At 41.0% G+C, this 144179-nt stretch overlaps 1 protein-coding gene, 1 non-coding gene and 2 pseudogenes across 5 annotated transcripts; 1 reads left to right on the top strand and 3 right to left on the bottom strand.

Moving 5' to 3' along the window:
- Positions 1–12014: 12014 nt before the first annotated feature.
- LOC711041 (large ribosomal subunit protein eL31 pseudogene) lies at positions 12015–12425 on the bottom strand (annotated as a pseudogene).
- A 20756-nt stretch (positions 12426–33181) lies between these two features.
- Positions 33182–112950, bottom strand: YIPF6 (Yip1 domain family member 6). 4 transcript variants are annotated; one of them, XM_077989692.1, is made up of 7 exons: positions 112855–112950; positions 99622–99750; positions 98186–98264; positions 92706–92748; positions 90021–90146; positions 88577–88734; positions 33182–34637 (listed from the first exon to the last, which is right to left on the bottom strand). In XM_077989692.1, the coding sequence occupies exons 1-7, from the start codon at positions 112909–112911 to the stop codon at positions 34543–34545; spliced, it is 687 nt and encodes a 228-aa protein (XP_077845818.1). In that variant the 5' UTR covers positions 112912–112950; the 3' UTR covers positions 33182–34542. The 4 variants fall into 4 exon arrangements, with proteins under 4 accessions (XP_077845818.1, XP_014983090.1, XP_001102832.3 ...); XM_015127604.3 differs by lacking the exon at positions 33182–34637 and adding an exon at positions 70470–75762 and having other exon boundaries at positions 112821–112950; XM_001102832.5 differs by lacking the exon at positions 33182–34637 and adding an exon at positions 70470–75762.
- LOC114675179 (U6 spliceosomal RNA) lies at positions 68142–68248 on the top strand. The gene has a single exon (XR_003726274.1). It is a non-coding gene; the product is annotated as a U6 spliceosomal RNA (small nuclear RNA).
- An 18580-nt stretch (positions 112951–131530) lies between the features above and the next one.
- On the bottom strand, positions 131531–132733 carry LOC100427348 (nuclear distribution protein nudE-like 1 pseudogene; annotated as a pseudogene).
- Positions 132734–144179: the final 11446 nt, after the last annotated feature.

Raw genomic sequence — 144179 nt, 5'->3', positions numbered from 1 at the left:
TTTGGGTTGATTCCAAGTCTTTGCTATTGTGAATAGTGCTGCAATAAACATACGTGTGCATGTGTCTTTATAGCAGCATAATTTATAATCCTTTGGGTATATACCCAGTAATGGGATGGCTGGGTCATATGGTACATCTAGTTCTAGATCCTTGAGGAATCGCCATACTGTTTTCCATAATGGTTGAACTAGTTTACAATCCCACCAACAGTGTAAAAGTGTTCCTATTTCTCCACATCCTCTCCAGCACCTGCTGTTTCCTGACTTTTTAATGATTGCCATTCTAACTGGTGTGAGATCGTATCTCATTGTGGTTTTGATTTGCATTTCTCTGATGGCCAGTGATGATGAGCATTTTTTCATGTGTCTGTTGGCTGTATGAATGTCTTCTTTTGAGAAATGTCTGTTCATATCCTTTGCCCACTTTTTGATGGGGTTGTTTGTTTTTTTCTTGTAAATTTGTTTTAGTTCTTTGTAGGTTCTGGATATTAGCCCTTTGTCAGATGAGTAGATTGCAAAAATTTTCTCCCATTCTGTAGGTTGCCTGTTCACTCTGATGGTAGTTTCTTTTGCTGTGCAGAAGCTCTTTAGTTTAATGAGATCCCATTTGTCAATTTTGGCTTTTGCTGCCGTTGCTTTTGGTGTTTTAGACATGAAATCTTTGCCCATGCCTATGTCCTGAATGGTACTACCTAGGTTTTCCTCTAGGATTTTTATGGTATTAGGTCTAACATTTAAGTCTCTAATCCATCTTGAATTAATTTTCGTATAAGGAGTAAGGAAAGGATCCAGTTTCAGCTTTCTACTTATGGCTAGCCAATTTTCCCAGCTCCATTTATTAAATAGGGAATCCTTTCCCCATTTCTTGTTTTTGTCAGGTTTGTCAAAGATCAGATGGCTGTAGATGTGTGGTATTATTTCTGAGGACTCTGTTCTGTTCCATTGGTCTATATCTCTGTTTTGGTACCAGTACCATGCTGTTTTGGTTACTGTAGCCTTGTAGTATAGTCTGAAGTCAGGTAGCGTGATGCCTCCAGCTTTGTTCTTTTGACTTAGGATTGTCTTGGAGATGCGGGCTCTTTTTTGGTTCCATATGAACTTTAAAGCAGTTTTTTCCAATTCTGTGAAGAAACTCATTGGTAGCTTGATGGGGATGGCATTGAATCTATAAATTACCTTGGGCAGTATGGCCATTTTCACGATATTGATTCTTCCTATCCATGAGCATGGTATGTTCTTCCATTTGTTTGTGTCCTCTTTTATTTCACTGAGCAGTGGTTTGTAGTTCTCCTTGAAGAGGTCCTTTACATCCCTTGTAAGTTGGATTCCTAGGTATTTTATTCTCTTTGAAGCAATTGTGAATGGAAGTTCATTCCTGATTTGGCTCTCTGTTTGTCTGTTACTGGTGTATAAGAATGCTTATGATTTTTGCACATTAATTTTGTATCCTGAGACTTTGCTGAAGTTGCTTATCAGCTTAAGGAGATTTTGGGCTGAGACAATGGGGTTTTCTAAATATACAATCATGTCATCTGCAAACAGGGACAGTTTGACTTCTTCTTTTCCTAACTGAATACCCTTGATTTCTTTCTCTTGCCTGATTGCCCTAGCCAGAACTTCCAACACTATGTTGAATAGGAGTGGTGAGAGAGGGCATCCCTGTCTTGTGCCAGTTTTCAAAGGGAATTTTTCCACTTTTTGCCCATTCAGTATGATATTGGCTGTGGGTCTGTCATAAATAGCTGTTATTATTTTGAGGTACGTTCCATCAATACCGAATTTATTGAGCGTTTTTAGCATGAAGGGCTGTTGAATTTTGTCAAAAGCCTTTTCTGCATCTATTGAGATAATCATGTGGTTCTTGTCTTTGGTTCTGTTTATATGCTGGATTATGTTTATTGATTTGCGAATGTTGAACCAGCCTTGCATCCCAGGGATGAAGCCCACTTGATCATGGTGGATAAGCTTTTTGATGTGTTGCTGAATCCGGTTTGCCAGTATTTTATTGAGGATTTTTGCATCGATGTTCATCAGGGATATTGGTCTAAAATTCTCCTTTTTTGTGGTGTCTCTGCCAGGCTTTGGTATCAGGATGATGTTGGCCTCATAAAATGAGTTAGGGAGGATTCCCTCTTTTTCTATTGATTGGAATAGTTTCAGAAGGAATGGTACCAACTCCTCCTTGTACCTCTGGTAGAATTCAGCTGTGAATCCGTCTGGTCCTGGACTTTTTTTGGTTGGTAGGCTATTAATTGTTGCCTCAATTTCAGAGCCTGCTATTGGTCTATTCAGGGATTCAACTTCTTCCTGGTTTAGTCTTGGAAGAGTGTAAGTGTCCAGGAAATTATCCATTTCTTCTAGATTTTCCAGTTTATTTGCGTAGAGGTGTTTATAGTATTCTCTGATGGTAGTTTGTATTTCTGTGGGGTCGGTGGTGATATCCCCTTTATCATTTTTAATTGCGTCGATTTGATTCTTCTCTCTTTTCTTCTTTATTAGTCTGGCTAGTGGTCTGTCAATTTTGTTGATCTTTTCAAAAAACCAACTCCTGGATTCATTGATTTTTTGGAGGGTTTTTTGTGTCTCTGTCTCCTTCAGTTCTGCTCTGATCTTAGTTATTTCTTGCCTTCTGCTAGCTTTCGAATGTGTTTGCTCTTGCTTCTCTAGTTCTTTTAATTGCGATGTTAGAGTGTCAATTTTAGATCTTTCCTGCTTTCTCTTGTGGACATTTAGTGCTATAAATTTCCCTCTACACACTGCTTTAAATGTGTCCCAGAGATTCTGGTATGTTGTGTCTTTGTTCTCATTGGTTTCAAAGAACATCTTTATTTCTGCCTTCATTTCGTTATGTACCCAGTAGTCATTCAGGAGCAGGTTGTTCAGTTTCCACGTAGTTGAGCGGTTTTGATTGAGTTTCTTAGTCCTGAGTTCTAGTTTGATTGCACTGTGGTCTGAGAGACAGTTTGTTATAATTTCTGTTCTTGTACATTTGCTGAGGAGTGCTTTACTTCCAATTACGTGGTCAATTTTGGAGTAAGTATGATGTGGTGCTGAGAAGAATGTATATTCTGTTGATTTGGGGTGGAGAGTTCTATAGATGTCTATTAGGTCTGCTTGCTGCAGAGATGAGTTCAATTCCTGGATATCCTTGTTAACTTTCTGTCTCGTTGATCTGTCTAATGTTGACAGTGGAGTGTTGAAGTTTCCCATTATTATTGTATGGGAGTCTAAGTCTCTTTGTAAGTCTCTAAGGACTTGCTTTATGAATCTGGGTGCTCCTGTATTGGGTGCATATATATTTAGGATAGTTAGCTCTTCCTGTTGAATTGATCCCTTTACCATTATATAATGGCCTTCTTTGTCTCTTTTGATCTTTGATGGTTTAAAGTCTGTTTTATCAGAGACTAGGATTGCAACCCCTGCTTTTTTTTTGTTCTCCATTTGCTTGGTAAATCTTCCTCCATCCCTTTATTTTGAGCCTATGTATGTCTCTGCGTGTGAGATGGGTCTCCTGAATACAGCAGACTGATGGGTCTTGACTCTTTATCCAGTTTGCCAGTCTGTGTCTTTTAATTGGAGCATTTAGTCCATTTACATTTAAGGTTAAGATTGTTATGTGTGAACTCGATCCTGCCATTATGATATTAACTGGTTATTTTGCTCGTTAGTTGATGCAGTTTCTTCCTAGCCTCAATGGTCTTTACATTTTGGCATGTTTTTGCAATGGCTGGTACCGGTTGTTCCTTTCCATGTTTAGTGCTTCCTTCAGGGTCTCTTGTAAGGCAGGCCTAGTGGTGACAAAATCTCTAAGCATTTGCTTATCTGTAAAGGATTTTATTTCTCCTTCACTTCTGAAACTTAGTTTGGCTGGATATGAAATTCTGGGTTGAAAATTCTTTTCTTTAAGAATGTTGAATATTGGCCCCCACTCTCTTCTGGCTTGTAGAGTTTCTGCTGAGAGATCTGCTGTTAGTCTGATGGGCTTCCCTTTGTGGGTAACCCGACCTTTCTCTCTGGCTGCCCTTAAGATTTTTTCCTTCATTTCAACTTTGGTGAATCTGGCAATTATGTGTCTTGGAGTTGCTCTTCTCGAGGAGTATCTTTGTGGCGTTCTCTGTATTTCCTGGATTTGAATGTTGGCCTGCCCTACTAGGTTGGGGAAGTTCTCCTGGATGATATCCTGAAGAGTGTTTTCCAACTTGGTTCCATTTTCCCCTCACTTTCAGGCACCCCAATCAGACGTAGATTTGGTCTTTTTACATAATCCCATACTTCTTGCAGGCTTTGTTCATTTCTTTTTCTTCTTTTTTCTTTTGGTTTCTCTTCTCGCTTCATTTCATTCATTTGATCCTCAATCGCTGATACTCTTTCTTCCAGTTGATCGAGTCGGTTACTGAAGCTTGTGCATTTGTCACGTATTTCTCGTGTCATGGTTTTCATCTCTTTCATTTCGTTTAGGACCTTCTCTGCATTAATTACTCTAGCCATCAATTCTTCCACTTTTTTTTCAAGATTTTTAGTTTCTTTGCGCTGGGTACGTAATTCCTCCTTTAGCTCTGAGAAATTTGATGGACTGAAGCCTTCTTCTCTCATCTCGTCAAAGTCATTCTCCGTCCAGCTTTGATCCGTTGCTGGCAATGAGCTGCGCTCCTTTGCCAGGGGAGATGCGCTCTTATTTTTTGAATTTCCAGCTTTTCAGCCCTGCTTTTTCCCCATCTTTGTGGTTTTATCTGCCTCTGGTCTTTGATGATGGTGATGTACTGATGGGGTTTTGGTGTAGGTGTCCTTCCTGTTTGATAGTTTTCCTTCTAACAGTCAGGACCCTCAGCTGTAGGTCTGTTGGAGATTGCTTGAGGTCCACTCCAGACCCTGTTTGCCTGGGTATCAGCAGCAGAGGCTGCAGAAGATAGAATATTTCTGAACAGCGAGCGTACCTGTCTGATTCTTGCTTTGGAAGCTTCCTCTCAGGGGTGTACTCCTCCCTGTGAGGTGTGGGGTGTCTGACTGCCCCTAGTGGGGGATGTCTCCCAGTTAGGCTACTCAGGGGTCAGGGACCCACTTGAGCAGGGAGTCTGTCCCTTCTCAGATCTCAACCTCCGTGTTGGGAGATCCACTGCTCTCTTCAAAGCTGTCAGACAGAGTGGTTTGCGTCTGCAGAGGTGTCTGCTGCGTTTGTTTAGTTTACTGTGCCCTGTCCCCAGAGGTGGAGTCTACAGAGACAGGCAGGTTTCCTTGAGCTGCTGTGAGCTCCACCCAGTTCTATCTTCCCAGCAGCTTTGTTTACCTACTTAAGCCTCAGCAATGGCGGGCGCCCCTCCCCCAGCCTCACTGCTGCCTTGCCGGTAGATCACAGACTGCTGCGCTAGCAATGAGGGAGGCTCCGTGGGTGTGGGACCCTCCCGGCCAGGTGTGGGATATGATCTCCTGGTGTGCCTGTTTGCTTAAAGCGCAGTATTGGTGTGGGAGTTACCCGATTTTCCAGGTGTTGTGTGTCTCAGTTCCCCTGGCTAGGAAAAGGGACTCCCTTCCCCCTTGCGCTTCCCAGGTGAGGCAATGCCTTGCCCTGCTTCAGCTCTCGCTGGTCGGGCTGCAGCAGCTGACCAGCACAGATCGTCCGGCACTCCCCAGTGAGATGAACCCAGTACCTCAGTTGAAAATGCAGAAATCACCGGTCTTCTGTGTCGCTCGCGCTGGGAGTTGGAGACTGGAGCTGCTCCTATTCGGCCATCTTGCTCCGCCCCCAGCAACTAGTTTCAATTCCTACTTCCCCATCCCCTGGAAACCACTAATCTACTCTCTATCTCTATGGATTTCCCTATTCTGGACATTTTATATGAATGGAATCATACAATATGAGGCCTTTTGTGTCTGGCTTCTTTCACTGAGTATATTATAAAGGTTCATCCATCTTGCAGCATGTAACACTATCTACTTTCTTTTTATGGCTGAATAATATTCCATTGTATCTATGTACTATAATTTGGGGATTATTGCCATATTAATAATATTAAGTCTTTCAATCCATGATAATGGCATTTGTTTTCGTTTACCTAGGTCATCCTTTAACTTATTTCAATGGTGTTTTATAATTCTCAATGTACATGTCTTCTGCATCTTTCAAAATTTTACTCATAAATATTTTATTCTTTGGATGCTATTATAAATGAAATTATTCTGTTTTCTTTTTATTGTGGTAAAATCTCTTGAGATCCATACTCCTAACAAATTATTAAGTGCGCAGTACAGTATTATTAACTATATACACATTGCTGTACAACACATCTCTAGAAATTTTTCATCCTGCAGAAGAAAACTCAACACCCATTGAACAGCAACTTCACATTTTCCCTTTTCCCAAGCCTCCAGCCACCATTATTCTACTCCCTGATTCTATATGTTTGACTGCTTTAAATACCACACACAAGAGGAATTGTGCAGTATTTGTCCTATGACTAGCTTATTTCACTTGGTATAATGTCCTCAAGATTCATCCGTACTGTAGCATATAACAAAATTTCCTTATTTTAAAAGGCTAAATAATATTCCATTGTGTGTGTATACCACATGTTTTTAATCCAGTCATCCATCAATAGTTATTTAGGTTGTTTTGACCCCTTGGCTATTGTGAATAATGCTGCAATGAACATATGAGCGCAAATATCTCTTTGAGATCCTGCTTCTGATTTTTTAGATAGATACGCAGAAGTAGGATTGCTGGATTATGTAGTAGTTCTGTTTTTAATTTTTTTTAGGAGTTTCCATACTCTTATTTATAGCAGTGGCACCATTTTACATTCCCACCAACAATGCAGAGTTCCAGTTTCTCCACATCCTCACCAACAATTGGTATTTCCTGTCATTTTGTTTGTTTTAATAATGGCCATCTTAACAGGCACTAGGTGATATCTTATTGTGGATCTAATTTGCATTTCTCTGATGATTAATGATATTGAACATCTTTTCATATATCTGTTTGCTATTTGTGTGTTGTCTTTGGAAAAATTCAAGTCCCTGGATGATTTTTAAAATTGAGTTATTTGATATTTTTGCTGAGTTGTAGGAGTTCCTTATATATTTTGGATATATTTGGATAATGTTCTCTTATCATATATTGGTTTGCAAACATGTTCTCCCATTCTGTAGGTTGCCTTTTCACTCTGCTGCTTGTTTCTTTTGCTGTACAGAAAATGTTTAGTTTAATGCAGTCCCACTTGTCTAGTTTTGGTTTTGGTGCCGGTGCTTTAGTGCCATATCTAAGAAATCATTGCCAAGACCAATATTACAAAGCTTTCCCCATTTTTCTTCTAGGAGTTTTAGTTTCAGGTTTACAATTGTGTTTTTCATCTATTTTGAGTTTTTTTATATACTATAAGATTAGGGTGCAATTTCCCTATTTTGTATGTGGATATTCAGTTTTGCCAACACCATTTGTTAAAGAGACTATTCTTTCTCTTTTGTGTAGTCTTGGCACCCTCGTGAAAGATCAGTTGACTGTATATGCCTGTGTTTATTTCTGGGTTCTCTATTCTGTTTATATGGTTTATATGTTTGTCTTTATGCAGATACCATACTGTTTTGATTACTGTAGATTTGTAATATATTTTGAAGTCAGGAAGTATGAAGCCTTGTGCTTTTTTTCTTTCTTAAGATTGTTTTGGCTATTTGGGGTCTTTTGTGGTTCTGTATGAATTTTAGGCTTGTTTTTCTATTTTCATTTAAAATCCCATTGGTAGTTTGGTAGGGATTGCATTGAGCCTGTAGATTATTTTGGATATCTTAATATTAATTTTTCCAATACAGGAACAAGTAATGTTTCTCCATTTATTTGTGTCTTCTTTAACTTCTTTCAGCAATATTTTCTTGTTTAAGTGTACTAGTCTTTCACTTCATTAACTATGTTTTTCCCATTTTATTTTTTGATGCTATTATAGCATCAAATAGGAATTTGGAAATATTGCCTCCTATTGATTTTTTCTGAAGCATTTGAGAAGGATTGGTAACAATTCTTCTACAAATGTTTGTTAGAATTATTCAGTAAAGCCATCACTTCCTGTGCTTTTCTTTGTTAAAAAGTTTTTAGTTACTGATTCAATTTCCTTACTAGTTATAGGTCTGTTCAGATTCTATTTCTTCATGATTCTTTCTCAATAGGTTGCATGTTTCTGGAACTTTATCTGTTTCTTTCAGATTACCCAATTTGTTGGCATATAATGTCTCATAGTAGTCTTTTATGATTCTTTTTATTTCTATGACATCAGTTGTAATGTCTCCTCTTTCATTTCTAATTTTATTTTTTTAGGTCTTTTCCTTTTTTTTTTTTTTTTTTTTTTTTTGAGATGGAGTCTCACGCTGTCACCCAGTCTGGAGAGCAGTGGTGTGATCTTGGCTCAATGCAACCTCCACCTCCCAGGCTCTTGCAGTTCTCCTACCTCAGCCTCCAGAGTAGCTGGAATTACAGGGGTGCGAGCCACCACGTCAGGCTAATTTTTTTGTATTTTAGTAGGCACGGGGTTTCACCATGTTGCCCTGGCTGGTCTCGAACTCCTGAGTTCAGGCAATCCGCCCGCCTTGGCCTCCCAAAGTGCTGGGATTACAGGCATGAGCCACCGCACCTGGCCTCTTTTTTTCTTAATCTAGCTAAGGGTTTGTCAATTTCATTTCTTTTCAAAAAACAATTCTTAGTTCCATTGGTCTTTTCTATTGTTCTTCTAGCCTCTGTTTCATTTATTTCTACTCTAATCTTTATTATTTCCTTTCTTCTACAATTTTGGGTTTAGTTTGTTCCTTTCTCTCTAATTCCTTGAGATGTAAATATAGGTTTTTAATCAAAGATCTTTCATCTTTGTTAACAAAGACATTTACCCTTTTCATCCTGCTTTTGCTGCATCCCATACGTTTTGGCTTGCTGTGTTTTCATTTTCATTTGTCTCAAGATATTTTCTAATTTCCCTTTTAATTTCTTCTTTGACCCATTGGTTTTTCAACTGTGTTGTTTAATTTCCGTATAGGTGTAAATTTTCCAGTTTTCCTTCTGCTAGTTGTTGTTGTTGTTGTTGTTGTTGTTATTATTATTATTATTATGAGACAATATCTCACTGTGTTGCCCTGGCTGGAGTGGCATGATCATAGCTCACTGCAGTCTCAACCTACTGGACCCAGGTGATCCTCCTGCTTTAGCCTCCTGAGTAGCTGGGACTACAGGCATGCACCATTGTCCTGGCTAACGTTCTAATTTTTTTTGTAGAGACAGGGGATCTTTATGTCGCCCAGACTGGGCTCAAATTCCTGGGCTCAAGCAATCCTTCTGCCTCTGCCTCCCAAAGTGTTGTGATTACAGCCATGAGCCCCCATGCCTGGCCTTGCTATTGATTTCTAGTTTTATTCCATTATGGTAAGAGAAGATGCTTGATATAACTTCAATCTTCTTAAGTTTGTTAAGGCATATTTTGTGACCAAGCATGTGGTCTGTCCTAGAGAATGTCTCATGTGCACTTGAAAGAATGTGTATTCTGTTGTTGCTGAGTAAATGTTATGTATATCTCTGTTAGAGCCATTTGGTTTACAGTGTTATTCAAATCCTCTGTTTATTTATCATTTGTCTGGGTGTTCTATCCTTTATTAAAAGTGGGTTATTAAAATCTCCTACTATTGTTACGTTGGCGTCTATTTCTTCCTTTAGTTCTGTCAATGTTTGCTCCATATATTTAGGTGCTCTGATGTTCAGTGCATACATAGTTATAATTATTATCTTCCTGGAAAACTGACCTTTTATCATTATATTTTCCTTTTTGTCTCTTGTGATAGTTTTTTACTTAAAATCTGTTTTGTCTGACATAAATATGACCTCCATTGCTCTCTTTTGTTTATTATTTTCGTGGAATATATTCTCCACTGTTTGCTTTCAACATATTTGTGTACTTCAATCTAAAATGAGTCCCTAGTAGACAGCATAGCTGGATCTTGTTTTTAAAAATCCATTCAGCCACTCTATGTCTTTTGATTGGAGAGTTTAATTTATTTACATTTAATGTAATTACTAATAGGAAAGGACTTACTATTGCCATTTCATTCTTTTTTTCTGTCTTAAGGGTTTTTTATTTGTTCGTTTGTTTTGTTTGTTTTATGTGATAGGGTATTTTTCTGTCATGCAGGCTGGGGTTCTGTGGCACAATTATAGCTCACTGCAGCCTTGAACTTCTGAGCTCAAGCAATCCTCTTGCCTCAGTCTCCTGCACAGCTGGGAATATAGGTGCACACCACCATCCCAGCTATTTTTTTTTTTTTAACTTTTTAAAAGATGGAGTCTTGCTGTGTTGTTCGGGTGATCTGAAACTCCTGTCCTCAAGTGATCCTCCTGCCTCAGCCTCCCAAAAAGTGCTGGGATTACAGGCATGACTGCTGTGCCTGGTCTGTCTGATGGAGTGTTTTGACTCTGTTTTCTTCTCTTTCTGTCTTCCTTTGTGTTTTGTTGACTTTTTGTAGTTACATGCTTTGATTCCTTTCTCATTTTCTTTGCTGTATCTTCTATAGTTACTTTCTTTGTGATTACCATGGGATACCTAAGATATCTTATAGTTGTAACAATATATTTTAAACTGATAACATCTTAAGTTCAGTCACATATAAAAGCTGTACCTTTTTACTTATCCCCCCACACTTTCTGATGTTAATGTCACAAATTACAACTTTTTATATTTTGTATAAATATATACAAAATATATCACAGTAATCTGTATTTGTCTAAATATTTACCTTTACTAGAGATCTTTATACTTTCATATGGTTTCACCTTGCTATTTACTATCCTTTCATTTCACCTTGAAGGATTCCCTTTAGCATTTCTTCTAAGGCAAATCTAGAGGTAATGAGCTCCCTCCGTTTTTTGTTTATCTGGGAAAGTCTTTCCTTCTCCTTCATGTTTGAAAGACAGCTATGCCAAATGTATTTTGTTGGCAGTATTTTTCTTTCAGCACTTTGAAAATACATCCCACTTTCTTCTGGCCTACTAGGTTTATGCTGAAAATTTTACTGATGGTTTCACTAGGACTCCCTTGTACATCATGAGTCACTTTGCACTTGCTGCTTGGAAAACTCTCTTATCTTTGACTTTTCACAATTCAATCGTAATTTGTCTTGTGGACTCCGTTGGTTTCATCCTAGTTGGAGTCCTTTGGGATCCTTGACTATGGATGTCCATTTTCTTTCCCAAATTTTGGAAGTTTTTGTCTGATATCTTCAAACAGGCTTTCTCCACCTTTCTCTCTCTTCTCCTTCTACAATTCCTATTATGTGTATATTGGTCTGCTTGATGGTGTCTCATGAGTCTCTTCAGCTTTGTTCTTCACTATTTTTCTTTTCTTTTTCTTTTTTTCTTGAGACAGGGTCTCACGTTGTCACCCAAGCTGGAGTGCAGTGGCATGAACATGGCTCACTGCAGCTTCAACTTCCTGGGCTCAAGCTATCCTCCTACTTCAGCCCCCCAAGTAGCTGGGACTACAGGCATGTGCCACCAAACTCAGCTAATTTTCTTTTTGTACAAAAAGTACACAATTTTTGTACAGGGTTTTACCATGTTGTCCAGGCTGGTCTCAAACTCCTGAGCTCAAGTGATCCTCCTGCCTCAGCCTCCAAAAGTACTGGGATTACAGGTGTGAGCCACCATTCTTGGCCTCTTTTTTTTTTTTTTTTCTTTCTTCCTCTGACTGGATAATGTTAAAGGACTTGTCTGTGAGTCCATTGATTCTTCTGCTTGGTCAAGTCTCCTGTTGAAAAATTCTCTAGTGAATTTTTCAATTCAGTTATTATATTATTCAGCAGCAAAAAAAAATGTTTTGTTCTTTTTTTATATGTTCTATTTTTTGTTGATATTTTCATTTTGTTTATGCACAGTTTTCATGAGTTCACTGAGCATCTTTGTAACAGCTGTTTTGAATTCTTTGTCAGGTTGTTCATTTATCTTAATTTCTTTTTTTTCAATTTTATAACTTTATTTGATGTTTTTGACGATCAGTGATTTAGTTTTCATCCGCATTGACTGTCTGTAGATTTTCGAAAGTGGTAACAGGTACATAGGTAACCAAAGTGTAGAGCTTATTTGGTGAATCTTCATCCTTATTATGTTTTCTGGACAATCGCACATGGATAGGGTATGGGACATTCCTTATTCCTCTGGCCGGGACAGCTTTGTTGAGCCTGGTATCAATACACACATCTGGAATTCCCATCTCCTTCATGGCAAATTTCCGAATCTCTTTGAGTGCCCGAGGGTCACGCTTCTTGAAGCCCACTGCATGGATGCGCTTGTGAATGTTGATAGTGTACTCTTGGGTCACCCCCTTGTTGATGGCAGAATGGCTCTTTTTCTTGTCATCATCCTTCTTTGTGGGAGCCATTCTGCTGGGTCTAAGTTGGAAAAGAAGCTATCTTAATTTCTTAAGAGTTGGTTTCTGGAGATTTATTTTGTTCCTTTAATTGGGTTATATTACCCTGTTTTGTTGTGTGGCTTATAAATTGGTGCTGTTTTCTGTGCATTTGAAAAAAATACCTATCTCTACTGGTCTTTACACTCTGTCTTTGTATGGAAAAAGACCTTCATCAATCAATCTGGCCAGAGATTCTGGAGGTCTCTCAAATATTTTCTGCGGAAATATCTTCTCTGAATTTGTGTATGTAAATTACCAACCTGAGGAATATTCTGGTTTATTTTTTAGGGGCTCATAATCTTTTGCTTCCCCTAGTGTCTGTGTGTGGTACTGCAGATTCTCTGGAGCTGCCACAAAGCATCCAATTCTTTTTTATTCTCAGTGGTCCCCATGTTTCTAGAAACATGTATGCTGGATTATGTCAGTGCTCTGAGTTGGTGAGACAGTAACCAGTCCCTCAGCCAGCCTCCTGAAAATCTTGAACATTAAACACATGCACCACTCCACTCACTCTTCCATTTACCCATGAAGGAAAGGCCACTGAGTTGAATCGACCTCTGTCTGCTGTACCATGGATCCTTTAGAGTAGCAGCCAAACACCCTCCTCTCTTTTGTTCTCAGATGCCCCCAGGTGTCTAGAATTCAGTCAGCATTCAGTCAGCATTCTGAGACAGACAAGATAGAAACCAGTTCCTCATACAGCCCCTGAAAAAGCTGGAATGTTTGACACACCCACCAACTCTTTACCTTTCCATGGAGAAGCCAGGAATTGGAAGTTTTCTCCCACTGGTTCCACTCTGCACCAGGGGGAGAGAACATGGTGAGGGGGTGCATGCTAATGTTAACCATCAACTTTGTCTGAACATTGGATGTATGATTCAGCCTTCTGTTTCCCCCTCCATAGGGAAGCCAGAAGCTGGGAGTTCTCTCCTGATTATTCCATGCTGAGCCAGGCGAAAGAACAGGGTGAGCGAGTGCCCCAGATATTCTAACTGACTTTGATGCAGCTGATGTCATGCTCATGTGGGGTGCAGGAGCTTCTTAAATGGTTTCTGTATTTCTCATAAAGAATTGTTGTTGAACTGATGTCTCTGTGCAAGAAAGGACAGTCTAGGGCTTCCTTTTCCACTCTCTTCCTAATGTCACTTCCTCTGGAATTGTTTGCTAAATTTCATTTTGATTGTTCATTGCTAGTGTATAGAAATACAACTAATTTTTATATTGATTTAGTATTTGCAACTTTGCTGAACTTAGTTGTTAGCTATTATAGGGGGGTGTGTGTGTGTGTGTGTATCCTTTATGAATTTTCTGTGTAAGATTATGCCATCTGCAAATAGACATAGATTTACCTCTTTCTTTCCAATCTGGATGCTATTTACTTCTTTTTCTTGTCTAGGAAATCTCCATTACAGTGTTGAATAGAAGTTGAACAGGAGTGATGAAAGTGGACATCCTCATCTAGTTCCTGAACATGCGGGTAAGTAAGTACTCAGGCTTTTACTATTAGGTATCATATTAGCTATGCTTTTTTGTTTTGTTTTGTTGTTTTTTTGCAGATACTTGTAGCTGGGTGGCAAACTTATCTTCTATTCCTAGAAGATAAGGAATATCTTGTTGAGAGTTTGTATCATGAATGGCTGTTGGATTTAATCAAATGCTTTCTCAGTGTCTATTGAGATGGTCATGTGGGTTTTCTCCCTTATTCTATTAATATGGTGTATTGCATTGATTCATGCTTATATGTTGAATCAGCCTTGCATTTCTGATATAAGTTTCACTTGGTCTTGCTGTTTATTTCTTTTTATATGCTTCTTAATTCATTTTGGCATATAGTGCTTTTAACATGCTGTTGTATTCAGTTGGCTAAAAATTTTATGGAGTATTTTTGCATCAATATTCAAAGAATATTGGTCTGTAGCACTCTTCTGGTGATTGCTCTTGTCTGACTTTGTTATAGAGATAATACTGGCCTCCTACAATGAGTTAGGAATTTGATTTTTTAAAAAATTACTAACACAGTCTCTATGCTTGTTATAAGTCTGTTCAAATTTTCTACTTCTTTTTGACTAATTTTTGGTAGTTTATGTGTTTCTAGAAATTTATCTAATTTCTTGGCATATGTATTAGTCCGAGTTCTTCAAAGAAACACAAGCACTGGGATATATAATGAGATTTATTATAAGGAATTGGCTCACACAGTTATGGAAGTTGAAAAATTCTAAAATCAGCTGTCTATAAGCTAGAGATCCAGGAAAGCTGGGTTTGTGTAAATTTGGTGTTATTCTTTTTTTTTTCTTTTTACAATTTTTTTATTTTTTAATTTTTGTGGGTGGATAGTGGGTGTATATATTTATGGTGTATTTGAGATATTTCGGTGCAGACATGCAATGTGTAATAATCACATCATAAAAATGGTGTATCCGTCACCTCAAGCATTTATCCTTTGTGTTATACACAATCGAATTATAGTCTTATAGTTATTTTAAAATGTACAATTAAATTATTATTGACTGTAGTCACCTGCTGTGCTATCAAATACTAGGTCTTATTCATTCTTTTTAACTACTTTATTTTTTTACCCATTAACCATTCCCACCTCCCCCAAAACCTCCCCAGCCTCTGGTAACCATCCCTCTACTCTCTATGTCCATGAGTTCAATTGTTTTGATTTTTAGATCTCACAAATAAGTGAGAATATGCAATGTTTCTCTTTCTGTGCTTGGCTTATTTCACTTAGCATAGTAACCTTCAGTTCCATCAATGTTGTTGCAAATGACTAGATGTCATTCATTTTAGGACTGAATGGTACTCCGTTGTGTATAAGTAGCACATTTTCTTTCTTCATTCATCTGTTAATGAACACTTAGGTTGCTTCCAAATGTTGGCTATGGTGAACACTGCTGCAACAAATAGTTTTGATTTGCATTTCCTTGATGATCAATGATGTAGAGCACCTTTATATATGTCTGTTTGCCATTTGTAGGTCTTCTTTTGAAAAATGTCTACCCAAATCTTTTGCCCAGTTTTTAATCATATTATTAGGTTTTTTCCTATAGAATTGCTTGAACACGTCTATATTCTGTTTGTTAATCCCTTATCAGATACATAGTTTGTAAATATTTTCTCCCGTTCTGTGGGTTGTCTCTTCACTGTATTGATTGTTTCCTTGGCTGTGCAGAAGTTTTTTAACTTGGTGTGACCCCATTTTTCCATTTTTGCTTTAGTTGCCTGTGCTTATGGGGTATTACTCAACAAATTCTTGTCCAGACCAATGTTGTGAAGAGTTTCCCCAATGTTTTCCTCTAGTAGTTTTATGTTTTGAGGTTTTTAATCCATTTTGATTTGATTTTTGTATATAGTGAGAGGTAGGAGTCTAATTTCATTCTTCTGCAAATGGATATCCAGTTTTCCCAGCACCATTTATTGAAGAGATTTTTTTCCCCAATGTATGTTCTTGGGACCTTTGTCAAAAATGAGCTCACTGTAGGTGTGTGGATTTGTTTCTGGGTTCTTTATTCTGTTCCATTGGTCTGTGTGTCTTTTTTAACGCCAGTACTATGCTGTTTGGGTTACTTACAGCTCTGTAGTATAATTTGAAGTCAGGTTCCTCCAATTCTGTTCTTCTTGCTCAGGATAGCTTTGGCTATATGGGTCTTTTGTGGTTCCATATAAATTTTTGCGATTGTTTTTTGCATGTCTGTGAAGAATATCATTGGCATTTTAATAGGGATTGCATTGAATCTGTAGATTGCTTTGAGTAGTAGGGAGATTTTAACAATATTGATTCTTCCAATCCACAAACATAGAATATCTTTCCATTTTTTGGTGACTTATTCAATTTCTTTCATTTGTGTTTTACAGTTTTCATTGTAGATATTTTACTTCTTTGGTTAAGTTATTCCTACATATTTTATTTTATTATGGCTATTGTAAATGGGATTAATTTTTTAAATTTCTTTTCAGATTGTTCACTGCTGTCATATAGAAATGCTGTTGAATTTTAGGCCAAGCACGGTGGCTCATGCCTGTAATCCCAGCAGTTTGGAAGGCCGAGACAGGCGGGTCATTTGAGGCCAGGAGTTCAAGACCAGCCTGGCCAACACAGTGAAACCTGGTCTCTACTAAAAATACAAAAATTAGCTGGGTATGGTGGTCCATGCCTGTAGTCCCAGCTACTTGGGAGGTTGAGGCATGAGAATCTCTTGAACCTGGGAGGCAGAGGTTGCAGTGAGTCATGATCATGAGAGAGAGAGAGAGATAGAGAGAGAGAGAGAGAGAGAGAGAGAGAGAGAGAAAGAAAGAGAGAGAGAGAAAGAAAGAAAGAAAGAAAGAAAGAAAGAAAGAAGAAAGAAGAAAGAAGAAAAGAAATGCTACTGATTTCTGCATGTTGATTTTGTATCTTGCAACTTTGCGAAGTTTGTTTATCAGTTTTAATAGTTTTCTTGTTGAGTCTTTCAGTTTTTTCAACTATAAGATCATATCATCTGCAAACAAATCATTTGACTTATTCAGATGATTTTCTTTCCAATTCAGATGCCCTTTCATTCCTTCTCTTGATTGATTGCTCTAGCTAAGACTTCCAGTACCATGTTGAGTAACAGTGGTGAAACTGGGCATCCTTGTCATGTTCCAGATCTTACAGGAAAGGCTTTCCATTTCTCCCCATTCAGTATCATATTATGTGTCATATGTTAGTCTGTCATACATGGCTTTTATTATGTTGAGGTATGTTCTTTCCATTCCCAGTTTTCTGAGTATTTTTATCATGAAGGAGTGTTAAATTTTATCAAATGCTTTTCAGCATCAATTGAAATGATCATATGGTTTTTCCTCTTCATTTTGTTGATATGATGTATCATATTGATTGATCTGCATATGTTGAATCATCCTTGAATTCCAGGGATAAATCCCACTTGGTCATGATGAATGATCTTTTTTCATGTATTGTTGAATTCAACTTGCTACTATTTTCTTGAGGATTTTTGCATCAATATTCATGGGAGATATTGGCTTGTAGTGTTCCTTTTTTGATGTGTATTTGGTTTTGGTATCAGGGTAATACTGGCCTCGTAGGATGAGTTTGGAAGTATTCTCTCCTCCTCTATTTCTTATAATACTTTAAGTAGGATTGGTATTAGTTCTTTGAATATTTGGTAGAATTCAGCAGTGAAGCTGACAGGTCCTGGGCTTTTCTTTACTGGGAGACGTTTTATTTCTGCTTTGATCTTGTTACTTGTTACTAGTTTGTTCAGGTTTGGGATTTCTTCCTGGTTCAATCTTGGTAGGTTGTATGTGTGTAGGAATTTGTCCATTTCTTTTAGATTTTCCAATTTATTGGCATGTAGTTACCCATAGCAGCCACTAATAATCCCTTGAATTTCTGCAGTATCAGCTTCAATGTCTCCTTTTCCATCTCTGATTTCATTTATTTTTGTCTTCCCTCTTTTTTTCTAAGTCTGGCTAAAATTTGCCAATTTTGTTTATCTTTCCAAAAAAACAACTTTTGTTTCATTGAGCTTTTGTATTGTTTTATTCCTTTCAAATTCATTTATTTCTGCTCTGATCTTTATTATTTCTTTTTTTTTTTTTTTTTTTTTTTTTAATGTTAGCCAGGATGGTCTCGATCTCCTGACCTTGTGATCCGTCCGCCTCGGCCTCCCAAAGTGCTGGGATTACAGGCATGAGCCACCGCGCTCGGCTATTATTTTTTTCTTCTACTAATTTTGGGTTTGGCTTGCTCTTGCTTTTCTAGTTCTTTAAGATGCATTATTAGGTTATTTATTTGAATTTTTTCTTTTATGATGTAGGTGCTTGCAGCTATACATTTCCCTCTTAGTATGGCTTTTGCTGTATCCCATAGGTTTTAGTATGTTGTCTTTCTGTTGTCATTTGTTTCAAGAAATTTTTCAATATTCTTCTTAATTTCTTTATTGACCCACTGGTCACTCAGGAGCATATTGTTTAATTTCCACGTATTTGTATAGTTTCCAAAATTCCTCTTGTTATTGATTTCTAGTTTTATTCCATTGTGGTCAGAGAAGATGCTTGATGTTATTTCAATTTTTTGAATATGTTAAGACTTGTTGTGACCTAACATATGATCTATCCTTGAAAATGTTCCATGTGTTGAGGAAAAGAATGTGTATTCTGCAGCCATGGATGAAATGCTCTGTAAATATCTATTAGGCCCATTTGTTGCATAGTGCAGATTTTCTGGTGTTTCTTTGTTGATTATCTGTCTGGAAGAGCTGTCCAATGCTGAAAGTATGGTGTTAAGTCTCCAGCTATTTTTGTATTCAGGCCTGTCTCCTTAGCTCTAATAATAATTGCTTTACATAGCTGTGTGTTCCAGCTTTGGAGATATATATATATATATATATGTGTGTGTGTGTGTGTGTGTGTGTGTGTGTGTATATAAAATAAAATAAAGGGATGGAAAAATACATTCCATGCCAAAGAAAACCAAAAAGGTGCAGAAGTAGCTACCCTTATATCAGACAAAATAGATTTCAAGACAAGAATTGTAAGAAGAAACAAAGAAGATCATTGTGTAATATATACACCATCATTATATCATCTTGTTGAATCAACCCCTTTATCATTACATAATGATCTTCTTTGTTTCTTCTTACAATTCTTGTCTTGAAATCTATTTTCTGATATAAGTATAGCTACTTCTGCACCTTTTTGGTTTCCTTCGGCATGGGCTATCTTTTTCCATCCTTTTATTTTCAGTCTATGTGTGTCTTTATAGGTGAAGTGTGTTTCTTGTAGGCAGCAGGCCATTGGATCTTGTTTTTTTCATCCATTTGGCCACTCTATGTCTTTTGATTGAAGAGTTTAGTTCATTTCCATTCACTCGATGTTGTTATTGATAAATAAGCACTTACTCCTGCCATTTTCTTGTTTGTTTTGTGGTTGTTTTGTTGTTTTCTCTTCCTTCTTTCTTTCCTTACTGTTTTCCTTTTAGTGAAGGTGATTTTCTCTGTTGGTGTGCTTTAATTTCTTTTGCTTTTTATTTTTTGTGTATCCATTGTATATTTTTCAATTTGACATTACCGTGAGGCTTGCAAACACTACTTAAAACCCATTGTTTTAAACTGATGACAAATTAACACTGATTGCCTAAAAAACATGCAAAAGGAAAACTAATAAAAACTCTAATTTTGTTCCCCCACTTTTAAACTTTTTGTTGTTTCTATGTATTATTGTACTTTTTTTTTTTTTTTTTTTTGAGACAGAGTCTTGCTCTATCAACCAGGCTCGAGTGCAGTGGCACGATCTTTGTTCACTGCAAGCTTTGCCTCTTGGGTTCAAGTGATTCTTTTGCCTCAGCCTCCCCAGTAACTGGGATTACAGGCATGTGCCACCATGCCCGGCTAATTTTTGTATTTTTAGGAGAGACAGGGTTTCACCATGTTGGCCAGGCTGGTCTTGAACTTCTAACCTCATGATCTGCCTGCCTTGGCCTTCCAAAGTGCTGGGGTTACAGGCGTGAGCCACCACACCTAGACTTATACTGTCTATTTCTTTAAAAAATGTTGTAGTTATTATTTCTGATTGGTTCATTGTTTAGTCTTCCCACTTAAGTTGTGTAGTTTACACACCACAATTATAGTGTTATACTCTTCTGTGTTATTTTGTGTGCTTAGTATTACCAGTAAATTATGTACCTTCAGATGATTTCTTCCTGCTCATGAGCATCCTTTTCTTTCAGATTGAAGTACTCCCTTTAGGATTTATTGTAGGACAGGTCTGGTGTTGATGAAATTTCTCAGATTTTTTTCGTATGGGAAAGTCTTTATTCCTTCTTCATGCTTAAGGCATATGTTTGCCAGATATACTATTCTAGGGTAAAAGTTTTTCTTTCCTTCAGCACTTTAAATATGTCATGCCACTCTCTCCTGGTCTGTAAGGTGTCCACTGAAAAGTCTGCTGCCAGATGTATTGGAGCTTCATTGCACATTATTTATTTCCTTTCTCTTGCTGCTTTTATGATCCTTTCTTTATCCTTGATGTTTGGGAATTTGATAATTAAATGCCTTGAGGTAGTCTTCTTTGGGTTAAATCTGCTTGGTGTTCTATAACCTTTTTGTACTTAAATATTAATATCTCTTTCTAGGTTTGGGAAGTTCTCTGTTATTGTCCTGTTGAGTAAACTTTTGATTCCTATTTCTTTCTCTACCTCCTTCTTAAGGCCTATAAGTCTTAGATTTGCCCCTTTGATGCTACCTTCTAGATCTTGCAGGCATGCTTCACTGTCTTTTATTCTTTTTTCTTTTGTCTCCTCTGACTGTGTATTTTCAAATAGCCTGTCTTCAAGCTCACTAATTCTTTATTATTATTTACTTTTTAGATACATTTGTAAGCAGAAATCTTGCTAATTCTTCTGCTTGATCAATTCTGCTATTAAGAGATTCTGATGCATTCTTCAGCATATCAATTGCATTTTTCAACTCTAGAATTTTTCCTTGTTTCTTATAATTATTTCAACCTCTTGGTTAAATTTATCTGATAGAATTCTGAATTCCTTCTCTGTGTTATCATGAATTTCTTTGAGTTTCCTCAAAACAGCTAATTTGAGTTTTCTGTCTGAAAGGTCATGTATCTCTGTTTCTCCAGGATTGGTTCCTTGTTTCTTAGTTTATTTGGTGAGGTCATGTTTTCCTGGATGGTGTTGATGCTTATAGATATTCACTGGTGTCTGGGTATTGAAGAGCTAGGTATTTATTGTACTCTTCACAGTCTGGCATTGTTTGTGCCTGGCCTTCTTGGAAAGGCTTTCCAGGTATTCAAAGGGACTTGGGCCCCAAGCCCAATAGCACTGTAGCTTTTGCAGACTCATAGAGGTACCGCCTTGGTGGTCTTGAATTTGATCTGGAAGAATTCTCTGGATTACTGGCCAGAGACTCTTGGTTTTTCCCTTACTTTCTCTCAAACAAAGGGAGTATCTCTCTCTCTCTCTCTCTTTCTCTCTCTCTCTCTCTCTCTCTCTCTGTGCTGAGCCACCTGGAACTGGGGGAGTGGTGATGCAAGCACTCCTGTGGCCACCATCACTGAGACTGCACTGGGTCAGACCTGAAACCAGCACAGCACTGGGCCTTGCCCAAGGCCCTTCCCTTTCAGGTGATGAGATCCCCCCACACCCCAGATATGTCCAGAGATACTGTCTGGCAGCCAGGGATCAGAGTCAAAAACCTTAGCAATTTACCTGATGTTCTATTCTACTGCAACTAAGGTGGCACTCAAGTCACAATACAAAGTCCCTCCTGCTCTTTCTTTCCCTTTCCACCAGCAGAGGAGTCTCTTCCCATGGACACCACCACCGCTGCTCCATGGGTGGTTCTGCCAGGCCACCACCGATATTTGCTTGGAGCTCAAGGGCTCTTCTATAAGCTTGTGGTGAATGCTGCCAAGTCTGGGATTCACCCTTTATGGCAGTGGGCTCCCCTCTTGTCCAGGGCAAGTTCAGAAATGCTGTCTAAGGCCTAGGCCTGGACTCAGGGTCCCCAAGAGCCTGCTTGTTCCTCAACCCCACTGTTAGTACCTAGGGTGCAAGGTAAATTTATTTTTCCCTCTGCTTTTCTCAAACAGAAGTAGTCTTTTATTTTTATTTTTATTTATTTTTCCCTCTGCTTTTCTCAAACAGAAGTAGTCTTTTATTTTTATTTTTATTTATTTTTCCCTCTGCTTTTCTCAATCAGAAGTAGTCTTTCGTGTTAGCCACCACAGCTGGGAATGTGCTGATTCACCCCAGAAGCCAGCACATCTCAGAGCTCAAGGCCCATGGAGTACTGCCTGGTTATCACTTCTGGTTATTCAGGGCCCGAAGGTTCTTTAGTCAGCAGGTGATTAATCATGCCAGGACTGGATCCTTCTGTTTAAGGCAGTGGGATCTTTTGGTCTACAGTGTGACTAGAATTTTCGTCTGGGAGCTAGGACCTGGCCCCATTATTTCAAATGATGTTCGTTGCCATGAAAGAAGGAAAGAGAGTCTTATAGGTTCTCAGTTCTCTGGCTTAAAAGTAATAGATGCCACTTCCATTCATAAATCTTTGGCCAGAAATAGTCATATGGTACCATCAACCCTACCAGGGCTGCTCATTCAAGTACCAGAGTCATATAGAAATTAGTAAATTCATCCCACTTTCCTCACTCCATAATTACGTCTGAGTGTGTGTTAGTCCATTCTCACGCTGCTATAAGGACATACCTGAGATTGGGTAATTTATTAAGAAACGAAATTTAACTGACTCACAGTTCTGCCTGGCTGGGAGGCCTCAAGAAACTTACAGTAGTGGCAGAAGGAGAAGCCAACATGTCCTTCTTCACAGGGTGGCAGGAGAGAGAAGAAAGAGGGTGAAGGCGGGAGGAAGCCCCGTATAAAACCATCAAATCTTGTGAGAACTCACTCACTACCATGAGAACAGCATGAGGGTAACCACCCTCATGATTCAATTACCTCCCACGACACATGGGGATTATGGAAGCTACAATTCAAGATGAGATTTGGGTGGGAACACAGCAAAACCATATCAGGATGCTAACCAAGGCAACTCATGATGCTAGTGAGAGCTCTCACTTCCCAAAGTAAACTGCCCTAACTCTTTGAATTTTGTATTATGGAAAGTTTTAAACATAAACAAAATAATAATTGTGTAATGAATCTCCATGTAACGATTACCCAGCTTTAACAATGATCAACTCATGCCCAATTTTCTTGACCATGTTCTATGCCCCCATCCTCTACTCTGGATTACTTTAAAGCAAATTCCAAACATCATAGAATTCCATTCATACTTTATGATATGGTTTGGATCTGTGTCCCCACCCAAATCTCATGTCAAATTGTAATCCTCAGTGTTGGAGGTGGGGCCTGGTGGAAGGTGATTGGATCATGAGGGCAGACTTCCCTCTTGATACTCTCCTCACAATAGTGAGTGAGTTCTCATGAGATCTGGTTGTTTAAACGTGTGTAGCACTTCCACCCCCCTCTTCCTCCTGCTCCCTATGTGAATTGCCTGCTCCCACTTTGCTTTCTACCGTGATTGTAGGTTCCCTGAGGCCTCTCCAGAAGATGATGCCACCATGCCTACTGTATGGCCTGTAGAACCGTGAGCCAATTAAACCTCTTTTCTTTAGAAATTACTCAGTCTCAGGTATGTCTTTATAGCAGTGTGAGAACAGACTAACATACTTTAAGATTTTAAAATCATAATACCATTATCATATCTCAAAAATGGACAATTTGGCCAGGTGCAGTGTCTCACATCTGTAATCGCAGCAGCACTTTGGGACCCCGGGTCGGAGGACTTCTTGCGGTCAGGAATCAAGACCAGCCTGGGCAACACAGTGGCTAATCAAAAAATTAGCTGGGCATGGTGGTGCACACCTGTGGTTCCAGCTACTCAGGAGGCTGAGGTGGGAAGATCACTTGAGCCTGGGAGGTCGAGGATACAGTGAGCCATGATCATGCCACTGCACTCCAGCCTGGGTGACAGAGTGAGACCCTGTCTCAAAAATAATGACCAATTTTAATATCATCAACTATCTTGCCAGTGTTCAAATTTTCGAAATGTCTCTCTCTCTATATATATATATAGTTAGTTTGAAACTGGATCAAGATGAAGTCCACACACTGCAATTCAATAACATCTAGTCTCTTTTAATCCATAGATTTCCCCTTCCATCTCTCTTTTCCCATTCTTTAAAGTCTATTTGTTGAAGAAATTGAGTCAGTTTTCCAGTAGAGTTTCCCACATCCAGAATTTTGCTCAAGGCCTCCCTGTGGTGTCATTTAAAATATTTCTCTTACTCTATATTTCTCATAAATTGATAGCTGATATAAAAGCTTGATTCGATTCTAGCTCGTATTTTGTCAAGAATACTTTGTTGGTAGTGTTAGGTTCTTCAACAGGAGGCATATATAATGTCTAGTGTCTTGTGATGTTATAAACTAGTAATACTTAATAATAAATTCACTAATAATTAGGGATTACATTAGAATGGTTATATTCTAATTCTATCATTACTTATTCATTTCTTAGCCAGAATAAGAAGAAATTTCCCCACATTTGTTATTTGATCAGCCTTTCTATATTAGGAAAAACAGGACAAATGCTTATATCTTTACATTTAGTTTCCAGTTTTCAAAATGATAAGTTTGTTACATTGGAATTCTTTAATGGTGACTATTGTCATTATATGATATCATGCTTTTAAACATATTTAATTACTTTATTCTTGTGTCCCTTTGTTCATGCTGCTTCTGTCACACCTGTGTATGCTCTCCTACTCTCTTTCCAGTGAGATGCCAGCTGATTCTTGCATTATGATTGATCTGGCCTAATCCCCATGAGGTTGGCTGGCCTAGCCAGTAGGTGATCTCTTCTTATTTTCTCTCTCTCTTTCTCACTTTGTCACTCATTCTTGCCTTATATCTCTGCTTTGAGCATGGCTCACAAGCCATCAGCCCTTTAAAAGCACGACAGTGCAGGATTAAGGACCGAAGTTTCCACTTTTCTTCAAATTGGAAGGGACCAAATCTATGAATCACTGTCGCCAACCTCTGTCCCTGTTGTTTATTGTCAAGGGACATAGTAATGTCAGAGTTTCCTTTGAGTTTGAGAATTGTGTGTAAGCCCCAAGAACCCATAGTAAAAGGCTGAAACAGAGGTTGACTGCAGGTCAACTAGAAGAGATGAGAGATACTTTAATGAGCTACTATTTCCTCGGCAATGTTCTCAGTACTTTACATGTATTCTCATTTACTCCTCACAACTCGCAGAAATAGAGATTATAATTTATATTTTACAAACAAGGAAACTGAAGTTCACAGTTCCCCATAGCTATTTAAGAGCAAATACTATAATTGGAGAGCAAGCATCATCAAAACAGAAAAACCAAGAGAAGAAAAAGGAATCATCAGGTTTCATCCCATTCTCCCAATAAGTGTAGTCTTGGGGCCACTGTAATGCCAGTACACATTGTAAAGTAGGAGAACTCTGGCTGGGATCTTCACAGCCTGAGATCTCAAACTCCTGATCTAGGAGTTGAAACTAACCGTCATCCCATTTCCTTCTAACTCTATTCAGGCAGTTACCAGTGAACATCAAGGTGTCTGTGAACTGTTTTACTCCTCTCCTGCAGCCAATAAGACTTTCTTTCCCACATATTCATGGATTTGGAAATGGTGGAGATTTCTTTCAAGTCTGAGAGAAAAGGGGTCCCCAAATTTCCCCAAGGCTATGGGTTGACCACATATTCCTCATTTGGAGTCAGAGTGAGTCCAGCGGAGGCATTTTCCAAAGTGTCCTGAGAAGGGCCAGGTGCAGTGGCTCACACCCATAATCTCAGCCCTTTGGAAGGCCCAGGCGGGAGTATCACTTGAGGCAAGGAATTCAAGATCAGCCTAGGCAACATGGTGAGACCCCGTCTCTACAAAAAACAAAAAACCCAAAGTGGCCAGAGGTGGTGCAGCTAAAGTGGATAATCACAAACATATAAGAGTCAGTGTCATTGCCAGGAAAAAAAAAATAAGTCTGAAATGTAGACAAGGACTAGACAAGGACAAAAATGAAAGCATTGGAAAGCCAGAAAGGTGAGGAATGGGATGATATAAACTCTGAGCAAATTGAGGAGTATGGTGCAGAGCTAACACTGTCAGTGGTGAGTATGTGCTAATGTGCCCCTTTTATGTGTTGCATAGGATGTGTTGTTAGAATAGATATGAGAGGGGTTTGTTTGTTTGTTTGTTTTTTGACAGAGTCTCGCTCTGTTCCTCCAGGCTGGAGTGCAGTGATGTGATCATAGCTTACTGCAGTCTCGACATCCTGGGCTCAAGTGATCCTCCTGCTTCAGCCTCCCAAGTAGCTGGGACTACTACAGGCATGGGCACCATGCCGGCTGATTTTCTAATTTTTATTTTTATTGTAAAGACAGGGTCTCACTATGTTGCTCAGGCTGATTTTGAACTCTTGGGCTCAAGCAATCCTTCTGCCTCGGCCTCCCAAAGTGCTGAAATTACAGACGAACCCAGTGTTTAAGTAAGCCACCCAGCTCAAATCCCTTCTGGAATGAGATGTAGTACAGAAAATAAGCAAAGTTCACTTAAATACACTCATTCCTCTAGCCTCTCAGGCTTTTGCTAGGCAAGCTGAGGCTGCAGCTGGATTGGCTCCATGGGAGCTTGCAAGGCTTCTGAGAGATACTTAAGGGGAGACTTGGGCTCTTATGAGTATCCCTCTGGCCCATAAACCTCCTGCTGGAGTCCATTGGATGGGCCTGGAGTCTCCTGTAACCATATACTTAGGCTTTCAATTCCTGAGGGTGTGGTGTGTGCAGGGGTCTAGGTGGACTGGGCCTAGTGAGGAATGGTGAAAGACTAGGTGGATGTGTGCAGACTGAGGGATGAAGGCAGAAAACAGTGGAATTTATTCAGCCATTCAACAAATGAGTACCTTCTGTGTGTCAGCACTGCTCCAGGTGTTAGCAACATAGTTGTTAACAAGCCAGATGGTATCTCTGCCCTCAGGAGCTTAAATTCCATTGGAGAAGAGGGACAAAACAAGTAGGCAAATTAACAAATACATGAAGTTATATATGGTGAGTTCTGTGAAGAAAAATAAAACGGGACAAGGGGATTGAGATTGATGGCGGGGCAGCTACTTCAGATTTAGTGATTAGAGAAGACTCCTCTGAAAAAGTGGTGTTTGTTCAGAGACCCAAATTAAGTGAAGTCATGGGAACATCTTAGGGAAGATTGTTTCATGCAGAAGAAACACCAAGTACAAAAGCCCTGAGGCAGGAATGAGCTTGGTCCCTTCAAAGAAAACCAGACAAAGCTTACTGACCAAGGTAAAGAGACAGGAGAAAGAGTTGGAGAAGTAGGCCGAGGCCAGATTACATAGGGCTTTGTGGGCCATGGGAAAATTTGGATTTTATTTTAAATACAATGTTAAGAAGCCATCACATGAAGGGTTCTAACTAGAAGAGTGACATAGTAAAGTTCAAAAATTTTAGAAGACCATTCTGGCTGATGTGTGAAAAATCCTTATGGGGCTAGGAGTGAAATCAGAGATCCCAGTTAAGAAACTACTGCAGTCTTCCTGGTGAAAGGTGACAGTGGCTTGTACTAGGGAAATAGCAGTGGAGATGGTGAGAGGTAGAGCTGATAGGTGCTGCTGATGCATTGGATCTGGGGTTTGAGGGAAAGAGAAAATTCAAAGATACCTCTCATCTGAGAAACTGGATAAATAGTGGTATCACTGGCCATTGGGATAGGCTGGGGAAGGAGCAGTTTTAAGGTAGGAGAAATAGGGGCTATTTTTTGAAACAGTTTGAGACATCTACTAGATATCCAAATGGAGATGTCATATGTATAGTCAGATATACAAATCTGGAGCTTAGTGGAGGGGGTCAGGGCTAGAGATATAACTTTGGAGTATATAGATGTTATTTAAAGCCATGAGATTGGATGAGCTCATCCAGGAAGTAAATGTAAACAGAAGAGTTCTGAAGACTAAACTTTGGGTCACTCTTAACATTTTGAGTTGAGGAAGAGGAGTTGGAACAATCAAAGAGACTGAGAAAGAGTAGGCAGTAAGAACGGAGGGCAACCAGGAGACTGGTTTTCCAGAAGCCAAGCCAAAAAAGTGTTCCAAAGGCTGGGCATGGTGGTTCATGCCGGTAATCCCAGCACTTTGGAAGGCCAAGGCGGGAGGATCACCCGAGGTCAGGAGTTCAAGACCAGCCTGGCCAACATGGTGAAACCCCGTCTCTACTAAAAATACAAAAATTAGCTGGGCATGGTGGTGTGCACCTGTAGTCCCAGCTACTTAGGAGGCTGAGGCAGGAGAATCTCTTGAACCCAGAAGGCAGAGGTTGCTGTGAGTCGAGATTGTGCCACTGCATTCCAGCCTGGGCGACAGAGTGAGGCTGTCTCAAAAAAAAAAAAAAAAAAAAAAAAAAAAAAGGTGTCTCAAAGAGAACAAAGTCAAATGAACTATGTCAAATGTTTCCAAGTTCATGAGATTTAGCAAGATGGTAGTCTTGGGAACCTTAATAAAAATTTGAGAGGAAAGGGTTGAAAAAAAGAATGAGAGGCCGGACGCAGACTCCGTCTAAAAAAAAAAAAAAAAAATGAGAAATGAGAAAGTGGAGCCAGAAGGTACAGCCAATTCTTTGCAGAGCTTCACCAAAGAGGTTAACAGAGAATTTGGGATTAGTTGGCGGTGGGCATGGGGTATAGACAAACATATTGCTAAACTGATGGGGCTGATCCAGCAGACAAGAAAATGCTTATGATTGCAAGAGAAAGAGGGGTTTTTTTGTTGTTCGTTTTTTTGTTTTTTATGGGAGTAAAGTCCTTGAATTGGCAGGAGGGTGTAAGTGCTGGGGCATAGTCAGTTTATCCTTTGTATCAAGAGGAACAGCAGAGGGGATGAGGATAGATGCTGGTAAAGTGACAGATCTGATTGTGGGAAGATGAGCTACTTCTCTTCTGATTGCTTCTCTTAGGCCTAAGAAACAAAAGTGAGGTTATTGATACAAGCGGGGAGAAGGAAGGATCGATTAGGAGATGTACTAAGCTAAGCGAAGATAATGAATGGTCCAGGTGATAATGGGAGGCTTGAACTTCCTTCTTGTGGCAACAGATAAGTGGGAGTGTAAGGCATGAGGGGTAACTAGTTCTGAGTCATTTAAATAGAAGGTGGCTCTGGTAACTCTGCCTTCTTCCTGTTTCTCAAACATACCATGCTCATTCATATCTCAGGCCATTTAGCACATGCTGTCCCCTCTCTTGAAACATTCTTGCCCCATGCGTTGCTACCTCACTGCATTCAGGACTTTATTCAAATGTCAGCATCTCTGAGAAGACTTCCCTGCCCACTCTATCTAAAACAGCAACCCCTCTTCCAGTCATTCTCCATCCCCTTACTCTGCTTTATTTTTAAAACAGCTTTATTAAAGCATAATCAATATACAAAGAATTGCACCAACCTAACATTTCATGTGTACAATTTGATGAGTTTGCACATATGCAAACACCCACAATACCATCACTACAAACAAGGTAATAGACATATCCAACACCTCCCAAAGTTTCCTTGTGTCCCTTTGGTTTTGTGTGTGTGTGTGTGTGTGTGTGTGTGTGTGTGTGTGATATGTGTGTGTATGTATTAAGAGTGCTTACCATGAGATCTATCCTAAACAAATTTTGAAGTGCACAATACCATATTGTTAACCACTGGTACTAGGTTGTACAGCAGATCTCTAAAACTTATTCATCTTTCATAACTGAAACTTCATACCCGTTGAACAGCAACTCCCTTATTACCTCCTCACCCCAAACCCTGGCAAGCACCATTCTATTTTCTGCTTCTATGAGTTTTACTATTATGGATACCTCTTATAAGTAGCATCACATGCTATTTGTCTTTTCGTGACTGGCTTATTTCACTTAGCAAAATGTCCTCCCTTATGCCCGTTGAATGTAATTTATTTAGTGATGTGTTTATTGGATGTATTCCACCACCAGACCATCAGCTACATGAGAGAAGGACTTGGTTTTGTTCACTGTTATATCCCTAGAGCCTAGCACAGCATCTGTCACATATTTGCTGACTAAATGAATGATCAATTCTTATTTCAGCCTCCCTCTTTGGACTGGTCTCTTGGTGGTTGTTAGTGGTGAAGTGGGTGATGGTGTGAGAGCAGGGAGCCAACTGCCTACCAGGAGCTGGAGAAACTCTTACATCTTCCTGTGGTGGCGCTCAGGCAGCAGTGAGGGTGGCTAATGGTTTCAGAGATCTGGAATGGGGCCAGGAACAGGTCCTCTCATATGCATCAGGGTTGCTTTGGGGAAGGTAAGCAGAACATGGAACAGGAGGAAAACCACATCAGGTTCCATGCCAACAGCAGCCCTCTGCCCTCCCCATCTCAGCAATGACTATTTGTTTTTAGAGGTGCATCCTGCAAGGTATCAGGCAGCCTGTAGTTCTCAAAGACACTGACCTGCAAGTACTGGGTGGTACAGGAAAGTAGTAGAAACAGTGTCTTTCATTATTGAAATGGCTAGGGGTTCCCGGTAGAACTGTGTAAGACATCAAACTTGGCTATCAAGGAGCAGAGGGCTCAAGAGTCTTGCCGGCACAGCAGGCAGAATGTCAGGGCTACTATTTGAGGGCCTGGTTCAACACACTTCATGTGTGAACATGTATCAATCAAAATAATGCTAGCTGCTGTAACCGTTTATGTGACGGAGGTAAGCAATAGATGGGTCAAATGGTAGTTGGAGACCCCGGGAAAGGCACAAAATAGGTGGGGTTTTGATTCAACAGAGCATGGCAGTGCAAGTCAGTGAACTGGAGCAGCTCCGGCAGGCATCAGACAATGGGGCAGCAGGTAATAGAATTGAAGTGGCAGCGTAGAAAGTGGACTACATTAGTCAGGACATCTACCTGTCAGCAAATGTGGCATTGTGACCCTGAGAAGGGAAGGATAACAGTGTATTACAAAGTCTTGGGTAACTGTACCCCAGAGATTTCCCTGGTCTATCCTTGGTTCTGCATTTTTTTTTTTTTTTTTTTTTTGGTCCCTTAGAACACTGGGCCAGATACAGCCCCACCAAAAGCCTCAACAAGCAGATTGATTGTCAGGCTGTCTTCCAGGGTGGCAGTAAGGCCTAGGCACCTGGGTTCATTGTGCCTTTGCTGGGGACCCTCTTAAGGCTGTGCTGGCACAGGTGTGCTCCCTGGCAGCCTGAAATGGAGCATATGATTCAAAATATCACCAAATGAATAATTTCCTAAGGTGGGAGGGGCAGTATTTGATTTCCCTTAGTCTTTGGTTGGTACCAGGATTACTCAGATCAAGGGCTCATTCTCAATGAAACAGAATATCTTAGAGAATGAGATAGACAACCACTCCTTGGTTCAGGAGGTTGAGGAGGATAATAATAACAAGGCCTTAGAATTTACTTGGAGTATTGCACAGGCCAGAGAACATGTATTATCAAAATAACACTAATTGCTATAACAAACAACTACATCTTGGTGGTTTAGCACAATATAAGTTTCTCTCATCAGTCTGTTAGAGAGACTGTGACTCTTCTCCAAGTGACTCAAGGATCCAGCTATTTCCATCTTATGGCTCTGCCATCTTGTGGCTTTAAGGTCACCCTAATGTTTCAGCAGCACATGAAAGTGTGAAGAATCACATACCCGTTACTCAATCACTTTGGCCCTAAAATGATACACATCATGTTTACATGTTGTACTGGTAAGAACTGGTCAAATGATCCTGCCTACAGGTGCGACGGAGCTTGGAAGTGGTAGTTCCTGGCTGGGAAGCCTCTTTCCAGCAACAACTCTACACTATAGAAGGGAAGCCTGAGCCTTTGATCATCATCTAGTGCTCTCTGCAACAGGACAGCCCCAAATATATGTACCGTCCCAGTCCAGCTTGAAATGCTGTCTTTCACTAGTCCTCTTGCATACAAAGCTAAATAACCTACTGAGTTCAGATTCTGTGAGTTCCTGGATCTGCTAGAACTGTACAGCTGGATGCAATTGAGCAGGAGTAGGTAGTGATTCCATCCTGCCACTGAATCAAAGTCCTACTTGTTTTCTTTTTCATAAATAATGAGAGTGCCAACAGGAAAATTTGAGTGCTAGATGGCCCCACACACAAGTTCAGATTGAGATACCCCCTAAAACTTAAGATTCTGCCTTTGAAATGGTACCTGTCTTTGCAAAGGCTCAAGACTCTAGGGTGAGATTAATGGTGTTGTTGTGGTTACTGTATGGAGCAGCTACTCTCTATCCCTCTCAGACAATTCTTTCTAGAATGCCTATTTGCCTGGTGAGGCAGACTGGACAGCCACTGACCTGACCTCCAAACTGCCCTAGGTGAAGTACATGACAGGGTTCTTCTGAGTCATGAATGCATGAATGATGGGCAGCACCTATGGCTCTGTATGGTCCCTATCCTGACCTGCAAGGGCAGACAGGGTTTCACAGAGTCCTCCCAGCAGGAGAATGTTAATCTCAACCATTTAGACTTGCTGTAGTTTGAAGATCACCTAGCTGAGTCTCTTGAAACAAGATTCAGGTTAAAAAGTTGTGAGATGCCATGAAGTCCACCCTTGTCTGTATCAGCATTTGGGTCCCAGCCAGTGATGTACTGCTAAATACTTAACAACCAGCTTCCTGAGAAAAAAAAAGTCTGACCTGTAGCATTTGCTGATTTCCATGGTGCAAATACTCCCACAATGGCTGATTTCAAGCTATCAATGTTGTATTAATGAATGCAGAGTTGAGTAGAGAGGTACAGTAACATACCATTATATGTATATTCAGTATTTCCACCATACATACAGAATGGACAAAATAACTTCAAGAGTGTAGATAAGACCTATAATCCCAGCACTTTGGGAGGCCGAGGTGGGCAGCTCACCTGAGGTCAGGAGTTCAATACCAGCCTGGTCAACATGGCGAAACCCCATCTCTACTAAAAATACAAAAATTAGCCAGGTGTGGTGGCACGTGCCTGTAATCCCAGCTACTCGGGAGGCTGAGGCAGGAGAATTGTTTGAACCCAGGAGGCAGAGGCTGCAGCGAGCCGAGATTGTACCAATGCACTCCGGCCTGGGCAACAGAAAAAGACTTTGTCTCAAAAAAAAAAAAAAAAAAAAAAAGTGTAGATAAGAATGTAGTAAAATAATGTAATGTATTTAATAGTAAGTTCATGTACATTAATTTTTTTTGTTTCAGTGCTGCCTTTTTAATTTTAAAAATTAAATATATACTTTTAAACATACAGAAAATAGGAAAAAATAGCACATTGAATACCCATATACACACCAGTTAGATTCATTAACATTTTGCCATATATGCTTCATGCCACGTACATTAGTTTTTAATAATGGCTGTGACTAATAATTGGCAAGCAAAATTTCTGAAAATTTCACAATCAGCTCTTCTAAGTCAATACAGACTAGCTCTAGCAACCCTACTAGTCTCAGCTTTCTCACCCCAGTACCGTGATTAACCAATCAGGACAGAGAGAGCAGAGGAAGTGTGAGCATGGAAATGAACAATTTTCTTCTCCCAGTGGACTGAGAAATTTCTCAGCAGTGATAGCAGGGTACCCAACACAAAGCACACAACCTATCCTAGAACAGGCACAATGCTGGTGCATGTGTGTCTAAAAGCAGACTTTAGGGAGACACAGCCTTTCTAACCTTGCAAGCTCATTATTAGCCCTAGAAGCAACTCGTGTAAGTCCTGAGTCATGAGATGTACTAGGTGGCTCCCACACACACTAGGAGGAGCTTGAAAACTCCTCCTAGAATTTCCTTGCTTGGTGCCATCATTCTAAAACAAGACTTGTGCTAGTTAATCCACCCTTCCCCTGGAAAAGATAGAAAGTAGATATGTTGGTGTGCTCTGCCCAGGACAGCAGAAGTTTGGCCATTCCCTCCCTGCTCACACACAGAGAGCTACCGGAAACCACACAGAATCTTTCAAGAAAAGGGTGGCCAGCCTGCCTAGAAAGAAGTCTCATCTATCAAATCTGCCACTGTCTGCAGTCATCTGATGGCCTGCATGGAGCTAAAGGATCTACTTCGCTGATGGCTCAGTCATGTGGCTGCTGGCAGGAGACCTCAGGCCCTCACATTGTGGGCCTCTCCATAGGTTACTTGAATGCCATCAGGACATGACAACTAACTTAACCCCAGAGCGAGTGCTCCACTAGAGAGGGAGCACAGAGGAAGCTGCGCTATCTTTTTTATGATCTAGTCTCTGAAATGTCACAATCACTTCTGCTTTATTCTATTTGTTAGAAGTGAGTCACTAATGAATATCTTTATTCTATTCATTAGAAACAAGACATTAAAAGCAGCTCACCCTCAAGAGGAGGGGAAATAGGGTCTTCCTTTGAATGGAAGGAATAGCAAAAAATTTGTGGACAAATTTGACAGCTACTGCAGTTCTCCCTCTTTCCACCAACTATTAATATTCCTTCTACATGCAAAGTACACTCACTCCTCCCAAGGCTCCTAAAAGTCTCATCCCATTACACTATTAGTTTGAAGTCTAGATTTTCATCACTGAGATCAGGTCCAGGTCCAGGTCCGGGTGCACATAAGGCTCCTCAGATGTAGTTCTTGAAGTATAGCTTCTGGAGTACAGTTCCTCTCAACCTGAGGACCTGTGAACCAAAAAGAAAGATATCGGCCACAGATACAGCCAATATACAATGGTGGGAATGTGTAGAATAACCTCTACAGATGTTACTGTACAAGGAAAGGGTAAAACAGGCACAAAGGAGTCGCTGTTCCATAAACAATTCTGAAATATACCTAAGGATATGTTGCAAGTTCCTTGATTAGGACTCAGTCTGGGAATAATTCTCTGCACCTCTTGGCTCTCCCCGCTGGGCTCTTGGTTCCATCCTCTGAGTCATCTTTCCTTTTCACAAAAAGTACTCTGTGTTTCCAGGTGCATGATTTTCTCAGCTTTCTTCCTGCTGGTAGAATTTTGGAGATCCAAAGATCTCTTGTCATTTTGTATTGTCTCTGTCCCTTTCAGTTCAGGCTGGAAGTGTTTCCATAAATACAATTCTCTTTAAAACTTCATGAGTGTTCTCTGATTCTTATTAAGGTTTTCCCCATTACACCACAGCTTTGTCCAAAAATATCTTTGTGATGAGTCCTTCCTAACATTGGACATCTGCTGTGACTACTGAGGGACAGTGCCCTTAAGCTTCTTCAAAGCTCCGTGGCTTGACTGAACAGCTCTTTGAGGCATGACCTTGGATCTTTCTGAGGCTTTAACAAAGGATTTTACAGTCATACTTCCGGTTTTATTTTTTAGACCATGCTTTCCAGAGAGCACCCTGGATTTTACCTTTGTTCCATAGCTATTTCTTAATTTTGGCATTGTTTACCCTTGGAGGATCTAGGAATCTCCAAAATCAGCACTCCTTTTTGTTCAACATTTCTTCCTTCAGCATATCTCTGTCCTTTCACATTTTACGATAAGCAACAAGAAGCAACCAGGCAGCACCTTCAACGCTTTCAATGGAAGTTACTTTAGCTAGGTCATCCAGTTCATTTGGTACATTTTCTACTTTCCAAATAATTTCAGGTGACAGTGGAGCTAAACTTTCTGCCACTACGTAGAAAAGATCCCTCTTCCTTCACTTTCCTATAACATATTCCTTACTCCTATTTAACCCCACACTGGTAGCCTCCTCAAAGCTCAGAATTCTCCAAAAAGTCTATTCAAGAAATTTCAGCCTTTTATGGATACTCTCTTCAAAGTCCTTCCAGCTTTTGCAAAACTGCCTAATTCCCAAGCCACTCCCACATTTTTAGATCCTTTTTTTTTTTCCTTTTGAGACGGAGTCTCACTCTGTCACCAGGTTGGAGTGCAGTGGCTCAATCTTGGCTCATTGCAATCTCTGCCTCCCAGATTCAAGAGATTCTCCTGCCTCAGCCTCCCAAGTAGCTGGGACTACAGGAGTGCGTCACCATGCCCTGCTAATTTTTGTATTTTTGGTAGAGACGGGGCTTCACTATGTTGGCCAGGATGGTCTTGACCTCTTGATAGCACCCCACTTCCAGATAGCCAGATCTGTACTAGTTATGTTACTGCATAAAAAGTTACTCCAAAACTCAGTGGCTTAAAACAACAAACATACATTATCTCATAGTTTCTGTCTGTCAGGAATTTCAGAGTAGCTTATTTGAAAATGTAGCCTCAGGGTCTGATATGGTTTGTGTCCCCACCCAAATCTCATCTCGAATTGTAATCCCCATGTGTCAAGGAAGGGACCTGGTAGGAGGTGACTGGATCATGGTGGCAATTTCCCCTATACTATTCTCATGATAGTGATTTCTCACGAGATATGATGTTTTTATAAGTGTTTGACAGTTCTTCCTTCCCATGCTCTCTCTCGCCTGCCACCATGTAAGACATGCCTGCTTCCTCTTCTGCTACGATTGTAAGTTACCTGAGACCTCCCAAACCATGTGGAACTGTGAGTCAATTAAACCTCTTTTCTTTATAAATTACCCAGTTTCTGAATCCTCATTTCTCACCCTAAACAAAAACCAACTGAAGATGGATCAAAGACTTGAATCTAAGACCTGAAACCATAAAAATTCTAGAAGATAACTGATATGGTTTGGCTGTGTCCCCACCCATATCTCATCTTGAATTGTAGTTCCCATGATTCCCACATGTTGTGGGAGGGACCTTGTATTAGGGTTCTCTAGAGGGAAAGAATTAATTGGAGATATATATATACACACACACACACACACACACACACATATACATATAGGAGTTTATTAAGTATTAACTCACACAATGACAAGGTCCCACAATAGGCTGTCTGCAAGCTAAGGAGCAAGGAGAGCCAGGCCAAGTCCCAAAACTGAAGAACTTGGAGTGCAGTGTTTGAGGGCAGGAAGCATCCAGCACACAGGAGACAGATGTAGGTTGGGAGGCTAGGCCAGTCTCACCTTTTCATGTTTTCATGCTTGCTTTATATTGGCTAGAGGCTGATTAGATGGTGCCCACCAGATTAAGGGTGGGTCTGCCTTCCCCAGCCCACTGACTCAAATGTTAATCTCCTTTGGCAACACCCTCACAGACACACCCAGGATTAGTATTTGGGACCCTTCAATCCAATCAAGTTGACACTCAGTATTAAGCATCACAGACCTGGTTGGAGATAATTGAATCATTGGGGCAGTTTACCCTATACTGTTCTCATGGTAGTGAATAAGTCTCACAAGATCTGATGGTTTCATAAGGGGAAACCCCTTTTGCTTGGCTATCATTCTCTCTTGCCTGCTACCATGTAATATGTGTCTTTCGCTTTTCACCATGATTGTGAGGCCGCCCCAGCCACCTGGAACTGTGAGTTCATTAAAACACTTTTTCTATATAAATTACCCAGTCTGGGGTATGTCTTTATCAGCGGCATGAAAATGGACTAATACAGTCAACTGGTACTGGTAGACTGCGGTGCTGCTGTAAAGACACCCAAAAATGTGGAAGACACTTTTGAACTGGGTAACAGGCAGAGGTTGGAACAGTTCAGAGGGCTCAGAAGAAGACAGGAAAATGTGGGAAAGTTTGGAACTTCCTAGGGACTTGTTGAATGGCTTTGACCAAAATGCTGATAATGATATGGACAATGAAATCCAGGCTGAGTTGGTCTCAGATGGAGAAAAGAAACTTGTTGGGAACTGGAGTAAATATGACTCTTGCTATGTTTTAGCAAAGAGACTGGTGGCATTTTGCCCCTCCCCTAGAGATTTGTGGAACTTTGAACTTGAGAAAAATGATTTAGGGTATCTGGCAGAAGAAATTTCTAAGCAGCAAACTATTCAAGATGTGACTTGAGTGCTGTTAAAGACAATCAGTTTTATAAGGGAAGCAGAGCATAAAGTTTGGAAAATGTGCAGCAAGACAATGCAATAGAAAAGAAAATCCCACTTTCTGAGGAGAAATTCAATCTGGCTGCAGAAATTTGCATAAGTAACAAGGAGCCAAATGTTAATAACCAAGACAATGGGGAAAATGTCTCTAGAGCATGTCAGAGGTCTTCACAGCAGCCCCTCCCATCACAGGCCTGGAGGCCTAGGAGGAAAATATGGTTTTGTGGGCTGGGCCCAGGGGCAGAATGATATGGTTTGGCTGTGTTGCCACCATATCTCATCTTGAATTGTAGCTCTCATAATTCCCACATATTGTGGGAGGGGCCCAGTGGAAGATAATTGAATACTGTTCTTGTGATAGTGAATAAGTCTCATGAGATCTGATGGTTTTATAAGGGGAAACCCCTTTCACTTGTTTCTCATTCTCTCTTGCCTGCTGCCATGTAAGACATGCCTTGGCTTCTCCTTTGCCTTCCACCATGATTGTGAAGCCTTCCCAGCTATGTGGAAATGTGAGTCCATTAAACCTCTTTCCTTTAGAAATTACCCAGTCTTAAGTATGTCTTTATTAGCAGTGTGAGAACAGACTAATACAATAACATTGGGAATACCCTTCTAGACATAGGCCTAGACAAAGACTTCATGACCAAGAACTCAAAAGCAAATGCAACAAAAACAAAGATAAATAGATGGGACTTAATTAAAATAAAAAGCTTCTGCATAGCAAAAGAAATAATTAGCAGAGTAAACAGATAACCCACAGAATGGGAGAAAATCTTCACAATCTAAACATACAACAAAGGACTAATATCCAGAATCTACAAGGAAGTCAAACAAACCAGCAAGAACAAAACAAAATTTCCATCAAAAAGTAGGCTAAGAATATGAACAGGCAATTCTCAAAAGAAGATATACAAATGGCCAAAAAACATGAAAAAATGCTCAACATCACTAAATATCAGGGAAATGCAAATCAAAACCACAATGCAATACCACCTCACTCCTGCCAGAATGGCCATAATCAAAAAATAATAAAATAATAGATGTTGGCATGGATGTGGTGAAAAGGGAACACTTTTACACTGCTGGTGGGAATGTAAACTAATACAAACACTATAAAAAACAGTGTGGAGATTCTTAAAGAACTAAAAGTAGATCTATGTATGATTTGATCCAGCAATCCCACTACTGGGTATCTACCCAGAGGAAAATAAGTCATCATATGAAAAAGATACCTGCACATGCATGATTATAGCATCACCATTCACAGTTGCAGAACTATAGAACCAGCCCAAATGCCCATCAATCAACAAGTGGATAAAGAAAATGTGATACACACACACACACACACACACACACACACACCATGGAATACTAGCATACTACTCAGTCATAAAAAGGAACAAAATAATGGCATTTGCAGCAATCTGGATGAAATTGGAGACCAATATTCAAAGTGAAGTAACTCAGGAATGGAAAACCAAACATCTTATGTTCTCACTTATAGGAAGAGCTAACCTGTGATGATACAAAGGCATAAGAATGATTCAATGGACTTGGGGGACTCGGGGGAAAAGGGTGAGGGGGATGAGGCAGAAAAGACTATATATTGGGTACCGTGTACTCCGCTCAAGTGATGGGTGCTCCAAAATTTCAGAAATCACCACCAAAAAATGTATTCATGTAACCAAATACCACCTGTTCCCCAAAAACCTATTGAAAATAAAAAAAAATATATATGGGGAAGAAAATATTACTGTTTATATTTAATTTTATACTGTATGTTTTAAAAATTATATTTTTGTTTATGTTTAATATATGTGAACATGTATAATGGATTAAAAATAGATATCAAGAGTGAGTGTTCAAAGTATTTTAGTCATCAAAAAAGTTTGGATGCTATTGTAGTGTGTCGATGAAAAGAGTCAAACTCTAAAATATTTGAAGAGATTTTATTCTGCGCCAAATATGAGTTACAATGGCTTGTGATACAGCTCTCAGGAGGTCCTGAGAACATGTGCCCAAGGTGGTTGGGGTGCAGCTTGGTTTCATACATTTTAGGGAGGCATGAGACACCAATCAAATACATTTAAGAAATACATTGGTTTGGGCCAGATGCGGTGGCTCACGCCTGTAATCTGAGCACTTTGGGAGGCCGAGGCGGGTGGATCACCTGAGGAAAGGAGTTTGAGACCAACCTGGCCAACATGGTGAAACCCCATCTCTAGTAAAAATATAAAAATTAGCCAGGTGAGATGGAGGGTGCCTATAATCCCAGCTACTCAGGAGACTGAGGCAGGATAATCACTTGAACCCGGGAGGCGGAGGTTGCAGTGAGCCGAGATCATGCCACTGGACTCCAGCCTGGGTGACAGAGCGAGACTGTCTCCAAAAACACACAGAAAAGAAAGGAATACATTGGTGTGGTTCAGAAAGGTGGAACAACTCAAAGCAGGGGCTTCTAGGCTATAGGTAAATTTAAACGTTTTCAGATTGACAATTGGTTGAGTTTGTCTAAAGACCTGGGATCAATAGAAAGGAAATGTTCTGGCTAAGATAAAAGATTGTGGAGACCAAGGTTCTTTTGTGGTCTTATAGTGGCTGCCCATAGAGACAATAGATGACAAATGTTTCCTATTTGGACCTTTAAAAGGCAGTGGCCTCTTACTTAATCTCTTCAGGATTGGGAGGGGCTAGAAGAAAAAGATCTAGCTATGTTCATAGAGATTCTTTACAAATGCACATTTTCCCCCACAAAGGACCATTTCAAACTATGGCAAAGTAGAATATTTTGACTTCCTTCTTTGTCATGTAATGTTATGCCAGAGTCATATTGGAAAGTTAGTCATGATATATAGGGTTAAATAAAACCCATCAGATGAGAATTTATGATTTGTAGGGCATGACTCCTATATTTGTAGATAGGAATTTGGGCAAGATAAAAAATCAGACCTCAGTCCTCAAGTGGATGGCCTTGCATGACGTAGTAAAGAACCTGGACTTCATCAAAGGCTATGAGGAACCTAAGGACATGAAGAATGTTAACCAAAAGATCTGATTTGCATTTTAGCTATATTATCCTGATAGCTGTTAGCGTGGATTTGAGAAAAATAAAACTCCAGGAAGGGCGACCATTTAGGAGGCTGTTGCAATCATTCAAAACACAGACGGTGAGAGCCTGGATGAAACTGTAGTGGTATATGTAGATTTAAAAAAAATAAAAGAATTAAAACATGAAAAAAACAAATTACCCAGTCTTGGGCAGTTCTTTATAGCATTGTGAGAATGGACTAATACAGGAAAATTGGTATCACAGAGAGTGGGGTATTGCTATCAAGATAACTTGAAAATGTGGAAGTGACTTTGGAACTGGGTAAGGGCAGAGGTTGTAACAGTTTGGAGGGCTCAGAAGAAGACAGAAAGACGTTGGGAAGTTTGGAACTTCCTAGAGACTTGTTGGATGCTTTGACCAAAATGCTGATAGTGATGTGGACAATGAAGTCCAGGCTCCATCTTCAACTCCATCTCAGATGGAGATGAAGAACTTAATAGGAACTGGAGCAAAAGTCACTGTTTCTATGCTTTAGCAGAGACTGGTGGCATTTTGTCCCTGCCCTAGAGATCTGTGGAACTTTGAACTTGAGAGAGATGATCTGAAATTGGAACTTATGTTTAAAAGGGAAGCAGAGCAAAAACATTTGGAAAATTTGCAGCCTGACAATATAACAGAAAAGAAAAACCTGGAGGGCATTGCGAGATGGCCAAATAGGAACAGCTCCGGTCTGTAGCTCCCAGAGTGATTGAAGCAGAAGGTGGGTGATTTCTGCATTTCCAACTGAGGTACCTGGTTCGTCTCATTGGGACTGGTTGGACAGTGGGTGCAGCACAAGGAGGGTGAGATGAAGCAGGGTGGGGTATTGCCTCACCCGGGAAGTGCAAGGGGTCAGGGGATTTCCCTTTCCTAGCCAAGGGAAGCCATGACAGACTACCTAGAAAAATGGGACACTCCTGCCCAAATATTGTGCTTTTCCTAAGGTCTTAGCAACCTGCAGACAAGGAGGTTCTCTCCTGTGCCTGGTTCAGCAGGTCCCACGTCCACGGAGCCTTGCTCACTGCTAGTGCAGCAGTCTGAGATTGAACTGTGAGGTGGCAGCCTGGCTGGGAGAGGGGCATCTGCAATTGTTGAGGCTTGAGTAGGTAAACAAAGTGGCCAGGAAGCTCAAACTGGGCAGAGCCCACGCAGCTCAACAAGGTCCACTGCCTCTAGATTCCAGCTCTGTGGGCAGAGCATAGCTGAACAAAAGATAGCAGACAACTTCTGCAGACTTAAACGGCCCTGTCTGACAGCTCTGAAAAGAGCAGTGGTTCTCCCAGCATGGCATTTGAGCTCTGCGAATGGACAGACTGCCTCCTCAAGTGGGTCCCTGACCCCTGTGTAGCCTAACTGGAAGACATCTACCAGTAGGGGCCAACAGACACCTCATGTAGGTGGCTGCCCCTCTGGGATGAAGCTTCAAGAGGAAGGATCAGGCAGCAACATTTGCTATTCTGCAGCCTCCGCTGGTGATACCCAGGCAAAGAGTGTCTGGAGTGGGCCTGCAGCAAACTCCAACAGACCTGCAGCTGAGGGACCTGACTGTTAGAAGGAAAACTAACAAACAGAAAGGAATAGAATCAACATCAACAAAAAGGTCATCTACACCAAAACCCCATCTGTAGGTCACTGACATCAAAGAACAAAGGTAGATAAAACCACAAAGATGGGGAGAAACCAGAGCAGAAAAGCTGAAAATTCTAAAAATCAGAGCACCTCTTCTCCTCCAAAGGATTGCAGCTCCTCACCAGCAATGGAACAAAGCTGGATGGAGAATGACTTTGACGAGTTGACAGATGTAGGCTTCAGAAGGTCGGTAATAACAAACTTCTCTGAGCTAAAGGAGGATGTTCAAACCCATCACAAGGAAGCTAAAATCCTTGAAAACAGATTAGATGAATGGCTAACTACAGTAAACAGTGTAGAGAAGACCTTAAATGACCTGATGGAGTTGAAAACCATGGCATGAGAACTTTGTGACGCATGCACAAGCTTCAGTAGCCGATTCGATCAAGGGGAAGAAAAAGTATCAGTGATGGAAGATCAAATTAATGAAATAAAGTGAGAAGACAAGGTTAGAGAAAAAAGAGTAAAAAGAAACAAACGAAGCCTCCAAGAAATATGGGACTATGTGAAAAGACCAAATTCACGTTTGATTGGTGTACCTGAAAGTGATGAGGAGAATGTAACCAAGTTGGAAAACACTCTTCAGGACATTATCCAGGAGAACTTCCCCAACCTAGCAAGGCAGGCTAAAATTCAAATTCAGGAAACACAGAGAATATCACAAAGAGACTCCTCGAGAAGAGCAACCCCAAGACACATAATTGTCACATTCACCAAGGTTGAAATGAAGGAAAAAGTGTTAAGGGAAGCCAGAGAGAAAGGTCAGGTTACCCACAAGGGAAACCCATCAGACTAACAGCAGATCTCTTGGCAGAAACCCTACAAGCCAGAAAAGAGTGGGGGCCAATATTGGACATTCTTAAACAAAAGAATTTTCAACCAAGAATTTCATATCCAGCCAAACAAAGCTTCATAAGTGAAGGAGAAATAAAATCCTCTACAGACAAGCAAATGCTGAGAGATTTTGTCACCACCAGGCCTGCCTTACAAGAGCTCCTAAAGGAAGCACTAAACATGGAAAGGAACAACCAGTACCAGCCACAGCAAAAACATGCGAAAATGTAAAGACCATCAATGCTATGAAGAAACTGCATCAATTAATGGGCAAAATAACCAGCTAACATCATAATGACAGGATCAAATTCACACATAACAATATTAACCTTAAACGTAAATGGACTAAATGCCCCAATTAAAAGACACAAACTGGCAAATTGGATAAAGAATCAAGACCCGTCAGTGTGCTGTATTCAGGAGACCCATCTCACGTGCAAAGACATACATAGGCTCCAAATAAAAGGATGGAGGAAGATCTACCAAGCAGATGGAAAGAAAAAAAAAAAAAAAAAACCAGCAGGGGTTGCAATCCTAGTCTCTGATAAAACAGAGTTAAAACCAACAAAGATCAAAAGAGACAAAGAAGGCCATTACATAATGATAAAGGGATCAATTCAACTGGAAGAGCTAACTATTGTAAATATATATGCACCCAATACAGGAGCAACCAGATTCATAAAGCAACTCCTTAGAGACCTACAAAGAGACTTAGACTCCCACACAATAATAATGGGAGACTTTAACACCCCACTGTCAATATTAGACATATGAATGAGACAGAAGGTTAACAACGATATCCAGGACTCAAACTAAGCTCTGCAACAAGCAGACCTAATAGACATCTACAGAATTCTCCACCCCAAATCAACAGAATATGCATTCTTCTCAGCAACACATTGCACTTAGTCTAAAATTGACCACATAATTGGAAGTAAAGCACTCCTCAGCAAATGTAAAAGGAGAGAAATCACAACAAACTCTCTCTCAGACCACAGTGCAGTCAAATTAGAACTCAGGATTTAAAAACTCACTCAAAACTCCACAAATACATGGAAACTGAACAACTTGCTCCTGAATAACTACTGGGTAAATAACTAAATGAAGGCAGAAATAAAGATGTTCTTTGAAACCAATGAGAACAAAGACACAACTTACCAGAATCTCTGGGACACATTTAAAGCAGTGTGTAGAGGGAAATTTATAGCACTAAATGCCCACAAGAGAAAGCAGGAAAGATCTAAAACTGACACCCTAACATCACAATTAAAAGAACTAGAGAAGCAAGAACAAACAAATTCAAAAGCTAGCAGAAGGCAAGAAATAACTAAGATCAGAGCAGAACTGAAAGAGATAGAGACACAAAAAACTCTTCAAAAAAAAAATCAATGAATCCAGGGGCTGGTTTTTTGAAAAGATCAACAAAATTGATAGACTGCTAGCAAGACTAATAAAGAAGAAAAGAGAGAATTATCAAATAGATGCAACAAAAAATAATAAAGGGGATATCACCACCGATCCCACAGAAATACAAACTACCATCAGTCAATACTATAAACACCTCTATGCAAATAAACTAGAAAATCTAGAAGAAATGGATAAATTCTGGGACACATACACCCTCTCAAGACTAAACCAGGAAGAAGTTGAATCTCTGAATAGACCAATAACAGGCTCTAAGATTGAGGCAATAATTAATAGCCTACCAACCAAAAAAAGTCCAGGACCAGACAGATTCACAGCTGAATTCTACCAGAGGTACAAAGAGGAGTCGGTGCCATTCCTTCTGAAACTATTCCAATCATTAGAAAAAGAGAGAATCCTCCCTAACTCATTTTATGAGGCCAACATCATCCTGATTCCAAAGTCTGGCAGAGAGGCAACAAAAAAAGAGAACTTTAGACCAATATCCCTGATGAACATTGATGAGAAAATCCTCAATAAAATGCTGGCAAACTGAATGCAGCAGCACATCAAAAAGCTTATCCACCACGATCAAGTTGGCTTCATCCCTGGGATTCAAGGTTGGTTCAACATACGCAAATCAATAAACGTAATCCATCACATAAACAGAACCAATGACAAAAACCACATGATTATCTCAATAGATGCAGAAAAGGCCTTCAACAAAATTCAACGGCCCTTCATGCTAAAAACTTTCAATAAACTAGATATTGATTGAATGTATCTCAAAATAATAAGAGCTATTTATGGCAAACCCACAGCCAATATCATACTGAATGGGCAAAAGCTGGAAGCATTTCCTTTGAAAACTGGTACAAGACAAGGATGCCCTCTCTCACCACTCCTATTCAACATAGTGTTGGAAGTTCTGGCCAGGGCGATCAGGCAAGAGAAAGAAATAAAGGATGTTCGATTAGGAAAAGTGGAAGTCAAATTGTCCCTATTTGCAGATGACATGATTGTATATTTAGAAAACCCCATTGTCTCAATCCACAATCTCCTTAAGCTGATGAACAACTTCAGTAAAGTCTCAGGATACAAAATCAATGTGCAAAAATCACAAGCATTCCTATACACCATTAACAGACAAACGGAGAGTCAAATCATGAGTGAACTCCCATTCACAATTGCTACAAAGAGAAAAAAATACCTAGGAATCCAATTACAAGGGATGTGAAGAACCTCTTGAAGGAGAACTACAAACCAATGCTCAACGAAATAAAATAGGACACAAAGAGATGGAAGAATATTCCATGCTCATGGATGGGAAAAATGAATATCTTGAAAATGGCCATACTGCCCAAAGTAATTTATAGATTTAATGCGATCCCCATCTAGCTACCAATGACTGTTTTCACAGAACTGGGAAAAACTACTTTAAAGTTCATATGGAACGAAAAAAGAGTCCACATTGCCAAGACAATCCTACACCAAAAGAACAAAGCTGGAGGCATCATGTTACCTGACTTCAAACTACACTACAAGGGTACAGTAATCAAAACAGCATGGTACTGGTGCCAACACAGATATATAGACCAATGGAACAGAACAGAGGCCTAACAAATAACACGACACATCTACAACCATCTGATTTTTGACAAACCTGACAAAAACAAGAAATGGGGGCCGGGCGCGGTGGCTCAAGCCTGTAATCCCAGCACTTTGGGAGGCCGAGACGGGCGGATCACGAGGTCAGGAGATCGAGACCATCCTGGCTAACACGGTGAAACCCCATCTCTACTAAAAAATACAAAAAACTAGCCGGGCGCGGTGGCGGGCGCCTGTAGTCCCAACTACTCGGGAGGCTGAGGCAGGAGAATGGCGTGAACCCGGGAGGCGGAGCTTGCAGTGAGCTGAGATCCGGCCACTGCACTCCAGCCTGGGCGGCAGAGCGAGACTCCGTCTCAAAAAAAAAAAAAAAAAAAGAAATGGGGAAAGGATTCCCTATTTAATAAATGGTGCTGGGAAAACTGGCTAGCCATATGTAGAAAACTGAAACTGGATCCCTTCCTTACACCTTATACGAAAATTAATTCAAGATGGATCAAAGACTTAAATGTTAGATCTGAAACCATAAAAACCCTAGAAGAAAACCTAGGCAATACCACTCAGGACATAAGCATGGGCAAGGGCTTCATGACTAAAACACCAATGCAATGGCAACAAAAGTGAAAATTGACAAATGGGATCTAATTAAACTAAGGAGCTTCTGCATGGCAAAAGAAACTACCATCAGAGTGAACAGGCAACCTACAGAATGGGAGAAAATTTTTGCAATCTACTCATCTGACAAAGGGCTAATATACAGAATCTACAAATAACTCAGATTTACAAGAAAAAAACCAAACAACCCCATCAAAAGGTGGGCAAAGGATATGACCAGATACTTCTCAAAAGAAGACATCTATGTAGCCAACAGACACGTGAAAAAATGCTAATCATCACTGGTCATCAGAGAAATGCAAATCAAAACCACAATGAGATAACTGAGATACCATCTCATGCCAGTTAGAATGGCAATCATTAAAAAGTCAGGAAACAACAGATGCTGGAGAGGATGTGGAGAAATAGGAATGCTTTTACACTGTTGGTGGGAGTGTAAATTAGTTCAACCATTGTGGAAGGCAATGTGGCGATTCCTCAAGGACTAGAACTAGAAAAACCCAGCCATCCCATCACTGGGTATATACCTAAAGGATTATAAATCATACTACTATAAAGACACATGCACACATAGGTTTATTGCGGCACTATTCACAATAGCAAAGACTTGGAACCAACTGAAGTGTCCATCAATGATAGACTGGATTAAGAAAATGTGGCACATATACACCATGGAATACTATGCAGCCATAAAAAAGGATGAGTTCATGTCTTTTGCAGGGACATGGATGAAGCTGGAAACCATCATTCTCAGCAAACTATCACAAGGACAGAAAATCAAACACTGCATGTTCTCACTCATAGGTGGGAACTGAACAATGAGATCACTTGGACACAGTGCGGGGAACATCACACACCAGGGCCTGTCATGGGGTGGGGGGCTGGGGGAGGGATCACATTAGGAGAAATGCCGAATGTAAATGATGAGTTGATGGGTGCAGCACACCAACATGGCACATGTATACCTATGTATTAAACCTGCACATTGTGCACATGTACCCTAGAACTTAAAGTATAATAATAAAAAAAAGAAAACCCATTTTCTGAGGATAATTCAAGCTGGCTGCAGAAATGTGCATAAACAACAAGAAGCTGAATGTTAATGACCAAGACATTGGGAAAAATGTCTTCAGGGCATGTCAGAGACCTTCATAGCAGCCCCTCCCATCACAGGCCCAGAAGCCTAGGAGGGATAAATGGTTCTGTGGGCCAGGCCCAGAGACCCACTGCTGTGTGGAGCCTCAGGACTTGGTGTCCTGCATCTTAGTCACTCCAGCTCTAGCCATGGCTAAAAGAGGCCAAGGTACAGGTTGGGCCATTGCTTCAGAGGGTGTAAGCCCCAACTCTTGGTGGCTTCCACGTGGTGTTGGGCCTGTGGGTACACGGAAGTCAATAATTGAGGTTTGGCAACATCCACCTTGATTTCAGAGGATGTGTGGAAATGCCTGGATGTCCACACAGAAGTCTGCAGCATGAGGACCCTCTGCTAGCTCAGTGCTGAAGGGAAATGTGGGGTTGGAGCCCCGACACACAGTCCCCACTGGGGCACTGCCTAGTGGAGCTGTGAGAAGAGGGCCACCGTCCTCCAGACCCCAGAATGGCAGATCCACCAACAGCTTGCATGATGCACCTGAAAAAGCCACAGGTACTCAATGTCAGCCCATGAAGGAGCTGTCCAAGGCCATGGGAGCCCACGTCTTGCATCAGTGTGCCCCGAATGTGAGACATGGAGTCAAATTAGATTAATTTTGGAGCTTTAAGATTTAATGACTGCTGACCAGCACGGTGGCTCATGCCTGTAATCCCAGAACTTTGGGAGACTCAGGTAGGCAGATCACTTGAGGTCAGGAGTTTGAGACCAGCCTGGCCAATATGGTGAAACCCTGTCTCTACAAAAAATACAATAATTAGCCAGGCTTGGTGGTGTGCACCTATAATCCCAGCTACTTGGAAGGCTGAGGCTAGAGAATCACTTGAACCTGGGAGGCAGAGGTTGCAGTGAGCTGAGATCATGCCACTGTACTCCATAGTGGGCGACAGAGCAAGACTCAGTCTTCCAACAACAACAACGAAAAAAGATTAACGACTGCCCTTCTGGATTTTGGACTTGCACAGGGCCTGTAGCCCCTTTGTTTTGGCTCATTTCTCCTATTTGGAATGGGAGCATTTATCCAATGCCTGTAACCCCATTGTATCTTGGAAGTGACTAACTTGCTTTTTATTTTACAGGCTCCTAGGCAGAAGGAACTTGCCTTGTCTCAGATGAGACTTTGGACTTGAACTTTTGGGTTAACGTTGGAATGAGTTAAGACTTTGGGGGAACTGTTGGAAAGGCATGACTGGTTTTGAAATGTAAAAAGAACGTGATATTTGGGAGGGGCCAGGGCAGAATGATATGGTTTGGCTCTGTGTCCCCACCCAAATCTCATCTCAAACTGTAATCCCCATAATCCTCACGTGTCAAGGGAGGGAACTGGTGGAAGACAATTTAATTGTAAGGGTGGTTTCTGCCTTGCTGTTCTCATGATAGTGAGTGAGTTCTCACAAGATCCGATGGTTTGACAGTTTCTCCTTCACATCCTCTCTCTTGCCTGCTGCCATGTAAGACGTTCCTGCTTTCCCTTCTGCCATGATTGAAAGTTTCCTGAGGCCTCCCCAGCCATGTAGGAACTGTGAGTCAATTAAACCTCTTTTCTTTATAAATTACCCAGTCTTGGGAAATTTATTTTATTTATCTTTATAAATTACCCAGCTGTGTGTGAATGGACTAATACAGGGTCTGTCATATGGTTGCATTGATATAAGCAAGTCTAGGCCAGGTGTGGTGGCTCACACCTGTAATCCCAGCACTTTGGGAGGCCAAGGTGGGTGGATCACTTGAGGCCAGGAGCTCAAGATGAGCCTGGCCAACATGGTAAAATTCCATCTCTACTAAAAATACAAAAATTAGCTGGAAGTGGTAGTGCATAGCTGTGGTCCCAGCTACTCAGGAGGATGAAGTGGGAGGATCTCTTGAACCTGGGAGGTGGAGTCTGCGGTAACCTGAGATCATGCCACTGCACTCCATCCTGGGTGACAGAGCAAGACTCTGTCTCAAAAAAAAAAAAAAAAAAAAAAAAAAGATATAAGCAAGTCTACTATCATCTGAAGGCTTGAATGATGATAGAGGATTTTCTTCCAGGATGGCTCAGTCACATGGCTGTTGGCTGGAGGCCTCAGTTCCTCACCACACAGGCCTCTCCTTAGGTGTCTGCATGACATGGCAGGTAACTTCTTCCAGAGTTACCGATCCATAAGAGAAAGCTCAGAAGAAGCCACGCTGCCTTTTCTGACCTAGTCTCTGAAATCTCTGAAATTGCACACTGCTTCATGCTATTCATTAGGATCAGATCCTCAGGGGAGTGGGATTTAGGTTCCTGCCTTTGGAAGGGAGGAGGGTCAAAGAGTTTGTGGACACATTTATTTTATTTTATTTTATTTTATTATTTATTTATGTATTTATTTATTGAGACAGAGTCTTGCTCTGTCGCCCAGGCTGGAATGCAGTGGCATGATCTTGGCTCATTGCATCCTCCGCCTCCTGGGTTCAAGCGATTCTCCTGCCTCAACCTCCTGAGTAGCTGGGATTACAGGCACATGCCACCACATACAGCTAATTTTTGCATTTTTAGTAGAGACGGGGTTTCACCATGTTGGTCAGTCTGGTCTTGAACTCCTGACCTCATGATCCACCTGCCTTGGCTTCCCAAAGTGCTGGGATTACAGGCGTGAGCCACCACGCCCGGCCTGTGGACATATTTTTACATCATCACACTCCTCCTTTTATCCCAGGATGTCATGGCTAGGACAGGCAAGCAGAGTTCTCTAACCTGAGCAGGAAAAAAGGAAGGCTCAGAGAAATTAAGTGGCCTGACTGATATGCACAATAGTTCTCACGGATTAGCAGAGCTTTCAACCCAGGTATTGCTAGAGATGGCCAGAAGAGAGGCGAGGATACAAGACAACCTGGATCTTCTGAGAATCATGCTGCATAACGTCATCTGTCATCTCACCCAGAAAATACCACATCTTTACGCCAATTTTTAGCATATGTCAGTCACCATGTTAAGTGCTTTAAGTGCATTAGCTTAGTTAAAACTCACAAAATCCTTTGAAGTAAACACTTTTATCATATCCACTTTACAGTATGAAATCTGTGGCTCAGAACAATGAAGAAGGAACTACATGGTCACAGAGCTACTGGCAGAAAAGTCTGGATTCAAACTCAGGTTTGTCTAACACTAGAATGCTTTAAACAACACAAGATGAAAGTTTCTGTCTTGAAGATCCAAGAGAAGTTTGAGTAAAGACATAATATATCTATGCTCAGCCTGACTAGCAGTAGTATTATCAATGTATCTTGAGAATGTATGGCTTTAAAAGAGCAAAGACTATCATTTAAAAGAGCAAAGACTATCATTTAGTAAGTACCTGTTATTTTCCAGATGCTTAACTCATGAAAACACATTTGATCTTCACAGTAGATATGTGGGATAAGTATAATTAGATACACTTTACAGATGAGGAAGCGCAGAGAAGTGAAGTGACTTACTCAAAATGGTACCAATAGTCATGTATGTTTCCAAAACCTGGCTCCATGCCAGGGATTTTTAATGAGCCTCATATAGTCCAAGGGCTTAATGAGGCATTGGAAGGTGCTCGACTTCACCTTATACAGAGCTGCTCTCCCTCTTTTATCTAGTTGACATAGTGAGCTTCTATACAATACATATTTCATTTGAATCGAGGATATCTTGGCTTAAGAAGAGGAAAAAAACCACAAAGCTATTTTCAAGTACACCATAAGGCTTTCTCTGAGTGCTCAGGCCTATGAAAACCTTGCATTTGTCACTCATCCACTCTCTTCACTTCTAACATCATCTTCAAGTAGAACAGTCACAAAGATTCCCAAGGCAAAGTAAGCATGAGTCTAAGGAAGTTGGGGTCTTCAGGGAGTTGCCCAAATGTGGGCACAGTTGCAGGAAGTACATGTCAATGTAGAGTTCCTAAAGTCCCAGCTTTCTGGCTGGAGGATCAAAAAGGAGAGCTCCAGAAAAGCAGAAAGTATCAGGAAGATTATGAAGAGGGAGGAATTCAGAAAAGTGATCTTTAAAGCTGTTTATGAACTGCTGGGTTTACACCTCAAGCTGCATATGCATGGATCTCATCCAAAATCACATATACAGATGTTGAGAAGGAAGGAAAGAATAGAACACCACCACACAGTTGGGCAGATCTGAATAGCATTGCAAAGCCTTTGCAAACTGAATGGACACTGAAACTGCAACCCATAGAAGGCGGGTCAGAACTTAACTTAGTCAAAGCTGGCTAAAACCAAAACTATCAACATTCTCCTTAGGGTTTAAACAGGACCCAGGGTCTCATGAGATAATATTGACAATATTCAGAACATATTCCAAAATTATTTGTCATATGAAGAACCAGAAAAATCTCAACTTACAAGGGAAAAGAGTCAACAGATGTCAACACTGAGAAGACATAGATATTAGAAACATCTGACAAAGAATTTAAAGCAGCTCATATAAAACTCCTTTTTAATAAGTAAATGCTAAGACCTAGAAACAAACTGAAAGATCAAATTTTCAGCAAGGAAATAGGAGCCATCAAGAAAAACCAAATGGAAATTATTAAAACTGAAAAATAAAATAATCAGAATTTAGAAGTTACTGAATGAGCTCAATAGCAGCATGGAGATAACAGGAAAGAATCAGTGAGCTTGAAGATCATATAGATCAATACAAATTATCCAATAGGACCAAAGCTAAGGAGATACAGGTGAGGCGATCACCTCAGGCACAAAACTTAAGTGGGAGTGGGGGAGTACCAAAACACTCAGTAATCAAGACAAATATTTTAATTCCATAATTTTTAAAAATCAAAATTAAAACAAAACTTCATGATGAGTAATGAGTAATGTATGAAAATTAAATAAAGACAGGATTAGCAATAGTGCTGTGCTGAGCCATATTGGAACCTGAGGCAGATGGCAAAACAAGCAATACTGATGCAATCTAAACCACAGAGAGAAAACATTGGATAAAAACTAACAGAGCCTCGAGAAACTGTAGGATAATACCAAATGGCCTAACATTCCTCAGAATCTGAGAAGGAAAAAAGAAAAAGGGAAATGCAGAAAATAATTTTGAAAAATAATAGCTGAAAACTTCCTAAATTTGATGAAAGACATAAAGCTATAAGTTCAAGAGGTTCATCAACCCCCAAGCAGAATAACCACAAAGAAATCTATGCCCAGGCTGGGCACAGTGGCTCACACTTGTAATCCCAGCATTTTGGGAGGATGAGGTGGGAAGATCTCTTAAGCCCAGGAGTTCGAGACCAGCCTGGGTAACATGGTGAAACCCCATCTCTACAAAAAACACAAAAACTAGCCAGGCATGGTGGCACATGCCTGTAATCCCAGCTACTTGGTAGGCTGAGGTGAGAGGATCACTTGAGCCCAGGAGGTGAAGGTTGCAGTGAGCCATGTTCAAACCACTACAAACCGCAACAGAGTGAGACCCTGTCTCAAAAAAAAAAATTAAGAAATAAAAATTTTAAAAAAGAAATACATACCCAGACACATAATAATCAAACTGGTAAACACTACAAGAAAGAAAAAAAATCTTAAAAGTAACCAGACAAAATCAGTGCATTACTTAGAGGGGTATAATGATTAGAATGACTGGATTTCTTATCAGAAACTAGGGAGGCAAGAAGGAAGTGGAACAACAGTAAATAACTATTGTCCTAGAATTCTATATCTGAAGGAAATATTCTTCAGGAGTAAAATTGCAATAAAAACATTGTTGGATTAAAAAAACCCTAATAATTCATTGCCAGCAGATATGCTCTAAAATAATTATTAAGGAAAATTTTTACACAGAAGTGAAATTATACTAGAAAGAAACTTGGACCACCGAAAATGAAGGAAGAGCAACATAAGTGGTAAATAGCTGGGTAGAAATAATAGATCATTCTTGTATTGAGTTCTTTACAATACGGTCCATACTTGAAAAGAAAATTATACCATTATCTGATGGTGGAGGTTTGTTTGCTTGTTTGTTTTGAGACAGGGTCAAACTCCAGTTGCCCAGGCTGGAGTGCAGTGGTATGATCACAGCTCATGGCAGCCTCGACCTCCCCAGGCTCAAGTGATCCTCCCACCTTGGCCTCCCAAAGAACTGCGATTATAGGCGTGAGCCACTATGCCGAGCCTGATGATGGAGTTTTCAGTTTATGTACCTGTAATTAATAAGGCAACTACAACATAAATGAGGGAAGGAAAAGGAATCTATGAGGTTATGAAGTTTCTAGATTCCACTTAAAGTGGTAAAATATTATTGAAAAATACACTGTTAAAAGTTAGGTTTGTATATTGTAATCACTCAAGCAATTGCTAAAAATGCAAATAGATATGGTAAAATTAATATGGAATGCTAAAAATGTTCAAAAGAAGGCAGAAAGGAAAAACAGAGTCATGAAAAATAGAGGAGAAAAGAAATAAATACTAGTCCTAAACCCAAACAAGTCAATAATTACATCAGATGTAAATATACTAAACACACCAATTAAAAGATGGAGAGCATCAGAATAGATAAAAATAATAACGTGACCCAAGTAAATGCTTGCTAAAAGAAACTCAGTTTGAATATAATGATACAGGAATTTTAAAAGTAAATAGATATACCGTATAATACTAATCAAAATAAAGCTAGAGGCCAGGCGCGGTGGCTCCAGCCTGTAATCCCAGCACTTTGGGAGGCTGAGACGGCCGGATCACGAGGTCAGGAGATCGAGACCATCCTGGCTAACATGGTGAAACCCCGTCTCTACTAAAAAAAAAAAAATACAAAAAACTAGCTGGGCGAGGCGGTGGGTGCCTGTAGTCCCAGCTACTCAGGAGGTTGAGGCAGGAGAATGGCGTAAACCCGGGAGGCAGAGCTTGCAGTGAGCTGAGATTCGGCCACTGCCCTCCAGCCTGGGCGACAGAGCCAGACTCTGTCTCAAAAAATAAATAAATAAATAAATAAATAAATAAATAAATAAATAAAGCTGGAGTAGTTATATTAATATTAGACAAGGTGCACTTCAGAGCACAGAACGTTACAAAGAAAAAAGAGAGACATTTCATAATGAAAAAAGGATCCATTCACCAAGAAGTCATAACAATCTTAAATGTATATGCACCTAAAATCTTGGTTTCAAAATACATGAAACAATAATGCACAGATCTGAAGTGAAAAATAGAAGGCACTATAATTATAGTTGGAGCCATCAACACTCTTCTCAGTGAAAGATAACACTAGTCAGCGGAATATCATCAAAGATATAAAGGAACTAAAGACCACCATCAATCTGAACTCGTTTCTTAGCAGGGACAGATTTTTATTAATACAATAGATTTTTGTTGATTGTTATTGTTTACTTCCTTTCCAGTTTGGATCCCTTTTTTTTTCTTTTTCTTGCCCAATTGTCCTGGATAGGACCTTCAGCACAACATTGAATACAAATGGCAATGACAGACGTCTTTGTCTGGTTCCTGATCACAGGGGGAAAGCATTCGATCTTCTGTCATTTGGTAAGATGTTGGTTGTTGATTTTTTGTAGATGCCCTTTATCCGGTTGAGGACATGCCTTCCATTTGTTGGGTGAAGGAATGTTGGATATTTTAAAATCCTCCTTCTGTATCTATTTAGACAATCATGTGCTTTTTGACTTTTATTCTATTAAAATGGTGTATTATATTGATTTTTGGATGTTGAACCAACTTTGCACTCTTGGGATAAATTACACCTGGTCATGGTCACGCTTCCCAATTTCAGGGTTACAGTCATGAAGATTAGGTTGTATTAGCAAAAGTATAGACACATAAATCAATGGAACCAAATTGAGTCTAGAAGTAGATAACATAACATATATGGCCAATTAATTTTTGATAAAGTTATAAAGATGAATTCTACAGAGAAAGGGCAGTCCTTTCGACAAATGTATTGGAACAACTGGACCTTCACACGCAAAAGAATGAAACTTAACCTAAAACTGACACCGTACACAGAATTAATTCAAAGTGTACCATACATCTAAATCCTTCCTGACCCAGGCAAAATTGCACCTGGTTAACAACCACTGATCTAAATATAAAACACAAAACTATACAACTTTTACCAGAAAAAGTATAGAAAATATTCATGACCTGTGGTTATGCAAATAGTTCTTAGACATTACACAAAAAGCATGATAGATAAAAAATGATGATCTGGATTTCATCAAAACTAAAAATCTTTACTCTGCAAGAGATATTGTTGAAAAGGTAAAAAGACAAGCTAGAGGCTGGAAGATAATATTTGTAAATTACACATCAGACAATTGACTTTGTGCAGAACATATAAAGAACTGTCAAAACTGAACAGAAAATGTACAAGCAATCCAATTAGGAAATGGGCTAGACATGAAAAGATATTTCACAGAAGAAGATATATGGATGGCAAATGAGCACATGAAAAGATATTTCACAGAAGAAGATATATGGATGGCAAATGAGCACATGAAAAGATGTTAAACATCACTAGCCATTAGTGAAATGTAAATCAAGGTAACAATGAGATGCCACTACACACTTAATTAGAATAGCTGAAATTTTAAAATACTGACAATACAGAGTGCTGCTGAGGATGCAAAGCAGCTAGAATTCTCCCACATTGCTGGTCAGAACACAAAATTTCATGGCCATTTTGGAAAACAGTTTGGCAGTTTCTTAGAAAGTAAACTGCACATTTACAATGTGACTCAGCAATCCCACTCCTAGGTAATTACCCTAGGGAAAATATATTCACACAAGACTCAACAGGAATATTCATAGCAATTCTATTTGTAATAGCACAGAACAGGAAACAACACAAATGTCCTTCAACTGCTGAGTGGTTAAACAAACATGGTAGATCCATACAATGAGATGGTAACCACCAATAAAAAGGAATGAGCTATACATTCACACAAAAACATGGATGAATCTTTCTTTAAAAATTTTAGAATTGGAGGTACACGTGCAGGTTTGTTACATAGATATATTGTGTGATGCTGAAGTTTGGGCTTCAATTGAACCCATCAGCCAAATAGTGAACATAGTACACAATAGTTCTTTTTTCAATCCTTTCCCCACTCCCTACCTCCGCTCTATAATAGTCCCCAGGGTCTTTTGTTGCCATCTTTATGTCGATATGTATGCGATATTTAGTTCCCACTTATAAGTGAAAACATGCCGTATTTGCTTTTCTGTTTCTGCATTAATTCACTTAGGACAACGGCCTCCAGCCACATCCAACAACATAGATGAATCTTAAATACTAAGTGGTAGAAGTTAGTCTCAAAAGGTTACATACTACGCAATTCCCTTTATATACGATTCCCTAAAAGACAAACCATAGTGGTTCAGAACCAGCGGTTGCCAGTGTTTAGTGGGTAGGGAGAAGATGTGACTATAAACGGATAGCACTACAGAGATATTTTTTGGTGAATGGAAGTGTTTTGTATCCTGATTAAACAAACTTATTTCTTTGTTAAAACTCATAGAACTGTATGCCCTGTCAAAAGTCAATTTTAGGCCTGACATGGTGGCTCATGCCTGTAATCCCAGCACTTTGGGAGGCCGAGGCAGGCAGATCACTTGAGAACAGGAGTTTGAGACCAGCCTCGCCAACATGACGAAACCCTGTCTCTACTAAAAATTAAAAAAAAAAAAAAAATAGCCGGGCATGGTGGTGCACACCTGTAATCCCAGCTACTCGGGATGGTGGTAAGACAGGAAAATCGCTTGAACCTAGGAGGCGAAGGTTGCAGTGAGCCAAGATGGCACTCCAGCCTGGATGACAGAGTGAGATTCTGTCTCAAAAAAAGAAAAAGTCATTTTAACTGTACGTGAATTTAGAAAATGAAACTGATAATTCACATAAAGTAAAATATCTGTTCCCATTGTCAAATATACTAGAGAAAATAATACATCCTGAATTTACATAGTACTTTATTACAAAGTGCTTTCACATACATATTTCGCTTAATCCTCATAATGAATTCAGAATTAGGGACATTATTCCCATTTCACATATGGGGAATATGAGACTAAGTGGGACTGACTCTCCCATAATTGCATATGTATATAGTCAATGGTCAAGGCCAGGTGAAACCCAGTCTGTCTGATCCGCAATCCAAACCTTTGTCCGCTTTTCATGCCGCTTCTTCCAACCCACAGATCTCTAATATTCTAGGTCTGTAATGTAGAGCAAGGCATTTTACCTCAGTTTCTTTCTCTGTGAAATGGGGATGATAATGCCCACTTGACAATGAAATTATGCTTCACATCTCTTCCTTTTAGGACCTGCCCCTCCTCCGCTGTGTGATTCCTACCAGTGATCAATCGGTAGGAGTTCATCTCCACCACCACAGAGAGGGGCACTCAACCCAAAATGAGCATCTAATTGCTCCAGTTCCCTTGGATGTAGTGAGCCAAGGAAGTACACATTTCCCAGGCAGTATTCATCAGAGACCTTTGAAGAGGATTGTTGCTGTGAGAGAGAAAGTCCTGTGCTTCAGATAGTATAATTAGAGTTCTAAGGACCATGTATATTGTGAGTAGCTGGGGGCTATATTTGCAACACCATGAAGAGAGTCTGAGAATGAACCCCCAAAGCTGACAGAAGAGGAGAAGACACACAGACACACAAGTCTTTTTTTTTTTTTTTTTTTAAAGACAGGGTCTTTCTGTGTCATCCAGGTTGGAGTGCAGTGGTGCAATCACAGCTCACTGCAGCCTGGACCTCCCAGGCTCAAGTGATCCTCCTGCCTCAGCCTCCCAAGTAGCTGTGACTACAGGCACATACCACTATGCCCAGCTAATTTTTTTACTTTTTGTAGCGATGGGGTTTCACCATGTTGCCTAGGCTGGTCTTGAACTCCTGGGCTCAAGTGGTCCTCCTGCCTTGGCCTTCCAAAATACTGGGATTACAGGCATGAGCCACTATGCCTGGCCAACACACAAATCTCAGTGACATTGTTTGAGCACATGGATCCAGTTGTGCCTGAAGCTAACCCAGCCCTTCGGACTTCCCGGTTAAATGAGTACTTTTTTTTTTTTTCTTAAGCTAGTTGAGCTTCTGTTTATAAATGTTGTATAAATTAAAGATATTATAAATGATAATGTTTAGCCCAGTGCCTGACACATAGTTGACACTGAATAATTATTAGTTCCATTTAATCCCCAACTACCTTCCCTAAATATACTAAATTAACAAATACAGATCAAACACTGTGGATTTTGTTGTTGTTGTTTTGCTATCACCTCATCTGCAGGCCACTTGTTGCTTATTTTTCCAGCATTTCTGCATGGATCCAGATGGAAGCTTCAAAAAAGTGGGACATGGCAGAGCAGGGCAGGTCTCCATATTCTGGTCCTATTAGGGACCTATTTCCTATAAAACATTACTAGCTCTTCACTTCTTAGACAGCTTTAGAATTGCCTATTCTCGATATTTCATATAAATGGAATATTACAATATATTACCTTTTGTTTCTGGCTTCTTTCACTACACATACTGTTTTGAGGTTCATCCACATGGTAGCATGTATCAGTACTTTATTCCTTTTTATGGCTAAGTAGCATTCCATTTGCATGTATATAGCACAATTTGTTTATTCATTCATCTGTTGATGGGCATTTGAGTTGTTCCCCGCTTTTGAGTAGTGTGAACCAGTACTTTTGAGTAGCTTTGAACATTTGTGTATGAGTATTTGTTTGAGTACCTGTTTTCAATTCTTTTGGTCCTACCTAGGAGTGGAATTGCTGGGTTACATGGTAATTCTATGTTTAAGTTTTTGAGGAACTACCAAACTGTTTTCTAAGGCAGCTGCATTTTAACCCAATTTGACAAATGTTTACTAAGAACAAGCTGGCCGGGTGCAGTGGCTCACACCTGTAATCCCAGCACTTTGGGAGGCTGAAGCAAGAGGATTGCTTGAGCTCAGAAGTTCAAGACCAGTCTGAGCAAGGTAAGTAAGACTTTGTCTCTACAAAAAAAAAAAAAAAAAAAAAAAAAAATTTAAATAGCCGGGCATAGTTGTGCATGACAGTTGTCCCAGCTACTTGGGAAACTGAGGTGGGAGGATGGCTGCAGCCTGGGAGGTCAAGGCTGAAGTGAGCCAAGATCGTGCCACTAAACTCCAGCCTGGGTGACAGAGCAAGACCTTGTCAAAAAAAAAATCTGAATACATAATTTCATTTATTTTTACTTTGAGAGTAATTATATGCTTGTTCACTTATATCTCCATTTACTTAACAGTCATTCATACACAAGCTTATTCTTCACTATGTTGCCGGGCCAGCCTGGAACTCCTGGGCTCAAGTGATCCTCCTGCCTCAGCCTCCCAAAGTGCTAGGACTATAGGCATGAGCCACCATACCCAGCCTAAGTTTATAAAATTATAAATATCAAGTATTGGTGAGGACGTAGAGCAATGGATCTCTCAAACACTCCTGGTAGGAGTGTAAATGGGTATAACTACTTGGGAAGACTATTTGGCAAATTTTTAAGAAGTTAAATATACACTTACCATGTGACTCAGCAGTTCCCTTCCTAGGTATCTACCCAAGAGAAATGAAAGCACAGCCCACAAAAAGTCTTGAACAAGAATTTTCATAGCTGCATTATTCATGATAGTCAAACAGAGACAGAGCAGGGACCCCTCTTGTGGGCCTGCTGGGTTCCCCAAGAATGAAAATAAAGTAAAACCTTGTGCTCCTTCAAGTGAAATTCCAGGCACCTGGCTAGCCTTGAAAAATAAGTAAGCAACCTGATAAACAAGAAGGTAATAATAGCTTCAAACAATAGCCACGGAAGTTAGAGCCACAAAATGTTTGGTTCCCTATAGAAACTAACGATAACATCTTAACATATGTCCCTGAGTTGTTTTTCAGAAACCTGAACTCCCAACAAATGGAAAGTGTTATCTTTTCTGCTAAGAAAAGCTTGACCAATCATAAATCAGAAAATCTTTGGGCTGGGCGCAGTGACTCCTGCCTGTAATCCCAGCACTTCAGGAGGCCGAGGCCAGGAGTTCAAGACCAGCCTGGATGACATGGTGAAACCCCGTCTCTACTAAAAATACAAAAATTAGCTAGGCATGGTGGCACACGCCTGTAGTCCCAGCTACTCAGGAGGCTGAGGCAAGAGAATTGCTTGATCCTGGGAAGGGGTGGTTGCAGTGAGCCCAGATCACGCCATTGCACTCCAGCCTGGGTGACAGAGCAAGACTCTGTCTCAATTTAAAAAAAAAAAAGAAGAAGAAAATCTTTGAATCTACCTATGATCTATGGGCTCCCCCACTTTTACATGTCCCACCTTTTTAGGCCAAACCAATGTATAGTCTCCATGTATTGATTTATGACTTTTCCTATAACTTCTGCCTTCCCACCTTTAAAAACCCTTACATGCAAGCCACTGAGAGTTTGAGTCTTAAGCATGAGCTGCCCAATTCCCCTTGCTTGGCTCCCTGTAATAAATGCCTCACTTTCTCTTGGTGCAAACCTCAATGTTTGGCTTTGCTGCCCCAGGTGGGCAGATCCGTGCTCACTTCTGTAACAACACTGGAAATAATCTGTGTTAGTCTGTGTCCTCTGAAAAGTAGATGTCAAGATTGGCTTTAATATGCTAGAAATGTATTAAGGAAAACCTTGTGAGAGAAGATGAGTGGGGAGCTAAGGGAGATTGGGAGAGCCATTAGACCATCATGTAGGTCTGATTCCTAGTGAAGAAGAGAGGGAAGAAGAAAAGTTGGATGGAAGCATCTCAGATTGCAGTGCGGTTCTGAAACAAAAGTGCAGCAAGGCTATTGAAGAGTCCTTAAAACCGAAATCACCCATCAGAGTAGCCCCGTTATCCCAGGAATGGGCCTGTCAGTATGCCTATCCCACTTAGTCACTGCAGGGAGCAGCTCGTGGGAAGCGTGACTTTGGTGAGAATGTGGGATGAATTTTAGAACACAGATGAAACATCCATTAACAGGAGAACGATTCATATAATGAGATGCTACTTGGCAATTAAAAGGAACAGACTAGTGATACACACAAGGATTGGCTGCAAGAACATGCAGAGTGAAATAAATCAGACACAAAAGACCACATGAAATTCTAAAACAGGAAGAACTGATCTAAAGTGACAGAAAGTAGATAACTAAATACCTGAGGCCAGGGATTAGAAGAGAGTGATTACAAAGGGACACAAAAGACTTTTTAGAAACAAAAATATTCAATATCATGAATATGGTGGTGAAAATATTCAACATCTTACATGACTTTTAACAGTTATCAAAACTCATTAGCCTGTACATTTAAACATGAGTACTCACTGTATGTAAATTATCCTTAAATTTATTCAAACAAAGAATTATGACAGAGTGCTTGCTGTACTCAATATCAAGTCTCCCTTCTTTAATAGCAATACTCCAAGTTTATTTGGGATAGCAATGCATGGAGCTAAAATAGTACATTTCTCAGCTCCCTTCCCTCCCTCCCCCACAGCTAGACATGTCCATGCGACTAAGCTCCCTAGCAATGACATGTAAGTAGAAGTGCTGTGTTTAACTTCTAAGAAGTAGCTTAAGGGGAGCTAAGTTGGCCAGAAAATAACATCCCTTTTGTCCTCCCCTACTTCTAACTGCTACCTGGCAGGTGGGTATAATGAATTGGCCTCTCACAGCCATCTTGGACCATCAGGAAGGAAACTAATAATGGGGATGGTGGCACCAGGAATTTGGAGCTTCTTAGGTCCCAAATGACCAGAAAACCACCATACCAGCACTGGACCTCCCACCTTTAGACTTTTTTATATGAGAGAGAAATAAGCCTCTATTTTATTTAAGCCACGTTTATTTTGGATTCTTCTGTTACATGCAGACTATATTCATCTAATTCTAATTGAATGCATTCTCTAGAACCGGATTGAGTTCAAGTCCTAGCCTTGCCACTTACCAGCTGTGTGGCCTTGGGTGAATCATTTCACCTCTGAGTCTCTGCTTCCTCGTTTGTAAAATGGTGCTAATAATATATATCTTGCAGGGCTCATATGAAGGACTCAGTGAAAGCATACACTAAATATCTAGAACATGGTTTCTCCCTTGTCAGCAGAGGAGCAGGCTTCCCCTTTCCCAGAGAAGAGTGCCAACATACAGAGTGAATGGCTTCATGGCCTATCATCTTCACCTCAACACATTAGATAAAAATGCTCCATCCTTGGGCTCTCACAGCCTTTGGCCATACCTCTTTAAAGTGTTTTCCACATTGTAGTTAAATGTATCTCGTTACCTGTCTACCTTCCCCTATTCCCCAGAGATCAAACTTCCACTATCCCTTCTACCCAGTTGATATAATTTGGATGTTTGTCCCCTCCAAATCTCATGTTGAAATGTGACCCCAAACTTTGGAGGTGGGGCCTGGCGGGAGGTTTTTGGGTCATGGGGGCAGATCCCTTATGAATGGCTTGGTGTCTTCCTCTCGATAATGAGTGAGTTCTTGTTCTATTAGTTCACATGAGACCTGGCTGTTAAAAAAAAGAAAAAAAAAAAAAAAAAAGCCTGGCAACCAGGCACAATAGCCTATGCCTGTAATCCCAACGCTTTGGGAGCTGGAGGCAGGAGGATCACTTACATCCAGTAGTTCCAGACCAGCCTGGGCTACGTAGTGGAACCCCCATCTCAACATTTTTTTTTTAAATTAGCCAGGCATGGAGGCATATGCCTGCAGTCCCAGCTACTTGGGAGGCTGAGGTGGGAGGATTGCTTGAGCCTGGGAAGTTAAGGCTGCTGTGAGCCATGATTGCACCTCTGCGCTCAGCCTGGGCAACACAGCAAGTGAGACTCTGTCTAAAAAAAAAAAAAAGAAGAAGAAGAAGAAGAAGGCCGGGCGTGGTGGCTCATGCCTATAATCCCAGCACTTTCGGAGGCCGAGGAGAGGGTGGGAGTGGATCACCTGAGGTCAGAAGTTCAAGACCAGCCTGGCCAACATGGCAAAACCCCGTCTCTACTAAAAATACAAAAATTAGCCAGGCATGGTGGCACGTGCCTGTAGTCCCAGCTTCTGGGGAGGCTGAGGTGGCAGAATCACTTGAACCCAGGAGGTGGAGGTTGCAGTGAGCTGAGATGGCACCACTGCACTCCAGCCTAGGTGGCAGAGTGAGACTCCATCTCAAAAAAACAGAAAAAAAAAAAAAAGATCCTAGTTCCTCTCTCCTTTTCTTTTGCTCCATCTCTCACCATGTGACACACCTTCCTCTATGAGTAAGATTCCTGAGGTCTCACCAGAAGCTGAGCAGATGCTGGTGTCATGCTTGTACAGCCTGCAGAACTGCGAGCTAAATAAACCTCTTTTCTTTATAAATTACCCAGCCTCAGGTATTCCATTATAGCAAAACAAAACAGAATACTATGCTAGTCTTCTAGAATGACACTTCTGAGTCTAATTAACTGAACAAATACTGTGCCTATTATGTACCAAGTTTTGGGCCAGATTTTGAGGACAGAGGTAAATTAGACATGATTCCTGTACTTTTCTATCTCATGATCTAGTAGGAGATATGGACAAGTTAACAGGTGAGTATAATTTAACATAGTGTAGTTAAGTACAATGACAGATGTGAACTTAACCACAAGAGAATGCAAGAAAATGTCAGCTCCGTGAAAGTGGTGACTCTGTCTTGTTCACTATTGATAAGCACTCAGTAAATATTTGTTAAATGAATGAATGAATGGTATTATGATGGCACAGAAGAGAATACCTAAGCCAGGTGAAATAGCAGAGGAGGTGAAAAGGGAGGAGAGCAATTGGACTGCTGGATGAGGTGAGGCCCGGATGACTTTTACAGGAAAAGTGGGGTGTGGAGGGCACTTCAGAGGGACAGCAGGGAGGTGAGAAGTAGCACAGCAAGCGCTTGGGAACAAGTAGTTCCTTGTTGCGGGAGTACAGAATTCAAGGCTGGAAGAGAGGAAAGCTAGGGCCAGATGACAGAAGGTCTTGCAATCAATGGCATAAGAGGCTTCAGTTTTGTCCCAAAGAAGATGTGAAGGTGAGAGGTGAAGCCAGCTGGACTTCCTGGGTTGAGTGGGGACTTGGAGAACTTTTCTGTCTTACAAGAGGTTTGTAAAATGCACCAATCAGTGCTCTGTAAAAACGCACCAATCGGCACTCTGTAGCTAGCTAGAGGTTTGTAAAATGCACTAATCAGTGCTCTGTAAAAACGCACCAATCAGCACTCCGTAGCTATCTAGAGGTTTGTAAAATGGACCAATCAGCACTCTGTAAAATGGACCAATCAGCAAGACATGGGCAGGGACAAATAAGGGAATAAAAGCTGGCCACCCCAGCCAGCAGTGGCAACCTGTTCAGGTCCCCTTCCATGCTGTGGAAACTTTGTTCTTTTGCTCTTCACAGTAAATCTTGCTGCTGCTCACTGTTTGGGTCCGTGCCACCTTTAAGAGCTGTAATACTCAGCGAGAACATCTGCAGCTTCATTCTTGAAGTCAGCGAGACCACAAAACCCACTGGAAGGAACCAACTCTGGACACGAAGACAGTAGGGCAATTTAAACTGAAGAGAGATAGGGTCAAATATACACTTAAAGTATGTCACTCTGACAACAGTATGAGAAATGGATTTGAGCAGGTCAACATGGAAGCAGATTACTTAGCTAGTTGTTTCTACAGGCCAAAAAAGAGAAGATAAGAACCTGAACCAAACCGTGGCAGTGGGGACAGGGAGTAAGATATGGAGTTGAGAAATGTTTATTGGGTAAAACTAGCAGGATTGGTGACTGAATGGATATAAGAAACTGAAGGGGGAGTTAAGAGCAATTCTCAGATTACTGACTTGGGTAACTAGGTATAGTAGTGGTTCTCCAAAATAACGAACATAGGAGGAGCAGGCTTTGGGGGACCTGCCCAGTCTAGTTGAGACGTGATGAGTTTAAAAAGTAATGGGACATTCAAGTGACTGTCCAGCAATTACTTCTGTATCATTCTAGAAATCATATGTCAGAGTCATAAACTGGAGATTCCGGAGTTATCAGAACTCCTCAAGCTGATTTACTGGCTGATCCATCTGAGGATGGAGTTCACTGCCTTCAGGCACAGGTGGACTCAGGCTCAAACCTCATGAAGCTTCCCTCAGTGCCAGCTTCTCTTCTTGTGATACACTTATTCTCTTCTGCTATTGTGATGAAAAAGTTGGCCACTGACCACCCCAGGCTTGCATCTTTACAAGTCATAATACAAAAGGAAGACAGTCTGGCTTCTTAGGTCTAGCAGAAAAAACCTAGAAAGGCCTTTGATTGGCCCAACTTGGCTTAAGTATTCATTACTTAATCACTGTGATCAAGGAAAGGAGGTAACATGGCTCAGTCTAGGTCAGTCTAGTAAGGGAGGAATTCTCCAAAGGAACTAGAAAGAAAATGAAAATGCATGCTGGGAAAAACAACAATAATTTGAATAGTTTGAATGGTAGTTGAAATTATGAGAGTGAATTTTGATATCTAGGGAGAATTTGTAGATTGAAAAGAGCAGAAGGCAGAGAAAACACTCAGTTTCAAGGGGCAGGTGGAAGAAGAGGGGTTCTTTAAGAAGAAATAGACTATTTTGACAATCAAGAGAGTTAGCTGTCATGGAAGACCAGAAAGAAAAATGTTTCCAGGAGGAATAGGAGTTAACAACAGCATCAGCGCAGTAGAGTAAGGTAAGGACTTAGCAATTTTAGTGAGAGCAGCCACTCTCTGAGAATGTTCATGACATGGGCATGAAGCCAGACTGCATTTGGTTGATAAGTGAACATGAATGTAGACAAACTTTTTCGAGAAGTTTGGATGAGAGCAGGTTGGCATCTGGATGATAGCTGGAAGGGAACACATTCCCACTCTTGGTTCTGAAGCTATAGCACCAGCCCCACTACCCTGGATTGTATTTCTCCTTGGATTCTGGATGTCTGCCTGGACTACATTAGCTGAGTTCCTGATCTCAATTTTCAATCTTTCTTCCACTCCTGCCTGCTCCAACCATTCAACATATTACCCAGGGCCATGGCTACCATTATTGCCCATGAATTTCCCATTCTTTCTTTGGCTTGATTACTCCTTCCTTCTCACCATGCCATGTAGTTGGAACTATCAAAGCTGCATCCTATTGACAGCTAGTACTGATAGCAGAGACCAGCGTCTTAGCCATTTTTGAATCCTATCTAGTGTAGTAGTAGAATGTTCAATAACTTATTGAATGTGTGAACACTTCATCATCCATGCCTCTAGCCACTTATTCTTCTCTTCCACCTCACAAGAGGTTTCTCTCCTTTCTCTAAAGCTAAATCTACCAACTATATTCCAAATTCCAGCCCTTTTCACCTTCTTTAGGGTGTTGCTCCTTCAACAAACTCTTTTCCTTAGAGCATATCACTTTTTCTCATGAGCTCCTTCCTTTTTCACTGTTAAATATGCACATATCCACTGATGAAAAAAAAAAAGTTGTGGGCTGGGCGTGGTGGCTCACGCCTGTAATCCCAGCAACTGGGGAGGCTGAGGCAGGAGAAGAACTTGAACCCGGGAGGCAGAGGTTGCGATGAGATCACGCCACTGCACGCCAGCCTGGGCGACAGAGCAAGACTCCATCTCAAAAAAAAAAAAAAAGAATTGTGAATTTGTGTTTTGTTTGTTTGTTTAACCTGCATTAGGTTATCATCCTTTTAGCTACTGTACTCTCACGTAGTAGAAAGAGCAGCAAACCAGAAATGAAAAAACTAAGTTTTAGTCTGGTTCCTTCCAACAACGTTGGCTAAATGACTTTCCCTCTCTGAGCCTCAGTTTTTCATTGGTAAAATAAGCAAAGTGAACCAATTATCGCTCACGTTCTTTTAATCTCTAATGTTCTGTGCCTGATCTGAATCTACAAATAAGGAACAAAGACTAGGAGCCTCCATCTCCTACCTATCAATACTTTTGGAGTGCTTACTTATGCAGCATGTATACTAAAATCGGAACAATGGGGAGAACATTAGCATGGCCCCTGCAGAAGGATGACACACACATTCGTCAACACTTCCATGTTTTTATTTAAATAAATAAATAAATAAAATATTTGGCTGTATGGTGTCTCACGCCTGTAATCCCAGCACTTTGGGAGGCTGAGGTGGGTGGATTGCTTGAGCTCAGGAGTTCAAGACTGGCAAGGGCAACATGGCGAAACCCCATCTCTACAAAAAATACAAAAATTAATCGGGCATGGTGGTGACAGCAGAGCAGAAAGCACCAAGGCTTTGGAGTTCATACAGACCTATGTTCACATTCCACCTCTGCCACTTACTGTGGGCAAGGTATTTAATCCAAACTTCTTCCTCTTCTGAAAAATGGAGGGAATGATCTCACAGGGTTAGTGTTAGATGAAGACAGCAATGTGAAAATCCATGGCAGGTAAGTGTTAGCTTCGTAACTTCCTCCTCCTCATCTTTCTGGCTCCTTTTCATAAGCCTATCACCCAGCACTGTGGTTGTCATCAAGACTGTGCCTGGACAGTGTTCTCTCAATATTCATCACATCTGTAAGCTCAAATTTACATTTATAGCAATGACTTCTATAATACTACCCTCCAGGCGCCAATTTTCAATGGTTTGTAGAATATCACCACTGTGACAGCCAAAGTCAGTGCCTCCACAACTGTTAGCCCACCATTCTTCCTGACTTCAGACTTACAGCTTAGAAATATATTCACACTCTTTTCTTCCCTCTACCCTCCTCCCAATCCAATTTCCCACTATGTCCCCATTTATTCCTTTGAGGTCACTTTCATCAAGCTATTCCCCTTGAAGTCACCCTATTTCCCACCACAGTAAGACCTAACTTCACAATTCCCTGGTTTTCAATACCTACTCTCAATAATTTGGTCTCATCTTAGCCAACTAATTTCTTCCATTTCCCAATTCAGTTGAATTCACTTCAACTTTTGCATTTTCATTAGAAAATGAAAGATTGTATTAACATGAGGAACAACCAATTGCATCCTTGAGACTGACTTTGTAACCCAGGACATACTTCTCTGAGCCTATTTCTTTAGCTATAAGATAATCAGCTTTATCTACTTCGCAGTGACATAAAATAAAGGCAGCTAGGAAAATGAAGTGTCACGATGCATTGTGATTATGTACAGAACAAGGTGCCACACTCTCACATGTGCACGTGAACAGCTGTACAGACAGCCCTGCTTGTTCCCTCTTATCTTTGCTCGTAAGTGTTCTCTACCATTGGGAATGCCCTTCCTCTTCTACTCTTGGATGATACAAATTCTCTCAATACTTCACAGACTTCTTGCTTTTACTGATCACTCTGCTATTTTATTTGGTACCAAAAATAAAAGCCATGACATTTTTCAACTATTATGTGTGTAGGGCAATGCGGAATTTTGTCTATCCAAGTAGTTTATAAGTCAAGAGCGGGAACAGGTATAGTCCCCAGCAGGAAGCTGAAAACCCAGTTTTTCTTACCAAGCGCCTAAATTGCCTGCTTGGCCTAGCTTAGCTTCATTTAAGTGGGTAGGTATGGTTTTAATTTAGCAAAGAACCAATATAGAAAACCCTCCCCCCTCAAAAAAAACCAAAAAACAAACAACAACAACAACAACAAAAAAACAGGCTTTGCAGTCATCAAACCTGTGTTTGAATTCTGGTTGTACCATTCACTATGTGACTCTGGGCAATTTAACCTGAGTCCCAGATCTCTCAACTGTTTTAAATTTTTATTTATCTATCTTGACACAGGGTCTCAGCCTGCCACCCAGGCTGGAGTGGCACCATCGTACCTCACAGCATCCTCCAACTCCTGAGCTCAAGCAATCTTCCCGCCTCAGCCTCCCGAGTAGCTGGGACTACAGGAACACACCACCGAGTCTGGCTAATTTTTGTTTTTTTGTTTTTTTAAAGAAACAGAGTCTCCCTATGTTGCCCAGGCTGGTCTTGAACCCCTAGGCTCAAGAGGTCCTGCCTCCTCAGGCTCCCAAAGCACTGGGATTACAGGTGTGAGCCTCGAAACCCAGCCAGATCCAACTTTAAGGATAACGCCTCTGATCTCAAAAGGCTGCTGTCATCAGAGGAGATCCTGTTTGTAAAGCAACTAATAAAGTGCCTGGCATGGTATACAGCATTTGCTCAATGTGACTTCCCTTTCTTACTTGCTCCCTGCCCAATTTACAAAGCATTCAATATTGTCAGATGGCAATATATCTGAAAAAAGATGTAGCAAATCTCTGTGCCTTCAGTACAAGAATAGGCACACACAAATTCTTTTTCCAGTGTTTTTATTTGCACATTTAATAGTCACAAATCTTTTTACAGATTTTTCATAGATTTATTATTTATAGAAAAAAAATCAAGATTAAAATGGAGTATCGAAAAGGACCAAGAAATTACCAGCAGTGATGGCAAAGTACAAAGGCTCTGAGAGAACAGAGTAAACAAGGGCAGCGCAGCCCAGCGCGTGGCCACTTCCCACCAGGCAGAACACTTGACTTCATTAAGGCAAAGCCTTTACTCTGTTACTTTTTCCTCCCACGTAGTTTAACCCAAATAGAAAGGCATTCTATTCTCACACTACCGTTCTCTAAGGTCCTAGGAATATAACTGGTACTATAAGCAACCAGATGCATCCCTTGACTATTAATACCTGAATAGACAAGTTAAACGGTGATGCATTAACCATCCCTCTGGGAGAATTAAAAAGAGGCAGAAATTGATTCTTAAGACTGAGAAAAAGGGGTATATGTGTGTGGTGGTCGTGGAAGCGGGAGAGAAAAGAGGTTCAAGGAGGGATGAGGGGAACAAACCTAACTCCTTCCAATGTCCAACTGTTCTTATGTTCTCAGATGCTGCTGATACAGTGTTCCATTACTCCGAAAACAAATGTTATCTACATCCAGTCAGTTCTAGGGTACAAAGGCTAACAATAGGGAAAATACCTTGGGGGAGGGGTATATTCACTTCAGGTACATAAAAATGGAATTCAAAATTGTGTCCTACTATGTTCTCATCTAATGTGTTATTACTGTTGTAAATCAAATTACTGTGTGACCGTGGACAATTTACTTAACCTCTCAGTGCCTCAATTTTCCACAAAAAATGAGAATTGTAGCACTGGGATTACAGGAGATGCATGGGAAGCACGGAAGAATAGTGTCTGGCCAAATCAATAGAGACAGAAAGCGGTTGCCAGGAGCTGGGATGAAGGGAGAATGGAACTGACTGTCGACAGACCTGGGGTTTCTTGGCGAAGTTACGAAATGATCTAAAATTAGATGGTAGTGATAGTTATGCAATTTTGTGTGTGAATATACTAAAAAACACTGAATTGTACATCTTAAAAGGTGAATTTCAGCCAGGCATGGTGGCTCACGCCTGTAATCCCAGTGTTTTGGGAGGCCAAAGCAGGCAGATTGCCTGAGTCCAGGAATTCAAGACCAGCCTGGGCAACATGGCAAAACCCTATCTCTACAAAAACTACAAAAATTAGCCAATTAGGTGTAGTGACTCATGCCTGTAGTACCAACTACTCGGGGCACTGAGGTGGGAGGATTGCTTGAGCCCAGGGAGGTCGAGGCTACAATGTGCCATGATTGCTCCACTGCACTCCAGCCTGGGTGACTGGGTGAGTCCTTGTCTCACAAAAATAAAAATAAAAAAAACGAAAGGTGAATTTCATGGTAAAGTGTATCTCAATAAAGCTGTTATTTTAAAAATTCTTAAAAAAATAGAATAGTGCCCGGCACACAGTAAGTGCCAAATAAAGGTTAGCTATTATTAGTAGTAACATCATTGTCATTATTATTATTTGGCCATTCTGTGGCCTAAGTAAACCCCAAGAAATTCTCTATTTTTAATAAAAGCCTACAGAATCTAGAAAAGTGTTTCTAATTTATATACATCAATTAACATTTATACATTTATTTCCATCCAAATGTCTCAGAAACAGTCTAAGAATCACAATTTCAGTGTTTTGCACTGCGCTAAAACAGCTGCATGCAATGGATATCTTATCAAATCATGACAAGCTTTAGATAAATTCTAATGACTTGATGTTACCCAAGAACTTGAACTGACGGATTTTCATTTTTGTCTCCAGGAATGAACAGGCAGTCCACGTACTGTTAGTAGTTACATTATATAAAGTACACAATTAAATGTCTAAATACAGGCTTGCTAGCCTTCTAATCACATTTTGGGAGATACTGTTTATAAAAAGACAAATATAGTAAACAGTAAAATGCTTACTAGTCCCATGTCCTGTGACCTCACCTTGCCCAACAACAGGAAAACCCCACCACAATGAAAAGATCAAAATCAACTCATGTAATAAATCTCTTCAGAGGCAAAAGACTAAATGATTAACGGTTGACTTTTAAGACTATACCACACATTCAAATATGTTGGCATCAATTGAGTTTTTATACTCTGAACAGCTATTAAATCCAGTCTTTACCCGTCCTATTGCTAAAGAATATGACAACAGAGTCTTGGTCTCAGAAGTAGGAGCAGCAAGTGATTACTCATGATGGCAATGATGCGCCACATTCTGCAGTGATGCTCTCACATGCCTGAATTTCATCTGAAGCATGAAAATTCCCAATTCCTGCAACAGGGTTTCCTTTGTTGGAGTCCCCTGTCCTTGCTGTCTTCACTTCTATAATCAGCTATGTGCCTTTGCAGCAAATCAGGAAAAGCTGTGTTGAGGGTTACAACTTGCAGACATTTAGGTCTTAACTTCCATCACAGAAAGCAATGTACTTTTTTGAATATATTAAGAAAACGTTTATTCATCCCTTCAAGCCACTCACTTTCAGAAAGACAATTGAACATCCATTTTATCAACCTTCATTTAACCCTTTTCTTGTTTAGAAAAAAAAAAAACTGCCAGCGCTGATTTACATAAACATGCTCTTTGAGGCTGAAGCAAATCTGAGTTTCAAAGTGAAAAAAATATAAAAACTGAGTTATTTCCAAACAGAACATCAGAACTGTCTATTTCAAGAAAAGTGGATTCATCAAATGAATCTTCAGCCAACAACTGTTCGAGAATGATGTAAACGTCATGTATAGGCATGCTACGTTTTCTAGGATTTGACATTTTCAGTGATCAAGAATTACTATATTTTGTAAATAGAAATACCGCTATTAAAAAAAAAAAGAATGCTATAAATAGAACAATGTTTTTTGTTTGCAAAGTCAATGTACCAGAATGATGTGAAAATAATAAAAGCGAAATATTTCGTGGCAAAGTTATCTTGGGGTAAATGCTACAACTACAAGCGCTACTGGCGAGTATTCTCAGGGCAAACAGAAAAAGGGTTAAATCAAGTAAAATCATTCCCTAAGTCACCCAAGAGCAAAGATCAATACCTAGAACAAGCTGTCTTAAGTCCCGATATGTATAACCCACCCACCACGTACATCTACACGAACCCCCCCAAAGTTGTGGCCTTAGGAATTTCTGACCAAACAATTAGCCCGAGTAAAATTCAATAAACACTTTTAATTCCCCCTTGAGAAGCATGGTTACTTCTTTAATTTTACATTATAGTCATTGAGACAGATTACAAAACAACTTGGGCAGAGAGAGAGTTTTAGCAGGAAGTAAGAGAATTTCAGACATTGGAAATGGATAATAATTTAGAACCAATTTCAAAATGAGGATCAGTTCCAAAGTATTTTCTTTACTAATTCAAGATTGAAACATTGGCTCTGTCCACACAAAGGTTTATTTTACAATTTAAAAGGTAAACTGTAATGAATAGAAATATATAAGCAAAAACTCTGGACAAGGCTGGAACCAAGGGGACCCACTTTGCAATGCTTTGTTGTTATCATTCCAAGAACCCATTTGGCCCTGTGTTCACTTGGTTAATGTGGGGATGGAGAAAATAGGATTTTGGAATAATATATCTATGTGTAGGTAGTCTTTAAATACAAAATGAATAAATATTTAAATTATATGATAAAGAAAAATTGGGGAATAAGAAAGTCCTATGTTTATCAACTAATAGTATATTTACAATGAGTGTTTTCTGCCTGACACCTAATCTTTGTCTATTAGAGTTCCTCAATGTGCAATTTATAGAAGGCAACAGTTCATATTGCCTTAAAGGAGCCCTGTTTAGATCAGAATCAGCCTGTCCCAGATGCTCTGCTCCCTGAAAAACGTTCACACCTGTGTGCATAAATATCTGAGCGTACAAGTAGGTACACACGTGCAAAATGTACTTGTCTAAAGGGGAGCTAATTAGCTTGATAAAGTCTAAAATCAAGACCAAAAAATTGCTATTCCCCAACCCAAAAAACACATCTAATGAGAAAACTGCTAAGCCCACTATGAAAAGGCAGCAGCTGTAAACTCATCCCATCCCACGTCATGCTCTAAGTATCTAGCTGTCCTATTAATCAGCCATCAGAACACTAAACCCCTCCCTGTTCACATGGTTAAATGCAGACTTCTGATTTAGCTTTACTTTCTAGTTAAGAGGCCAGACTACAGAGAATATTAAACAGCTCCTTTTAACTATACTGCATCCAAACTGCCTCATTCCACCCTAAGAGAAGGTGCCCACATGATAATATGCACTAGAGATCTACCAATCTCAGTTTCTGAGGTCTTCTTTTTGGATAAGTTCCAGCATTGGAACATTCACAATTTCAGTCAAAGGAAAATTACATGTTGACTACTAGCGTTTTAGACTGCATATTCAAAGCTAAGGCGCAAGATGAAGACTAGAGTGCCAACCTAGATGCTGTTCAGCATGGCAAAAAGGTGACTGCACAAAGGGACCAAAGAGGCTCATTCTTTAGAGGCCCTTTGCTGTTTTTTTCTTTTAGCAACAAGTGGAGAATTTCCTCTGATCAAAATCTGAATATTGGTTAATGTACGTTTTCTCATTCTCCATGTATGAACCCCCTCCTAGCCTCTCTCATTGCCTTTTTAAGCTTAAGAGAGAGAAATAAAAGAAAATGGATATAGACCATTTATTTTTATTTACGAAAAGAGAGGCATATTCTAATAGTCATAAGGCAATGTGTTTAAGAGCTGCACCTGAACTGGTATTCTCAAAACTGAAAATAGTTATCAACTCTATTCAGCTTGTAAGATGTATCCATGTGCTTCCCAAGTCACTAGTTGTCACTCAAATGGACCACGGTGACTCCATGATGCCTTAAGGAGGCATTATATACTGTGTGTAGTATGCACATGTATTTTTAAAGAAATGACATTAAGAGAGAAAAGAACAGCCTTTCAAACATCAGTTCCTCACATAAGTGGTGACACTGCTGTATGGCTCCCTTTTAATCTTCTCACCTACTCAGTTACCAAATACCTCCAAAATTAGACAAAATAGGGCCAGAGACAAAGCTCCATGGTGACTTGCATCTTTCAGATGTGCTTTCAATTCACTGGTTTTTAATTTCCCATTCCTGATTTACTGAGGAGTAAAGGTGAGAATCATCCAACTGATGACAAAGTAAAACAGGAAAACAGGATAAACAGCTAGGGCTCTGCGGTTTGGAGGCTGGCTATCAGCAAGGAAAGCTGTGGAGGCTAAACAAAACAAGACAAAACAAAAAGGAATGTTTAATACAGTAATATTGTCACAACTACTAACATTTACTAAACATTCATGAGCTTGGCATCATTTGGAACATAGAATTACACTAAAAGTTTAGTATACTGGTGATCCTCAGAGATAAAGGCATTCTGCAACACAGTTTTTCAGAGAGCCAAGGGCTTTTTATTTCAAGTACTAAACCATTTTGGATGGAAATCTTTCTAAAAGGAGTTTTTTACCCTTTTCTGGAAAAGTTATTGAACTATACTGAAAAGGCTTACAAAGATGTGTAAGGTTATTTGCTCCTATGGTAAATGGCCTCGTGCTGCTGTGCTTTTTGAGCTGTTCTTCTGAAATTATCAGCTGTTTTAAATGCCATCCTTCTCTTGTCCATCTAAGAAAAACCTACTCATCATTTTACTAATCAAGCATCACCCTTCTGACCAGGTGCAGTGGCTCATGCCTGTAATTCCAGCACTTTGGGAGGCCAAGGCAGGTGGATCACCAAAGGTCAGGAGTTCGAGACCAGCTTAGCCAACATGGTGAAACCCCATCTCTAATAAAAATACAAAAATTTGCCAGGTGTGGTGGCGGGCACCCATAATCCCAGCTACTCGGGAGGCTGAGGCAGAAGAATTGCTTGAATTCGAGAGGCGGAGGTTGCAGTGAGCCAAGATGGTGCCACTGCACTCCAGCCTGGGTGACAGAGCAAGGTCCAGTCTCAAAACACAAAACAAAACAAAAAAACAAAATAAAGAATCATTCATCTCACTGGGTGCTATGGCTTATGCCTGTAATCTCAGCTACTCGGGAGGCTGAGGTGGGAGAACTGATTGAAGCCAGGAGTTCAAGGCTGCAGTATGTTACGGTTGTACCACTCCACTCCAGACTGAATGACAGAGTGAAACGCCATCTCTTTAAAAAAAAAAAAAACAAAAAAACAATAGGAGGTGGCTGGCAAGATGGCCAAATAGGAACAGCTCTGGTCTGCAGCTCCCAGTGAGATAAACGCAGAAGGCGGTGATTTGTGCATTTCCAACAGAGGTACCCGGCTCATCTCACTGGGACTGGTTAGACAGTGGGTGCAGCCCATGGAGGGTGAGCTGAAGCAGGGTGGGGCGTTGCCTCACCCGGGAAGCACAAGGGGTCGGGGAACTCCTTACCCTAGCCAAGGGAAGCCATGAGGGACTGTGCCATGAGGAACGGTGCATTTCAGCCCAGATACTATACTTTCATCACTGTCTTCACAACCCGCACACCAGGAGACTCCCTCGGGTGCCGACGCCACCAGGGCCCTAGATTTCAAGCACAAAACTGGGCGGCCATTTGGGCAGACACCAAGCTAGCTGCAGGAGTTTCTTTTCATACCCTAGTGGCATCTGGAACACCAGTGAGAGAGAAGCATTCACTCCCTTGGAAAGGGAGTTGCAGCCAGGGAGCCAAGTGGTCTAGCTCAACGGATCTCACCCCCACAGAGCCCAGCAAGCTAAGATCCACTGGCTTGAAATTCTCACTGCCAGCACAGCAGTCTGAAGTGGACCTAGGACGCTAGAGCTTGGTGGGAGGAGGGGCGACCACCATTACTGAGGCTTGAGTAGGCGATTTTCCCCTCACAGTGTAAAGAAAGCCACAGGGAAGTTCGAACTGGCCAGAGCCCACCACAGTTCAGCAAAGCTGCTGTAGCCAGACTGCCTTTCTAGATTCCTCCTCTCTGGGCAGGGCATCTCTGAAAGAAAGGCAGCAGCCCCAATCAGGGGCTTATAGATAAAACTTCCATCTTCCTGGGACAGAGCATCTCTGAAAGAAAGGCAGCAGCCCCAGTCAGGGGCTTATAGATAAAACTCCCATCTTCCTGGGACAGAGCACCTGGGCGATGGGGCAACTGTAAGCACAGCTTCAGCGACTTAAACATTCCTGCCTGCCAGCTCTGAAGAGAGCAGTGGATCTCCTAGCACAGTGCTTGAACTCTGCTGAAGGACAGACTGCTTCCTCAAGTGGGTCCCTGACCCACATGCCTCCTGACTGGGAGACACCTCCCAGCAGGGGTCCACAAAAACCTCACAGAGGAGAGCTCTGGCTGGCATCTGGCAGGTGCCCCTCTGGGACGAAGCTTCCAGAGGAAGGAGCAGGCAGCAATCTTGGCTGTTCTGCAGCCTCTGCTGGTGATACCCAGGCAAACAGGGTCTGGAGTGGACCTCCAGTAAACTCAAGCAGACCTGCAGCAGAGGGGCCTGACTGTTAGAAGGAAAACAAACAAACAGAAAGGAATAGCATCAACATCAAAAAAAAAGGATGTCCACACAGAAACCTCACCCGAAGGTCACCAACATCAAAGATCAAAGGTAGATAAATCCACGATGATGAGGAAAAACCAACACAAAAAGGCCGAAAATTCCAAAAACCAGAATGTCTCTTCTCCTCCAAAGGATCACAACTCCTTGCCAGCAAGGGAACAAAACTGGATAGAGAATGAGTTTGACAAACTGACAGAAGTAGACTTCAGAAGGTGGGTAATAACAAACTCCTCTGAGCTAAAGGAGCATGTTCTAACGCAATGCAAGGAAGCTAAGAACCTTGAAAAAACATTACAGAAATTGCTAACTAGAATAACCATTTAGAGAACATAAATGACCTGATGGAGCTCAAAAACACAGCACGAGAACTATGTGAAGCATACGCAAGTGTCAATAACTGAATCAATCAGGCAGAAGAAAAAACATCAGATATTGAAGATCAACTCAATGAAATAAAGCGGGAAGACAAGATTAGAGAAAAAAGAATGAAGAAGAATGAACAAAGCCTCCAAGAAATATGGGACTATGTGAAAAGACCAAACCTACCTTTGATTGGTGTACCTGAAAGTGACGGGGAGAATGTAGCCAACTTGGAAAACACTCTTCAGGATATTATCCAGGAGAACTTCCCCAACCTAGCAAGGCAGGCCAACATTCAAATTCAGGAAACGCAGAGAACACCACAAAGATACTCCTCAAGAAGAGCAACCCCAAGACACATAATTGTCACATTCAGCAAGGTTGAAGTGAAGGAAAAAATGTTAAGGGCAGCCAGAGAGAAAGGTCAGGTTACTCACAAAGGGAAGTCCATCAGACTAACAGCGGATCTTTCAGCAGAAACCCTATAAGAAGAGAGTGGGGGCCAATATTCAATATTCTTAAAGAAAAGAATTTTCAACCCAGAATTTCATATCCAGCAAAACTAAGCTTCATAAGTGAAGGACAAATATAATCCTTTACAGACAAGCAAATGCTTAGAGATTTTGCCACCACCAGGCCTGCCTTACAAGAGCTCCTAAAGGAAGCACTAAACATGGAAAGGAAAAACCGGTATCAGTCACTGCAAAAACATATCAAATTGTAAAGACTATTGACACTATGAAGAAACAGCATCAACTAATGGGCAAAATAACCAGGTAGCATCATAATGACAGGATCAAATTCACACATAACAATATTAACCTTAAATGTAAATGGGCTAAATGCCCCAATTAAAAGACACAGACTGGCAAATTGGATAAAGAGTCAAGACCCATCCATGTGCTGTATTCAGGAGACCCATATCACAGGCAAAGACACATATAGGCTCAAAATAAAGCGATGGAGGAATATTTATCAAACAAATGGAAAGCCAAAAAAAAAAAAAAAAAAAAAAAAAAAGCAGGGGTTGCAATACTAGTCTCTGATAAAACAGACTTTAAACCATCAAAGATCAAAAGAAACAAAGAAGGCCATTACATAATGGTAAAGGGATCAATTCAACAAGAAGAGCTAACTATGCTAAATATATATGCACCCAATACAGGAGCACCCAGATTAATAATGCAAGTCCTTAGAGACCTACAAAGAGACATAGGCACCACACAATAATAACGGGAGACTTTAACATCCCACTGTCAACATTAGACAGATCAATGAGACAGAAAGTAAACAAGGATATCCAGGAATTGAACTCAGCTCTTCAGCAAGCGGACCTAATAGACATCTACAGAACTCTCCACCCCAAATCAACAGAATATACATTCTTCTCAGCACCACATCAAACTTATTCCAAAATTGACCACATAGTTGGAAGTAAAGCACTCCTCAGCAAATGTACAAGAACAGAAATTATAACAAACTGTCTCTCAGACCACAGTGCAATCAAACTAGAACTCAATTAAGAAACTCACTCAAAACCACACAACTACTTGGAAACTGAAAAACCTGCTCCTGAATGACTACTAGGTACATAACAAAATGAAGGCAGAAATAAAGATGTTCTTTGAAACCAATGAGAACAAAGACACAACATACCAGAATCTCTGGGACACATTTAAAGCAGTGTGTAGAGGGAAATTTATAGCACTAAATGCCCACAAGAGAAAGCAGGAAATATCTAAAATTGACACCCTAACATCACAGTTAAAAGAACTAGAGAAGCAAGAGCAAACACATTCAAAAGCTAGCAGAAGGCAAGAAATAACTAAGATCAGAGCAGAACTGAAGGAGACAGAGACACAAAAAAAACCTTCAAAAAATCAATGAATCCAGGAGCTGGTTTTTTGAAAAGATCAACAGAATTGATAGACTGATAGCAAGACTAATAAAGAAGAAAAGAGAGAAGAATCAAATAGACACAATAAAAACTGATAAAGGGGATATCACCACCGACCCCACAGAACTACAAACTACCATCAGAGAATACTATAAACACCTCTACACAAATAAACTGGAAAATCTAGAAGAAATGGATAAATTCCTGGACACATACTCCCTCCCAAGACTAAACCAGGAAGACATCAAATCCCTGAATAGACCAGTAACAGGTTCTGAAATTGAGGCAATAATTAGTAGCCTACCAATCAAAAAAAGACCAGGACCAGATGGATTCACAGCCGAATTCTACCAGAGGTACAAGGAGGAGCTGGTACCATTCCTTCTGAAACTATTCCAATCAATAGAAAAAGAGGGAATCCTCCCTAACTCATTTTATGAGGCCAGCATCATCCTGATACCAAAGCCTGGCAGAGAGACAACAAAAAAAGAGAATTTTAGACCAATATCCCTGACGAACATAGATGACAAAATCCTCAATAAAATACTGGCAAACCAAATCCAGCAGCACATCAAAAAGTTTATCTATCATGATCAAGTAGGCTTCATCTCTGGGATGCAAGGCTGGTTCAACATATGCAAATCAATATACACAATCCAGCATATAAACAGAACCAAAGACAAAAACCACATGATTATCTCAATAGATGCAGAAAAGACCTTCAACAAAATGCAACAGCCCTTCATGCTAAAAACTCTCAATAAACTAGGTATTGATGGAACATATCTCAAAATAATAAGAGCTATTTATGACAAATCCACAGTCAATATCATACTGAATGGCCAAAAACTGGAAGCATTTGCTTTGAAAACTGGCACAAGACAAGGATGCCCTCTCTCACCATTCCTATTCAACATAGTGTTGGAAGGTCTGACAAGGGCAATCAGGCAGGAGAAAGAAATAAAGGGTATTCAATTAGGAAAAGAAGAAGTCAAATTGTCCCTGTTTGCAGATGACATGATTGCATATTTAGAAAACACCATTGTCTCAGTCCAAAATCTCCTTAAGCTGATAAGCAACTTCAGCAAAGTCTCAGGATACAAAATCAATGTGCAAAAATCACAAGCATTCCTATACACCAATAACAGATAAACAGAGAGCCAAATCATGAGTGAACTCCCATTCACAACTGCTCACAAAGAGAATAAAATACCTAGGAATCCAACTTACAAGGGATGTTAAGAATCTCTTTAAGGAGAACTACAAACCACTGCTCAACGAAATGAAAGAGGACACAAACAAATAGAAGAACATTCCATGCTCATGGATAGGAAGAATCAGTATCGTGAAAATGGCCATACTGCCCAAGGTAATTTACAGATTCAATGCCATCCCCATCAAGCTACCGATGATTTTCTTCACAGAATTGGAAAAAAACACTCTAAAGTTCATATGGAACCAAAAAAGAGCCCGCATTGCCAAGACAATCCTAAGCCAAAAGAACAAAGCTGGAGGCATCACACGACCTGACTTCAAACTATACTACAATGCTACAGTAAACAAAACAGCATGGTACTGGTACCAAAACAGAGCTATAGACCAATGGCACAGAACAGAGCCCTCAGAAATAATATCACACATCTCCAACCATCTGATCTTTGACAAACCTGACAAAAACAAGAAATGGGGAAAGGATTCCCTATTTAATAAAGGGTGCTGGGAAAACTGGCTAGCCATATGGAGAAAGCTGAAACTGGATCCCTTCCTCATACCTTATACAAAAATTAATTCAAGATGGATTAAAGACTTAAATGTTAGACCTAAATCCATAAAAACCCTAGAAGAAAACCTAGACAATACCATTCAGGACATAGGCATGGGTAAGGACTTCATGTCTAAAACACCAAAAGCAATGGCAACAAAAGCCAAAATTGACAAATGGGATCTAATTAAACTAAAGAGCTTCTGCACAGCAAAAGAAACTACCATCACAGTGAGCAGAATGGGAGAAAATGTTTGCAATCTACTCATCTGACAAAGGGCTAATATCCAGAATCTACAAAGAACTCAAACAAATTTACAAGGAAAAAACACCCCATCAAAAAGTGGGCTAACGATATGAACACACTTCTCAAAATAAGACATTTTGCAGCCAAGAGACACTTGAAAAACTGCTCATCATCACTGGCCATCAGAGAAATGCAAATGAAAACCATAATGAGATACCATCTCACACCAATTAGAATGGCAATCATTAAAAAGTCAGGAAACAACAGATGCTGGAGAGGATGTGGAGAAATAGGAAAGCTTTTACACTGTTGGTGGGACTGCAAACTAGTTCAACCATTGTGGAAGACAGTGTGGTGATCTCTCCAGGATCTAGAACTAGAAATACCATTTGACCTAGCCATCCCATTACTGGGTATATACCCAAAGGATTATAAATCATGCTGCTATAAAGACACATGCACACGTATGTTTATTGTGGCACTATTCACAATAGCCAAGACTTGGAACCAACCCAAATGTCCATCAATGATAGACTGGATGAAGAAAATGTGGCACATATACACCATGGAATACTTTGCAGCCATAAAAAAGGGTGAGCCCTACAAAAGTCCCTTTGTAGGGACATGGATGAAGCTGGAAACCATCATTCTCAGCAAACTATCACAAGGACAAAAAAACCAAACACCACATGTTCTCACTCATAGGTGGGAACTGAACAATGAGAACACTTGGACACAGGAAGGGGAACATCATACACTGGAGCCTGTTGTGAGGTGGGGGGAAGGGGGAGGGATAGCATTAGGAGATATACCTAACGTAAATGATGAGTTAATGGATGCAGCACACCAACATGGCACATGTATACATATGTAACAAACTTGCACGTTGTGCACATGTACCCTATGTACCCTAGAACTTAAAGTACAATAAAAAACAAAACAAAAATAAATAAAAGTAACATTAAAAACAAAAACAAAAACAAAAAAAACCCCAGACCTACAAAGAGACTTATACTCCCACATAATAATAGTGGGAGACTTTAACAACGCACTGTCAATATTAGACAGATCAACAAGACAGAAAATTAACAAGGATATTCAGGACTTGAACTCAGCTCTGGACCAAATGGACCTAACATGCATCTATCCCAAATCAACAGAATCTCTACCCCAAATCAACAATACACACCCCAAATCAACCCAATATGCATCCCAAATCAACAATCTCTCCACCCCAAACCAACAGAATATACATTTTTCTCAGCACCACATCACACTTATTCTAAAATTGACCACATAATTGGAAGTAAAATACTCAACAAATGCAAAAGAATGGAAATCATAACAACAGAATGAAAAGTCTCTCAGACCACAGTGCAATCAAATTAGAACTCAGGATTAAGAAACTCACTCAAAACCACACAACTACATGGACATTGAATGACCTGCTCTTGAATGACTACTGGGTAAACAACGAAGTTAAGGCAGAAATAAACAAGTTTTTTGAAATGAATGAGAATAAAGACACAACATACCAGAATTTCTGGGACACAGCTAAAGCAGTGTTTAGAGGGAAATTTATAGTACTAAATGCCTATAGGACAAAGCGAGAAAGATCTAAAACTGACACCCTAACATCACAATTAAAAGAACTAGAGAAGCAAGAGCAAACACATTCAAAAACTAGCAGAAGACAAGAAATAACTAAGATCAGAGCAGAACTGAAGAAGATAGAGACACGAAAAACCCTTCAAAAAAATCAGTGAATACAGGAACTGTTTTTTTGGAAAGATTAACAAAATAGACCACTAGCCAGACTAATAAAGAAGAAAAGAGAGAAGAATCAAATAGACACAATAAAAACTGATAAATGGGAGATAATACTAACCCCACAGAAATACAAACTACCATCAGAGAATACTATAAACACCTCTACACAAATAAACTAGAAAATCTAGAAGAAATGGACAAATTCCTGGACACATACTCCCTCCCAAGACTAAACCAGGAAGACATCAAATCCCTGAATAGACCAATAACAAGTTTTGAAATTGAGGCAGTAATTAATAGCCTACCAACCAAAAAAAGCCCAGGACCAGACAGATTCACAGCTAAATTCTACCAGAGGTACAAAGAGGAGCTGGTACCATTCCTTCTGAAACTATTCCAAACAATAGAAGAAGAGGGAATCCTCCCTAACTCATTTTATGAGGCCAGCATCATCCTGATACCAAAACCTGGCAGAGACACAACAAAAAAAAGAAAATTTCAGGCCAATATCCTTGATGAACATCGATGTGAAAATCCTCAATAAAATACTTGCAAACCAAATCCTGCAGCACATCAAAAACCTTATCCACGAAGATCAACCCGGCTTAATTCCTGGGATGCAAGGCTGGTTCAACATACGCAAATCAATAAACGTAATTCATCATATAAACAGAATCAATGACAAAAACCACATGATTATCTCAATAGATGCAGAAGAGGCCTTTGATAAAATTCAACACCCCTTCATGCTAAAAACTCTCAATAAACTAGGTATTGATGGAACGTATCTCAAAATAATAAGAGCTATTTATGACAAACCCATAGCCAATATCATACTGAATGGGCAAAAGCTGGAAGCATCCCTTTTGAAAACCAGCACAAGACAAGGATGCCCTCTCTCACCACTCCTATTCAACGTAGCGTTGGAAGTTCTGGCCAGGGCGATCATGCAAGAGAAAGAAATAAAGGGTATTCAATTAGGAAATGAGGAAGTCAAATTGTCTCTGTTTGCAGATGACATGATTGTATATTTAGAAAACCCCATCGTCTCAGCCCATAATCTCCTTAAGCTGATAAGCAACTTCAGCAAAGTCTCAGGATACAAAATCAATGTGCAAAAATTACAAGCCTTCCTATATACCAATCATAGACAAACAGAGAGCCAAATCATGAGTGAATTCCCATTCACAATTGCTACAAAGAGAATAAAATACCTAGGAATACAACTTACAAGGGATATGAAGGACCTCTTCAAGGAGAACTACAAACCACTGCTCAAGGAAATAAGACAGAACACAAACAAATGGAAAAACTTTCCTTGTTCATGGATAGGAATAATCAATATCATGAAAATGGCCATACTGCCCAAAGTAGTTTACAGTTTCAATCCTATCCCTGTCAAGCTACCATTTACTTTCTTCATAGAAGTAGAAAAAACTACTTTAAATTTCATATGGAACCAAAAAAGCGCCCATATAGCCAAGACAATCCTAAGCAAAAAGAACAAAGCTGGAGGCATCACTCTATCTGACCTCCAACTATACTACAAGGCTGTAGTAACCAAAACAGCATAGTACTGGTACCAAAACAGATATATAGACCAATGGAACAGAACAGAGACATCAGAAATAATGCCGCCCATCCAAAACCATCTGATCTTTGACAAGCCTGATAAAAACAAGCAATGGGGAAAGGATTCCCTATTTAAGAAATGGTGCTGGAAAAAATGGCTAGCCATATGCAGAAAACTGAAACTGGACCCTTTCCTTATACCTTATACAAAAATTAACTCAAGATGGATAAAAGACTTAAATGTAAAACCTAAAACCATAAAAACCCTACAAGAAAACCTAGATAGTACCATTCAGGACACAAGCATAGGCAAAGACTTCATGACTAAAACACCAAAAGCAACGGCAACAAAAGCCAAAATTGACAAATGGGGTCTAATTAAACTAAAGAGCTTCTGCACAGCAAAAGAAACTATTAACAGAGTGAACAGGCAACCTACAGAATGGGAGAAAATTTCTGCAATCTACCCATCTGACAAAGGGCTAATATCCAGAACCTACAAAGAACTTAAACAAATTTACAAGACAAAAATCAAACAACCCCATCAAAAAGTGGGCAAAGGATATGAACAGATACTTCTCAAAAGAAGACATTTATGTGGTCAACAAACATGAAAGCTCATCATCACTGGTCATCAGAGAAATGCAAATCAAAACCACAATGAGATGCCATCTCACGACAGTTAGAATGGCAATCATTAAAAACTCAGGAAACAACAGATGCTGGAGAGGATGTGAAGAAATAGGAACATTTTTACACTGTTAGTGGGACTGTAAATTAGTTCAAGCATTGTGGAAGACAGTGTGGCGATTCCTCAAGGATCTAGAACCAGAAATACCATTTGACCCAGTAATCCCATTACTGGGTGATACTATACAGACACATGCACACCTACGTTTATTGCTGTACTGTTCACAATAGCAAAGACTTGGAACCAACCCAAATGCCCATGAATGATAGACTGGATAAAGAAAATATGGCACATGTACACCATGGAATACTATGCACCCATATAAAAGGATAAGTTCATGTCCTTTGCAGGGACATGTATGAAGCTGGAAACCATCATTCTCAGCCAACTACCACATGAACAGAAAACCAAATACCACATGTTCTCATTCATAAGTGGGGGTTGACCAATGAGAACACATAGACACAGGGAGGGGTACGTCACACACCAGGGCCTGTTGGGGGTTGGGGGGCTAGGGGAGGGGTAGCATTAGGAGAAATATCAAATGTAGATGATGGGTTGATGGGTGCAGCAAACCACCATGGCACATGTATACCTATGTAACAAACCTGCATGTTCTGCACATGTGTCCCAGAACTTAAAGTATAATAATAATATAAAAACATATATATATATAGATTTTAGCCAAATAAATAAATGAAAATAATCAGCCGGGTACGGTGGCTCATGTCAATAATCCCAGTACTTTGAGAGGCCAAGGCGGGTGGATCACCTGAAGTCAGGAGTTTGAGAACAGCCTGGCCAACATGGTGAAACCCCATCTCTACTAAAAACACAAAAATTAATCAGGTGTGGTGGCACACAGCTGTAATCCCAGCTACTCGGGAGGCTGAGGCAGGAGAACTGCTTGAACCCAGGAGGTGGAGGTTACAGTGAGCCGAGATAGTGCCACTGCACTCCAGCCTGGGCGACAGAGTGAGACTCCGTCTCAAATACTAATCATCATCATCATCATCACACCTCTGGGAAATCTTTCCTGAATAATCATGTTACCTTGTATAAATCTTCATCTCCCACCTAGAACACCTATTGCCTTTAAGTGCTTTCATGTCGGGCGGCTCTGTTAGATTTTGAACTCCAAGGACAAAGACCATGCTAAAATTATGCCTGACACATAGTTTGTGATTAATGTTTGCTGAATTAAAGTTGCTCTCTCCTATGATTCTACTTCGTGATCACCTGTGAGCCTGGATACTGGATAACTAAGTAAATGTAATTACATGTATGGTAATTATGAGATTCTCAGTGAGAGAATGAGGGACTGTACCCATGGGAAAAGCACCCAAGCTTAATATACAGTCTTTGGAATATCAATTCTGGCTCTCTCAGATCTTTGTTGGATTACTTGTTAGCTTTCAACCATGTTCCAGAGCAATGAGATGTTACTACACTTAAAAATATTAAGCAGTCTGTCTATCCATTAAAGCAGAAGCTAGTGAACACTTCTAAATTTAAGCTGGAATCTTAAGAGAACTTTAGGAATGTAAAAACAATGAGCACATAGCATTCATTATCATTGCTATAGGCCCTTCCTAGTCTTTAGCAAAATGTTCTACTGAAGCAGAAAAGTGCTATATAATGATGCTTACAATCTACACTGAAAGGCAGTATAGTACAGTTCTTAAAGGTTCATGACTGCCTGGTTTGCAATTTGACTCTCTTACTCACTAGTAATGCAACCTAGGGCAAGCTGCCGAACTTCTCTGTAACTGTTCTTCATCTATAAGATGGGACTAATAATAGTATTTCTTAAACGGTGCCTGGCCTTTGATAAGCAATAAATAAATGTTATTATTTTTATTTTAATTACTTTGTCAGGAAAAGATCCCAGTCATTTCACAAGTCACCTAATGCCTTTTATATACCAGGACTGGGCTAAATGTAGTGTAATCCACTCTCCCAACATTTTTTTTTTTTTTTTAAGAAAGAAAAAAGATGTGACTCTCCATACCTTATAAGTCCAGATATCCAACTCAGATAAGATAGACAGCAGCCCCATCATTGCCTACTCAGGGAAGAGGGTTCTATGGATAATACTGTCAAGAATCGTATTACTCACATCTAACTTTGGACTTATACTGCTCCTCATCTGGTCTTCATCTTTAAATCATGTTTTTGTTTGTTCTGTTATTGTGGAAATAAGTATATACTTACCAACTATAGACCAGGCAAACATCACAATCACCACAAAAAGCCGAACCATGAAGTTTACAGGTCCTGGATCAGCCAAAAGTACCAGCCGGCAAATCAGCATTGCTACTGTCAAGGGAAGTATACAGTAACCCAGTACACAGAGGCTCTGAAAAAAAGATCTTAAAAACAAAATACATTAATAAAGATCATAAATACAGCTGATGGGTGTTATGACACAGCTTATTACATAGATTTCTCTATATAATGGACTGTTTCCTCCTTCTTGGTACATAACATCTACATCCTAACATTAATTATTAAGTACATGCTTTTGGCTGGGTGTGGTGGCTTACGCCTGTAATACCAACACTTTGGGAGGCCAAGGTGGGTGGATCACCTGAGGTCAGGAGTTTGAGACCAGCTTGGCCAACATGGTGAAACCCCATCTCTACTAAAAATGCAAAAAAATTAGCCGGGCATTGTGGCGGGTGCCTGTAATCCCAGCTACTCAGGAGGCTGAGGCAGGAAAATCGCTTGAACCCGGGAGGTGGAGGTTGCAGTGAGCTGAGCTCGTGCCACTGCACTCCAGCCTGGGTGACAGAGCAAGACTCCATCTCAAAAAAAAAAAAAAAAAAAAAAAAATTAAGTACATGCTTTAATTTTCTTTCCCTATACTCTTCCTCCTCTCCTCTCAGATCCCTTAAAAGTCAATCATCTAACACCAGATGATCTGCTCTAGTTCCTACAGATATCTTTCTCTGAACCTCTAAGATGGTGGTTCTTAATCCTTTCTAGTTTATATATACTTGAGAATTTTTATTATACTTGAGAATTTGTTGAAAGCTATGGACCACTTGCCCCCCAAAATGTACATACTCTTCTTACACAAAAAAGTCTGCCTATGATTTCAGGGCCTGGAGAGGGTATCTGAAGCTTATTAAAGGACCTCAGATAATTTAAGACAATTTAACTCAACAAGGTTATCTCTGTCCAGTAGTAGTGGTTTTAAGAACACTTCTCTTTGGCCCTTATTTAGTTCAATTTTTCTTTTTAAAAAAATATCAGGCCAGGTATGGTGACTCATGCCTGTAATCCCAGCATTTTGGGAAGCCAAGGTGGGAGGATCACTTGAACCCAGGAGTTCAAAACCAGCCTGGGCAATACAGTGGGACCCCACCTCTACAAAAAAAAATTTTTTTAAAATTAGCCAGGCATAGTAGCACATGCCTGTAGTCCCAGCTACTCAGGATGCTGGGGCAGGAGGATCCCAGCTACTTGGGACGCTGAGCCTGGGAGATAGAGGCTGCAGTAAGTCATGATCACACCAATGCACTCCAGCCTGGGTGACAGACTGAGACCCTGTCTCAAAAAAAAAAAAAAAAAAAAATCTAACTAGCCTGTCTTCCTTAATCTAAGATATACTACCTGGCAAGGGGGAAAAACAATGCATTTTAGTAATACTCACATGTTCCCTCCAAGAAGCTTTGAGTTGAGGGTGATGGTAACTGCACCAAACCAGACAATAACAAACACCTCTGCAAACTGGGGCCCTCCATCTTTTTCACTATCTACAGAGTCTCTTTGCAGCATTCTGAGAAAAGGAAACAGCATAAGAATTGCTTAATCTTTTACTTAGGGCAACACAGTTAAGGCATGGGTTCTCAAACTTTGAATCAGATTGCTGTGCTATAACCTCACCCGAAGATCTGTAATATGTAGGTTGTACTAAAAGGAAAATGACACAAGTATTTGGCAAGGATCCCTTACTGCAAATTCCAAATGCCTCAGGACTACAAGGGGTGCTCCATTTGACCTTGTTGAATTACTGAAGACCTTTTTTTTTAAGCAGTGGTTACAAACTGAAGGGTCAAATGTACCTCACAGATATGAGGTTTTGGGCTTATATAATATTTAAGATGATTTTGAATTTAAGTTGACATTATTTTATTTCACATAAGAATATGAATTTCTAGATCTTCTTGAAAAAACTATTAGACTTTCTAACACTGAGCCTGCATTCCAACACTGCAACAATTAAATGTAGCTGACATAAGTGCAAAGGGCTTACAGTCACCATATCACTACTGCATGCATTTAGGTTACTACTCTAGCCTTTAGACATACCTGAATTTGCAATTCTTGGGTTAAGCTTTCAGTTGAGATATTTAAAAACGGAAATAGGCCAGGTATGGTGGCTCAGCCTGTAATCTCAGCACTTTGGGAGGCCAAGGCAGGCAGATCGCTTGAGGCCAGGAGTTCGAGACCAGCCTGGGCAACATGACGAAACCCCCGTCTCCACAAAAAATAAATTAGCTGGCCGCGGTGGTACACGCCTATAGTTGTAGCTACTAGGAAGGCTGAGCTGGGAGAATCACTTGAGCCTGGGAGGTTGAGGCTACAGTGAGCTGTAATCACACCACCGACTCCGCCTGGGTAACCGAGTGAGACTGCCTCAAAACAAAATAAAAATAATAAACAAAAATGGAAACGGTCTATAAACCTTTTTAGTTGTTGATTTTTAAAAACATCAAAACATACAGATTATTGCTAAAGGGTTTTGCTTTGGAATTGAGTAGTTGAACAACCACTTAACTATTCTTTCTTTGTCTAAGAATTTTACAGATGTAAACTGTTTTGAATATTTGGACTTGGTGTTATTACCAAGAAAAATAGTAATTGTAAGCTCACAACCTCTTCTTATTAAACAGTATAGAGAAGTCACACTGTAAGTCTTTCTTGCCCTGCTATGCTACTTGGCAGTATGCACAGGCTTTTGTATTCTATGCTATGCATATTCCATTCCGAGTCCTGACAACCAGATGCAAAGAATGGCCAGCACTCATCACTTGTTGCCTGGAATCCCTATTGCTTCAGCATGGTATGATGGAAAGAATATTAACTAGCCTGGAAAGCAAGAGACCCAGATACTGATCCTAATTCTGTCACTAGATATGTCACTTGATGTCCTGGGACTCCAGTTTTCTCTGCAACTAAGTGGGGTTAAACTACGTAATCTATAAGGTTAATCTTTCAAAAATATATATATATGCTCAGGATGTCTAATATAAACCCCTCCATCAAGGCATTAGGCTGCATCCCTTGACATAGTTACTAAAAGCATAAGAAATAGTACTCAACATTATTACCTAAATTAATATATGCTCAATTTAAATTTAAAAAATTAGAGAAGTCAGCAAGAAACTTAGTGAATTTAGACCCACAAAGGGTTAAGCCTGGAAAGGACCCTCAACCATCTCCCTTTACAGATATGGAAGAGGAGACCCAGAGTGACTAGGTGGGAAGAGATGTGTAATGAACCCTAGAGGTACAGAGTAGGTAGTGAGGAAACCTGAGGTTGAATCTCAGGTCTACCACTGATTATGTGATCTTGGTTAAATCCTCAACCTTTGTGAACCTGAGCTTATTTGTCAAAAAAAAAAAAAAAAAAAAAAAAAGAAAAGAAAATAATTTTAATTCTTGCTATGTGGCTAAAGTAAGAGAAAGTATTTCAAAGTTTTCTGCAAACTGGGAAAAATTATACAAACATTGGTTATTAGTAGCCCAAAGTCGCATAGCTAGCTGACAGTAGAGTCAGAATGCGAACTCCGAACTGAATTCCAGGGCAGTATTTTTTCCCACTCTATCAATGGTTATATTCCTCTCTCTAGTGTAACCTTTCTCTCCTTCCTCTGTCCTCTTCCTTTACATACAACGTGTATGGAAAAGTACAATGCTCTGAAACACGATCTTGCTTTTCACTACTACTTCTGATTTATTCTCATTCTCATTCATATTTTTAGTAAGATTACAGAGAATCACGTTTGCAAACAAAGGGTGCTTAAACCTTAATTCACTTAGTTTAATAACGGGGAGGAACAAGAGACTAAATAAGTAAATAAATATTTGTTGAACAGACATGGCTAAAACAGACTAAAATGTCATTGGTTAAGGAAGGTGAGCCTAATTTCATCATTTTTTAATTGATTTGGAAAGTGACGTTAGAGGCTGAAATACCTAAGGAGTGCAACATGTCCAACAAGTCATACAAGTCCTAAATTAAATATTCAATCAAAATCCCCCACAATTTTGAAAATCCACAAAAAAGTCTAGTCTAGCTCAAAGGACAAAGAAAGAAAATGCAAGTACTTACAATGCGAGTGTCACACAAAGGATCAAAGGGCCCCACAAATCCCCTAGGAGACAAGAAAAGACAGAAGCAAAGGTAATATTTTCTATCTTTATTCCAATATCTACCTCTCTCCCTCCTGGAATTCAGACATCAAGGATCTCTTTTCCTGCCTAAGCCTTCCTACCTCTCCTCTCCCACTACCTGCCCTCCCTGTCCCCTAATCCTGAATGCACTTCTTTACATAGACTTTAAGTTTTGTTTACTTCATATCCCACAAATCACCCTTCCCTCCTCCCCATCTACTAAGCCACATACTGGCATCCTATAATTAAAGACCAATGGACAAACAATCAGAAGACCTAGGTTCCCTACCCCATACTCTTAAGAAAAAAGACTATAGCCAAGGCACTTTACCGATCAGAGACTGCATTAGACAAGGCAAGTATAATCATGCTCAGTTCACAAATACAAAAAATGAAGCTGAGAAGGAAATGACTTGCCTAGTTTTATATGTGGAGATGGGACCAGAACCTAGGGCTACTGATTTTTTTTTTTTTTTTTTTTTTTTTTTTGAGATGGAGTTTGGCTTTTGTTGCCCAGGCTAGAGTGCAATGGCGCAGTCTCAGCTCATAGCATCCTCTGCCTCCTGGGTTCAAGCGATTCTCCTGCCTCAGCCTCCCGAGTAGCTGGAATTACAGGCACCCGCCACCATACTTGGCTAATTTTTGTGTTTTTAGTAGAAACAGGGTTTCACCATGTTGGCTAGGATGGTTTTGAACTCCTGACCTCAGGTGATCCGCCTACCTTGGCCTCCCAAAGTGCTGGGGTTACAGACGTGAGCCACCGCACCTGGCCTGATTGTTTTTTTTTTTTTTTGAGACAGGGCCTCACTCTGTTGCCCAGGCTAGAATGCAGTGGTGCGATCGTGGCTCACTGCAGCCTTAACCTCCCAGGCTCAGGTGATCCTCCTACCTCAGCCTCCTGAGTAGTTGGGACTACAGGCACATGCTACCACACCCAGCTAATTTGTATTTTTTGTAAAGATGGAGTTTCGCCGTGTTGCCCAGGCTAGTCTTAAACTCCTGGCCTCAAGTGATCCACTCGCCTCAGCCTCGCAAAGTGCTGGGATTACAGGCATGAGCCACAACACCCGGCCTGGTCTTTTGATTCTTAGACCAAAGTTGTTGCCACTCTGTCGTACTGCTTCCCTTTTATAATTAGTATACTGAATTAATATAGAGTTGCTGTTCTTCTAGGTAAAAAAACAGCCCAGTATTGGTAATTTCACAAGGTTAAACTTTAGCAAATAACATATGAAAGCTTTCTGAAAACTGCAAAAGGCTATGAAGGCTCTGCCAGCATCAGGTCTAGCAAACATGGTCCTCAATCAAAAGCTGCAGGCTGGGTGCGGTGGCTCATGCTTGTAATCCTAGCACTTTGGGAGGCTGAGGCGGGTAGATGGCCTCAGCTCAGGAGTTTGAGACCTGCCTGGGCAACATGATGAAATCCCATCTCTATTAAATACAAAATATTCACTGGGCATGGTGGCACGTGCCTGTAATCCCAGCTACTCGGGAGGCTGAGGCATGGGAATTGCTTGAACCCAGGTGGCAGAGGTTGCAGTGAGCCAAGATCGTGCCACTGCACTCCAGCCTGGGTGACAGTGCAAGACTCCGTCTCCAAAACAAACAAACCAACAAAAACAGCTACCGAGTGATTTGGTCAGGTTCGGTAGCTCATGCCTATAATCCCAGCACTTTGGGAAGCTGAGGCGGGAAGACCACTTAAGGTCAGGAGTTTGAGACGAGCCTGGCCAACATGGTGAAACCCCGTCTCTAACTAAAAATACAAAAAAATGAGCCAGTTGTGGTGGCACATACCAGATATCTCAGCTCCTCGGGAGGCTGAGGCAGGAGAATCACTCAAACCCAGGAGGCAGAGGTTGCAGTGAGCCAAGATCACAACCTCTACTCACTACACTCCAGCCTGGGTGACAGAGCAAGACTCTGTCTCAAAAAAACAAACAAAATAAGCTTCTGAGTGATTTGTATGCCAACAGTTCAGTAGCACACAGCTTAGAGCACAATTACCTTCCTCAATTCATTCCAAAAAGGCACATATCCCACATCTAACTTCAACCTCACATGTATATAACCTTACCCAAGAGACGTACGCAAAGTTATATACTTAATATTATTTATTTTTTAATTATATAAGTAATTTTGACACCATTGTGGAAAGTTTGGAAAAGACATAAAAAACCATAATCCTACCACTTCTAATAAAACTGCTGCTAATTTCATTAATTTTTTTTTTAATTGCTCAACTTAAAAACTGAATTCAAGTGTACTGTCATGTGCCACATAATGACATTTTGGTCAATGACAGTGGTCCCATAAGATTATAATGGAGCTAAAAAATTCCTATCACCTAGTGACATCCAGTACAACACATTACTCACGTGTCTGTGGTGATGCTGGTATAAACAAACCTACTATGTTGCCAGTCATATAAAAATATAGCACAATTATGTACACTACATAATACTCTACTTGATAGTGATAAAAAATGACTATGCTACTGTGGTTTAAGTGTTTACTATGCTATACTTTTCATTGTTACGTTGAAGCATACTTCTACCTAAAAAGTTCAGCCTGAGTAACAGAGCAAGACCCTGTCTCTAAAAACACGTGTTTTTTTGTTTGTTTGTTTTTTCTTTGTTTGCTTTGTTTTGAGACAGAGTTTCCCTCTTTTCACCCAGGCTGGAGTGCAATGGCGCAATCTTGGCTCACTGCAACCTCCACCTCCCGGGTTCAAGCGATTCTCCCGCCTCAGCCTCCCGAGTAGCTAGGACTACAGGCGCCTGCCACCACACTCAGCTAATTTTTGTATTTGTAATAGAGACAGGGTTTCACCATGTTGGCCAGGCTGACCTGGAACTCCTGACCTCAGGTGTTCCACCCACCTTGGCCTGCCAAAGTGCTGGGATTAGAAGCGTGAACCATCGTGCCCGGACAAAAAAATTTTAAAAAATTAGCTGGGCATGCTGGCACAGGCTCCAGGCACGGGAGCCTGAGGTGGGAGAATGGCTTGAGCCTAGAAATTTGAGGCCGTAGTGAGCTATAATCACGCCACTACATTCCAGCCTGAGTGACACAGCAAGATCATGTCTCTAAAAAAAGAAAAAAGTTAACCATAACACAGTCTCAGGCAGGTCCTTCGGGAGATATTCCAGAAGAAGGCATTGTTATAATTGAAGATGGCAGTTTCATGCGTGTTCATGCCCCAGAAGACCTTCCAATAGGACAGATAGAGGTGGAAGACAATTGTACTGATGATCCAATTCTGATCCTGTGAAGGCCTAGACCAATGTGTTTGCGTTTGTCTTAGTTTTTAACAAAAAAGTTGAAAAAATAAAACATTGGCTGGGCACAGTGGCTCCTGCCTGTAATCCCAGCACTTTAGGAGGCTGAGGTGGGCAGACTGCTTGAGGCCGGGAGTTTGAGACAAGCCTGGGCAACATAGGGAGACCCCCATCTCTACAAAATATTTAAAAACTAGCCAGGTGTGGTGGCACATGCCTACAGTACCAGCTACTCAGGAGACTGTGGCAGAAGGACTGTTTGAGCCCAGGAGTTTGAGGCTGCAGTGAGCTATGATTATGCCATTGCATCTCAGCCTTGGTAACAGAGTGAGACGCTGTCTGTTTTGACAGAACTCTGATAAAGAAAGCAGTCATCAGACTAAATGATAGGCTTCAAAATGAAACTGTCAATAAAGGTACTAATAATTTGTTAAATGTTTTTGGGTATTTACTATTATATTAACATTTAGGCCAGGGGTGGTGGCTCTCGCCTGTAATCCCAGCACTCTGGGAGGCCAAGGCAGGTGGACCATTTCAGGTCAGCAGTTCGAGACCAGCCTGGCCAACATGGCAAAATCCATCTCTACTAACAATACAAAAATTAGCTGGATGTGGTGGCGGGCACCTGTAATCCCAGCTATTCCAGAGGCTGAGGCAGAAGAATCGCTTGAACCCTGGAGGCAGAGGTTGCAGTAAGCTGAGATTGTGCCATTGCACCCCAGCCTGGGCAACAGAGCAAGACTCCATCTCAAAAAACTAACAAACAAAAATTTAAACATTTGCCTTTCCCTTGGAGATCATTAATTCTTTATGTGTCAGCAGCTTCCAGGAATATTATGCAATATATGTAAATATTATAAATTAGCAGCCTCCAGAAATGCATTTTGTAGTAACCACTAGAGCATTTTTAAAAATTTATATGGGCCGGGCGCGGTGGCTCAAGCCTGTAATGCCAGCACTTTGGGAGGCCGAGACGGGTGGATCACGAGGTCAGGAGATTGAGACCATCCTGGCTAACATGGTGAAACCCCGTCTCTACTAAAAATATAAAAAACTAGCCAGGCGAGGTGGTGGGCGCCTGTAGTCCCAGCCACTCGGGAGGCTGAGGCAGGAGAATGGCGTGAACCCGGGAGGCGGAGCTTGCAGTGAGCTGAGATCCGGCCACTGCACTCCAGCCTGGGCGACAGAGCGAGACTCCGTCTCAAAAAAAATAAAAAATAAATTAAAAAAAATATTTATATGTATGCTATATATATATATATATATATATATATATATTTTTTTTTTTTTTTTTTTTTGAGACAGGTCTCACTCTATCACCCAGGCTAGGGTGCAGTGGCGCAGTCATGACTCACTACAGCCTTGATCTCCTGGGCTCAAGCAATCCTCCCACCTCAGCCTCCCAAGTAGCTAGGACTACAGGCATGCGCTATCAGGCTTGGTTAGTTTTTTAATTTTTAGTAGAAATGAGGTCTTGCCATGTTGCCCAGGCTGGTCTCAAACCCCTGAGTTCAAACAATCCTCCTGCTTCAGCCTCCCAAGTGCTGGTATTACACATATGAGCCACCATGCCTGGACACTGTATATTTATTGGTGAGGTATATTTATTGATGCGGGCAATATAATAAGCAAAATCTTTCAGTCTCTGAGATTCCAATCTAAATTTTTAATTTCTGCCTGTAATCCTAGCACTTTGGGAGGCTGAGGCAGATGGATCACCTGAGGTCGGGAGTTGGAGACCAGCCTGGCCAACATGGTGAAACCCGTCTCTACTAAAAATACAAAAAAATTAGCTGGGCGTGGTGGCAGGCACCTTTAATCTCAGCTACTCAGGAGGCTGAGGCATGAAAATTACTTGAACCCAGGGGGCAGAGGTTGCAGTGAGCCAAGATCACACCACGGCACTCCAGCCTGGGAGTCAGAGTGAGACTCTGTCTCAAAAAAAATAAAAATAAAAATAAAATAAAATAAATGTTTAATTTCTGCCAGAAGTTTGATTTATATATCATTTACATATTTTTTTCATCCTACAAAATGATGTCAGTTTTATTACCACAGAGCCTTTGCCTTATAAAGTACTTATGATAAGGCATGGTGAGATAGATTAAGCAAACCCTTAAAAACTTCATATACTTACAATCTCTCAAAAGAGTATTACTTTTCCTTGGGTACAAAACATGCATGAATTTTTTCCCAACAGCTTTTAGATCACGCATCTGAAAAACAGAAACAACCTGTTGTATTGTGATGACCAAGGTTGTCAGCAGCCTTACTTAATTTGCTAAAATTTCTTTTATTTCAATCTCCTGTGAACTCTTCATTGAATTTTGCAGATAATTCCAGTTCAACTCCTTCACTACACAAACAAACCAGAGAGGTAGGGTATGCTTTTTCTATTAACTCCTTAAGCCAACTTTTAACACTTTTCCACATCTTTTTTGATCTGTTCTGTTTTGATGTTGAAAACAAATCCATAAAAAAGAAACACAGCCCTCCCAATAGGCTGCTTGAAGAAACTAAAACAATTGCACTATAAAAAGCTGCTCTACAAAACACAGTATGTGACATTCAGTTCATAGAAGATGAGGTCTCAAGGGTCAATTAGCCTGCTCTCTAGCTACCACATTCTTTGCAATATATGAAATAAATTTCTAACATTCCCAATTTAATTGGTAAACAAATCCTAGAAGCCAGATTTAAAAAAAAAATCACGAAACTGGAGGAAGGGTTCAGTAATACAAATACAACCTCTCAAAGTACCACTGAGCTAATTCTGTTTTAGTTTTTTCACCTAGAACTTTATCCATGTTATTAAACACTTTGTAAACATAATTTTTAATAGTTGTTTAGCATCCCATCACAAAGATATAACATAATTTACCTAACCAATACCTCATCTATGGTTCATTTATTTCTAGCTTTCCCCTATTACAAAGAATGCTATAATAAACATCTTTGTATATTGATACTTTTATGTTGAAAATTTTTGTTTTACATTTTAAAACTTTCCTTATACTATATTTGGAGAAGTATGATAATATATTGGTTTAAAAAGATTTGGACATTTTAAGTTTTTTTTTTTTTTTTTTTTGAGACGGAGTCTCGCTCTGTTGCCCAGGCCAGAGTACAGTGGTGTGATCTCCGCTCACTGCAACCTCCACCTCCCAGGTTCAAGCGATTCTCCTGCCTCAGTCTCCCAAGCAGCTGGGATTACAGGCGTGCGCCACCATGTCCGGCTAATTTTTGTATTTTTAGTAGAGATGGGGTTTCACCATGTGGGTCAGGTTGGTCTTGAACTCCTGAACTCAGGGGATCCGCCCGCCTTGGCCTCCCAAAGGGATGAGATTACAGGTGCGAGTCACCACACCTTGCGGTTTTAAGATTCTTAATATGCATTATAACCAAACTGCTCTCCAAAAAGGCTGTACCAAATTATTCTCTAGAATAAAATATTAAACTTCAGTATATAAAACATATTCAAAACCAGTGAACCAAATGAAAATATTGCAAAGTACTATCAGTTACTTAGTCCCAGGATACTGAACAGAAGTTCTCTCAACTAGTCTAACTTACGATTGTATTGCGAACAGATTCATTTAATGTGGAGCTGTCAAACTCCCGGATGCGAGATTTCATAGGAATGGTGATTTCTCCTTCTACGGGGATGTCTTGTGAGATGGATATATCTGAAAGGCCTGCAAACTGAGAGGAGTCATGGGAAAAAAAGTAAGCCTGTAATAAACTGTAGCATTCCTCATATATATCATCATTTCCTAGAGAGTTGGGACCATGTATTTTGTAGGGTTTTACATAGGAAAGTAGGTGTTAGCTCAACAGACATTACACAATGCAGTTAACAATAATTCTCAAATTTATTTCTTTAAAGATTAAACATAATGAAAAAACTAAAGTAAATGTCATAGACACCTTCTTGCCCACCAACATTTAGCATAAAATCTTCACATGGCACAAGCTAGCAAAATTGAGATAATAATTGTAAAGTTATTAAAAAGTGACCTTTTAGCAATCACTGTCTTAGAATGGCTGCATTTCTGTTGCACTTCTGCTCCCTAGCAGGCTCTAGTGGCCTCTGCTGGCTAAAAATGAGCATTACATGAACCATAAAGGCAAGTGGGAGGAAAAGGGAAATAGCAAAATATACCTTGATTACACTCTTTATAGGTTACCTGGCAATCACAGAGCAAATACAATTTTCAAAGTGAATAAGGAATGTGAACTTTTAAATTCATACTCATCTGCTAAATTTTATTACAACCGAAACTCGAATCTACAAATTCCTAAGAAAATAGAGGCAATGCCTTCTCATACAGTTTTTGGACCAGTAGGCACAATTTTTAGTGGGCAACAGTTGCAGATAGAGGAAACACAAGACAGTATACTGCAATTTTAGAAAGAATGAGGATGTTCACAGAATTTGTAAAGGGTTGGGTGCGGTGGCTCATGCCTGTAATCCCAGCACTTTGGGAGGCCAAGGTGAGCAGATCACCTGAGGTCGGGAATTTGAGACCAGCCTGACCAACATGGAGAAATCCCATCTCTACTAAAAATACAAAATTAGCTGGGCATGGTGGCGCATGCCTGTAATCCAAGCTACTCGGGAGGCTGAGGCAGGAGAATCGCTTGAACCCAGGAGGCGAAGGTTGCGGTGAGCCGAGATCACACCATTGCACTCCAGCCTGGGCACCAAAAACAAAACTCCGTCATAAATAAATAAATAAATAAATAAATAAAATGAAATAAAATAAATTTCTTAACCACATTCATATTTCTTAACTATAAGAAACATTCCATAGAATTTTTTTTAAGGTTTCCTATAGAGGAAAGAAAGGAATAGGATAGAGCAGACAGGGAGAGAAACTAGGCTTTTTTCAATACATATTGTTCGTATAAATGACTTGCAATCATATAAACAGTTCACACAATTATGAAACAAAATTAAAATTTGAAGGAAGCAATCCCTGAAACTGAGAGAAAAATTAAACCAATGAAACTACCACGTACTGAAATAAACACACAACCACAAAGATAGCACCTATTTCAAGTGACTATATAACACTGTAATTTGACTTCTGACTAAGATCTAGGAAGCTGGAAAGACCATTCCCCAAGGAGAACAATGAGAAAAGGCTAGATACTTTACTTTATCATAACTTTCCCTGAATTCATCTGAGACCTGAGTTGTAGGGAGACCAAGTAGCCTGGATGAAATCTAAAGAACGCCAGGTGCTTCCACGAAGAGACATCAGCAGTGGCTCAACGGTAGCAAAGCATGAGGAGAAGACAATGCTGCACAGCACACCACACAGATGGGTGAGAATTCCACCAAAATTTTAAATAAATTGCTAAAGTCCAAGTATGGACTAGCACAAGAGTACAGAACCCCTAGAAGCAACAGACTCAAGGGGAGTTCACACCCTCTTGCAGGCTCTTCTCTAGAAAAAAGCCCCTAGAGAGAAAGAGCCTTAAAGCCACTTGGACAAAAACAAGTTGCTTTCAGAACACAGGCAACAACTCACTGAAGCTGGTGAAAGGGAAAAGGAAAAGCTCTCTACTACTAAGGGATGGACAAGAAACCATCCTGGGCCCAGACCGTTAAGAGTTTCCTTCAGCTAGGAGGGGGACAGGATCACTAAGAAAGTGCCACCCAGGAGACCCAGGGACACACGGTATGCCTAAGGCAGAGACTAGACTATGACAACAAAGAATCCCCTTTCCCTGGCCCCTATCACCAGGCTAGCAAGTATGGAGCAATAAACAACAGCAGTCTACTGCTGGAGGAAGGGCTAGAGCTTAGAAAGAGACTCACCATGAGATGCAAGGGCAAAGACAGAAGCTGAGTATAGAACATGAACATTAATAAAAACATTGGGGCTGGGTGCAGTGGCTCATGCCTGTAATCCCAACACTGGGAGGCTGAGGTAGGAGAATTGCTTGAGGCCAGGAGTTTGAGACTAGTCTGGGTAATATAGTGAGACCCCCATCTCTACAAAAAAATGTTTTTAAAAAATTAGTTGGGCATGGTGGCATGCAACTGTGGTCCCAGCTACTGAGGAGGCTAAAGTGGGAGGATCACTTGAGCCCAGGAGGTCAAGGCTGTAGTAAGCTATGATCACGCCATTGCACTCCAGCCTGGGTAACAGAGTGAGACGCTGTCTCAAAAAAAACCAAAACAAAACAACAACAAAAAACAAAACACTGGGACAACATAGCACCCCTACCCCTAAACACAAGGTAACAGCAGAGGAATCTGAAGCTGGTGATGCACTGAAGGTACCCATAGCAACAACGAAAAAAGAACAAATGAAGCTCAACTCCTGACTAGACTGACTTAACCCCTACTGACTGACAACTCAGTAGCAGAGGTGTGCCACTTCTGGCAGTGTATACATGATGTCTAGCATTCAATATCAATAACAAATTATCTCCCCCATATTCACATGAAAAAACAACCCACTATGAGACAAAGCAATCAACAAAACCAGACTCTGAGATGACCAAGATGTTAGAATTATCAGAAAAGAAATTTAAGATTACTATGTTTAATATGCAAAAGGCTCTAGTAGAAAAGGTACATGCATGAATGGTGATGAATTTCTGCAAAGAGATGGAAACTGTAAGAATCAGATGGCAATGCGAGAAATACATGAACATAGTAACAGATGAAGGATGCCTTTGCCAGCCTTATCAGTTAACTCAATACCAAAGATTTCAGAGCTAGGTCAGTCAAAATTATCCAAACTAAAACAAAAAGAGAAGAGTAAAAGAACAAAAGATAAAAGAATAGAGTATGTAGGAACTATGGGAAAACATTAAATGGTCTTATTATGTAAATAATTGGAATCCCAGAAGAATAGAAAGATAACGGCTCTGAAGAGATATAGGCCAACTGCAGTGGCTGACGCCTGTAATCCTAGCACTTTGGTAGGCCGAGGCAGACAGAATGCTTGAGCCCACGAATTCCAGACCAGCCTGGGCAACATGGTGAAACTCCATCTCTACAAAAAAATATTTAAAAATTAGGCCGGGCGCGGTGGCTCAAGCCTGTAATCCCAGCACTTTGGGAGGCCGAGACGGGCGGATCACGAGGTCAGGAGATCGAGACCATCCTGGCTAACACGATGAAACCCCGTCTCTACTAAAAAATACAAAAAACTAGCCAGGCGAGGTGGCGGGCGCCTGTAGTCCCAGCTACTCGGGAGGCTGAGGCAGGAGAATGGCGTAAACCCGGGAGGCGGAGCTTGCAGTGAGCTGAGATCCGGCCACTGCACTCCAGCCTGGGCGACAGAGCGAGACTCCGTCTCAAAAAAAAAAAAAAAAAAAAAAAAAAAAAAAAAAAAAAATTAGCCAGGAGTGGTGGCACACACCTGTAGTCCCAGTTACTTGGGAGGCTATGGTGGGAGGATCACCTGAGCCCAGGAGTTCAAGGCTTGCAGAGCCCAAGATCATGCCACTGAACTCCAGAGACTCTGTCTCAAAAAAAAAAAAAAAAGAATAGCTGAAAATTTTCCAAAAATAATGAGATATGAAAGGACAGATGCAAGCTTAAGAGAACCCCAATCAAGATGAATACCAAACTACAAAATGAAAAAATCCACAAACCTAGACACAAACTACTGAAAACTAAAGAAAGAGAAAATCTTGAAAGTAGCCAAAGAGAAAGGCATTGCATTCATAGGAACAAAGATAAGAATTATAATAAAAGGCCGGGCATGGTGGCTCACACCTGTAATCCCAGCATTTTGGGAGGCTGAGGTAGGCAGATCACCTGAGGTCAGGAGTTCAAGACCAGCCTGGCCAACATGGTGAAATCCCATCTCTACTAAAAATACATAAAAATTAGCTGGGCATGGTGGCAGGTGCCTGTAATCCCTGCTACTTGGGAGGCTGAGACAGGAGAATCACTTGAACTCGGCAGGCGGAGGTTGCAGTGAGCCAAGATCACGCCACTGCACTCCAGCTTAAGTGACAGGGTAGGACTCCACCGCAAAAAAAAAAAAAAAAAAAAAAAAATAGGCATCTCTAACAAAATATAAACAAACAAATAAAGAAAGACATCTCACCAGAAACTATGCAAACCAAAAGAAAATGGAGGGACACTTCTGGAGGGCTAAAAGAATAAAACTATTAACACAGAATTCTAAACCCAGCAATACCTATTAAAAACAAAGGCAAAGTAAAAACGTTTTTCAGACAAGCAAAAGCTAAAATATATTCTACAAGAAATGCTAAAGGAAGTTCTTCAGAAAGAAGGAATATGATATCAGAAGGAAACTTGGATTTACATAAATAAATGATCTCCTAAAGTGGTTAAAATGAAGGCAAATATGACATTTCTTCCTATTTTTAATTATTCTAAAAGATAATTGCCTAAAGCAGGGGTCACCAACTTTCTGTAAAGGGTCAAACAGTAAATATTTCAGGTTTTAAGAGCCATATGGTTTCTGCTGCAACTGCTGAACTCTGCATTGTAGCATGAAAGCAGCTAAAGATAACACACAAATAAATAAGTGTAGCTCTGTTCCCAGAAAACTATACTTAGAAAAACAGGCAGTGGGCCAATTTTTAAATTATAAAAATATAATTTAGGAGGTAATTGGAAATTTGAACCCTAATAAGATATATTAAGAAATTATTAATTTTTACACGCATTATTATTGTGGTTATGTTCTCTCTAAAAGCAGAATTCTAATTTGGGAACTGTGGCACACCTATAGTTCCAGCTAGTTGGGAGACTGAGGTGAGAGTGTCCCTTGAGGCCAGAAGTTGAAGGCTGTGGGTGCTACGATCATGACTGTGAACAGCCACTGCACTCCAGCCTGGGCAACATAGCAAGATGACAACTCTAAAATAATACAAAATCAGAAAAAAAAAAATCCTTATTTATTTATTTATTTATTTATTCGCAACAAGGTCTTGCTCTGTCATCCAGGTTGGATTGCAGTAACATGATCATAGCTTACAGCAGCCTCAATCTCCCAGGCTCAAGCAATTGTCCCATCTCAGCCTTTCAAGTAGCTGGGACTGTAAGTGGTGCCACCACGCCAGGCTAGTTTTTAAATTTTTGGTAGAGACAGGGTTTTGTCATGTTGCCCAGGTTGATCTCGAACCTCTGGGCTCAAGCAATCTGCCCATCTCGGCCTCCCAAAGTGCTGGGATTACAGGTATGAGCCACCGTGCCCAGCCAGAATCCTTATCTTTTAGAGATACATACCACATATTTACTAATGTAATGATGCCTGAGATTTGCCTCAAAATAATACAGAAAGTAGGTAGGGCTGTAGAAGAAAGAAGATTCATCATAAGTAGATAATTGTTGAAGGTGTATATGGGGATCCAATTTACCTTTTTTTTTTTTTTTTGAAATGGAGTCTCACTCTGTTGCCCAGGCTAGAGTGCAGTGGTGTGATCTCAGCTCACTGCAGCCTCCACCTACAGGGTTCAAGCAATTCTCCTGCCTCAACTGCCTTAGTAGCTGGGACTACAGGTGCACACTACCATGCAAGCTATTTCTTCTTTTTTTTGTATTTTTAGTAGAGATAGGGTTTCACCATGTTGGCCAGGCTGGTCTCAAACTCCTGGCCTCAAGTGATCTGTCCACCTCAGCCTCCCAAAGTGTTGGGATTACAGGCATGAGCCACTGCACCCAGCCTGGATCCCGATTTAAACAAACACCAAAAAGGACTTTATCTTTTTAGAAAATTGCGAGGTGAACGGATAGTTTTGTTATGTATGATAACAAAGAAAACGTCCTTACCTGTTAGAGAAACATAGTGAAGTATTTACAGATGAAGATGATATGTCTGGGCTTTGCTTTAAAATACTCAGAAAAGATTATGAAAGATAAGAAAAGACTGAAGAACCATTACAGATTGGAAGAAATGAAGGAAAAATAACAACTAAATGCAATGCGGGATCCTAGATAAGATTTTGGAACAAAAAAAGCCATTAGTGGAAAACCTGCTAAAATTCAAACATGGTCTATAGGTAATGGTGTTTTGCCAATGTTAATTTCTTGGTTCTGATCAGTGTACTATGCTTATATACAATGTTAGCATTAGAGGAATCTGGGCGAAGGGAATACAGGCACTCTCTCTACTATTTTTGCACTTTTCTATATGTCTAAAATTAGTTTTAAATAAAAAGACTGAAAAAACATATGGTGAGACCAATAAAATAATAGCAGAATGTTGATAGGTACATGAGGTTCATTATACTACTTTTCATTTTATTTATACATTTGAAAGCTTCTATAATAAAATTTAAAAATATATTGCTCCCTTGTTTCTGCTATTCTCTCAAACTACTCCCCTTCTTCTCTTGCTTGATCACACTTTTCACTTTCCCATTTAATCCTCTGTAATCTGGCAGTGGCCTTCTCACCACTTCACTGACATTGTGCTCTCTGATAGTAGCCTCACATAATCAAGAAATACAAGGATCTTCATTCAATCCTCATCCTCTTTTAATACTCTGCAGCATGTAATGCGTAAACCAACCCATTTTGTTTGTTTTGAGACGAAGTCTCACCCTGTCACCCAGCTGGAATGTCGGCTCACTGCAACCTCCGTTTCCTGGGTTCAAGCGATTCTCTCGTCTCAGCCTCCCAAGTAGTTGGGATTACAGGCACACACCACCATGTCCGGGTAATTTTTGTATTTTTAGTAGAGACAGGGTTTTGCCATGTTGGCCAGGCTGGTCTCAAACTACTGACCTCAAGTGATCTGCCCGCCTTGACCTCACAAAGTGCTGGGATTACAGATGCGAGTCACCGCACCCAGCCAAAACCAACACTTTTTGAAGCCATATTTTCTCTTCACTACTATAACACTGCCCTTTCAAGTGCCAGGATTGCTTGTTTTCAGTTTCCCTGTTGCCTGCTACTGCTAGGAGAAGCAGGGTAGTACAGTAGAAAAAAACAGGCTTTAAAGTCAAACAGGGATCTCACATGGAAACAACACTGCTATAAAAATAAATAACACCTGTACAGCACCTAGCACATACCCAATGCTCAACATGGTATTTGGAGAATACTGATTAAGAGTGCAGGCCAAATAGCCTGAGTTCAAATCCCAGCTCCATCATGTACTATCCATGTGACAATGAGCAGGTTACTTAGCCTCTCTGTGCTTCAGTTTCCTCCTCTGTAAAATTGAGATAATGGTACCATCATCACAGGGTTATTGTGAGGAAGAAATGTATTAATACAGGAACACAATAGGGGCTGGATACATGTTAGCTCAAGTTCAAGATTCCCATGGAGTCAATTCCAGTTCTGTCACTATGGTATAATAAAGAATTTAGCTGGCCTTTGTCCCCTGTTCTTGAGAGTTAGCCTCTAAACTTAGAATTTCCTGAATGATAGAGGAGTATTTTTGATATTCACAGGGGCTCTGGTAGTTTATGCTAACAGGTGAGTCATAGTAGACCCTTATGTAGTTTGTGCTCTGGAGATGACTCAGGATGGGGGCTAACCACGTCAGAAACACCGCGCATATAACTAGAGGTCTGGGGCTTTAAGTCACAACATATAAGCCCAAACTTTGGGGAGTGGTGGGACCCTGAAGACTGAGTTCTATTATCCGAGCAATGATCCAATTAACCATGCCTACATAATGAAACCCCAATAAAAACTATAGACACATGAGTGAACTTCCCTGATTGGCAATACTCTGCATATTGTCACATACCAGCAAACCAGGAGGGTAACATGTCCTGAATCCACAGGGACAAGACAAGGAATCTTTGTGTTTGGGACTCTGTCAGACCTCGCCCTGTGTATCTCTCTCTTTTGCACATTTGGATTTGTATCCCTTTGCTATAATAAAATTGTAATTTTAAGTAGAGTGCTGCTCTGAGTTCTATGAGTCATTCTAGTGAATTATGAAACCTGAAGGGAGGGCCAGGTGCCATGGCTCACACCTGTAATCCCAGCAATTTGAGAGGCCAAGATGGGCGGATCACTTGAGGTCAGGAGTTCGAGACCAGCTTGGTCAACATGGTGAAACTCCATCTGTACCAAAAATACAAAAGTTAGCCGGGCATGGTGGCATGTGCCTGTAGTCCCAGATACTTGGGAGGCTGAGGCAGAGGCTGCAGTGAGCTGAGATTGTGCCAAAAAAAAAAAAAAATCTGAGGGGAACGTGGAAATCCCTGAATTTGTAGCTACTTGCTCTGAAGTGAGGATTGTCCTGGGAACCCCCAAAATCGTGGCTGGTGTCTGAAGAGCAGTCTTGTAGAGGACTGTGCTTTTAACCTGTGCAGTTTGGCCTAACTCCAGGTAGTTGGTATCAGAAGTCACTGTAGCCACTGAGGTGCCATGTGATCTCCTACTCTCTCCCCTTTATCTCTTCAAGAATTAGCAACAATGTTCCATGAGCTATGGAGTCAGGAACTATGGCCCTCCAGCTCCATGTATAAAAGACAGGACTTCCAGGGCCTCAGCTAATGGACCCTGCTCTCTGTCTAGCCCTCAGCAGGAAAGGCGACTTGGATCCATGCCCCTCCCCTTTCCCATCAGCAGGCAGGCTCTTGCACATATATAGATGTGCTCACAGAAACACACATGCACACTGCTCTGCCTGGCTTGGGCCAGTAAGGGGAACAGGTAGAGGCAGGGCCAAAAACACACAATAAAAACAGGGACTGCAACCCTAAAAAAAATAGCTGGGAGCAAATGGGTTATACTATTGACCAAAATCCTGGAAAAAGGAACCAACAAGGGGAAGCATGAAGCCAGAATCAGCTCAAAGAGGCTTGGCTCCTAGGAGTGGATGAAGGGATAGCCAGTGGGCATGGTCTCCAGCCAGCCCTTCACCTGGGGCCAGCTTCCTCACAGCCTGAGATCTTCCAAAGATCCCAGATTGTAGTTTGAGACCAGCCTGGCCAACATGGTGAAACCCCATCTCTACTAAAAATACAAAAATTTTCTGGGCATGGTGGTGCATGCCTGTGATCCCAGCTACTCGGGGAGGCTGAGGCAGGAGAATCACTTGAACCTGGGAGGCAGAGGTTGCAGTGAGCAAAGGTGGCACCATTGCACTCTAGCCCTGGATGACAAGAGCAAAACTCTGTCTCAAAAAAAAAAAAAAAAAAAAAAAAGACCCCAGACTGCAGCCATTATTACAGCCTACCTTTTCTTCCTGCCCGCTAAATACAGGCATTACCCAAGATTCTGTCTTTGTAACCCTGTGCAGATGACTCCTAAAGCAACATCTCTAGGCATGACCTCTTCTGAGCCCTGAAGTACAGGTTTTAAAGTCCAATTGCCTGTTGGATATCTATCGAATGGCCTGCCAGTATCGCAAACTAAACATGTCCCAAACTGAATTAATCAACTTTTAAGGCCCTCATCCAGCTAACCCTCCTTGTATATTATCTATTTTTGTTCAGAGTGTCACTATACTCTTGGGTGTCTACAACCATACTCTTCAAAATGTGGTACCGGGAGCAGCAGCAGCAGCATCACCAGGGAGTCTGTTAGAAATGCAAAATCTCGGGCCCTATCTCAAACCAACTGAATCAGAACCTGCAAATTAACAAGATTCCCCAGATGACTGCTAGCACACTAAAGTTTGCAAAATAATGATCTAAGACAAATCCTCCTTCACATACTACAAACCCTCGTGGATTCTGCCTTGTCTGAAATCCTCTTGTCTCCTGCCACTGCTGTTGTCCAGATCCCTATCATTTCTTCCCAAAACTACTGCAACAGCTTCACTGCCCTTCTAGATTCCAGATATTCCCCCACTGTAACTTACCCTCTATTATGTTGTCCAATTCATGATTTCAAATTCTTCCCTCCTCAAAAATTTCCACTGGCTCCTTGTAGCCCATTAAGCCTCCCAGGTTAGTAGTCAATAATAAGAAATAATACTTATTGCAATATTATATGCCAGACATTCTATTAAGTGTGTTAATTTATCCAATGTGTTAACTCATTCCACCTAACAACCCTATGAATTAAGTATTGTTATATCTCTATTTTACAGATGGGGAAACTGAAGCAAGGAGGGGTTTGGTAATTTCCCCAATATCCCGCTAGTTAAGTGACAGTGCTTAGAATCAAACCTAAGCAAATCGACTCCAGAGTACACATACCAAATCACCACTGTTCCATACTGCCTTCCTAACTCAGTAGGCTTACATGTGGAGGCTTATCTCCTAATAATTCCCTGTGCTTCAGCCAAAGTGATCTACCTGTTGTTCTATATATATATTAGCACCTTCCAACATCTGTGCCTTTGTTCACAAGAGGCTGTGTAGCACAAATGGATATAGTCTGGGCTTCAGAGTCAGATCTAGGTTCAAATATCAGGCATGGGCACTAACTGGATGTAGACCCTAGGGAAATCATCAAACCTCCCTGCATCTCATATCCTCATCTGCACATAAAATGTAGTTAAAAGCCACCTAACTGAAATGATTGCTGTAAAGTTTAGCAAATACCCAGAGGATGTCTAGCACAATATCTAGCATGTAGCAGGTGCTCAGTTATTGATAGCTCTTATGCTCACCTGCAATTTCAAATCCTACCCATCCTTTGAAGTCCTTTCAAATATAACTTCCACCGTGTAGCTTGGTCACCCCAACTGGACATGACAGCATTTTCCTTTAAGTTTCTGTAATATTCTTTGTGTAACTTTCTCTTATATACTGCCTTATTTTAGCATTGTGTACTTGTCTTATCCCTACAACTTAGACTGGTAGCACTATAGAGGTAGGCCCTTTGCATTCCCTACAGCAACTAGCACAGTGCATTACTCATTGTGGGAGTTCACTAAACATTTGTTGAATGGAAGCAGACTGCATATTGAGTAATGAGTGATTAGAACCACTGAAGTTAACTGGGGGAAAGCTTCACAGAAGAGGGGTGGAGAAGTTTAAATGAAAGAGAGAAACTAAAAACTACTAAGCACCTATGACAATGTCTTAGTAGGCACTACGTGTATATTATCTCATTTAGTACTCTTCGCTAATTCAGTGATGTGTTCCTATCACCCTTTTCCAAATGAGGAAACTGGGGTTCAGCCTGATTTTACTCAAGGTCATAATAGAACTTAACACAACTCACTCTTATTGCCATATCCCCAGTGTCGAAAGGAGTGCCTGGAACATAGTAATGGATGCTCAATAAATATTTGTTGAGTGAATGAAGAGGTGAACAAATGGAGAGAGTAAGCAGCAGAGCTAGGACTAGAATCAAGTTCACTGATCTCCTAGCTCAGTTCACTATGTTAAGTTGCTAATTCAAAACAGAAGAAAGGGGGCCGGGCACAGTGGCTCACACCTGTGTCCCAGCACTTTGGGAGGCCGAGGCAGGCAGATCACCTGAGGTCAGTAGTTCAAGACTAGCCTGGCCAACATGGTGAAACCCCATCTCTACTAAAAATACAAAAATTAGCTGGACGTAGTGGCAGGCACCTGTAATCCCAGCTACTTGGGAGGCTGAGGCAGGAGAATTGCTTAAATCCCAGAGGCGGAGGTTGCAGTGAGCAGAGATTGTGCCATTGCACTCCAGCCTGGGCGACAAGAGCAAAACTCTGCCTCAAAAAAGAAAAAGAAAAAGAGGAAAAAAAAAAAAAAAAAGAGGAAAGGGAAGAACCATTTAGTGAGCAACTACTATATAACCAAACACATTGAGAAGAGGGACAGGAGCAGAATGTTGACCTCTTTATACTCCTCAGTTGATGGTACTGATAGTATTAGACATGTTACATAAATTATGCCATTTGATCTTTCTAAAAACTCTTTTGAGGCAGTTATTTTTATCTCCATTTTACAGATGAAGAAACACCCTCCACAAAATGACTTGCCCAAACTCACAAAGTGGGTGGATTCCATCCCAGGTAAAGTTTAACTCCAAAGCCTGTGTTCTTAAAATACTTGCCCACACTTTGGGCTTGCAATGGAAATTCTATCCCTTGCAGAGACAGGAGCAAGAGAGTATGGTGAAGTTGGCTGGGCACAGTGGCTCACGCCTGTAATCCCAACACTTTGGAAGGCCGAGGCAGTAGGATAGCTTGAGCCCAGGAGTTCGAGACCAGCCTGAGCAACATGGCAAAACCCCATCTCTACAAAAACTACAAAAAATTAGCCGGGTGTGGTGGCATGCACCTGTGGTCCTACCTACTAGGGAGGCTGAGGTGGGAGGATCATGTGAGCCTGGGAGGCAGAGGTTGCAGTGAGCGGAGACGGCGCCACTGCCCTCCAGCCTGGGTGACAGAATAAAACCGTCTCGATTTAAAAAAAAAAAAAAAAAAGTAAAAAATAAGAAAGGAGAACAAGTATGGTGAAGAGAATGGCAAGGAGCTGCGACAGGAATGGCAGGGGTTAAACCTGGCCTACTGGGGTCACGGAACAAGTCAATACTAAAGTTATAAGCAATAAAACGTTAATGTCCCATGGGAAGCAATCTCTCATTCCTTCAACAAAGGTTGGTGACAGGTTTTGATAAAAATGAGGGGACAGCAGAAGAAAAGATAACTTAAGAAATCACCTAAAGTTCGCCATTTAACACAATGTAGGGGACGATGACGAGCCCTGGGAGGATGGGAAAGGAAAGATCGGAGTTTCACAAAAAGACCTGGAAGGAACCAGGAGGGCATGGGGCAAAATGGTTAGCACAAAGAACAGGTGTAGCGTTGGGACTGGTTCTGGCGTCGGGTACAGGAAGGGCCTGCCGGGCGGAAGGGGATCCAGCTCTCAGGCCACGAGCCCGTTCCCCGACTTCTTTAGGGGGCACTCTGCCTCACCCTCGGTCCCTTTTGTCGCAGATCCCAAGCTCACCAGGGGCCTGGGCGATGCTGTCCCCGGGTCTCCTGGAGACTCCTCCGCTTCCGCCATCTTGGCCCTCCTTCTCCCGGGTCGCTCCCACAGGTCTTTGCGGAACCTGCGACGTGGAGGCCACGGCCGGTCAGCGCGTCATCGCGTGCGGCCGCGTCACCTAATGGCGCCTGGCAATAGCCGGCGGCCGCGGCCCTTCGCTCTCCCTCGGTCCTCGGGGTGTCAGGGACAGCTTCGCATCGCCTTGTCTCGCTTCTTCCGGGCCACAGGTCCCGCTAGACACGCTCCGCCTTTAACACTCAAGCCAGATTCTCAGACCGTTCCCTCGCTCTCGCGACCACTGCTGCCTTCTCCACCCCACCGACCCCCCCGCCCATTTCCCGTTCTCAGGAGTTGGCTTGGAGTGCCAGACCCTCTATCACGGCGATTCTAGGAAAGAGCCTGCCTCTTCCTACCCTTCCCCGGCCGCCGAGCGACTTCAAGTTTCCGTGCCCCGGAATGAAGGGTTCAAGCCCCAACCTACTGCTCCCTCCGCCGCCGCCCCTGCCCCGCTGACTCTGCGCCTCTCCTTCTGCTCCCAAGCCTGTTCCCACTTCCTTGACTTTTATAAACCTCTCTACTGCCTCCACACCGACCCTCCAGGATTACTTTTCTCGGGCACCCACTCTGGGGGTGGGCGGGCAAGAAGCTTCGTTGACCAAACTTGTTAATCCCACTTCAAAAATTGCTAAACACGGTGGCTCATGCCTGTAATCTCAGCACTTTGGGAGGCCGAGGCGGGTGGATCACAAGGTCAGGAGATCGAGACCATCCTGGCTACATGGTGAAACCCTGTCTCTACTAAAAATACAAAAAAATTAGCCGGGCGTGGTGGTGGGTGCCTGTAGTCCCAGCTACTCGGGAGGCTGAGGCAGGAGAATGGCGTGAACCCGGAAGGCGGAGCTTGCAGTGAGCCCAGATCGCTCCACTGCACTCCAGCCTGGGCAACAGAGCGAGACTCCGTCTCAAAAAAAAAAAAAAGTTGCTAAACCATTTGGCGCAAGTACTGAAAATGTTCAGGGTCTAAAAGAGAGTAACTATTGTGAGAATAACTTAAATAAAAAATAATCTGCATGTCCCAACCTCTTTTCCTTATCTCATCCTTTTGGACTTTCACGGTATTTCTGGTCCCAGTTTACGTTGGCCCCAGGCTAAAATGTAGTCAGACCATGCAGCCATTGTTGACAGCATCAGCATCCAGGATGCCTGAGTGCCCTTTGGTGGTGTTAAGCATTTGACCAACAACACAGGGGATGGGTGTGAAATAAAAATGTTTTATATAATATATATATACACACACACACACAAGGCAATCCAAGTAGTAAACTTAAGAAGGAAGAATGTGGAATGTGGAGGGACAAAATTCCAAACGAATGGAGGTTTTTTTTTTTTTTGGTGTTTGTTGTTTTGTTTTATTTACGATAATTCCCCTTCTGACCAAGTACAATTTTAGTACTTGCACAAATACTGGTGGAAGTGATATTAAAATTTAAGCCAGTAGATATGAAATATTTTTGTAATTGCAAGGGAATATCATCTACAAATGCCCCAACTCCAGCCTCAGCCTCTCACCTCATCCTCCCACCCTATGATTACCAGACCACCACATCCCATCCCACTTCCCTGAGGCCATTGATAATGTCTGCTATTTCCTTGCCAACCTCCAAAATTAGCTATCTCTCCCTAGCCACAAGCCCCTAGCTTCTACCCCTTCTAACCTCATCTATTGGCCCTCTTGGCCACGTATTTCAAGGTAGCCTTGGTGCCAGGTTAAGAGGAGGACAGGCCGGCCGGCGCGGCGGCTCACACCTGTAATCCCAGCACTTTGGGAGGCCAAGGAGGGTGGATCACGAGGTCAGGAGATCGAGACCATCCTGGCTAACACGGTGAAACCCCATCTCTACTAAAAAATACACACACACACACACACACACAAAAAAAAAAAAAAAAAAAAAAAAGCTAGGCGAGGTGGTGGGCGCCTGTAGTCCCAGCTACTCCAGAGGCTGAGGCAGGAGAATGGCTTGAACCCAGGAGGCGGAGCTTGCAGTAAGCCGAGATCGCGCCACTGCACTCCAGCCTGGGCCACAGAGCAAGACTCCGTCTCACAAAAAAAAAAAAAAAAAAAAAAAAAGAGGAGGACAGACCATAGAACAATTGAGGCAGGCAGTGCTCAGGTTACTTGGGCATTATTTCAGACTACCAATGCCTGTTCTCCCCATTTAACTAATAGGGTACTGGTTGGGTGTGAGACAATATGCTTTGTAGAAAGAAAATCAGGAAGGAAGGGGCGGCATAGGAACAAGCTCCCAAAAATAGGAATTATTCTGTTTTTAGTTGCAAGTGTATCTCAAAAAATTGCCAGACTAACTCAGTTTCTGTAATACACTTACAGTCATTACTCTTTGCCAGATCATGGATATTTACAATACAGCAGGACTTGCATGACTTGCCCAAAGTTATTCAGAACCTTTGTAAGTGGTAGAAGTGGAATTAATATTTAAGTCAATAGGTATGGAGAACTTTGTTGGCTAATCTATGTTTCAGGACAATATAGCATACAACTCTATGAAAATAACCAGGAAACATTAAGGAAATAATTTCACAGAAAAATGGTCAGAATTGACTCAAAACAAGTGGGGAATTTCATTAAAACGAAATTTTGAAAGGAAAAATTTAAAATACATATTAAAAGCTGGCTGGGTGCGGTGGCTCACACCTGTAATCCTAGCACTTTGGGAGACCGAGGTGGGCAGATTGCCTGAACTCAGGAGTTCAAGACCGCAACATGGCGAAACCCTGTCTCTACTAAAAATACAAAAATTTTTCTGGCGTGGTGGCGTGTGCCTGTAGTCCCAGCTACTTGAGAGCCTGAGGGATGAGAATCTCTTGAATCCTGGAGGAGGAGATTGCAGTGAGCTGAGATCACACCACTACACTCCAGCCTGGGTGACAGAGCAAGAATCCATCTCCACAAAAATAAATAAATGCAGGCATACATACATATAAAAAGCAAGATGCAGACAGTTTGTATGATATGCTATCAACTGGGTAAAAATGTAAGGGCAATGGATAGATATCCATACATTGTACTTGAATATTCACAGACTGTGTCCAGAAGGCTACACAAAAAGCTGGTAACTGGTTGCCTGTGGGGAGAGAAACTGGCAATAGGGGTGGATTGACTTGCAAGTGAAGACTATTCATTGTATGTGAAGCAGTTTGGAATTTTAAACGTATACATGTATTAGTTTTTTAAAAGTTGCCAAATATCTCCCCTCTTCTCGCACCCTCAAAGTGCTGGACCCAGATGATTTCATAGGCTATTCATTCAAGCCTTCACAGAGCAGATAATTCCTACACTGTATAAATTGTTCAAGAGAGAAGAAAAGGCAAAGTTTACAAATTTATTCTAGGGACCTAGCGTAAACATGGTACCACATCTGAAAAAGATAGTACTAAAAAGAAAACTATATATCATCTTGCTTGTAAATATATATCTACAGGCCAGGCATGGTTAGATTAAGGCTCACACCTGTAATCCCAGCACTTTGGGAATCCAAGAGAGGAGTATCACTTGCGCCCAAGAGTTCGGGATTAGCCTGGGCAACACAGGGAGACCCTGTCTCTACAAAAAAGTAAAAATAAAAACTTGCTGAGAGGCCAGGCACGGTGGCTCACGTCTGTAATCTCAGCACTTTGGGAGGCTGAGGCAGGCGAATTGCCTGAGCTCAGGAGTACAAGACCAGCCTGGGCAACATGGTGAAACCCCGTCTCTACTCAAATACCAAAAAAATTTAAAAAAATAAAAATTAGCTGGGCATGGTGGGGTGCACCTGTAGTCCCAGCTACTCGGGAGGCTGAGGCAGGAGAATTGCTTGAACCCAGGAGGCAGAGGTTGCAGTGACCCGAGATCATGCCACTGCACTCCAGCCTGGTGACAGAGCAAGACTCCATCTCTCAAAAAAAAAAAAAAAATTAGCCAAGAATGGTGGCACACACCTGTGGTCTCAGCTACTTGGGAGGCTGAGGTGGAAAGATTGCTTAAACGAGGGAGGCAAGGCTGCAGTAAGCTATAATCATGCCACTGCACACCAGCCTGGGTGACACAGGAAGACCCTGTCTCAAAACAAAATTTTTAAAAATATATATATATGTACACACACACACACATGCATACACACAAACACCTTAAACAAACTGTTAGCAAATAAAATATGACAACTTAATGTGACAAAAAATATCTGTCTCAAAACCAACATCATGATATACCTGGTATTCACATTAAATCCAGGAACAAGGCAAGAATACTTTTTATCCCCCCTGTTATTTAGCACTGTTCTGGAAGTGCCTGAAAATGTCCTTAGATTCTTCTTCGTCTTGGGACAAAGGCCGGCTCCATTCTCCCTGAGGCCATTGGTCCCACTGAATACTCTCACCTATTAACACTAGCTTAAACCTCAGTCTCCAATACACAAGCAACCCTACAGCCCTACAAACTCCACATGCGTTTCCCACTTTCAGCATTTTCTTTTCTTGGTGCTTGCCTTTCCCGAAGTATAGCACTTCTCTGTATAAATATAGCTCTTATCTGTGCACTTAACCCTTCCTAGTGTAACCATAGCTTTTCTTTAGTCTCAAAAAATTACTGACAGATCCTTCCCTAACCTCTCTATTTACCTCCACCTCTTTCCCTTCTCCATTCCTGCCTTGGTCCAACCCAATTCCCTACCCTTACCCCATTCCCTAGTCCTTTCCCACTTCCCTGAAGATTTCCCTAACCAATCTCCCTAACTCCTCTACCATGTACCTCATCCCTGGGCTTTTTCAGCACCCTGACTAAAGATTGCGTTGTCATTGGGCTAGGAGGAGGTCAAGTTATAAAGCGATTGGGGATGCAGTCAGTATTCAGGTTCCCTGGGTGCCTTTTCAGGGTACACATATCGGTTCCCTGTTAACAAACAGGGTAAGAGATAATTATGAGATGAAGTAGAGTGCCCTATATTTTTGCATTAGGCAATTCACAAAAACTCCAAAGTACCTCTGAAGGTAAAATAATGTGATACACATAAACAAACTCACAGAATAGGAATTGCCATAATATTTTTTTTTTTTCTTGAGATGGAGTCTCACTCTGTCGCCCAGACTGGAGTACTATGGTACAATCTCAGCCACTGCAAATTCTGCCACTCAGGCTCAAGCGATTCTCGTGTCTTAGCTTTCTGAGTACCTGGGATTACAGGCACCCACCACCACACCCTGCTGATTTTTGTATTTTTAGTAGAGACAGAGTTTCACCATGTTGGCCAGGCGGGTCTTGAACTCCTGACCTTAGGTGATCTGCCTGTCTCAGCCTCCCAAAGTGCTGGGATTACAGGCATGAGCCACCACGCCAGGCCTATTTTTTCAATTACAAGTATATCTAGCAACATTTATAATTGTGTATGCCCACATAAATTACTCTCTTTCAAACCATGAACATTTTCAGTAGAGAAGTTAACATTTGCTTTCTTTTTTTTTTTTAATTATGTATTTTTGAGACAGAGTCTCACTCTGTCACCCAGGCTGGAGGAACAGTGGCATGATCTCTGCTCACTACAGCTTCAAACTGCCAGGTTCAAGAAATCCTCCTGCCCCAGCTTCCTGAGTAGCTGGGACTACAGGCACATGCCACCACACCCGGCTAATTTTTTGTATTTTTAGTAGAGACAGGGATTTGCCATGTTGCTCAGGTTGGTCTCCAACTCCTGACCTCAGACAATCCATCCACCTTAGCCTCCCAAAGTGCTAGGATTACAGGCCTGAGCCACATGAGCCACACAGTGAGACTCTGTCTCAAAAAGAAAAAAAAGAAAGAAAGAAAGAAAGAAAGAAATTTAATCCCCAATGTGGCAATGTTGGGAGATAGGACCTGTCGGGAAGTGTTTGGGTCATCGCAGTGGATTCCTCATAAGTAGATTAATACCCTCTCTCAGGGGCGCTTGAGTTCTCACTCTATTAAGTCTCACAAGAGCTGGTTGTTAAAAAGAGCCTGTCACCTCCCCACCCTTGCTTCCTCTTTTGTCATGTGATCTCTTTACACACACTGGCTTTCCTTCTGCTTTTCACAGTGAGTTGAAGCAGCCTGAAGCCCTCATCTGATGCAGAAAATCAATCCTGAACTTTCCAGTCACCAGAATCATGAGTCAAGTAAACCTCTTTTCTTTATAAACTACCCGGTCTCGGGTATTTGGTTATAACAACACTAAATGGACTAAGATATATGTGTGTGGTACATTAAACAAGAAAAGCAGCTTATAAAAATACTATTTATGTAAACAGAAGGACTAATGAACACACAAGAATTCAATTTCCCTACCAGTATCCTTGTCCCCCTTATTATTTAACAGACCTGTACTTTTGTTCAGGCCCAGGCAATAAATCACAATTGATTCAAATCAATCATGACGATCCTGTTCTCCAATTTCCCAGCTTTACCCACAGGAATGACCATATGATCCAGTTTTGGATAATGAGAATAAAACAGAAGTTATGTGGGTAGGTTTCTGAGAAAGCAATTATTTTATTAAGTAGAGGACACACATTCAGCTTGCATGGCTTATTCCTCTCAATCTTCTTGTCTTGAATATAGACGTGATGTCTGGAGATGCAAGAATGCAACAACCATCTTGCCACCGACAGAAGAAAAAGATGAGAACAAAAGTCCAAGTGATAAGGATGCCCTTTTCATGTTCTGTGAACTATAAAGAAAAGAAAAGAAAAAAAAAAGAAAAGAAAAGCAGGACAGGCATAGTGGCTCATTCATATCAGCAATTTGGGAGGCCAAGGTGGGCAGATCACTTGAGGCCAGGAGTTTGACACCAGCCTGACCAACATGGTGAAACCCCATCTCTACTAAAAATACAAAAATTAGCCGGGTGTAGTAGTGCATTCCTGTAGTCCCAGCTACTTGGGAGGATGAGGCATGAGAATCATTTGGACCCAGAAGGCAGAGATTGCAATGAGCTGAGATCATGGCACTGCACTCCAGCCTGGGCAACAAAAGCAAGACTGACTCAAAAAAAAAAAAAAATTAAATTAAATTAAAAATTAAAAAAACACAGTCATCACATATATTGTAAAAAGCAATACAAATATCTTCATTAAAAATGGGGATATAAGCTAGGCACAGTGGCTTACACCTGTAATCTCAGCACTTTGGGAGGCCAAAGTGGGCGGATCACTTGAGATCTGGAGTTTGAGACCTGCCTGGCCAACATAGAGAAATCCTGTCTCTAGTAAAAGTACAAAAAATAAGTATAAATGAGCCAGGCTTGGTGGCAGGGGCCTATAATTCGAGCTACTTGGGAGACTGAGGCAGGAGAATCACTTGAACTCGGGAGGCAGAGGTTGTGGTGAGCCAAGATTGTGCCACTGCACTCTAACCTGAGGCGACAGAGTGAGACTCCGTCTCAAAAAAACTAAAATAAAATAAAATAAAAATAAAAGTTGAGGGGTGGAGCAGGGGAGGATATATCAGGCCAGGCGAGGTGGCTCACGCCTGTAATCCCAGCACTTTGGGAGGCTGAGGTGGGCAAATCACTTGAGGTCAGGCCAACATGGCCTGGCCAACATGGTGAAACCCCGTCTCTAATAAAAATAGAAAAATCAGCCAGGTGTGGTGCCAGGCACCTGTAATCCCAGCTACTCAGGAGACTGAGACAGGAGCATTGCTTGAACCCGGGAGGTGGATCTCAGTGAGCTGAGATGCTGAGATGCTGTCTCAATTAAAAAAAATAAATAAATAAAAAGGGCATATACCATATGAGAAAGTAAAATGCTAAAAATAAATTAAAATATATCTTATTGCTGCAGTTGTCTGTCTATTCCTGGATTTCCTCCAGAAGGCACAGCCTGAGACAAGGACTTTCATGTTAGTGTTGATATTGGAAAGTCATCCCATGTAACAGCAACGGGGAACATGAAAGATTGAAGCAGAAAAGGAGGGAAAGTCATTAAAAGAATATATTTCCAGCTGGGCACCTGGGGGTCAATCCCACTGAGGAGCCATGTAGAATGCGGTTCAGAGTTGTCCACTGGAGGGACAGAAGAGTAGGAATCTCTCTACAGCTCCTGTATCCCATTGGTCAGCAGTCACTACTTGCAGTGTTAATTTCCTTTCACCTCCAGACTTGTACATGCTTCAGAATATTAGAACAGGTTCCCACAGGCAAGAAGAAGCCTGTGGACTTCTGTGAGATAAAGCACAGTATAGGCAAAGTACTGTCAGGTTGAACCTGCCTACAGAGTGGTGGGTGGAAAGAATACAAGGCAGGGCTTGAAAGGTATTTGATGCCTACTCTAAACGCAAGGCGACAGTCATCTGAAAAACAGTGGTGGTAGTAGGAGTGTCAAGGAAGCAATTTTACTTGCTTGATGTAGTGAATAAGCAGACAAACTCTGGAACCAGACTATCTGGGTTTGAAACTCAACTCCATCATTAGTAAATCGTGTCATTTTGGACAAGTTACTAAATCTCTCCATGCCTCAGTTTCATCATCGGTAAAATGGAGATAACAATAGCTGCCTAATAGAGTTTTGAGGACTGAGTTAAATGTTAGCTATTAATATTTACAATAGAAACACATGTTTGGCCAGGGGCGGTGGCTCACGCCTGTAATCCCAGCACTTTGGGAGCCGAGGTGGGCGGATCATCTGAGAAACCAGGTTGGTTTCAAGACCAACCCTGCCAACATGGGGAAACCCCGTCTCTACTAAAAATACAAAAATTAACCAGACATGGTTGTGTGTGCCTGTAATCCCAGCTACTCAGGAGGCTGAGGCAGGAGAATTGCTTAAACTCAGGAGACAGAGGTTGCAATTAGCCAAGATCGAGCCACTGCACTCCAGCATGGGTAACAGAGCAAGACTCCATCTCAATCAATCAATCAATCAATCAATATTAAAAAAAAAAAAAAAGGAAACACATGTCTGCTGCCCATCCCCACCCGACTTTGCCCTTCCAGACTCTCATCTATTCCCTCACTGGAGACAGAAGATCTTTTATTTTCTGTTATTTATAACTTCAGAATTTGGGCCCCTGTTCTTTCTTTCCCATTAACTTGAGTGACCTGTGTGAGAGACAGACAGACAGATACCACACAAGGATGGTAGGACAAGAACTTTTACTTTTTCTTACATAAAAATTTTACACAAAAAACATTACATTCCTTGTAAAAATTGAGAACACATAGTTATGTAAAAATATGAAGTTAACTGTTCTGTGTCTGTTAGAATATGTTTTGTTTTGTTTTTTGTTTTTGTGTGTGTATGTTTTTTGAGACAGAGGCTCTCTCTGTTGCCCAGACTGGAGTGCAGTGGTGTTATCTCAGCTCACTGCAACCGCCACCTCCCAGGTTCAGGTGATTATCATAGCATATGCATAGCAGCCTACCGAGTAGCTGAGATTACAGGCGCATGCCACCACATCGGCTAATTTTTGTATTTTTAGCAGAGACGGGTTTTACCTTGTTGGCCAGGCTGGTCTTGAACTCCGGACCTCAAGTTATCCTCCTGCCTCGGCCTCCCATAGGGCTGGGATTACAGGTGTGAACCACTGCGCCTGGCCAGAATGTTTTTGTTTTTGAGTAAGACAAAATCAACCCACACTGCCAGTGATGGATTGGAGAGAGCAAGGCCCATGAATAGAGAATTGAGATGGGGAGTGTTGGGGTCAGGCAGTTGGAAGGTGAAATAAAACTATTCTGTCAACAAAGTCAGGCCAAGGGGCTGAGGGAAGCTGAGGCGTGAGATGGAACTTGGATAAACTGAGTGGTGAATGCTAGTATGTAGCTAGCCAATGGGAGATGTTCCTTCCTCTACTGTTTTCTGTTGTTCCTTCTGCTTTCTTTTTCTGGTCCTTCACTACCTCGCTTCTTGGCAGCAATGCCTCCCCTTTTTGTAACTGAAAAAAAGGTAAACATAGGGCCACTGTGGACGAATGTATGGTCAATGTTTGTTCTGAATGAGTGCATCTAAAAAGTGCACTTCTGAAAAGCAAACAAAACCTACGCAATTAGGTTGCCATTAAAATGACACACAGTGCAAAGAGCAATGTGTCTATTGTACTACACACTCATACTTTCCACCCCTCCCCCATCACTTTCTTGAGAAGGATGAGCCTAACAAGGAAAGAGGAAGAATAGCAAAGGAAAGGACACGCTTAGGAGTGGGCAACAGCAACTCAATACTTCCCATGCTTTCCATGTTAAAGTTTGAAGTAAACTTAAATATAAAAAACACCACACGAGGTGTTTTTGATGTAGTGAATAAGCATACAAATTCCACAGGTGCGGTGGCTCATGCCTGCAATCCCAGCACTTTGGGAGGCTGAGGCAGGCAGCTCACTTGAGCCAAGAGTTCAAGACCAACCATGGCAAAACCCCATATCTACAAAAAAATACAAAAATTAGCCGGGCCTGGTGGTAGGTGCCTGAAGTCCCAGCTACTTGGGGGGCTGAGACAGGAGGATTGCTTGAGCCCAGGAGGTTGAGGCTGCAGTGAGTCCACTGCCCTCCAGCCTAAGCAGCAGAGCAACTCAAGAAAGAAAGAAAGAAAGAGAAAAAAGAAAGAAAGAAAAGAAAAAAAGAGAGAGAGAAAGAGAAAGATATAAAAAAGAAAAGGAAAAGGAAAGAAAAAGGAAGGAAAGATGAACCACGAGGAATCATTTTAAAGTTTCCTCTCTAATAAGATTGGGAACAGAGACTCCTGCGAGTGGACATGACCAAGGGCAGCAGAGGCCACTGAGTTCCTAACACACTGCAGTCCCTTAGGATGAGTAGATGACTTTCTAATATCTGAACTACTTGGATGCAGATGTATGTATGTATGTGTGTGTGTGTTTATTTATTTATTTTTTGAGGCTCACTGCAGCCTCAAACTCAGGCCTTCAAGTGCTTCTCCTGCCTTGGCCTCCCAAAGTGCTGGGATTACAGGTGTAAGCCACTGCTAACAGCCTACACAAATTTAAAATATAGTTAATTCTTCAGTCCAGCCCTCCAAATTATTTCCTACCTCTGTCTATGTGTGGATTCTCAGAAAAGCACAAATCTTTAATGTATGTGAAACGAGGTCTAAGAAAAAGCAAGCGATAAAAGCTCAGGGAAGGAGACAAGACCATCTCACTCCTACACTTTGATCCTACTGAGACCTACAATCCACTGATTTGCCACAGTTTTACTGTCTTTCATCCCCCTGATGTCCGCTTTTCTCTCCTTATTCAGTTTAAACTCCACTGGCAATCACCACAATCATTTCTTTGCAACATTCTCAACTCCCTTACCCCTCTTTTGCTTTTATTGCACTCATTTGGCAAGAGTACAGACCTGGTTAAACCCAACACTCTATATACTTGGTGTTTGCATCGTCAGCTAAATGTTATCAGAGCAAAACATACAACTTAGCTGACTGGTCTCACTTTAAGGGACCACAAAGCTTCATAGACCTTTAATGCTGCCTGGTGATCACACAAATTTCTTAAGTCCATTTACTTGCCCACTCACCTAAAGATTATATCATACCTTCTTTCTCCTCAAAACTTCAATGTCTCCTCTCCAATCCTGAATTTCAGATGAAAACTTTGCCCCCTAATTCACTGAGAAAATAAAAGCAGTCCAAAGAGACCTTCTATTGACCACACATGTACCCACTTGTTAGTATCCATAAGCACATTCTCTGCCATTGCTCCTCACAACCATCTGTATTATCTAAGTCACTTATACACTAGGTTTGATCCCATATCTTCCTACTCAAGGATAACATCTCAAGAGTAAAAGGAAAAGTTCACATACACTAAATGACTGCATTTAAGTCTCCTAGCAGATTAAAAATATTAACTAACATCTGCATGAACTCTACTATTTTACAAACTAATTTCACATACATTTTTGTACCTTATCTTCACAAAATTTCTATGAGGTAGGTTTTATTCTTGTTTCCATTTTGCAAGAAAATGAGACTCTAAAGAGGTAAATTATTTGCTCCAAATTGCTCGGAAATTTGGTTAGTGGTAAAGATGGAATTGAAATTTAGGCCAAGAATAATAATGGAAAATTGGTTTTTATTTTTAATTTACATGAGAGTGCTATGTACAAATCTGTGCAAATAAGCTTGAAAGCGTCAAGGAGATAGACTATTTCTTAGAAAAATTTAAGTGTTCAAACTGACACAAGAGAATTTAGGAAACCTCATCAGAACAATGACTATGTAAAAATACATTTAAAACTGTCAGAGAATCAGGCTGGCGCCATGACTCACTCCTGTAATCCCAGCACTTTGGGAGGCCGAGGCGGGCGAATCACTTGAGGTCAGGAGTTCGAGACCAGCCTGGCCAAAATAGCAAAACCATGTCTCTACTAAAAATGCAAAGCTTAGCCGGGCAGGGTGGCACATGCCCATAATCCCAGCTACTCCATAGGCTGAGGCATGAGAATCGCTTGAACCCAGGAAGCAGAGGTTGCAGTGAGCCGAGATCGTGCCAGTGCACTCCAGCCTGGGCTTCAGAGTGAGACTCCATTTCAAAAACAAACAAACAAACAAACAACTATCAGAGAAGCAATCCTCTAAATCAAAAGTTGACAAATATTTTCTGTAAAAGGCTAGCTAGTAAATGTTTTAGGTTATGCAGACGATCAATTGTCTCTGTTGCACATTATTCTTTGTTTTATGTCTTTTTGTTTTGGGTTTTACAGACCTTAAAAATGCAGAAACCAGTCTGACACGGTTGTTCCTGCCTGTAATCCCAGTACTTTGGGAGGTCGAGGCAGGAGGATCACTTGAGCCCAGAAGTTCGAGGCCAGCCTGGGTAACATGGAAAAACCCCATCTCTACAAAAAGTTTAAAAATTAGCCTGGCATGGTTTCACACACCTGTAGTCCCAGCTACTCTGGAGGCTGAAGTGGGTGGACCACTTGAGACCAGGAGTTCAAGGTTACAGTGAGTTATGACGGTGCCACTGCACCCTAGCCTGTACAGCAGAATGAGATCTTGTCTCAAAAACAAACAAACAAACAAACAAACGAAAACAAAAACAAAACAAAGCAAAAAAAACCCCTATGCTGTTTAGTTTCCAAATATTTGGGAATTTTTCAAGGTATCATTTGTTATCAACTTCTCATTTAGTTTCCTTCTGGTTTGAGAACATATTTTGTGTGGCTTATATTCTTTTAAATGTGTTAAGTTTTGTTTTATGACTTAGAATATAGCCTGTGTTGGTGAATGATTCAAGTGCACTTGGAAAGAATGTCTCTTCTGCTGTTGCTGGGTAGAGTGTTACCAATTAGGTCAAGTTGGTTGATAATGTACTTCATGTTATCTATGTTCTTACAGATTTTCTGCCTACTTGTTCTATCAATTACTGAGAGAGGAGTGCTATATATAATATATATAGTACTAATATACATAGTACACATTATATATATGTATGTATTTTGTAGAGACAGGGCCTCATTATATTGCCTAGTCTTGTCTCAACTCCTAGGCTCAAGTGATCCTCCCACCTCAGGCCTTCCAAAGTGCTTGAATTACAGGTAAGCCACCTTACCCAGCCATGTTGCTGCTTTTTAAACAGACAGTTTAAAAAGCAGCAACATGGCTAGAGTTCAGTGGTGCAATTGTAGCTCACTGCAGCCTTCAAGTCATTCTCCCACCTCAGCCTCCCGAGTAGCCGGGACCACAGGTACGCACCACCATATTCGGCTAATTATTAAGTCTTTTGTTATTATTTTATTTAAGACTTGTTATTTTATTTAAATAATAAGAAATAAAAGTCTTTCTATTCACACACGTAATTACCCTTTCTAATGCTTTTCATTTCTGTGTATTTTGTGTATAGATCCAGGTTTCCAACTGGTGTCATTTGTCTACCACTTGAAGAAATTTTAAAAGTATTTTTTGTAGTGTGTGTCTACTGGAAATGAATTATTTCAGTGGTTTTATGTCTGAAAATAGCTTTATTAAAACTTCAGTGGGGCCAGGCATGGTGGCTCACATCTATAATCCCCGCACTTTGGGAGGCCAAGGCGGGTGGATTGCTTGAGCTCAGGAGTTTGAGACCAGCCAGGGAAACACAGTGAAACTCCATCTCTACAAAAAATACAAAAAATTAGCCAGGCATAGTGACTGTGGTCCCAGCTACTCCAGAGGGTGAGGTGGGAGGATCACCTGAGCCCAGGGAGGTTGAGGCTGCAGTAAGCTGTGATCACGCTGCTGAACTCTAGCCTGGGCGACAGAGTGAGACCCTGTCTCAAAAGAAAGAAAAGAAAAAGAAAAAGAAAAAGAAAAAGAAAAAGAAAAAGAAAAAACTTCAGGGCCAAGTGTGGTGGCCCACGCTTGTAATCCCAGCACATTGGGAGGCAAAGGTGGGAAGATTGCTTGATCCAGGAGTTTGAGATCAGTTTGGGCAGGATGGCAAGAACCTGTCTCTGCAAAAAACTTAATAATTAGCCAAATATGGTGGTGCATACCTGTCCCAGCTACTCAGGAAGCTGAGGTGGGAGAATGACTTGAACCCAGGAAGTTAAGGCTGCAGTGAGCTACAATTGAACCATTGAACTCTAGCCTACGCAACAGAATGAGACCTTGTCTCAAAAAACAAATTAATTCTGAGTCTGATGCCTTCCCTGGAAAACCTAAGCGAATAAATAAAACTTCAGGGATTTTGTAACAGCTTTATTGCAATATAATTCACATGTCCTATGATTCACTCCTTTCAAGTGTACAATTGAATGATATTTGATATATTCACAGAGATATGCATCTATCACCACAATCAATATTATAACACTTTCATTGTCCCAGACAAGAACTCTGCACCCCTTAGCCATCATCCTCAAATCCCCCATTGCCCACCACCAGCGCTGGGCAACCACTAACCTACATTTGCCTGTTCTGCACATTTTATATAAATAGAATCATACAATATGTGGGCTTCTTTCACTTAGCATAGTGTTTTCAAGTTTCATCCATGCTGTAGCATGAATGTAGTATTTAATTCCTTTTTACAGCTGAATAATATTCCATTGTACAGACATGCCATGTTTTGCTTACCCATTCATCAATTCATGGACATTTGGTTATTTCCATTTTTCAGTAATGCTGCTGTGAACTTTTGCATGTAGTACATGGACATAAGTTTTCATTGCTCTTGAGTATGTATCTAGGAGTGAAATTGCTGGGTCTTATGGTTACTCCGTATTTAACCTTTTGAGGAACTTTCAAGCCATTTACCAAAATATCTATGCCATTTTACATTTCCACTAGCAATGTATGAGGCCTTCAATTTTTTTCACATCCTTACCAATATATGTTATTACATATATTTTCAATTATAGCTGTCCCCTAGTGGGTGTGAAGTGATATATAATTTTGGATTTGATTTGCATTTCACATATGTCACAGATATCACAATTACACGGTGTTGAGCATCTTTTCATTTCCTTAATGACAATTTATGTAGCTTCTTTGGGGAGATATCTATTCAAATCCTCTACCTATTTTTAAATTGAGTTATTTGTCTTTTTATTGTTGAGTTTTTAAGAGTTCCTTATATATTATAGATACAAGTTTCTTGTCAGAAATACACTTTGCAAATATTTTCTCTCATTTTGTGGGTTGCTTTTTCAACTTCTTTATGGTATCTATCTTAGTTCATTTTCTGTTGCTATAACAATGCCACAGACTGGGTAATTTATAGAGAAAATAAGTTTATTTAGTTCATGGTTCTGGAGGCTAGGGAGTCCAAGAGCATTGCACCAGCATTTGGTGAGGGCCTTCTTACTGTGTCATAACATGGCAGAGGGCATCACATGGCTAGAGGACAAGAGCAAGAGGCCACAGAAAGCTTGCTTTTATAGCAAAGTCACTCTCATGATAACAAGCCCACTCCCATGATAGTGATACTAATCCATCCATGAGGGAAAAAGGATTAAGTTCCCAACACATAGGCTAGGCACAGTGGCTGACACCTGGAATTCCAGGTGAGCCCAGTAAGCCATAGTGGCACCACTGCACTCCAGCCTGGGCGACAGAGTGAGATTCTGTCTCAAAAAAAAAAAAAAAAAAAAAGTTTCTGACGCATAAACTTTTGAGAGACACATAGAAAACATGGCAGTATTTGTTGAAATTTTCATGCATCAAAGGATGCATGGTGAATAAATTATTATTGGTTATCTTTTGTTGCTTGTGCTTTTGGTATCATACCTAACCTAAGGTCATGAAGATTTGCAGTTACATTTTCCTCTGAAAATTTTATTGTTTTAGCACCTACTTTTAGGTTTATTATCCATTTTGAGTTAACTTTCATATATGGTATAATATAAGGTCTAAGTTCAACTTTTGCAGCTGGATATTCTGTTATTCCAACATCATGTGTTGAAAACACTACTCATTCCCCCCGTGAATTGTTTTGGTATCCTTGTTGAAATCAATTGACCATCAAAGTAAAGGTTTATTTCTGAACTCTCAATTAAATTCCGTTGATCTATATGTCTATTCTTATGCCAATACAACACAGTTTTGTTTGTTGTACTTTTGTAGTGAATTTTAAAATCAGAAAGTGTGGGTTCTCCAACTCTGTTCCTCTTTTTTTCTATGAAATTTATTGTATCTACACTAAAAGACTTCTTCTGAGGGGAAGTATTTTTTTAACCGTGTTATGATCCTACACAGCTGCCCAGAGTAGGATACTATCATAAGTCATTAACATGCCATATAAGTTTTAAATAAATAAAATCTACAAAACATAAGTTATGTACAAATATCTTAGTCACGTTTACAAACCTACGTATTAGGTTGGTGCGAAAGTAATTGCCCTTAAATCTCTTGCTTCATATTTTAAACTCTGTACAGATACCAACAACATTCCTTTTCATGAAGTTCACTGTCTAAAAATGCATTTCATTTATTAAAAGTAATGGCAAAACCGCAATTACTTTTGCACCAACCCAATACAATAAAGCAAATGTAAACACTAAATGCAGCATGAGAATGATCAAGCGATGCCCAGAGACAACCACTTTTTGGTGAGTCTGCCCCCCAGGAGCCGGCACCAGCCAGCCCTGGAGTCAGGCCATTCAACCCTTCCAAAATCAACTGGGCTGGCCCTTAGAGGAGAAAAAAGGTCTGAAGATGTCATAGACCTGAAGGACTGGAAAGCTGGTGAGAGGTTGCCTGCCAGCCTTCCACCCCGCAAGTCTGAGGCACACGGAGAAGAAGACAGCACAGAGGCTTAGCCTGTGTGCCTAGGCCCCAGAGGCTCCTGCCATCTGGGGCTCCAACAGGCATTTTGCTGCTTTGGGAGGCAAGTCCGTGGAATGGTAACTGCTTAAGTAAAATAAGAAGGTCCAGAAAATGTTTCCTAATTCAGTAACCTTCCTGACTCTTTGCCAGAAACAGGCCCAAATAGTGAGGGGTGGAGTTGGGGGACACATGATCATGAGCACTGACGATGCTTCAGTGGGATCTCAGAAAGAAGGCACACATTGACCTGATTTGGTGGAGAACTTCTAGAAGATTTGCAATGTCCTAGACACAACTAAATCCTATCAGTACAGCAGAGTGGGGGCTATGAGGCAGGTGTGATGAAAGGGTACTTCTCCATCCAGTGACCAAGTAATACACATATGTATCACCTTGTAACCCACACAAGTGCAATCATGTGAAACCAACTTCACTATGGTAAGAAGAGAAAATAGCCAGCATTGATATTGTGCAGAGTCCTGGGACTGGGCAGGGCCCAGTGGCCACTGCTGTATGCAGCCTGCCCCCTGCCAGCCGTGGGAAGGCAGTTGGAGGGGCATGGGGCTGGGCCCCGGCACCAAGGAGTGAGGCGTGGATGTATTGGGTTGTTGGAGGAAGGCAAGAGCCCCCACTTGGAGGCCAAGCATTCACACTGAAAGGCAGCATACCCAGTGCTGGCAACAGGCATGAGGAGCACAGACCAGGAGAAGGAGGAGCTGGATTAAAGCTGTTTACTGCATTGTGAACAACATAGGAAATGTGAGTTTTTCTTTTCTTTTCTTTTCTTTTTTTTTTTTTTTTTTTGAGACAGTCTTATTCTGTCGCCCAGGCTGGAGTGCAGTGGCACGATCTCAGCTCACTGCAACCTCCGCCTCCTGGGTTCAAGCGATTCTCCTGCCTCAGCCTCCCCAGTAGCTGGGACGACAGGCATGTGCCACCCCGCTGGGCTCATTACTGTATTTTTAGTAGAGATGAGATTTCACCATGTTGCCCAGGCTGGTCTCGAACTCCTGGCCTCAAGTGATCTGACTTCCTTGGCCTCCCAAAGTGCTGGGATTATAGGCACGAGCCACCATGCCTGGCCTTTGTTTTGTTTTGTTTTTGTTTTTGTTTTTGAGACAGAGTCTCATTCTGTCACCCAGGCTGGAGTGCAGTGGTGCGATCTGGGCTCACTGCAACCTCCGCTTCCTGGGTTCAAGTGATTCTTGTGCCTCAGCCTCTTGAGTAGCTGGCATTACAGGTGCCCACCACCATGCCCAGCAAATTTTTGTAATTATAGCAGAGATGGGGTTTCACCATGTTGGCCAGGCTGGTCTCGAGCTCCTGACCTTAAGTCATCTGCCTGCCTCGGCCTCCCAAACTGCTGGGATTACAGGTGTGAGCCACCATGCCTGGCTGGAAATGTGACTTTTTCTTGCCCTTCATCTGATTGGGAGAATGGTGTGCAACTGGTATTCAGCACCACATTGTTAACATTTCCTGAAATACAGGACTTTCACGTTTGGTCCTTTGTAAAATTTCTGCAAGCTGCTAATTAGGATCGTAAAGTCCCTATTTTTCCTAAGAGATCGCCCATGGTGGTTAATGCTGATAGCCCAGCAGAAGGAGTTACTGGACTGGTAGGAAAACCACTTAGTGTAGCTTTCGGGAAGGAAAACTGTTTTCTTTTCCTTTGCCAACAGGAGTGGCTGGCAAAAAGAGTCATCCTTGGACAGCGGAATCTATCTTTTCACCATCTAGAGTTGGAGAAGTAGGAGCCAACTTTCTAGTTATTTCCTTTCCTGAACTGCTAGTTCTTGCCCTTAAATACCTTGCTTCATCTTTTAACCTCTGTACAGAGACCGACAACATTCCTTTTCATGAAGTTCACTTTCTAAAAATGCATTTCACTCAATGGCCTGATTTAGCCTTTGTTCTTAGTCTTCCAGAGAAGGCCGGTGCAGTGGCTCACACCTGTAATCCCAGCACTTTGGGAGGCTGAGGCGGGTGGATTACTTGAGGTCAGGAGTTCGAGACCAGCCTGGTCAACATGGTGAATCTCGGAGGTGGAAGTTGCAGTGAGCCAAGATCTCACCACTGCACTCCAGCCTGGGCAACAGAGCAAGACTCTGTCTCAAAAAAACCCAAAAATACAAACAAACAAACAAACAAAAAAACCAAAGTCTTTTAGTGAAACTATTATTGCCCTTTTTGCTTGCTCCAGGTCATCATTGGCCTGTTCCAGCTCCCTCACATACTTAAGCAACCACACCTCAATGGCCCACATCTGACTTAAATCATCTAATATTGAGACCTGCTTGTAGCTCTGTGCATGTTGATGTTCTGGTTTCTCCTTTAATGCCTCCACTTCATATTTCAGTCTTTGGCTATAAAGTTGCAAGTTTCTATTTCTTTGTTCAGGCTGTGCTAATTGTGCTGCCAAGTCTGCTTCTAAATCTCTGCTTCCTTCCTGAAATTCAACTAACTCATCTCAAGCTTCCTGGAAGCTATGTTTATACTTCAAGGACATTTCCTTCCAATAAGTAGTTTCATCCTTTAGACTTGAAAAATCGGGTATATGTTCATCATCCATGATCAAAAAAGTGTCTAATGTGTCAAAAGCACACGTTCACCACCGCTTGACCCATGTCTCTGCTCCACTGGTTTGGCCAGGCTGACCCAGCTGCTCAGCTTCATTCCCCTCCACAGCTCTGAGCTCCACTCCATTCTGTTCCTCTTTCTTGAGGTCGTTTAGCTATTCTGGGTCCCTTGAATTTTCATATGAATTTTAAAATCAGCAAATAAATTTCTGGGAAAAAAAAGTTGACTGAGGTTTTTTTTGTTTGTTTGTTTGTTTTTTAATGTGTGTGTATTTCTTGCAGAAATTGGGGTCTCATTTTGTTGCCCAGGCTGGTCTCAAACTCCTGGCCTCAAGCAATCCTCTCACCTGCGGCCTCCCAAATTGCTGAGATAACAGGGGTGAGCCACCGTCCCCAGCCCTGACTGGGATTTTGGTACTGATTACATTGCATCTGTAGATGAATTTGAGGAGAATTGCTATCTTAAAAATATTAGATCTTGGGTGAGACGCAGTGGCTCATGCCTGTAATCCCAGCACTTTGGGAGGCCAAGGCAGGAAGATCACCTGAGGTCAGGAGTTCGAGGCCAGCCTGGCCAACATGGCAAAACTCCATCTCTACTAAAAATACAAAAATTAGCCAGGCATGGTGGCGGATGCCTGTAATTCCAGCTACTCGGGAGGCTGAGGCAAGAGAATCGCTTGAAGAGAATCTCTGCCAGGAGGCAGAGGTTGCAGTGAGACAAGATAACGCCACTACATGCTAGCCTGGTGATAGAGCGAGACTCCATCTTAAAAAAAAAAAAAAGAAATTAAGTCTTTCCAATACATGAGCAGGGTATATCTACCTTTCACTTTATTTAGATCTTTAATTTCTTTGAACAATGTTTTATAATTTTTAGAGTATGATTTCTATTTATTTATTTTTGTTAAATGTATTCCTTAGTATTTTATTGTTTTTGAAGCTTTTTTAATGGGATACCTTCTTAATTCAATTTTTGGATTGTACATTACATGTGTATAGAAATATAACTGCTTTCTGTATATTGAGTTTGTATCTTACAAACTGGTTGCCTTTTTTTTTTTTTTTTTTTTTTTTTTAGTTCTAATAGTTTTTTGTAGGCCAGTCGTGGTGGCTCACACCTGGAATCCCAGCACTTTGGTAGGCCAAAATGGAAGGATTGCTTGAAGCGTTCAAGGCTGGCCTGGGCAACAAAGCGAGACCACATCCTTACAAAAAAGTAAAAAAATTATTTGGCCATGGTGGCACACCTCTGTAATCCCAGCTACCCAAGAGGCTGAGTTAGAAGGATTACTTGAGCCCAGGAGTTTGAGGCTGCAATGAGCCGGGATCGCACCACTGCTCTCCAGTGTGGCCACTGCACTCCAGCCTGGATGACAGTGAGACCCCATCTCTAAAGAAAAACAGATTTTTGTGAGTTCCTTATGATTTTTTTGTAAGAGACGGGGTCTCACTATGTTGCCCAGCCTGGAGTACAATGGCTATTCACAGATGTGATCATGGTGCACTACAGCCTTGAATTCCTTGGCTCATGTGATCCTCCTGCCTCAGCCTTCCAAGTCGCCAGGACTACAGGTGTGTGCCACTGTGCTCACATGGATTCACTAAGACTTCTTCTTTTTTCTTTTCTTTTTTTTTTGAGATGGAGTTTCTCTCTTGTTGCCCAGGCTGGAGTGCAATGGTGCCATGTTGGCTCACTGCAACCTCCACCTCCCAGTTCAAGCAATTCTCCTGCCTCAGCCTCCCAAGTAGCTGGGATTACAGGCATGTGCCACCACGCCCAGATAATTTTGTATTTTTAGTAGAGACGGGGTTTCTCCATGTTGGTCAGCCTGGCCTTGAACTCCCAACCTCAGGCAATCCGACCACCTTGGCCTCCCAAAGTGCTGGGGTTACAGGTGTGCACCATCACGCCCAGTTAATTTTTATTTATTTATTTTTTGGAATTTTAGTAGAAATGGAGTTTCACCATGTTGGTCAGGCCGGTCTTGAACTCCTGACCTCAAGTGATCCACCCACCTCAGCCTCCCAAAGTGCTGGGATTACAGGCGTGAGCCACTGTGCCTGGCCAGATTTTTTTATATACAATATCATGTCTTTGGCAAATAAAGATAGTTTTATTTCTTCCTTTCATTTCTGTATGCCTTTTGCTTCTTTTATTTATCCAGCTGTTCTTGCTAGAATCTTCAGTACAATATTGAATAGAAGTAGTACTTTTGTCTTGTTCCTGATTGTAGGGAGAAAGCATTCAGTCTTTTTCTTTTAAGTAAAACTTAAAACATATGTGGAATTTTCATAGATGCTCTTTACCGAGTTGAGTAAGTTCCCTTCTATTCCTAATCTATTAAGTGTTTTTATCATGAAAGCTTGTTGGATTTTGTCAAATGTGCTTTTTTGTTTCTATTGAGATGATCATGTTTATGTCCCTTATTCTATTGATTTTTATGTAGCATAATAATTTTTAGATATTAAGCCAACCTTGGATTCCTTGGATAAATACAACTTAGCCATGTTATAGAATCCATTTTATATGTTAATGAATTTATTTTGCTAGTAGTTTGCTGAAGATTATTGTGTCTGTACTCATCAGTCATATTGGTCTGTAATTTTTTTCCTTTGATTTTCTTGTCTGATGTCTTGGTAATTCTGTCTTCATAGAATGAATTGTGAAGTGATGATTCTTTCTATTCCAATATTTGAAAGTACATGTAAAGAATAAATACTAATTCTTTTTAAAAAAATCTTTTGGGCCAGGCACAGTGGCTCACTTCTGTAATCCAAGCACTTTGGGAGGCCAAGGAGGGAAGATCGCCTGAGGTCAGGAGTTTGAGACCAGCCTGGCCAACATAGTGAAACTCTGTCTCTGCTAAAAATACAAAAATTATCTGGGCGTGGTGGTGCACACCTGTAATCCTAACTACTCAGGAGGCTGAGGCAGGAGAATCACTTGAACCTGGGAGTTGGGGGTTGCAGTGAGCCGAGATCATGCCACTGCACTCCAGCCTGGGCAATAGAGTGAGACTCTGTTTCAAAAAAAATAATAATCTTTTTAGGCTGAGCACAGTGGGTCATGTCTGTAATCTTAGCACTTTGGGAGGCCAAGGCAGGGAGATTACTTGAGGCCAGGAATTTGAGACCAGCCTGGTCAACATGGAGAAATCCCATCTCTACAAAAAATACAAAAATTAGTCGGGCATGGTGGTGGGTGCCTGTAATCCCAGCTACTTGGGAGGCTGAGGCATCAGCATTGCTTGAACCCGAGAGGCAGAGGTTGCAGTCAGTTGAGATGGCACCCCTGCACTCCAGCCTGGGCAGCAGAGTGATACTCTGTCTCAAAAACATTTGTTTTTAACTATATGAAAATAAATTTACTAGTGAAACCATCTGGGCCTATGATTTTGTTTTTTTACCCCAACCCAGGCTGGAGTGCGGTGGTGCAATCTCAGCTCACTGCATGCAATCTTCGCCTCCCAGGTTCAAACAATTCTCCTTCCTCAGCATCCTGAGTAGCTGGGATTACAGGCGGTCACCACCATGCCAAGCTAATTTTCTGTATTTTTAGTAGAGATGGGGTTTCACCAAGTTGGTCAGGCTGGTCTCGAACTCCTGACCTCAAATGATCCACCTGCCTCAGCCTCCCAAAGTGCTGGGATTACAGGCGTGAGCCACCATGCCCCGCTTGGGCCTATGATTTTCTTTGTGGCAAAATTTAAAATTACCTCTTCAATCCCCCTAAGTGTTACATGCCTATTGAGGTTTTTAATATCTTCTTGTGTCAGTATCAGTAGTTTGTGTCTTCATAAAAATGTTATTTTCATTGAGTTTATCTGATTTGTTGGCATAGAATTGTCTATAGTATCCCTTTCTAATTATTTATTTGTTTGTTTGTTTATTTATTTATTTATTTCTGAGTCACAGTTTCGCTGTTGTCACCTAGGCTGGAGTGCAATGGCAGGATCTTGGCTCACTGCAACCTCCAACTCCCAGGTTCAAGTGATTCTCCTGCCTCAGCCTCCTGAGTAGTTAGGATTACAGGTGTGCACCACCACACCCAGATAATTTTTGTATTTTTAGCAGAGATGGGGTATCACCACGTTGGTCAGTCTGGTCTCGAACTCCTGACCTCAGGTGATCTGCCTGCCTTGGCCTCCTGAAGTGCTGGGATTACAGGCGTGAGTCACCACGCCTAGTCAAGTCCATTTTATTTCTATCAGGTTGGAAATATTGTATCTTCTTTCATTTCTGATTTTAGGAATTTGATTCTTCCTTCTTTTTTGTGATCAATCTAACTAGAGGTTTGTGAATTTTGTTAATTTTCAAAGAACCAACTTTTGCTGTTATTGTTTATCTCTATTTTTCTATGTATTTCTATATATTATATTTAATTAATTTCCACTCTAATCTCTATTTTTCCTTCTATCTGCTTCCTTAAGGTTTAGTTTGCTCTTCTTTTTCCAGTGTCTTAAGGTTGAAGTTTAGGTTATTGATTTGAGAGTTTTATTTTGTAATGAAGGCATTTATAGCTATAAATTTCCCTCTCAGTACTTCTTTAGCTGCATCTGATAAATTTTGGTGTTACTTCTACCTTTTCTTCATGTCCAAGTATTTTCTTATTTCTCTTGTGAATTTTTCTTTGGAGAATTGTTTATTTAAGAGTATGTTGTTTACTTTCCATGTATTTTTGAATTTCTCAAAGTTTCTTCTGTTATTCAGTTCTAATTTCATTCCATATTTAGAAAATATACTTTATATTATTTCAAACCTTTATATTAAAGTGAGGCTTATTGCATATGGTTTATCCTAGAGAATGTTCCACATGCAGTTAAGAAGCATGATTGGTGGGTTCTGCAGCTGTCTATTAAATATAATTAGTTTATAATGTGGTTTAAATCTTCTATTTCCTTGTTGATCTTGTGCTTAGTTTTTCTAATCATTATTTAAAGTAGTGTGTTGAAGTATCCAACAATTTTTTTTTTTAATTGAGTCAAGGTCTCACTGTGCTGCTCAGACTCAAGTGCAGTGGCATGATCATGGCTCTCTGCAGCCTTGACCTCAAAGGCTCAAGCTATCCTTCCACTTCAGCCTTCCAAGTAGCTGGGACTACAGGCAGGTGCCACCACACCAGCTAAATTTTTTAGTTTTATAGAGGCAGGATCTCACTATGTTGCCCAGGCTGATCTTGAACTCTTGGGCTCAAGCGATCCTCCTGCCTTGGCCTCTCACAACGTTGGGATTACAGGTGTGAGTCATTGTGCCTGGCCTATCCAACTATTGTTGTTGAGTGATTTGTTTCTCCCTTCATTTATTTATTTTTTTAATTAATTTTTTTTTTGAGACAAAGTCTTACTCTGTTGCCCAGGTTGGAGTGCACTGGAGCCCTCCCAGCTCACTGCAACCTCCACCTCCTGAGTTCAAGTGATCCTTCTGCCTCAGCCTCCTGAGTAGCTGGAACTACAGGCACGCGCCACCATGCCAGGCTGATTTTTCTGTATTTTTAGTAGACATGGGTTTTCGCCATGTTGGCCAGGCTAATCTCCAACTGCTGACCTCAAGTGATCTGCCTGCCTCAGCCTCCCAAAGTGCTGGGATTACAGGCGTGAGCCACCACGCCCAGGCAACAATATTGTCTTTCAATTCATGAACATAGTGTAGCTTTCTGATTGTTTAGATCTTTAATTTATCTTACTAATATTTTTAAGTTTCTACTATAGAGATTTTAGATGACTTTTGTTATATTTATTTCTTATCATTTCATATTTACTGTATTTGAATTTGTTAAACATTTTCTATTTTCCATTTGCTAGAATATAAAACAGTCATATAAAAAAATATATTAACCTTCTCTTCTAGGGTGGGCTCAGTGGCTCACACTGTAATCCCAGCATTTTGGGAGGCCTAGGTGGGTGGATCACTTGAGGTCAGGAGTTTGAGACCAGCCTGGCCAACATAGTGAAATCCCCTCTCTACCAAAAGTACAAAAATTAGCCAAGCGTGGTGATGGGCATCTGTAGTCCCAGCTAGTTGGGAGACTGAGGAACAAGAATCACTTGAACCTGGGAGGCAGAGGTCATAGTGAGCCCAGATTATGCCACTGCACTCCATCCTTGGCAATAGAGCAAGACTGTCTCAAAAAACAAAACAAACAAACAAACAGAAGAACAAAAAACAAAAAATAAAACCCTGCATTCTAGGACCTTGCTGAATTCATTGATTATGAATTATTCTAATAGTTTTTTTTTTTCAGTTAACTCTTTTTTATTCTTTTTTAAATTGAATTTTTATTTTTATTATACTTTAAGTTCTAGGGTACATGTACACAACATGCAGGTTTGTTACATATGTATACATGTGCCATGTTGGTGTGCTGCACCCATTAACTCGTCATTTACATTAGGTATATCTCCTAATGCTATCCCTCCCCCCTCCCCCCACCCCACGACATGACATACTTTTTCATTTTACCCACTCTTGTGGATATGTAGTGGTATTTTCTGGAAGTTTTAATTTGCACTTTTTGATGATTAATGACATTGTGTACCTTTTAATGTGGACATTCATGTATCTACCATTCATATATCTGCATTTTGTTAGGTGACTGTTTAAGTATTTTGTACATTTTTATTTATGTTGTTTGTCCTTTAATTATTGAGTTGAGCACTTCCTTATATATTCTAGGTACTAGTCCTTGGTAAGATAGTTGCTTTGTATATACAGTATTTTCTCCCAGCCTGTGACTTATCTTTTCATTCATTTTTGTTTGTTTCTTTGCTTGTTTGTTTTAGAGACAGGGTCTCAATATGTCACCCAGGCTGAACTGCAGTGCTACAATCATAGCTTACTGCAATCTCTAACTCCTGGACTCTAACAATCCACCTGCCTCAGCCTCCCCAGTTGCTAAGACTACAGACGTGCATCACCAAGCCCATCCTTTTCGTTTTGTTTTGTTTTGGTGGGGATGGGGTGGAGGGAGTCTTGTCTGTTTGACCAGTGTGGTCTTGAACTCTTGGCCTCAAGCGATCCTCCCACCTCAGCTTCCCGAAGTGCTGGCATTACAGGTCTGATCCCAGCCTTGTAATGGTAACTTTTGATGATGTTCTGCATTCTAACTATGACTCTTGTCAAGAATTTACGTTTTTCCAATTTTGGATTTGTTGGGTCTCTTGAATCTGTTGATTGATATATTCATCAGCTCTGGGGAGACCTCAACTATTATCTCTTTATTCTCTCTCCCAATCTCCCTCGATTTTTTTCATTTGCTCTCAAATTTAGCATAAACTAGACCTTCTCATTGATTTATCTATGTCTATTACCTTCCCTTCTGTCTTTGAACATTCTCTGACACTTTCTGGATAGCTTCTTCTACACTCTCTACCAGATTACTGATGTTTTCCTTAATTTCTTAATCAGTTCACTGTTCTTAATCAGTTTCTTAATCTCTTACCCTGTTCACAGAATTTACTTCTTTTCCTTTTTTTTTTTTTTTTTTTTTTTTTGAGACTGTATATTGCTTTTTGCCCAGGCTGGAGTGAAATGGTCGATCTCGGCTCACTGCAACCTCCACTTCCCCGGTTCAAGCAATTCTCCTGCCTCAGCCTCCTAAGTAGCTAGGATTAAAGGCACGTACCACCATGCCTGGCTAATTTTGTATTTTTAGTAGAGATGGGGTTTCACCATGTTGGCCAGGCTGGTCTCGAACTCCTGACCTCTGGTGATCCACCCGCCTCAGCCTCCCAAAGTGCTGGGATTACAGGTATGACAGTGCCTGGGCTGCTTTTTTTTATTTTATTTTATTTTTATTTTTATTATTTTTTTGAGACTGTCTTGCTCTGTCACCCAGGCTGGAGTGTAGTGGCGTGATCACAGTTTACTGCAGCCTCAACCTCCTGGGCTCAAGCCATCCTCCCACCCTAGCCTCCCAAGGAGCTGCGGCTACATGTGTGCATCACCATGCCCAGCTATTTTTTTAAAAAATTATTTTTTTTAGAGATAGGATCTCACTATGTTGCCCAGGCTGGTCTCATACTCCTGGTCTTAAGTGATGCTCCCACCTTGGCATCTCAAAGTGCTGAGATTACAGGTGTGAGCCACCATAAGCAGTCTCTCTTTTTTTTTTAATCTACATTTTGTATCAATCTCAAGCTTATATAAATGTGGAGTGGGGTTCTCCTTTTTTTTAAGATGAAGTCTTGCTATAATATTGCCCACTGGACTCAGACTCCTAGGCTCAAGGGATCCTCCCACGTCAGCTTTCCGAGTAGCCGCGACTACTGGCACACATCACCATATTCATCTAATGCTTACATAAATGTTGAAAGTGCAGTACAAAGTTGGTTTTTTTTTTTCGTGACCTATTTGGGATTAAGTTGCCAACAAGATATGCTATCAGCCCTGAATATTTTAGTGTGTATTTCATAAAAACAAAGACATTCTCATACACAACCACTGTACAACCATCAAAATCAGGAAATTATCATTGATACATTACTACCATCTAATCCCCAGACCTGATGTAAGTTTCTTCAGTTTTCCAATACTGTTCCTCAGAGCAAAGTGATTCAGGTCAGGATTATGTGCTGTATTATTTGTCTTTTTAGTTGCTTTCAGAGTGGAACAGTTTCTCAGTCTTGCCTTGGCTTTCATGATCTTAACACTTTTAAAGATTACAGGGTCAATCCACAATTTGGATCTTCATGATTAGGTGGGAACTATGCATCTTTGGCAAGTTTATCAGAAATGATGCTTCATTCTTATTGCAGCCTATGAGATGTCACATGATTTTTATTTGTTCTATATCATTATTATTATAATTATTATTATTATTGTGAGACAGGATCTTGCTCTGTTACCCAGGCTGGAGTGCAGTGGCACAATCATGGCTCACTGCAACATCTGATTCCTGGGCTCAAATGATCCCCCCACCTCAGCTGTCCCAGTAGCTGGGACTACAGATATGCACCACCACTCCCAGCTAATTTGTTATATATCTTTAGAGACAGCGTCTCTCCATGTTGCCCAGGCTGGTCTCAAATTTCTGGTCTCAATGATCCTCCCACTTCAGCCTCTCGTGCCTGTAATCCCAACACTTTGGGAGGCCAAGGCAGTCGGATCACCTGAGGTCAGGAGTTTGAGACCAGCCTGGCCAACATGGTGAAACCCCATCTCTACTAAAAATACAAAAAATTAGCCAGGCCTAGTGGTGTGTGCCTGTAATCCCAGCTACTCAGGATGCTGAGACAGGAGAATCTCTTGAACCCGGGTGGCAGAGGTTGCAGTGAGCCAAGATTGTGCCACTGCACTCAGCCCAGGAAACAAAAGCGAAACTGCATCTCAAAAAAACAACAACAAAAATGATGCTGACTTGAATCACTTGATTAAGGTGGTGTCTGGCAGGGTGTTCTGCTGTAATATTACTATTTTTCCTTTGTAACTAATATGTATTTTTGTTAGGAGGTATTTCAAGCCTATGTGAATAGTCCATTACTTATCAAACTTTCAGTTTATTCTTTCAGTATAAGTTTGGCTTCATATTTTCCCATTTTATTCAATGAGTTTGTACTTCTCAACTAGTATTATTTGTTTTGATATTCAGGTTGTCCTAAACTTGGCCAATGGGAGTCCCTTGAAGCTTGATTCTATGTCCTTTTGACAAGATCCCTTCATTCTTTGAGCATTCCTTTGCTTTCTGGCATAAGAAGATCTTCCAGTCTCATTTTGTATTTACCCTGCCCCAGCCCAGGACTCAGTCATTTCTCCAAGCATCCTCGCTACTAGTGGGTAGAGAATGAGATTTAGAAAGCAAAATTTGGGGCAGGGCACAATGGCTCATGCCTGTAATACCAACTACTCAGGAGGCTGAGGCAGGAGAATCACTTGAGCCCGGGAGGTGGAGGTTGCAATGAGCCTAGATTGTGCCACTACACTATAGCCTGGGCAACAGAGCGAGATTTCATCTTAAAAAAAAGAAAGCAAAATTTGGGTGCTAAGTGTGCATGTTGCTATGGAGGTATTGCTATTCTCAGCTGTCCCAGTGAGCAGAACTAGGGAATACATGTGGATGATTTCATCACCGCATATGGGCTCTGACACTAGGTGACAGGTCATTAATTGCTTCCACATAAACACCCTCCTCACTCTTATATTTTTTTTTCTTTTTAAAATGGAGTCTCACTCTGTCACCCAGATGGGAGTGCAGTGGCACGATGTCAGCTCACTGCAACCTCTGCCTCCCAGGTTCAAGTAATTCTATCTGCCTCAGCTTCCCGAGTACCTGAGATTACAGGCACCCACCATCACACCTGGCTAATTTTTGTATTTTTAGTAAAGATGGGGCTTCACCATGTTGGCCAGGCTGGTCTTGAACTCCTGACCTCAAGTGATTCACCCTCCTTGGCCTCCCAAAGTGCTGGGATTACAGGTGTGAGCCACTGTACCTGGCCTACCCTCCTCACTCTGATTTGGCTGAAACACCCTGCTTTGGGCCACCATAGCTTCCCTTAACCCTAGTTCAGAAATCTGCTTTTCTTTGTCACCTTTAATGTCTTCTGAGCTGAATTATTCAGGAAGAAACGGGCAAAGTAAGAAAGGGAAGGAAGGCTGGGTACGGTGGTTCACACCTGTAATCCCAGCATTTTGGGAAGCCGAGGTGGGCAGATCACCTGAGGTTGGTCATTTGAGACCAGCCTGACCAACATGGAGAAACCCCATCTCTACTAAAAATACAAAATTAGCCAGGTGTGGTGGCGCATACCTGTAATCCCAGCTACTTAGGAGGCTGAGGCAGGAGAAACGCTTGAACCCAGGAGGCAGAGGTTGTGGTGAGCCAAGATTGCACTGTTGCACTCCAGCCTGGGCAACAAGAGAAAAACCTCCATCTCAAATAAATAAATAAATAGAAAAAAGAAAGAAAGAAAGAAAAATAGAGGGAAAGGAAGGGGAGAGTAGAAAAGGGAAAGTAGAAAGGGAAAGGGAAGGATGAGAAGGAAAGGGAAAAAGGAAATGGAAGTGGAAGAGGAAGAGCTTCATTGAATTCTTATTTTCAGTTATTGTACTTTTTAGTTCTAGAATTTGTTTCTTCTTCTTTTTTTTTTTTTGCAAATCTGGGATATATATATTTGATATTTATTGCGGAAAATGTCTAACATACACAAATAAAGAAACAGTACAGGCCAGGGGCAATGGCTCATGCCTGTAATCCCAACACTTTCAGAGGCCAAGACTGGAGTATCACTTGAGGTCAGGAGTTGGAGACCAGCCTGAGCAACTACTCCTGACTACTAAAAATACTTTTTTAAAAAGTTAGGTGGGCTTGTTGGAGCATGCCTGTTGTCCCAGCTGAGGTGGGAGGATTGCCTGAGCCCAGGAGGTTGAGGCTGCTGTGAACTTAGATGGCGCCACTGCACTCCAACCTGGGCAACAAAGCAAGACACTGTTTAAAAAAAG

Source organism: Macaca mulatta, chromosome X (assembly GCF_049350105.2).
Source record: "Macaca mulatta isolate MMU2019108-1 chromosome X, T2T-MMU8v2.0, whole genome shotgun sequence".
In the NCBI taxonomy this organism is placed as follows: Eukaryota; Metazoa; Chordata; class Mammalia; order Primates; family Cercopithecidae; genus Macaca; species Macaca mulatta.
This window is presented reverse-complemented; position numbering and strand designations above follow the sequence as displayed.

Excerpts from the sequence above, each read along its gene's own strand:
- YIPF6 (XM_001102832.5), bottom strand. The coding sequence starts at position 112,911 with ATGGCGGAAGCGGAGGAGTCTCCAGGAGACCCGGGGACAGCATCGCCC. Across the intron at positions 99,751-112,854 it reads CAGCATCGCCCAGGCCCCTG|TTTGCAGGCCTTTCAGATAT; the intron begins GTGAGCTTGGGA and ends GACTCCTCTCAG. Across the intron at positions 98,265-99,621 it reads AATCTGTTCGCAATACAATC|ATGCGTGATCTAAAAGCTGT; the intron begins GTAAGTTAGACT and ends TCTGTTTTTCAG.